The sequence below is a fragment of the Salvia splendens genome, chromosome 5, assembly GCF_004379255.2.
Source record: "Salvia splendens isolate huo1 chromosome 5, SspV2, whole genome shotgun sequence".
In the NCBI taxonomy this organism is placed as follows: Eukaryota; Viridiplantae; Streptophyta; class Magnoliopsida; order Lamiales; family Lamiaceae; genus Salvia; species Salvia splendens.
Window position 1 is genome coordinate 40,778,681 of NC_056036.1, and position 128,720 is coordinate 40,907,400.

General features: G+C 37.8%; 12 protein-coding genes, 1 non-coding gene and 2 pseudogenes across 27 annotated transcripts; 9 read left to right on the plus strand and 6 right to left on the minus strand.

Moving 5' to 3' along the window:
* Positions 1 to 4,397: 4,397 nt before the first annotated feature.
* LOC121801812 (guanine nucleotide-binding protein-like NSN1) lies at positions 4,398 to 7,510 on the plus strand. Its single transcript, XM_042201228.1, has 9 exons — positions 4,398 to 4,515; positions 4,606 to 4,850; positions 5,090 to 5,186; positions 5,289 to 5,462; positions 5,720 to 5,961; positions 6,109 to 6,373; positions 6,468 to 6,647; positions 6,762 to 6,973; positions 7,060 to 7,510. Exons 1-9 carry the CDS (start codon positions 4,497 to 4,499, stop codon positions 7,399 to 7,401), a joined length of 1,776 nt encoding a protein of 591 aa, XP_042057162.1. The 5' UTR covers positions 4,398 to 4,496; the 3' UTR covers positions 7,402 to 7,510.
* A 12,448-nt stretch (positions 7,511 to 19,958) lies between these two features.
* On the plus strand, positions 19,959 to 22,594 carry LOC121802350 (vesicle-associated membrane protein 722-like). Its single transcript, XM_042202015.1, has 5 exons — positions 19,959 to 20,285; positions 20,915 to 21,056; positions 21,156 to 21,276; positions 21,400 to 21,462; positions 22,231 to 22,594. The coding sequence occupies exons 1-5, from the start codon at positions 20,096 to 20,098 to the stop codon at positions 22,381 to 22,383; spliced, it is 669 nt and encodes a 222-aa protein (XP_042057949.1). The 5' UTR covers positions 19,959 to 20,095; the 3' UTR covers positions 22,384 to 22,594.
* A 1,427-nt stretch (positions 22,595 to 24,021) lies between these two features.
* Positions 24,022 to 27,073, minus strand: LOC121805931 (protein FAM98A-like). Its single transcript, XM_042205980.1, has 8 exons — positions 26,877 to 27,073; positions 25,907 to 25,987; positions 25,730 to 25,818; positions 25,514 to 25,588; positions 25,084 to 25,295; positions 24,929 to 25,006; positions 24,638 to 24,817; positions 24,022 to 24,462 (listed from the first exon to the last, which is right to left on the minus strand). Exons 1-8 carry the CDS (start codon positions 26,997 to 26,999, stop codon positions 24,347 to 24,349), a joined length of 954 nt encoding a protein of 317 aa, XP_042061914.1. The 5' UTR covers positions 27,000 to 27,073; the 3' UTR covers positions 24,022 to 24,346.
* Positions 27,074 to 34,689: 7,616 nt separating this feature from the next.
* LOC121804298 lies at positions 34,690 to 36,555 on the minus strand. Its single transcript, XM_042203796.1, has one exon. It carries the CDS (start codon positions 36,553 to 36,555, stop codon positions 34,690 to 34,692), a length of 1,866 nt encoding a protein of 621 aa, XP_042059730.1.
* Positions 36,437 to 36,543, plus strand: LOC121806098. Its single transcript, XR_006051631.1, has one exon. It is a non-coding gene; the product is annotated as a small nucleolar RNA R71 (small nucleolar RNA).
* A 15,493-nt stretch (positions 36,556 to 52,048) lies between the features above and the next one.
* LOC121801813 lies at positions 52,049 to 58,467 on the plus strand. Of its 3 annotated transcripts, none has more exons than XM_042201230.1 (9): positions 52,049 to 52,227; positions 52,377 to 55,330; positions 55,412 to 55,495; positions 55,792 to 55,944; positions 56,057 to 56,214; positions 56,300 to 56,447; positions 56,829 to 56,951; positions 57,075 to 57,162; positions 58,080 to 58,467. In XM_042201230.1, exons 2-9 carry the CDS (start codon positions 52,790 to 52,792, stop codon positions 58,262 to 58,264), a joined length of 3,480 nt encoding a protein of 1,159 aa, XP_042057164.1. In that variant the 5' UTR covers positions 52,049 to 52,227; positions 52,377 to 52,789; the 3' UTR covers positions 58,265 to 58,467. The 3 variants fall into 3 exon arrangements, with proteins under 3 accessions (XP_042057164.1, XP_042057166.1, XP_042057165.1); XM_042201232.1 differs by having other exon boundaries at positions 52,050 to 52,227; positions 52,904 to 55,330; XM_042201231.1 differs by having other exon boundaries at positions 52,051 to 52,227; positions 52,797 to 55,330.
* A 1,666-nt stretch (positions 58,468 to 60,133) lies between these two features.
* On the plus strand, positions 60,134 to 63,667 carry LOC121805830 (3-ketoacyl CoA thiolase 1, peroxisomal-like). The gene is made up of 14 exons (XM_042205847.1): positions 60,134 to 60,287; positions 60,832 to 60,908; positions 61,016 to 61,100; positions 61,432 to 61,558; positions 61,757 to 61,855; positions 61,929 to 61,996; positions 62,093 to 62,200; positions 62,284 to 62,361; positions 62,450 to 62,582; positions 62,683 to 62,779; positions 62,863 to 62,986; positions 63,063 to 63,171; positions 63,253 to 63,336; positions 63,417 to 63,667. The coding sequence occupies exons 1-14, from the start codon at positions 60,198 to 60,200 to the stop codon at positions 63,494 to 63,496; spliced, it is 1,359 nt and encodes a 452-aa protein (XP_042061781.1). The 5' UTR covers positions 60,134 to 60,197; the 3' UTR covers positions 63,497 to 63,667.
* Positions 63,668 to 65,246: 1,579 nt separating this feature from the next.
* Positions 65,247 to 69,064, minus strand: LOC121801815. Of its 7 annotated transcripts, none has more exons than XM_042201240.1 (3): positions 68,856 to 69,064; positions 67,756 to 67,832; positions 65,247 to 66,420 (listed from the first exon to the last, which is right to left on the minus strand). In XM_042201240.1, the coding sequence occupies exon 3, from the start codon at positions 66,374 to 66,376 to the stop codon at positions 65,564 to 65,566; it is 813 nt and encodes a 270-aa protein (XP_042057174.1). In that variant the 5' UTR covers positions 66,377 to 66,420; positions 67,756 to 67,832; positions 68,856 to 69,064; the 3' UTR covers positions 65,247 to 65,563. The 7 variants fall into 7 exon arrangements, with proteins under 7 accessions (XP_042057174.1, XP_042057172.1, XP_042057171.1 ...); XM_042201238.1 differs by having other exon boundaries at positions 65,247 to 66,728; positions 68,856 to 69,063; XM_042201237.1 differs by having other exon boundaries at positions 65,247 to 66,742; positions 68,856 to 69,063.
* A 1,064-nt stretch (positions 69,065 to 70,128) lies between these two features.
* LOC121801817 (sterol 3-beta-glucosyltransferase UGT80A2-like) lies at positions 70,129 to 76,425 on the plus strand. Of its 3 annotated transcripts, none has more exons than XM_042201241.1 (14): positions 70,129 to 70,656; positions 70,881 to 71,014; positions 71,993 to 72,232; positions 72,772 to 72,883; positions 73,274 to 73,444; positions 73,907 to 73,970; positions 74,113 to 74,170; positions 74,285 to 74,462; positions 74,660 to 74,790; positions 75,260 to 75,362; positions 75,448 to 75,524; positions 75,688 to 75,735; positions 75,809 to 75,958; positions 76,091 to 76,425. In XM_042201241.1, exons 1-14 carry the CDS (start codon positions 70,494 to 70,496, stop codon positions 76,256 to 76,258), a joined length of 1,797 nt encoding a protein of 598 aa, XP_042057175.1. In that variant the 5' UTR covers positions 70,129 to 70,493; the 3' UTR covers positions 76,259 to 76,425. The 3 variants fall into 3 exon arrangements, with proteins under 3 accessions (XP_042057175.1, XP_042057176.1, XP_042057178.1); XM_042201242.1 differs by having other exon boundaries at positions 70,130 to 70,656; positions 72,164 to 72,232; XM_042201244.1 differs by having other exon boundaries at positions 70,515 to 70,656; positions 72,010 to 72,232.
* Positions 76,426 to 78,172: 1,747 nt separating this feature from the next.
* LOC121801818 lies at positions 78,173 to 81,365 on the minus strand (annotated as a pseudogene).
* A 3,177-nt stretch (positions 81,366 to 84,542) lies between these two features.
* On the plus strand, positions 84,543 to 88,325 carry LOC121801819 (luc7-like protein 3). 5 transcript variants are annotated; one of them, XR_006050676.1, is made up of 9 exons: positions 84,543 to 84,754; positions 85,188 to 85,316; positions 85,492 to 85,531; positions 86,085 to 86,160; positions 86,252 to 86,452; positions 86,562 to 86,771; positions 86,944 to 87,347; positions 87,440 to 87,495; positions 87,576 to 88,325. XR_006050676.1 is itself a non-coding variant. In XM_042201245.1 (8 exons), exons 1-7 carry the CDS (start codon positions 84,712 to 84,714, stop codon positions 87,310 to 87,312), a joined length of 1,068 nt encoding a protein of 355 aa, XP_042057179.1. In that variant the 5' UTR covers positions 84,543 to 84,711; the 3' UTR covers positions 87,313 to 87,347; positions 87,440 to 88,325. The 5 variants fall into 5 exon arrangements, 1 of the variants encoding a protein (XP_042057179.1); XR_006050678.1 differs by having other exon boundaries at positions 88,004 to 88,325; XR_006050675.1 differs by having other exon boundaries at positions 86,944 to 87,495.
* Positions 88,326 to 92,905: 4,580 nt separating this feature from the next.
* LOC121801820 (protein adenylyltransferase SelO-like) lies at positions 92,906 to 97,851 on the plus strand. The gene is made up of 8 exons (XM_042201246.1): positions 92,906 to 93,319; positions 93,975 to 94,084; positions 94,207 to 94,263; positions 94,365 to 94,664; positions 94,906 to 95,153; positions 95,989 to 96,295; positions 96,371 to 96,644; positions 97,338 to 97,851. The coding sequence occupies exons 1-8, from the start codon at positions 92,951 to 92,953 to the stop codon at positions 97,590 to 97,592; spliced, it is 1,920 nt and encodes a 639-aa protein (XP_042057180.1). The 5' UTR covers positions 92,906 to 92,950; the 3' UTR covers positions 97,593 to 97,851.
* An 8,236-nt stretch (positions 97,852 to 106,087) lies between these two features.
* On the plus strand, positions 106,088 to 108,533 carry LOC121804907 (annotated as a pseudogene).
* A 1,584-nt stretch (positions 108,534 to 110,117) lies between these two features.
* LOC121804299 lies at positions 110,118 to 110,778 on the minus strand. Its single transcript, XM_042203797.1, has 4 exons — positions 110,663 to 110,778; positions 110,486 to 110,576; positions 110,338 to 110,402; positions 110,118 to 110,222 (listed from the first exon to the last, which is right to left on the minus strand). The coding sequence occupies exons 1-4, from the start codon at positions 110,771 to 110,773 to the stop codon at positions 110,118 to 110,120; spliced, it is 372 nt and encodes a 123-aa protein (XP_042059731.1). The 5' UTR covers positions 110,774 to 110,778.
* A 2,308-nt stretch (positions 110,779 to 113,086) lies between these two features.
* LOC121801822 (E3 ubiquitin protein ligase RIN2-like) lies at positions 113,087 to 119,740 on the minus strand. The gene is made up of 13 exons (XM_042201248.1): positions 119,589 to 119,740; positions 118,256 to 118,685; positions 117,492 to 117,569; positions 117,120 to 117,206; positions 116,920 to 117,041; positions 116,543 to 116,639; positions 116,352 to 116,457; positions 115,242 to 115,399; positions 114,974 to 115,111; positions 114,827 to 114,894; positions 114,512 to 114,739; positions 113,792 to 114,134; positions 113,087 to 113,499 (listed from the first exon to the last, which is right to left on the minus strand). Exons 2-13 carry the CDS (start codon positions 118,493 to 118,495, stop codon positions 113,443 to 113,445), a joined length of 1,722 nt encoding a protein of 573 aa, XP_042057182.1. The 5' UTR covers positions 118,496 to 118,685; positions 119,589 to 119,740; the 3' UTR covers positions 113,087 to 113,442.
* Positions 119,741 to 128,720: the final 8,980 nt, after the last annotated feature.

Here is a 128,720-nt window from a genome sequence, read left to right on the forward strand (position 1 = left end):
AGAGGATCGAGACAAGACACACAATGCGCGATACTCGAATCCACAATCAACTACAAGAAGACCTAATCAACCACATGTGGGCGAAATTCGGCAACGAGTAGTGTCATTTTTAATTTTTAGGATTTTAATTATGTAATTTTTAATTTTTAGGATTTTAATTATGCAATGTTTAATTTTATTTGTCATTTGTAATATTTATTGTGGGTTTTAAATGAATTTTAATATTATGGAAATGTTTTTGTGTAATTGAATTTTATATTAATTGTGCTCGTCCTTGCGGAAGAGCACAGTTGTGGGTGTTGTGCTCTTGCCAGAGAGCAGGCATGAATAGTACCGCTCGGGCCCACAACCGTGCCGCTGGCAAGAGCACGGTTGTGGATGCTCTTAAACTTTCAATGTATTCTAATACGTATATTTTATAAATTCATATAATACCCTCACTTTTTTATTGTTTTCTATAAAATGTCTTAGTCATACCATTATGAATGGTGACGAAAAATTGATTCATCTAGCTGGATCTGATATGATATATTTAATGAAAAATGAAAAATGTCCTTAACTTTTAGAGTATTCCATAAAATGTCCACAACTTTCACTTTTTTTAAACAAAAAAAATTTGAATTTTCAGTGTTTTCCACTTCATTTGTTTGTAATAAATAGATATATTTTTCATTTTTGGTCGACCATCAAAATTAGTCTCTATCTATTTATGGTAAATTTCTTTCTCTGATGAGACGAGTCTCATTTTCCACTACTTATTTTTTCTATATCTTTTTATCTTCATAAATTTTGTAATAAAACTTGTATCGTCCACTACTAAGATTATTTTTTTGTGTACGCACCCCTCGAAATGACTCAAACCCCTTGATCATTTCAGCATGCTGAGATGAATCAGTTTTGGTCACAAAATTTTATATAGTGAGACATATTATGTAAAAGGAAAACTAAAAGTTGAGGGTACATTTATGAAAATTGAAGACATTTGATATACCAACGTCAGGAACACAAAATACAAGTATTAATTATTACTTTTCTAGGTAGAATATTAGTAATTCTTATTTTAGTTTCACTACAAAATTACTGCAGTAATGAAACTGTTTTTTCTTCTAATCTTCAGTTATGACTTAAAAAGCCTTAAACGTTGTATATATTTTATGTTGTTTCCCTCGAAAAGTGGTAGTCACATTTGGCAAAGAAAATGTATTTTGGAAATTTGGAATCAAACAAAGCTAGAGATAAAGCCATACAAATACACAACCTGAAAAGCAGGGCACAAAGTCAAATGTTACAGCCTTTATTTCATAAACACCACACCCCATATATTATTCCCCTAATCTTTCATCTTAAGCTAAATTTCTTTTCTTCACCAAATGTGTATGGAATTTCAAAACCCCTTTTTCCACACACCACTTTAATTTAGCCCTAAATCACAAATCTTGTTTTCTTCCTTTGGCTTGATTTCCTCAAACCACAACTTTTTTTCTTTGTGGTTAATGGATATTGATTTGTCATCATCAATTGGGGGTGTAGGTTTTTCAAAAAATCTTGCATGGCAAAGAGATTGAAATCCAATTCTTCTTCTTTTTCAACTTTTTTCTTGTTTTTGGTGTTCATCCTCTTCATCTTTGCTAGCCTTGTGAACTCTTCAAAACCCTCATCTTCAAGCATGGCTTCAACTAGCAATACTCTTCCTTCTCATCATACGAGTGCGAAAACGAATGGTTTTCGCCCCAAGAAGAAGGAGCATCGGAGATCGAAAAGAGGGGAGTTTGAAGCAAGTGATCATGAAGTTCCAAGTGGTCCAAACCCTATTTCAAACAGGTAATTATTGATATGGAGATGAAGAAGATGAAGAAGATGATATTTTGTTGTTGCTGTCATCGCTTTCAGTTATTATTACAGCTTTATATCGTTTGTTAAATTGTCTCTTCTCTCTATCAAAGACTACTATTTGTGATCAGTGAGAAGCTTGTTACACCTTTCTTTTGTGTGTAAACTTTTGGATTCATGTTTTCCATTAGAATTGTATAGTTAGAGATATATATTACATGGATTTATATATATATTTGTTCATGTCTCTGCTAATGTTCTGATGTATTTGTTGAATTTGAGAACAATTTTTTTAGTGTAATCTTCTGTTAAAAGTGGCATTAATTTTCTCCATCTCTCTCTACATTTTGGAGTTGATTATTATAATCAGCATAGATCCTTTTGGTTAAACTTTCCATCACATGGTATTAATGATGCAATTAAACTCATGTAAATTCACAAATTAAAATTGGCTGAACGAGAAAAGTAGTTATTGTGTGTGTTTGTGTGTTTATTTCTAAGTTTGGGTGCATTGGATTGATAGGAAGGAATCAATTTGGGAACAAAATATTTTACTATTTCATTTCATTTATCTAATATGGTTAAATTTATATGTTGATTGTTGACATAAAAACTTTTGTGCGGCGCCGTTGGTAGTTTTCGATTAGAGATAAAGAATCTAGCTAATACGGTTGAACATGATTAGTCGGATTCCGCCGAAGACGGCGTTGGGTACACCTGTGGTTAAACTAAAAAAATCTAGCTAATATAGTTAATTATTAGTGATTACAATTTAATGTACATATATACTATGTATGGAGATATAGCAGATTTATCGTGCTAAATAAAAAATTAAAATGAAAGATTTAGGGCAATTAATGGTGAGTAAAGTGGTGGGTGACAAAACTTTTGTTGTTTTGCTGGATAGTCATTTGAATGGCTTTGAACTTTGCTTTTGTCTTCTCAACTACAGAATCCAAATAATTAAAGTTGATATGTACAAAAAGCTAGCTATAATCACCCTATCATTTCATAATCACCACTCAACAACTTCTTTACTTCATATACCCTCTATCATTCATATATACATGTAATAATGTAGACTGTCATTAGAATTCACTGATTTTTTCATTTTATTAAACTATTATTAACGAATAGTCACATGATATTATAAATTTCCGTTTGATAAGAAAGGTGAGATATAAAAAGATAAGTGAATTAAGTTAAGTAATGCGGGCTTTATGTCAATATATGGGGGAATAAAATTTTCGTGATTGTTTGGTAGGTGAGAAATTATCTAAATTTGTGTATTAGATAATACACGAAATGACACAATTGCCCATCTTTTGCAATGAGTAGTAGACAAGGTAATTACCTCTATCAAACAATTGAAATTTGACTAAGCAACAACGCAGCCCCACTGAGAATCCAGAGTCATTTGAAGAGCAAACAATGTATTTTTGGTAGGCCGAGATAGGCCCTTGAGTTTTGCCGGGCTTTGAGTTAAATATTTCTGTGTTATCAAACAAACAGGAAAGTCCGGATATAAATCTATATCTTGGCATTACAACCTTATCAAACATGCCTAGTACTACTCTAGAAACTTCGATAACGAAAATAATAGGGTAAGTATTAGTAGGAAATTGTTAATGATTCTCAAAATATAATTTCAGTCGGTTAAATTGAGTGAGTCGAATTTTATCGAGTTCGTAAAAATGAATTCCTTTTTTTTTTGCATAAACAATAATTTTTGAAATTCATACGTATAACTATTTAATTCGTTCCATACACAATTTTTATAGCTCTGTTATATCGTTCAATCCATTCATTTTAGAACATTAACAACATGATTGAAAGTTAACTAAATTAATTACCTGTGAGAATTACGATGGGGAATTACTATGCTATTTTTTTTAACTTTCATTAACTGAGGCGTAAAATGAGCATAAGGTAGTTAAATTGATTGAGTGACAGTTATTGAGATATAAACGGAATCATAAGATAATTGAGGCATAAAATGAAGAACGGAAAAATGTGATAATGTCGAGTAGGTAGGCTTGGTTAATCGGTCGGTTATGTTAATAGAAGAACCGGTTAATCGGTTAACCGAAAAAAAAAATGATGTGCGGAAAAAAATTGCTAATCAAGCGAGTTTAAACTTGTGACTACCCGTCACAATGAGGCGAGCATTCTATCCACAAAGCTGCATGATTTTTTTATAACCTAAAACGAGTCACTTTTTTTTTCATTAAAAATTAATACTATATTTTTTTTATCTTATTTTATTCTCTCACCTACTCCATTCTCTCTTCTTACCTTTTTTCTCTTATATTTTATTTTATTTTCAAACACTCCTTAAATATAGTATCAATTTCTTAAATATTGTGCCCCAAATTACCGATTAATCGAGAAACGACTTACCGATTAATCATCCCTACCAATAGGTTTGGTTTGTATGCGCTAGTCTTAGAAAATGATTATTTTCACAACACAAAGGGATCCGCTTAGGGTTGGGCTTTTATTAAAATTAGGCCTTTTATTACCGAATATAAGAGTCGGCCCATCAAAATCACAGCTACCCGACCCGCCCATATTGTACCCAATTCACTTTTCTTTGAATTGAAGAGCGGCTGTAACCATAAACCCTACTTCTCCCCTCTCTCTCTCTCGCCTGTCGGAACGTCAAGATGGTGAAGAAGAGCAAAAGTAAGTTAATACTCACATTTCCTCTGTATGTAATCAATTCACAAACTGATTTATTGATTGATTGATTGAATGGATAAATTGGGCGAACAGAGAGCAAGAGCAAGAGGGTGCCGCTTAGGAAGAAATACAAGATTATAAGGAAGGTCAAGGAGCACGCGAAGAAGAAAACCAAAGAGGCCAAGAAATTGGGGATCAATAAAAAGACCAAAGTCGAAAAGGATCCCGGCATCCCCAACGATTGGCCTTTCAAGGAGCAGGAGCTCAAGGCCCTCGAGGTCCGCCGCCAAAAAGCAATTGACGACCTAGAAGCAAAGAAAGCCGCTCGGAAGGAGAGGGTATGCTATAATTTACTTCCAATTTTATCCTCTCTCTCTATATATATATATTGTATAATCGATGCATTCACTTTGCTCGGATGGCGATGCCAGCTGCTGTTCTTAAAACAAAATTACTGTGTTTAGTTTAGCTGTTGTATGGCTGTTTGTATAGGCTCAATGTATGGATATGCTTGGTGAATTGCTGTTGTAGCTTGTTGTTCAATTTGTATGTATTGTGAATTTTGGTGATTGTGTAGGCTCGGAAGAGAAAATTGGGGATTTTGGAGGATGAAGAAATCGAAGGAGGAGAGGAGGGGGTGAATGAGAAACCCACTAATGTTACTAGGAAAGTAGGTATGTGACCAGTCCTTGTTAACTTGTTCTTTTTTTTGTGTTAAAAATTTCTGCCTTTATGGTCAGTTTATGGATATTCTGCCGTTTTGAACTTTGTTGCAGATAGTTCGGAGAAATCTTTCTACAAGGAGTTGGTGAAGGTCATTGAGGCTTCCGATGTCATATTGGAGGTTCTTGATGCCCGTGATCCCATTGGTACTCGCTGTTTTGACATGGAAAAGATGGTGTTGAGTGCGGGACCGGATAAGCGACTTGTTCTCCTCCTTAATAAAATAGGTATGCTTCATTTTTTAGTTTAATTTCCATCTGAAGTTTGTAATATGGAGTAGCTATTTATCACATCAGCAATTAGTTAGATATTGATGTATTTTGTACACTGGGCAATTGTGATACAATAGTTCTTTATGACTTTTCTCGATTTTCATGAGGATGTTTTTAATTACTATCGGGGTTCTTTATTAATAGAAGTTTGAAGAAGTTGTTTTAAATACGCAACCTTGACTACTGTGCTAAAATGCTAATATACATTACAGATCTTGTTCCTCGGGAGGCTGCGGAGAAGTGGCTCAAATACCTTAGGGAGGAGTTACCTGCAGTCGCCTTTAAGTGCAGCACCCAGGAACAAAAGTCAAATCTTGGGTGGAAATCAGCTCCAAAGACTGGTAAGGGTGGAAAGGGGAAGATTGGAAAGGCTAGCAATCTTCTGCAAACTAGTGACTGTCTAGGGGCTGAAACTCTTATTAAGTTGCTGAAAAACTACTCAAGAAGTCATGAGGTACTGTTAAGTTTGATTAATAGGCTGGCGCTGCTGGTTATGTGATGGGCGGCCTATTGTTTTGTTGAATAACATTAATGTATTAATTTCTTTTTGAGGAGTGGGTGTTATTTTGACCCTTTTTTATTATTACGTGTTTGGGTGCAGATCAAGAAATCTATTACGGTTGGGATTATAGGACTCCCTAATGTTGGTAAAAGTAGTATCATTAATAGCTTGAAAAGATCTCATGTTGTCAATGCTGGAGCAACTCCGGGGTTGACAAGATCTATGCAAGAGGTTCATCTTGATAATAATGTTAAATTATTGGACTGCCCTGGTGTGGTGATGCTCAAGTCCACAGCAAATGATGCTTCAATTGCTCTCCGAAATTGCAAAAGAATAGAAAAATTGGATGATCCAATTGGTCCTGGTAGGTCTGATTTACATTCTGACATAGCTACTAATTTTATGCTGTATAATACATGCTGGTTGGTAACAGTTTAGCTGTTTTGTTAACTGTGCAGTTAAGGAGATCCTAAAGCTTTGTCCGGATAAAGTATTGGTAACTCTTTACAAGATCCCAAGTTTTGATTCTGTCGACGACTTCCTTCAGAAGGTTGCTACAGTCAGGGGAAAGCTTAAAAAGGGTGGTGTTGTAGATGTTGATGCTACTGCAAGGATCATTTTGCATGACTGGAATGAAGGTACAACTCCACCACTTTTCGAAAAAATAATTAGAAGACTTCTGTTATCTTGGAAATTTTGTGTGTTTTATCAGTCTGAGCTCTGCTAAACTTTATTTTTCTTGACTACTTCAGGTAAAATTCCGTATTATACCATGCCTCCCAAGAGGAATGCAGATGAGCCTTCTGAGGCAAGGATTGTCACAGAACTTGGGAAGGAGTTTAATGTAGATGAAGTGTATGGCAGCGAAACAACTTTTATAGGCAGTTTGAAATCTGTGAATGATTTCAATCCAGTTGAAGTTCCTTCTAATTCCCCATTGAACTTTGACATGACAATGCTTGAGGTTGGCTTCCTCTCTGAAGTACATTAATCGATTAGCGATTTTGCAATTCCAATTACTTTAAATTCCCGATAATTGACGATGCGCAGGACAAAGAACCACCTCAAGCCAACGATGTAGATCAGCCCATGGAATCTGGTGACGAAGATGAAAAAGCTACTTCTGTGAAGGAGAAATCTGCTACTGTGAGGCAAAATGAAAAGCTGTATGCTGAGGAAGGCATGCTAAATACAAAGAGGAGAAAAGCAGATAAGCAAAGGCGGAAAAAGGAAAATCAGCCGTCTGCGATGGAACATGATGGCAACGATGATTACGACTTCAAGGTTGACTACGTGGAGTCAGCCATGGAAACTGGAGATGAGGTCGAAGCCGATGAAACTAAGAACAACAAATTTGAGCTGCCTTCTGGAGTAGGGTTGGATAATGAATGATCAAGAAGAGAACCATTCTGTGAAATTAGAAATGAGTTTTGGTGAAAGTGTGATAACTTAAATTACTATACTTTTTTTGTTAGTGAATGGAATTGAGCTTATGCTGGTTGCTGTGGTGTTTTAAAATCATTATATAGTACAATCTATGCAGATAAAATCTCAGTACTTGTTATGCTAACATTGTTGACATATTCTTTTAATTAGATTAAATATATAAATACATAAGCATCCATTATTTTTTTCGAACGTAAACATCTTTTTAGATAAATCATTTCTGAAAAATACTAGTATTGTATCCTTATTTGAACCTCGGATTTATAGGATAAAAGAGTATTCAATCATATTTGTGAGTTATATAGAAACTAACAGCATTAAAGAGTAATATTCATAACTGTATATGTAATATCTCTCAGTTTTAAATTTTCTATAATTAATTATGTTACTCAACAATTATTTTGTCTCCTCTACATTTTATATTATAAAATATATCATTGATTTGATCCTTAAAAATCATCATTATAATCATTCTTCTCATATTTGCATATCAAATTTTGAATGCTAAATCGTGTTTAATTTTTTCATAATCATAGTAGTATTTTTATTTTTTTTAATTTATCATAATGATATATAATAACTTATAAACTTTGAAAATAGATTAACTAGTAGGAGTATATTTATGTCCCAACATTTTTCTAAAAATGTTAAAAATAGTACATTTATGTGTTTATATTCCCCTATTAGCTTCAACGTTATTTCTTTTATCTAACTAATCATTTTTTTACTCACATTAATTAAATTTAAATAAATCAAACACTACTAAGTAGTACTACTCCCTATTTAGGCTTATAGAGTTTGGGTTGAGTGATGGGGTACGAACTAAACCCTAATGGCAAGCCCAATAACAGTGACGGCCCATCAGCCCAGAGCCCAAGAAAGAGTATCTGTTCGGCACCAAAGAGTTCGGCACGACCAAAGAGTTCGGACTCAGCCTACAGCTCGGTAAAAGCCGACCAGTCAAGCTCTCCTCTCAGATCGGCAAGAGCTGATCGGTAAAGTCCAGCAGTTCGGTCTCAGCATTCGACCGAACTAGGAGTTAGTGGACTCATGAAAGGCCTCCACGACCTCCGCTATACCCACGATCTATTTAGTGGTACGAAGCAGTTATTGAGCAGTTATTGCTCACCCACGATCTTGTTAGTGGGGCTGCAAACCACGATCTTAGTTCAATGTATAAATAGAACTTAGATCAGATAGAAAAGGGTTAAGCTCTCTAGAGATAAAATAGCATATAGCAAGTCTGTGTTGTAAGCTGTAATCCCAGATCAAGCAATACAATCTTGCCCTCCCTTCTTCCCGTGGACGTAGATTTACTTCAGTAAATCGAACCACGTAAATTCATTGTGTCGTAGTCTTTATTCTCTACCAGCATTTACAAACATCAGAAATTCGCGGATCCATCACTGGCGCCGTCTGTGGGAAACAGAGAACAAAATTTGTGATAAAGCGAATTTTTGATCCATTTTTTCCGCCCAAAAAATGCATACCAGATCGCAGAGTACCCGTATTCCTGCCCGTGAGAACCAGGAGGAAGCCAATCCATCCCATAGGTCTGGAAAACAGCCTAGGGATAAATCCACCACCAGTTCTCATGGCGAAGGAACAAGCCGCTCCAAAAATCGTCCCACTGAATCTTCCCAGCAGCCCGATTTGAATGAGGCTGTCAAGCAGTTTTTGGCGGCGAAGCAGGAGGAATTCTTAACCTTCCTGCGAAGAAGCCAAAAGCAGCCGGAGACGAAAACGACGGATTCTCCTTCCCCCTCCGCACAAGAAAGTCACTACCGCAGTAGTGTCGCATCTCCCAGGAGAAAGAATCCCCGTCCCCCACATGTTCCAGTTCCTCCTCGGTACCGGAATCACAGGAGAACTCAATCTCCTCCATACCGACGAGATATCGGATTCGCCGTGTACGGAGCACTGAAGACTCCGTTCTCGGACGACATCATCCGAACTCCCCTACCACAGAACTACCGAACTCCGTCGATGACTTACGACGGGCTCGTGGACCCTCACGATTTCTTGGGGCGCTATCAATATAACATGGCGAACCAGGGTCTCAACGAGGTCCACATGTGCAAGCTGTTTCCCGAGCTGCTCATCGGGAACGCGAGAAGGTGGTTCGATAGCCTCCCCCAGGGCAGCATCAGATCTTACCGAGATCTAATGGATGCCTTCCACAGGAGGTTCTTTCAGAAAGCGGAAGCCCGAATCACTTCGGCTCAGCTGCTTTCCATTCGTCAAGGTCGCGACGAAAAAATCAGCGACTTTATGACAAGATTCCACAAGGAATGCCTGCAAGTAGACGATCTCAACGATCTGCTTGTCATCTCGGCATTCCAAAATGGAATCCTGCCCGGAGCTCTCTACAGGAAGCTCGTTGAGTGCGGTCCGCAGACAGCTCAGGAAATGTGGGACATTGCGGACCAGTACTCCCGGGCCGATGAGGCAGACCGTCGCAAACGGTCGTTAGACAGCTCATCGACCCGAGGAGACAGAAGGAAGCCCGATCATAGCGATCAGGGGCATCCTCGCCGGACTCCATTTGAAAGAATTCAAAGGGCTCCGGTGCAAGACAGATTGGGACCCCGTCTCAATCCCGAGAAGCCGCCCGCTCAGTTCGTACCGCTGAACAAGCCGAGAGCGGAAATTTTCGAACTGCACTCTGACCTATTCGAAAAGCCAAAGCGGATGACGAAATCAGCCGCGCGCCGACCACAGGATAGCTACTGCTCCTACCATCAAGACCACGGTCACGATACTGAGGAGTGCAGAAACTTGGCTGCAGGTATCGATGTTCTTGTGAAGGCAGGGACATTGAAAAAATACCAAAGAAAGCAGCCAAAGAAGAATAAGAAGCAGAGTGGTGCGAACTGCGCTCCTCAAGATCTGAAAAGGCAGCCGGATCCCGAAGACGATGACGAGCCGCAATATGATGGAGTAATCCAGACTATTGACGCTCTCCCTGCCGGGAAGACCAAATCGTCCCTAAAGTCAGAGCGCAGAGGTTCCAATCGAGAGGAGCCAACGCATAAAAGGCTGAAGCAGGACGAAGTGATTACGTTCTCGGATGCTGATCCCGTCCCGGCCATCTCTCCTCACCAAGACGCCATTGTCATCCAAGCCGGAGTGGCAAACAAACTGATCCACAGGGTGTTTGTGGATACAGGAGCGTCGGTTAGCATTCTTTTTAAAGAGTGCTTCGACAAACTAGAAGTGGACCCAGCTCGGCTCAGTCCGGCTCCGCTTCCCCTGAAGAGCTTCACCCAGGAGGACACCCGCCCTGAAGGTATTATCAGCCTTCCGATCACGGTGGGGAAAGCGCCTACTAGCTCCAGTACGATGATTGAGTTTTTCGTGGTGAAAGCTCGGTCCCCGTACAACGTCATCCTGGGAAGAGACTGGCTCAACACAGTTCGGGCCGTTTGCTCCACCTATCACCTCACCATCAAGATCCCTACTAAAGGAGGGATAGCGGTCATCCGAGGTGACCAAAAGAGAGCAAAGGAATGTCTGCAAATTGCGCTTAGAAGTGCCGAGCAGTCAGATCGGCACCACCAAGCATAGCAATCACAGCAGCCGGAGTCAGAGGCGATGACCGAAGTCATACCGGAGCCGAACTCGATGACAGTTCAGCTGTACGAAGACGATCCATCCAGAACGGTTAAGATCGGCTTCGCGGGAACGCCCCTACTTCGGGAAAAAACCATCCAGCTCCTCAAGGAGTATAAAGACGTCTTTGCATGGTCTCCGTTGGACATGACCGGAGTGCCCCCCGAGGTAATCACTCATCGGTTAAATATTGATCCTTCAGTCCGGCCGATAAAACAGAAGCAAAGACTCTTTGCGGCAGAACGAAGTCAAGTCATCCATGACGAAGTCCGTCAATTATTGAAGGCGGATGTGTTATTCGAAGTGAAGTATCCTTCGTGGGTGGCCAATCCTGTCATGATCAAGAAAAAGGAAGGAGGATGGCGGATGTGCATAGATTTCACCGATCTAAATAAGCACTGTCCCAAAGATTGCTATCCCCTTCCGAACATAGATAAAAAAGTAGAAGCTTTGATAGGCTTTGAAATTTTTTGTTTTCTTGATCTGTACAAAGGATACCATCAAGTTTTAATGGATGAGATTGACGCTTCAAAAACGGCCTTCATTACTGATTTCGGCATTTTCGCTTATAAAAAGATGCCATTCGGTTTAAAGAATGCCGGAGCCACTTATCAAAGGATGGTAGACAAGCTTTTTCGGCACCTGATTGGAAAGGAGGTCGAAGTGTATGTTGACGATATAGTCGTCAAAAGGCAAAAGCACTTCGGAGTACGAGCACAACCTCAAGTCCACTCTCAACGTGCTCAAGAAAGCCAACCTCAAACTTAATCCCCAAAAGTGTACCTTTTTGGTAGATTCGGGAAAGTTTCTGGGTTGTTGGGTTTCAAAGGACGGACTCAAGGCAAACCCCTCAAAAGTTCAAATCGTTCAGAACATGGCAATGCCGAAGTCCATACATGACGTGCAAAGGCTAACCGGATGTCTAGCCGCACTGAATCGATTCCTTTCCCAAGCAGCCGAAAAGCAACTGCCGTTCTTCAAGGTGTTGAAAAAGGCACCAAAGTTCGAGTGGGGAGCCGAGCAGAAAAAGGCCTTTGACGAGCTCAAAAGTTATCTAGCCGAGCTTCCTATTCTCTCTGCTCCAACCGAAGCCGAAGTAATATTCTTATACTTAGCGGCATCGGATCAAACCATCAGCGCGGTGCTTGTACGAGAAGAAGGCCTAAAGCAGCTTCCCATCTATTTTACAAGCCGAGCATTAAGAGGTCCGGAAACCAGGTATCAACCACTGGAAAAGATTGCTCTGGCATTAGTAAATGCAGCAAGGAGACTGCGGCCATACTTCTATGCTCACAAGGTATGCGTCTTAACTGATCTGCCACTTCGGCAAGTGTTGACCAAACCAGAAGCATCAGGCAGAATCGCCAAGTGGGCTATAGAGTTGGGAGAGCACACAATTGAATATCTACCTCGGAAAGCCATCAAGGGACAAGCCTTGGCAGATTTTCTTGCGGAAGCAAAGTTCGATCAAGCAATTCCTGTTATTGCCGAACAGAAGAATTCTGCCAATGCCGAACTAGCACAGCCCTTGGAATCCGAAGTAGAGCCGCCGGACTGCTGGAGCGGATTCGTAGATGGAGCTTCAAACAAGATGGGAAGTGGAGCTGGTATTCTACTTGTCGCTCCCGACGGACACGAGGTAACCTACTCACTTCGGTTCCTATTCCCTACTACTAATAATGAAGCCGAGTACGAAGCCCTCCTGGCCGGACTCCAGTTAGCGCAAAGTCTGCTCGTCAAATCTCTCAAAGTCCATTGTGATTCACAAGTCATAGTAAATCACATGTTGGGTACAAGTGAAGCTCGTGACGAGAGAATGAAGAAGTATTTGGACAAAGCGCGAAGCGTCAGCCGAAGTTTCTCCTATTTTCGGATAATCCGCATTCCCAGAGCGGAAAATAGCCGAGCAGATACCTTAAGTAAGTTGGCCTCAGATCCGAGCTCAAAGGCGGAAGAATTAATGCATCGAAGCATTGATGAAGCCGAGGTACATTCAGTATCCAGCTCGCCGAACTGGATGACGCCGATCTTGCAGTATCTGGATCAAGGACAATTGCCCGAGGATAAGAGAGAAGCTCGGAAGATCACGTGCCGAGCACTTCGGTACGAACTTCGTGAAGGAGTCCTCTTTAGAAAGTCTTACCTCCAGCCGTTATTGAGGTGCGTAGGACCAGAAGAGACGGACTACATCCTCAGAGAAGTTCATGAAGGATCGTGCGGTAGCCACATCGGAGCCAGAGCTTTAGCTAAAAAAGTTCTGAGATGGGGATATTATTGGCCAACCATGGTACAAGAGGCAGTGCAGCTCGTCAAGAAGTGTACGAAGTGCCAAATTCATGCAAATGTCCCAAGGATGCCGCAGACCGATCTATACACTATGCAAAGCCCTTGGCCTTTCATGCAATGGGGCATAGACATAGTGGGACCACTTCCTCAAGCTCCTCGGCAAATGAAATTCCTTATCGTTGCCGTGGACTACTTCACGAAGTGGGTGGAGGCTGAACCATTAGCTACGATAACGAGCTCAAAGGCATTGGACTTCGTCTGGAAGAACATAGTGTGCCGATTTGGCATACCCCACATCCTCATCTCGGATAATGGGACTCAGTTCACCGACAAGACGTTCAAGAATTGGTGCCAAGAGCTGAACATTCAACAGCGGTTCACTTCGGTCTCCCATCCCCAAGCAAACGGACAAACGGAAGTAACGAACCGGATTCTGGTGAAAGGGTTAAAAGCTCGGTTAGAACAAGCCAAAGGACAATGGGTAGAAAATCTCCCTCAAGTCCTATGGTCCTACCGAACTACACCCAAAACCTCCAACGGTGAAACTCCGTATAGTCTGGTGTACGGCACTGAAGCCGTAATTCCGGTGGAGATCGGCGTACCCAGTCCCCGAACTCTAAATTTCTCCTCAGAAATGAATGACGACGGACTGAGAGCAGAACTAGATCTCGCCGAAGAAAGAAGAGAATTGGCGTGCATAAAAGCAGCTAAGTATAAGGAGCAAGTAGCCCGATATTATAACCAAAGGGTGAAAAAGCTTCAATTTCAAGTGGGAGATCTCGTCTTGAGAAACAACGAAGTAAGCCGAGCAGAAAAGCTGGGCAAACTCGAACCCACATGGGAGGGTCCATATCGGGTGTCAGAAGTCCTCGGCAAAGGGTCTTATAAATTGACTCACATGTCAGGAGAACAAGTACCCCGAACATGGCACGTCTCCAACCTCAAGAAGTTCCACTTGTAAGAGACAAAGTCCGGTCAGTCTGTCTTGTGTCTAGTTCGGTCATAGGGGTACATGTTTTTATTTGTTTGTTTTTTACTTGTACCTTTTACTTGTCGTTTTATAAAAAGTTTAAAGTTTTTTTCTTTCATCTTTTTCTTTTTTTCTCTATGTGTTTTGTCTCTATGTGCTTGTCGTCTCTTACAAATGGTACCAAGGTATATCGTTCTTTAAAGACTGATCCCCTTTTTAGATCGATTATTAAAGACTATTGTGAGTCCAAGCTTCTAAGGAGGATATAAGACCACAATTCAGCTTAACAAGCAGTCCGTCTGAAACGAACTGCAATAAGCCAACGATTGTGAGTCCAAGCTTCCAAGGAGGATACAAGACCGCAATTCAGCTTAACAAGCACTTCGTCTGAAACGAACTGCAATAAGCCAACGATTGTGAGTCCAAGCTTCTCAGGAAGATACAAGACCACAATTCGGCTTAAGAAATAAGCACTTCGTCTGAAACGAACTGCAATAAGGGAAAGTCCGATCCACGCGATAAACCTCGCCGAATTAGGACGACCAAGTTCGGTCAAAGAAGTTTACCTCATAAGACCGGGGACGACCATGTCTAGTCAAAGAGGTTTACTGCATAAGACCACTTCGGTTAACTGGGAAAGTCCGATCCACGCGATAAAACTCGCCGAATTAGGACAAGGGAAAGTTCGATCCCGGCGACAAAAATCGCCAAATTAGAACACAAACCAAGTCCGGTCAAAGATGTTTATTTCATCAGACCAAAGACGAGTCCGATCAAAGATGTTTATTTCATCAGACCAAAGACGAGTCCGGTCAAAGATGTTTATTTCATCAGACCAAAGACGAGTCCGGTCAAAGATGTTTATTTCATCAGACCAAAGACGAGTCCGGTCAAAGATGTTTATTTCATCAGACCAAAGACGAGTCCGGTCAAAGAAGTTTACTTCATAAGACCAAGGACCAAGTCCGGTCAAAGAAGTTTACTTCATAAGACCGAGGACAAGTACGATGAAATTTTTTCGCTAAGCTGTAAATACAGTGTTAGAAGCGAAAACAAAATTTCATTTTTCAAATCTTGTTCGGCATACAACTCCGCTACCCTACAAAATGGCGTTACGCTATTACAAAGGACTATTCTACTGTCCAGGGTTGCTGAAGTTAAGCCACCTATCTGCAAAATCCTCTGGAAGCCGAGTTCGGTTGTTCCGAGCAGATGAAGAATAAGCAGGTCGACGAGATGCTATCCTCGACCCAACGCCTCTTCCCCGAGCCCGAGAAGTCCTAACACCTCGGCGATGAAGAGTCTCTGCAATAAGCATCTGCTGATCTTGCTCGCTCATAGTCACAACTCCTCGGCGAATTTCAGTCCGTCCCTGTCTTGACGATTCCGGTTGCTCCTGAGCCCGTTCTCGTCTTGACGTTTCCGGCTGTTCCGGAGTTCGTTGTTGACTGGGAGTAGGATTTTGAACAAGGGAACCAGAGGTTTGATCTGGAGTGCGAGCATCTGTTGGCACGATATGCCGAAGGAATCTTTCTATGGAGGGGCGCCGAGAAAGAACAATGTTGTACCGAGAAGCCCAGCGCCGCAATGATTTCACAACTTGTTGGCAAGCCGAGCTCTCCAGCGCATTGTTCCTCCGGAGCACATGATATTCCTCCCACAGTTCGTCAACTCGACTCTGAACATCTGATATGGTCACTCCCCCGCGCACACGGATGTAATCCTCGTACGCAGTCCTCTCAGCAATGGTCGTATTCAGCTCGGCCTCCAGATCCTTCTTATCGGACTCTAAGTCCTTATTATCGGCCTCCAGCTTCACTAAACGAGCCAGAAGCTCGTCATTCGTCGTCTGATCGGCTATAGCTCTTTTCTCAGCTTCGTCTAAAGCCGAAGAGTACAGCCGTTTCCAGTGAAGTATCTCCATCTCCTTGAGTACAAAGCAGCTATATTAGTTCGGCAGCTGTACCGAGCAGATAGTAAAATACAACAGGAATAAAGGCGAGTACGAAAAGCTATACGAAGACAAGTGTGGAGAATTTTTCATTCACAAGGAAAATTTTTTACACTAGGAGGGCTTCAAGGCCATTTTACAAGGAAGAAACTAGACTAAGAGAAGGGAGACGAAATCATACTCCGCCAGCTTCGTCTCCGGATCCTCGGTCTGGTTCAGCTTCTTTCTCCTGAGCTACCTCAGCCTCGGCCTCGCATCCTGCCGGCCTCGCCTCCGCCTCCTGATCGGCTTCCTTCTCCGGATGCCCGGCCCGCTCGACTTCGGCCTCCAGCTCCAGCGGCTCGGCCTCACCCTCTCCGTTGTAAGTCGAAGCGGGTGAAACGGGTCCCACGGAGGCAAAGATAGCCTCCAGGTTCTCGTCTCGATCAGCTCGACAACTCCGGACTCGGTCTGCAGAAAGCAGGACCGAGGATGAAGCGAGCTCCTCAAGGAGCGGCAGATTCTGAAGCCGAGCAGCTATCTCTCGGCTGTACAGAGGCAGCACGACGTCGGCCCCCTGCTCGCCCTTATCGGTAATTAGCCTTACCAGACTACCGACAAAGGCCGAGAACTGGCTGCTCAAAAAGAGTTTCTCCGTGTAAACACGGAGAGCCTCCCCCTGGGCAGCCACGGCGGCAGCCTCCTTCTGAGCCTCCCGGTGCTTCGTCTGCTCTTGCAGGATGATGAGCTGGTTTTTGGCTGACCGAGCTTCATCCTGAGCCGAGATCCTAGCAGCTCGGGCCCTCTCAAATTTGGCCTCAGCCTGTTCGGCCAGACTACGAGCAAGGTGCAACTCCTTCTGCATCTCCTCGTAGTCGTGGGATGCTTTGGAGAGCTCCACGGAGACGAGCTTGGCTCTCTGAAGATGAACAAGGAAAAAACTCAACACAATGGCCATCAAAAAATGTGGAAAAGAAGCCAAGTCAGAAAGCTTACCTCCACAAAATTCGTCGGCCATTGAAAAGGCTCAGGGACGTGGTCCGGGATGTCTGCAACCACCTCGGAGATGACCAGGTCTTTCCCCGGCACTCTTGGGGACTCATGAAATTTCCCCTTCCCTTTAGCCGAACACTGCTCCGGCTCTTTCGGATCCGAAGAAGAGGTTTTTTGCCTCTTCGGATTCTTCTCGGCTTCAGACGCCGAGCGAGGGGCTCTCTGCCTCTCCGGCTCCACAAGCTCGGAGGACTTTCGGATAGCCTTATTCAACATGTACACTGCCAAAAAGCAAGAAAGCAAGGTTAGTTTTCTTCGTTAAAGCAGTAGAGCATAAAGATAAAGAGAAATCCTCACCCCCGGCCTCTTCGTCCGAAGACGAGATGTCGAACACGACGTCGCCCTTGACGAGTTCAGACTCCGTGTATTGTTTCCTAACTATGGGAATCTTGTTGAGCTCGCCATCGAGCTCGTCCAACGGTTCAGGCCGAGGATGACGGATAACGGACTTCGGCCCTCTCCAGGGAAAACTAGGAGCCGCGGTCCTATCATAGTAGAAGAAGCGGTTTTGCCACTTCGGCCACTTCGTTTTACAAAAGGCCCTAAAGGGCTGTACAGGGATCAAGTAGAACCAAGACCCCTTCCTCTTAAATTGAAAGAATTTAAGGATCGCCTTCAAAGACAAATCCCTTCCTAACCTACGGAGTTCGGCAGCGAAGGCCGACAAGTGCCTCCAAGAGTTCGGAGTCACCTGGCCTAAAGGAAGCTGAAAAAAATCTAGTAAATCTATAAAGGCAGAAGGGAGGGGGAAACGAAGCCCGCATTCTAAGCAGGCCTCGTACACGGTGGCGTAACCCTCCGGCGGGGAGTCAGCCCTATGATCACCGTCAGGTACCACCGCCTTCCCCCCGGGAAAAAAGTATTTTTCGGGTAGGGATATCACAGTATCCTTACTCAAAATACTATGGAAATACTCTACGGTCTTCTCCCCGGACTCTTTCCGGCCAGAAGACCCCTTACCACCTCTCCTACTGCTACCCGACTCCGAAGAAGAAATAGAAGCCATTTTTCTTACTTTTTGAAGGTGAAGAAAGTCTGAGGAAGCTCTTGAAAGCGGAAGAAAATTTCTCGAGAAAGAGAGAGTATAGAAGACGCAACAGCAAAAGTGCTTCAATGATGAAGAAAGGAGGTATTTATCAGATTCGGCTAAGATTTCAAGATCGTCGCACCGTTTCGAATCCCACCTTTTCAGGATTCAACGGCCTGATTTTACTGTCGCATTTAATGCAAGGCACGTCCCCTGACGTCAGCCTCCCCCTTACCGTTATCCAGAATGCCGAAGTGACTCACCTCGCCGAAGTGATTCACTTCGCTTTTCGGGGGGGGGTAGTGATGGGGTACGAACTAAACCCTAATGGCAAGCCCAATAACAGTGACGGCCCATCAGCCCAGAGCCCAAGAAAGAGTATCTGTTCGGCACCAAAGAGTTCGGCACGACCAAAGAGTTCGGACTCAGCCTACAGCTCGGTAAAAGCCGACCAGTCAAGCTCTCCTCTCAGATCGGCAAGAGCTGATCGGTAAAGTCCAGCAGTTCGGTCTCAGCATTCGACCGAACTAGGAGTTAGTGGACTCATGAAAGGCCTCCACGACCTCCGCTATACCCACGATCTATTTAGTGGTACGAAGCAGTTATTGAGCAGTTATTGCTCACCCACGATCTTGTTAGTGGGGCTGCAAACCACGATCTTAGTTCAATGTATAAATAGAACTTAGATCAGATAGAAAAGGGTTAAGCTCTCTAGAGATAAAATAGCATATAGCAAGTCTGTGTTGTAAGCTGTAATCCCAGATCAAGCAATACAATCTTGCCCTCCCTTCTTCCCGTGGACGTAGATTTACTTCAGTAAATCGAACCACGTAAATTCATTGTGTCGTAGTCTTTATTCTCTACCAGCATTTACAAACATCAGAAATTCGCGGATCCATCATTGAGCATTTTTACTACTCCATATTTCTTTATCTTGCATATGTAATAAGTCAAATTTAATTAGTACCAGTACTATAATAATATATATTCGTTAATTTTCTTTTTTACTTGTGTGATGAAAATAAATCAAATATATGATTATATAATAATAATCGTCAATTTTTAATAGTTTATTGTAATTTACATAAATATAGTTATAATACTGTGTAAATTAGTAGTTATCGTTTCGTACTATCGTTTACAATTATATTTGAAGCAAAGAAATCAAATACTACTATTGTTTTATATTTTCTCACATAGCGACGTCGATTCATTTTTAAAATATTAAAACTTTCATTATTATATGATGTTATTTAAGTTATATTTTTTTTAATTAATGACATTTATAGTGTTAGTTTTATAAAAGTATCATAAATAATGCTTAATCCTATTTTTTGGAGTGGATATTTATTTCATTTTTACATGCACGCCAACCAAAAACAGTCAAATCTTATGTTGGTAAATTTTTTATTTTGTATTTAATGTCAATTCTATATTGTTATTAATAATTCACATTTATAATAATATTTGTATTCCAATTTCTCATCAAGTATTTGATTTTGTAGTCAAATTATGCAAGTATATTTTACTTAATTAATGTATATTTTTGCTTTTGTAGGCCAATTTCTCCCCATTTCTATGTTTCTCTCTCTCTAGACTTCTCCCCATACTTAAATACACCAACACCTATTTCCGCTTCCTTTTTCTCCTCTCATTTCCCCCATTTTCTTTCCCCAACATTTCTATCTCCCTACGGTTACAGATACGCGCTGAGAGGCTTCGCCTAGGGTTTTTGGGGAGAGTGAGAAAGAGAGGAGCAGCGATGGGGCAGCAGTCGTTGATCTACAGCTTCGTGGCGCGCGGCACCGTGATCCTGACAGAGTACACCGAGTTCACCGGCAACTTCACCGGAATTGCCGCGCAGTGCCTCCAGAAACTCCCCGCCTCCAACAACAAGTTCACCTACAACTGCGACGGCCACACCTTCAACTACCTCGTCGAGGATGGATTCAGTAATCTCCGCTTCTCCCGATCTGTTTGTTTGTTCGTGTTTGCCTTCCATTTCTTCCACCGCAGTTATTCCTTTTCAAATATATGTGTCCGATTTCGATTGATGCGTATTTATTGTTCGGTGATCGATACTTAGATGATTGCAGTGGGCTTTATGATTTTATTTGGTTTATTTTGTTTGAAGAAGTCAGATCTCGGTTGACTGTTGATTTCTTTTGCTCAATAGATGCTGTAGTAACCGGATGTGTTTACGGATCGGTTTGGAAGTTTAGTGTGATGTTTTACTTTATTTAATTAGCTGAATCTGTAAGATTAGTATAAATAAATAGATTGGACGCAGCATCATTTTGCTTTGTTTACTTGATGATTCCTGTAGCTGCGTTTAAGGGGATAGGGTTTACAAAGACTGTTAACAGAATGATTCTACAGTATTTGTGTTATTTGATTCCGGAATATTTCCTAATAAAATGTGATCAGTGGTTGTTTGGAACTTCAGCATGAACTGATGTATACTGCATTTCTAATGTGTGTTTATCTTTTCTGATTTGCTTGCTATAGTTTAATTTTTTGGTGTTTTTCTGGTCTTCGTTCTTGTAGAATACTGTTAACTTTTGTATGTTTTGAATCACAGCATACTGTGTCGTGGCTGTTGAATCTATCGGAAGACAGATTCCTATCGCATTTCTTGAGCGAATCAAGGAGGATTTTACTAAGAAATATGGTGGAGGAAAGGCTGCCACAGCTGTTGCCAACAGCCTGAATAAAGAGTTCGGGTAATTCTTCTCAATACGTCTCATCTTTCATATGCTATATAATACCCATAATATTATTTCTCGTAGTGGAGATTAATAATTTTACTTTATAATGCTTAGGCCCAAATTGAAAGAGCAAATGCAGTACTGTGTTGATCACCCAGATGAGATCAGTAAACTTGCAAAGGTGAAAGCTCAAGTTACAGAAGTTAAAGGAGTCATGATGGAAAACATTGAAAAGGTAAGCGAATTTGGATGCCTCTTATTATCACCTTTAGTGTGTGTTTCATATATTGATGTGGTATGAATTTAGGTATTTTGTAATGGTAGTGTGGTTTCAATAAAGATTCTTTTGCCTTTTCAGGTGCTTGACCGTGGAGAGAAAATTGAGCTCCTTGTTGATAAAACTGAGAATCTTCGCTCCCAGGTTTGTCATTGGATGTTATATTTATGTACTACTAGTATTTATAAAATGTGAACTTCTCGGATACCCTATTAATTGGTAAAGCATTTTCTCTTTCACATATTTGAAGTTTTTTGGTTAACCGACATAACATAAGATTCATAAAATTAGATCCAGATTTACTGTGCTCCTTATACAATGGAAGATCCCTTGTTGACTAGCCATGTTATAATGGCAAGTGCACGGTGTGTTTGATACATAGGAAAAGCCAAGAAAAGCCTTGTTTTATTGATTTATTTGTCCAATGTGTGATACATAATAAAAGCCAAGAAAAGCCTTATTATTAATTTCACTTCACTATCCTACTAAGTATTTCTCAGTTCGATAATTTGATACAAACATACCCCTAATATATTACTCCACCTGTCCCATTAAAGTTATCCACATTTCCTTTATAATTTGTCCCAACAAAGATATCCTCTTTCCATGTTTAGAATAAAATTAGTCTCTACCTCATTATACTCAGATAACTCCACCTAAACTCTTATGCCATTAAAGAAAGCAGCCATCTTGAATGGGACGGGACGGAGGGAGTATAATAGTTTATTCGTTTGCTTCTTTGTACTTGATGTTGGGTGGGTGCTTGATATTGATTCATAGCTCGGGGTACCCAATTAGATGACCTTAATATTTGTAATCCCCAAGTCTTGGTTCATCCTCTGGATTTGCATCGTACGATTAGTGATAATGAGGTGAGTCGATCTGTGATGTGTTATCGCTTTGTCTGGACAGGCTCAAGATTTTAGGACGCAAGGAACGAAAATGAGGAGAAAGATGTGGCTGCAGAACATGAAGATAAAGCTGATAGTTCTTGCCATTATCGTTGCGTTGATCTTAATCATAGTTCTATCGGTGTGCGGTGGATTCAATTGCGGTAGTAAATAAGTGCCTGTTTGCATATCTAGAGAGAACTGTCCTCTCTCCTTGACAGAAACACCACTGTAATGCTTCTTTGCATTGAGCTTTGTTTCCCCTAAATTTTTTGGTGACATGTTTTGCCCCTTAGCTCTATTCTGTATTTTTTGTGAGATAATATTTGTTTGTATATTTTGTATGCTGAATTGTCTAAATATATTAGAGGGGTCGTTTGCAACTATTCACACTGCAAATAGTTTTATCACAGCAGGACTTTTTATGTCGAAATGAATTGGTTTCCTATTTCATACGAATGCATATTAATTCCGTATTGATTCGTTTTTTTAGGAAAATCTGAATTTATATTCTTGAAAGAATATAGCGAATGAAAATAACATTTTTATTTGTTCGAGATCCATTAGCTAATTATATTGTAGAATAAAAACGATTTTAAAGTTATTAGTATAAGGATAAAAAAAAAGAAAAGAGATTAGTACCCTTATATAGAAAATGACAAATTGTTTGTTTTGGAGTACCAATTTTAATACTACAAAAAATTAGTTTAGTGTTGTTATAATACTACTATTATGGTTTGATAACCTTATGCGGAATTGACTAGATGATTCCTTATACAATGTAATCATTCATTATTTTGGGGGATTAAAATGTTCGCATTAGGTCGACTATATTTACAATAAGATCCAAACACGTCTCATTTAAATGTGTTATCCGTCCGTTTAAACTCATAATATAAGAATAAATTAAAATTCTAACCATTATCATACTCTAAACAATTTATAAATTCTCAAAACATATTCGAATATTGGATTAGAAGAGTGTTTCAAACATATTTCAAACAACTTGTGAATTCCCGGAAAAAAAGCAGTTGATTGACGTATCTTATTAGTATTACATAATCTTACAATCATAACTCTAATATATATAGGAGTATACTCGCTCAAGTTCCATGTTATACCCAGATATGTGTTCAAGTTCCATGCCTCAAATGTGGAGAGCCTTAGTTAAATTCTAGGCATGCACTGTTGCTCTTTGTTATGTTCATAAATCAATTCTCAGTCATTTGGTGGTAAATGGAGCTGCATTGAAGTCCACACCCAGAAATGAAGTTGAATTGTCAATTTTACCCCTCCCAAATTTATTTCTCCCCAAAATTAGATGTCTCAGTGTGGGTATTTTGGTCACAATGGTTTTTAAACCCCTTTAAAAAATTATTTAAAATTCGAAATTTATTACTTCAAGAACTATATCTGAAACATTGAACACTTGATACAGATGGTATATATGTGAGCCCTACACGTTCAAAACTCATCCAAATTTATTTATTCCCTATCTATACCCCCTATTATTGTTATTTCTCCACAATTCAAAATTCTCCCTATCTACAGCGTAAATATATTATCTACATACTTTACTTTTATAATTCTCCCTATCTACATCGTAAATATATTATCTACATACTTTACTTTTATAAGATATATATATATACTCTACTCCCTCCGTCCCATAAAAGATGTCACACTTATGGGACATCACGAGATTTTAGGAGGTTTTGTTTCATGTGTTAAATGGAAAGAGAGAATATAATTTTTATGTTAATGTTAGAGAACTTTTTTCAAAAATGAAAATGTGACATCTTTTGAAACAAACTAAAAAGGAAAATATGACATCTATTATGAAACGGATGGAGTATTAAAGACAAATATGGCCAATTGTTAGGTAGGGAGAGAGAGGGTTTGGAGGGAAAATGAGAAACGAAAAAAAAAATTATATAGCGAGTCAGAAATTGGATGCTTGCTGTTGGGCATTTACATAAAAGAAATAACACCTGAAAACAAAGCTTACCTTACCCCCTTCATAAACATACTAGGCAAAACAACCATCACCTGCAAACCGGACTTTTCAAACATAGCAACAACTCAAACAAAGGCAAGCACTTCTCCATAGCAAGCAAGCAAGGACCAACTACCAACAACTATTCTTGGTTGCCGCCAACCCTCTGAGTCGCACGACCACCCATTCCTCCACGCCCACGCCCACCATAGCCTCTGCCACCTACACCTCTACCTCTGCCCCTTCCATATCCAGCATCTGTATTAATAAATAGACATGCTCGTCGTTAACCTTCATCAAGTGTATATAAACAACCCAGACAATGTCAAATCTATATCACTTTCAAGTATCTATCTTTCTTAAATACAAACTTCAATTACTTTAACACATTTCCAAAAATGGACTGAATTGTTTTTAGGTTAAAAGAACATACCACGATATCCCCCACCCCAACCTCCACGACTACCACCTCGGCCCCAATTGGAATATCCGCCAGCATAGCCACCTGAATTAGAATATCCACCAGCATAGCCACCATTATAGCCACCTGAATTAGGATATCCACCATTATAGCCTCCTGAATTAGAATAGCCACCATTATAGCCATCATTTTCTGCAACGGAAGAAGAAGAATCGTTGATAAGGGAAATGATAATATCATATCCATATATGCACCACACGGAAGATAAATTATAAGGTGGTTGATAGTTCAAGAGTGAAGTACCCTGGTAGTTCGAATATCCACCTCTGTGCCAACCTCGCCCCCTCCCTCGACCACGGCCTCTTCCTCGGCCATTAGTATCTAAAAACCAGAAGTACGCGAAATTAATGTTAGGATATGTAAATGTTTACACCAAGAAATTCAGTTAATTTCCTTACCTCCATTACCAGCATTGTAAATGGCGTGTGCTTGTCTAGGAGGTTGATTTTGCTGCTGTGGCTGATAGTTGTTGTACTGCTGTTTAGTTTGATCCACGTTACCAGCATTATAAACTCCAAGTGCTTGTCGAGGAGGTTGATGTTGCTGCTGCTGTGGCTTGTAGTTGTTGTACTTCTGTTTAGTTTGATCCGCATTAGATGGGCCTTGATACCTGATCCATGATGATATGTAAGAGACTGGGATAAAGGATTAACAAATAACTGAAATAACATTATCTGAAACCAGAATTAGCTTTACATAAACACAAAGCAATACACATTGAAGGAAGAAGGCATCACACATGTTCCTAACTATCAGATTAAAAGGATATCCAACCCGCACATGAAGTATTCCTTGTAAGGGTCCAAAATACAGTCCCACAGAAATTACCCGGGAGAGCTCTGGTTAAGCTCTTTAGTCGAGAGAGTAATTGAAATCATGGACACGTGGCGAGTCTGCTCCACACTGTAGACATAAGTATATCCATTAGAGACTCCAGTAGCACATATACATACATAATTGATCATAAAAAGAGATAGATAATACAACACAATGTGCATCAGGAGTGACAAGTTTGAGACAAAGGGAATAAAACTCCAAACTCACATCTGAAGGCCCTCTTCAATGGGTTCAAAGGTATCAGTTATGCTGATTGAGCTGATGGCAGTGTCCTGATGCAGTTGAGGAACACTTCTCTATATCCAAAGGAAAGTACTGAGTTCTTCACATTGTGCAAGAGAGAGAAAGATAAAAGTATCATAGGAAAGGAAACTAAATAGCAACCTTTAAGAATTCTGCAATTGCCACAGTTTTGCTTATTGCCTGACCCATTGCCTTTAAGACAATCTCTGTCACTTGTCTCTCCTGAGAAAAATATTATTAACATAACAATCATTGGCGGGCAGTTTCAGCAGGATAGGCCAAAACAAAATATCCATAAATAACTTATATAAAGACATGCATGAAAAAAATCCTCCTAAAGATGCATGATCTAAAATGAAAAACCATTCCAATACAAAGAAGGACATCAAGCTAAACCCAGGAAATTCGACCACCCTTATCTCTACAGAGTGATAAGAACACCCTCGAGGAGATACACTTTCTCACATTATTTAAAAAACCCAAAGCAACACTCGGCATCACGTCAAGCAAGACTAATCTAGTCACCTTCTTCAACACAACTAAACTAGTCACCTCCATCAACACAACTAAACTAGCCACCTCCATCAAAACAACAGAAACAGATACTTGTGAGTATTCAAGTGGATGACCACCAAAATACAACAAGACTATGCCCTAACTACCATGGTCCACGAGCAAATTCCATAGTCACATTGATAAATCAGAGTAATAAGTAGTCCAATAAGAAATAAACGGCCTATAGCTAGTAAATTACTTCACCAAAACCAACAAACATACACATTAGAAGTAATAGCAGCAGAAATGATGAGCGGACACAGAAAAATCACGATTCTGTTAAAATATCAACCGCAAAATTTATGTGTTAAACAACATTATTATAAGACGATTCATGTATAAACAAGTAGCATTAACATAGCAATATCTCTTAAAATCCTTGTAAGAAATTCGAAATCAGATGAAATGCCACTCGATAACACCCATCAGCAGAAAATAAACGGAAATGGAAGATCCGTAGCAGTGCATAAACGACACCAAAAGAACTCAATCAAACAGAAAATCGCAAAAACATACAGAAAATAGAGAGATGAGTGAGAGCGAAAGGAGGATTAACCTGAAGCAGGGTGGTAGCGTAGCTGAGGTAGTTACGAACAAGGCCTTGAGACGTGATGCGGATCTCATTCTCGTTAACAGGAGATTCAGGCTTCGGCTTCTCCACCTTTTGGTATCTATCCATTTTTCCCTCAAACCCTAAAAACCCTAGAGAGAGAAAGACTAAGAGAGAGGAGAAGGAGGGAATTTTTTGGTGTGATATATATTCATAGAATAATAATCAGTAATCTAGTGAGGGAGAATCAGAATTTAGCTCTCACATCATGGTCCGTTTTATTGGGCTCTAGGCCCGGTTTTTGAGGGCCCATTCTCCGCATGGGCTTCCATATTGTTGGTTCTTTAGCTCCATAATTGGGATGCTTGTTTTGGGCTTTAATAGGTCATCTCATCCACAAAATTATTATACTAGGATTACTTAAATTTTGTCATGTGTTTTGCTTGGCATTTTTTCTTTAATTTTATCACAATCTTCAGTTATAGATCTGCATCTTTAAATTACCTCAAACATATGGAAAATTCGTTTAAATTTCTAGAGAAAATGGTCTTGAATCTCTTGACATGACAACTACTTGATGGCCATAATGGGAGGGGTGTGTTGATGCGGTTTAAATTTATGCATTAATTCAATGTTTCAAATTTTGTTTTCCTAAGTTAGAATCTTGTGAGCGGCGAAGACAAGAGAGAGGAGGAGAGAGTCTGCTAAGGGTAAAGACGGAAGAAAAGATGTGACAGGCAATGCTAGACGGGGCTTCTTGGTATGATGAAATGGAATGAAATGAGATGAATGACATTCCTACCTCCACTCCATTTCTTTGCTTGATAAATTTTTTTCTTAGGAATCACCATTTCATTTGGAATGGTCATTTCATTCGACATTGTAATAGCCATTCCATTCCATTCAATTTTCCTTTCTTTTTATTTTAAATTTTAACAAAATTATACAAATATATTTTATATTTTATTTAAATTAAATATCATCAAAATTTTATAATAAAATTAAATTTTTACAAATTTTTAATAATTAAAAAATCCACACACACACTATACACACTTCACACACTACACACCCTACACACACTTCACACACTCCACACACTTCACACACTACACGCACTTCACACACTTCACACACTACACGCACACTATACACACAAAATGCACACATTGTACACAAAATAAGCACACTGCATATACACTATACACAAAATATGCACATTGTCTACACATTACATATACTTACAAATTTTACACGAAATACACACACTTCACACAAACTAAACTTTCAAATTTAGTTCAGTTTTCGGTTTGATTCAGTTTAAACTTTTGAAAAATTTCAGTTTTTCGATTCGGTTCGGTTTGAATCGGAAAAAAAATTCTAAAAGCTGAAAAAAATTCAAAATTAGGATGCTTGAAATGTGTGAAATGTGAGTAGTGTTTGTAGTGTGTATAATGTGTAGTGTTGAAATATGTGAAATGTGTGTAGTGTGTAAAGTGTTTATAACGTGTGAAGTGTGTGTAGTGGGTGAAGTGCGTGTAGTGTGTGATGTGTAGTGTGTGTAGTGCGTGAAGTGCGTGTAGTGTGTGAAATGTGTGTAGAAATTTAATAAAAAATTATTCTTTATTAGAGATTATATAATTATTTTTAATCAGCTCAAAATCATGTGTGAATCTTTTATAAAATATTTATACTCTTATTTAGATAAAATAATATACTCCAAAATTCAACTTAAAGTTAAGAGCTTTATGAACATACAATTTATCTTATTTTTACCTATATTTAATTTAGTAGGATGTAACTCATTGTAATTTGATAGAAAATTATTCTACATTGTGATTTGTACTATAGAGTTTGAAACATCACATTAATACAACAAGATAATAAAAACAGTATAAATTTAGTTTGTGTTGTATTTGTAAAGAAAAGAGTGTACTAAATTTAGTTTGACGAGAATAATAAATAGAGTTGAGGAAAAGGAGAAAAACAGTTTAACTATATGAGTACATTAAAGACACCTAAAAACGCATATTAAAATTACTCCATTTTTAAAATCAAGGACCGTTGCAAATAAAACCGTTGTTCTCTAATTTTCTAATTAACTTTTAATATAAACAGTAACTCGTATCGTTCTTCTCCAACTCATTTGCACTAGCTTTTCCTCTATCGCCAATTTCTCTCTGTCCAATTTCTCTCGCTCCCCGATTTCTCTCTCTCCCGAAATGTACTGAAGCTGCTCCAGCCGATCAATCTTAACAGGTTTCCCAGCAATTTCTTTCCTCAGCAACATTCGTTGCTTCATAACCGTTTTCTTTTTTTCCTTATCATCCTCCAGTGCCTCCTCACTGATTTGGAGTTTCTATTTGCACTCTGCTAATTCACCTTTGATATTCACATACTGAAGATAGCATCAAGAAACACGCGGAAGAAGTCACCGAACACACCAAAGAGTAGTTGGATATCAAAGCTGAATTAGCAGAGTGCAAACAGAAACTCCAAATCAGTCAAATCAGTGAGGAGGCACTGAAGGAGGATAAGGAAAAAAAGAAGATGGTTATGAGGCAAAGAATGTCGCTGAGGAAAGAAATTGTTGGGCAACCTGATATGATTGATAAGGATGAGCAGCTTAAGTACATCGACAAGGCAAGATTTAATCTTCTCCAACTAGATCTGGTGACTGCAGATGTGGAGCTGTTCAAGAAGGCGAAGAGCCTCAATCTGAAATGCAGATTCGAATGAGGTACAAACCATAGTTTTTTAATTTCAAAAAAGTACTCAACTTCTTTTATTTGTTTCTGTCTTAGGATCTTCAAGAAAGCACTTTTTGTTTCAACGAAACGGTCTTTATTTCTGTTTTGATCTTCATGTGCTGTGGTTGCTGTGATTTGTTTCTGTTGTGTTTGCTTGTTTCTGTCTTGTGATCTTCAAGAAAGCACTTTTTCTGTTCCTGTCTTAGGATCTTCAAGAAAACACTTTTTGTTGTGTTTGACTGTTTCCGCCTTAGGATCTTCTAGGAAGCACTTTTTTTTTATCTTAGGATCTTCAAGAAAGCACTTTTTGTTTCAAGAAAGCACTTTTTTGTTTCTGTCTTAGGATCTTCAAGAAAGCACTTTTTGTTTCAAGAAACATTTTTTTTTTTTTTCTGTTTTGATCTATGTGTTGTGGTTGCTGGGATTTGTTTCTGTTGTGTTTGATTTGTTTCATGAAACTTTTTTTTTGTCTGTTTTGATCTTCATTTGTTGTGGTTGCTGTGATTTGTTTCAAGAAAGTTTTTTTTGTCTGTTTTGATCTTCATGTGGTGTGGTTCCTGTGATTTGTTTCTGTTGTGTCTCATATGTATCAAGGAAGTGTATACTATCCTGGTCTGAATCTTCATGTCTGTAGAAAATGATGTGGTTGTGCTAAAGTATAAATGTTGGTATGAAAGTAGATGTGGTTGCAATGGTTGTGTTTGATTGGTTCTGCCCTTGGCACATACTTTGACTTGATAGAATGTGTTTTTTTTTCTTCAGGAACCAGGAAGTTAAATGCATATAAAAATTTTGCTCATTAGTATTTTTTTTAATATCGTGCAGATAAAAACATACTACTATATGTACTTCTGGTACATCTCCGAGTAATATTTTCCGCATCTTGTCAGCTGTACATTTCATTCTTCATTTCTCATAGAATAACATCAAAAAGTTTGTCTCTAAAGTAGACCTTCTTCCCCTGTTAATGTTTCAGAATCTACAACTATCAGTCCATCATTATAAACCTGCAAACTGCCAAAATGTAGAAATAGAATGTATCTGTGCAAAATCATGTAGATACATATAGAGCTGATTGCTCAAAATCATATTTGTCCTACAATAAAGTTTCCAGCATAAGCCACCGAGCCCGATGATAGAAAAGGCAACTAAATAATTATTGAAGTATATGTAGATGCAGTGAAGAGTAACTTGTAGGAACAAAAAAATCATAACAATTAACCTAATTGTAAAGGTAACCTGAGAATAAAATGGTGAATTAATATCATACCTAATACTCTCGTGTTGTGCCATAGGCAGAATCGTAGGTTGCATCACCAGATTCCGGAGTTCAGCACGAAGTGGGGGAGAACCTGTATGCAATGTAATCCAAGGATCAGTTTATTAACCTATTGATAAAAATTAATACACACCCTCATAACTGTCATTAAAGAGAAGGCAGAGCTTGCTTCTGACACCATGTTAACTTGTTAAGGAACTAACTCCCTTGGAATTTAAAAAAAAAGGCTCATGCTTCATTATAATGTGACGCATAATGAAGCATAAAATTAACATATAAAGAAAAAAAGGCTCCGCAAATCTAGAACGAACTCCCTTGGAATTTTGAAAATGCCTCATTTATTAGGTAAGTTAAGCTATTCATAAACTGCAAGATACTTATTTTCTAAACAGGTATATAGGCACATGCTTCTTAAAACTTACAAAATACTATGACAACAAAACAGAGCATCCCTAGTTTCATTTCTTCGTTTCGCATTAAGTCATAGCAGTCTTTTGCATATTTTACTCTGCAATATCACATTTTGAGATAACTAAATCATAAATGAATGAGGCTGTTTCTGGATTACCTGAGTCATGATCACTCAAGATACATACTTGACAACTTCAATTCTTGGTTGGTAAAGGAACTAGGCAAACTGAATAAGTATCTGAACAACTTGATCACATAACAATATTCATCTCAGAATCAAGATTGTAGAAATATTCTCTGCTAACCACGTCCCTTCTTCTTCTTCTTCTTCTTCTTGTCTGAATCAGCGAGCTCGTTGCTCGACCAGGACTGATCAGACGAACCAGCTATGGGTAAAACCTTATTCTCCGATGTCTTCTTCTTCCTCTTCTGCAATGTATTTTTAGTGATGGGAGTTGCTATTTGATGTGATATTTTAGAGTTCTTAATCAATGTATAAAGATTATCAAGTTCAATTATTTAAACTCTAATAATACTACACTACTGCAAGAATACAGTATCGTAGTAGTATTTCAAGTGTCGATCCACAGGGAGGCGAGATTGCTTACACTTAATATGACTACACAAAGCATAAAAAGATTTTGTTTGATTTTGAAATGGTTAACTAACTTAAGCTACTTAAATGAGACTTTTAACACGAGAAAGACAAGTCACTCCAAGTTGCTTTCTAAGCTTGCGTTGTTACACACCATTACGACGAACCATACGACGGGATTAAAATTATCAACCTAATCGCGTGCACTGAACATGTCTACGACGTATAGTTCACAGTCAGCTGAACACTTGTTCCATGAACCAACTTTCAACGACATTTAGTTCCTGCGGATGCGCGGGAATAAATGTCGTCTACTATAATCACTTACCTAATCCACTATCAATTTATCCCCTGAACAGTTCTAAATCGAAAGCATACCAACAAACGATCAATCCTAAGCTATGTTAAAGAGACAATAGTTAAGATTTAACAACACTACATCATTAGCCAAAAACGTAGCATTTTAATTAAAGCAAACATTGTTGGTACCAAAACACATGATTCGATGGTGTGAAAACATTCATACAAGCCTAGATTACAACTCGGAGCAACAAAGAGAGCCTAGCCTATACACATGGTAGAATGTAGAAATAAAACCATAGGTGTGATGCTCTCGTCGAGTGGAGTTGGGATTCGGGAATGGATGGTCGGAATAATGGCCGGAATGTCTTCCTTCTCTTCTTCCTCTCCTCCTTTCTCTCCTTCTGTCTTTTTCTCTGTCTCCCCCTCTCTGTCCGTTTCCTTTCTCTTTTTATTTCCCCAGCAAAACTGCCGAGAAAACTGCTGAAATGCAGTTGAACCACCAAACGCCCGACCGGGCGAAATTAGAAGGGATAATCGCCCGACCGGGCGAACGGCTTCTGGAGGTATCGTGGGGAAACGCCCGACCGGGCGTTTTGTGTCGTCAATAATCGCCCGACCGGGCGAACTTTCTGGAATCCTCATGCGTAACGCCCGACCGGGCGTTTTAGAAGCTCAGAATCGCCCGACCGGGTGTTTCTTCTGCCTGCTATTCTGACGCATTTCCAGCTTCCAACACCCAAAACTACACTCAAAACACACTTTGGTGAGTTACAATTACATAGAAATGTTTAGTCTACGGGGGAAAAGTATAGGAAATATGCTTCGCATCAAATACCCCCAAACTTAAGCTATTGCTCGCCCCGAGCAAGATACATTTTAAGCACAAAAACTCAACCAAGTCTAACCCGCAAAGAGATTTTCATCAACAAGAATCATGTAGGGACGTGAGTGACAAGAACTAAACCCCCGACATTTCCAATCGAGATTTCCCACTCTCAAGAACAATCACTCATCCTCCTAGAACGTCAAGTTAAGGTGCACTTCAAAATACGTCCAAGCATGCGATCAAACAACTCAAACCATCATCATTGACTCATTAAGCAATACTAACCACATAGACTCACAGATTTCAAATCGAACCTCTTTAACTCTACCAAGTTCTTTACACAACATCCACAAGCATCAACGATAAGGTCCAAGGTCTTATTTCAAGGTTGTAATGGGGCTAGGGACGAGGTAGGATAAGTATGGATAGTGAGCTCAAAGGCTACACATTTGAGTGCCAAAATCTTCTCTCCTACAACTTCCTTCCAAAGATTAACCAACGAAAAATTACAACCAAACCCACACTCCCCCAAACTTGAGATCTATTCCAGACGAGATTACACAAACAAACATAGAAGCTCTATCTTTATTTCATCAATTTATTCCTTTTTTTTTTTGTTTTTGTAAAGACCTCGACTTTTGTGAATTTGGAGGTCGTCTTTTTCTTTTTCTTGTTTTTTTTTTTTTTTTCCTTAGAACTTCATTCTTTTCACCTTCTATCAAGTCTAGAAATGTCTACTCTTTACAATTCACCACCCACACTCAAACTCAAACCACAAAGCTCAACTTGTATTTAGCACCCAAATAGTAGCAAGGTCTATCGATGAGGCTAAAATTAGGCTTATTTCAGTGGCTAAGTGTTTGGCTAAGTGTTTACACAAAGAATAAGAAATTAAGCTCAAGGTGGCTTCTAGGGGATCATTTGATGGACTAGGCATGTGATCATTTGGCCATGGAGTTCATCCTAGTGCCTTATCCTCCCAAATCGTTAACACAAACGAACGCAAGCACTTCACTCGATAAAGCAAATCAATCCAAAATAATTTCCACAAGTCATGCGATTTTCATACTCTCCTCAACTTAAGAAATCGGATGTAATCACAACATGCTCTTTCAAATAAATTCATGCACCCATTCCATTCATCCTAAGCTTCAAAGATCAAGTAAGATCAAGCAAGATTTCCTAACCAGAAAGCCGAAGATAAAGCATGCATCCGTCAACTACATAGATTCAAAACATCTTTATGAAGCAAAACACCCAAAAACAAACATCACAAATCATTCATAACCCCCCAAACTTGAATGCGTCATTGTCCTCAATGCATGCAAAAAAGACAAATAAAGTAAAGGGAAAGGAAACTCCCCCAAACTTGGCATGACGTCCATAGTGCGTTCGGGTGGGAGGGTGGGTGTAAAAATCCTTTGCAGGTGTGCTTCCTCCTAAGCTCCAATCCTAACTCCCAGTTGCTCCTACAAAAAGAACAAAAACTACAAAAAAAAAAACACTCAATTCAAAATAAATGTTGGAGGAAAGAATTGAGCAAACAAAACCTCCAACATATGAAATCAAAAATAAAAACAAAAAACTTGGGTTGCCTCCCAATCAGCGCCTTTGTTTCTAGTCGTTGGCTCGACCTTCTTCATCCTTGTCTACCTCTATCCAGGCTCCAATAGGCGCTTCCCCGCCTTCTCTTGCTTGATCACCACATTCTGTCCATCTACTCGAAACATGACCGTATTTGTCTTGGTCTCTATCACAACATCACCGGTTGCTAAAAATGGCCTACCAAAGAGGATAGGCATGTCCTTGTCCTCTTCCATCTCTAAGACAATAAAGTCGACCGGGAGTACAAACTTGTCCACCTTCACCAAGACATCCTTGATGATCCCTAGTGGCTTCACAATTGAGTGATCCGCCAATTGTAGCTCAATATCGATTGACTCAATCCTCGCTTGTAGACCGATTGACCTCGCCGTCTTCAGAGCCATCAATGATATTCCCGAGCCTTGATCAAGTAGGCACTTTGGGAACTTTTTATCTCCCATCTCACATGGGATCACACAACTCCCAGGGTCTCGTCTCTTCGCAGGTATCTTCCCCTTCACCAATTGTGAGCAAAATGCGCTCAATCTCACCACACCATCGTCTTGTATCTTCTCCTTTTTCGCAATAAGATCCTTAAAAAACTTGGAGAATTTAGGAAAGTGTAGGAACAAATCCACCAGGGACACATCTACATTAACTTTCCTGATAATGTTCATCATCCAATCGAGTCCTTTCTCTTGAATTATTTTCCTACCCTTCTTCTTATTCTCGACTGGGAAAGGTGGTGGCGGGATAAAATCTGGAAAATTAAATGGACACTTCGGGTCCATTGCCGGACTTAGTGGATTCTTCTTGTGGATATCACTCATGGTTGACTCTTCTTTTTCTTGTTGACATTCCCTAGCTTCGGTAGTAGCCCACTCAATCCCCTCGTCCGCCCCTGCGTGCGAGGTTTGTGAGCCAAACAACTTGTCCGCCCCTGCGTGCAAGATGTTCGAGCCATTTTGTGCATCTAGCATGATTGGAGACTCAAGATCCTTCCCACTTCTTAACTTAACTGCCTTGCACTGTTCAAAACCTTTAGGATTGGGCACCGTATCACTCGGGATAGCATTAGGAATTCTTGTGTGAGATGCTGTAGCGATCTGCCCAATTTGAGTCTCGAGATTCCTCAATGTAGCTTCCATCTGACCAAACTTTTCCACCGTCTTCTCTTTGAAATTCTCATTCTCCCTTTGACTCTTAGTCATAAACGAGAGAATCTGTCCCAATTGATCCTCGACTGATGGCTTCTTCTCATAACCCGGGGGTTGAGTGTTTGTCCTCCATTGGGTCCCCGAGTTGTTGCTAGGACCACTTTGATTCCAGTTCGATTGCTGAGGCCTCCAATTCTGCTGATTGCTGTATTGGTTGCCTTGGTTAAACCCTTGGCCATTGTTGCCAATGTAGTTCACATCCTCGATTGGTGGTCCTTGAATACTAGAACATTGATCAGTATGATGCCCTCCTTGACACAATCCACATCTCATCACTGCCACTGCTTTGGGTTGAGGAGTCAGTTGCAGCGATTTCACTGCCTTTGTCATCGACGACATCTGGGTGCTTATATCTGCCAATTGAGCTTCAATTGCAGATACTCTCTCTGCATCCTTTGTAGCACCGAATGTGTCTCCTCCTTTCTCCGCTGCTCTCCTTGGGTTGTGCCAGTTCCGTTGATTGTTAGCCAACCTTTGGAATAAGGCTCTCACCTCCTCATGCGTTAAGTCATCCAGGTTTCCATTAGAGCCTGCAGTAACTAGTCCCGTGCCTTCATTGTTGAGTCCCTTGTAGAATTTCAAAAGGTCATGCCCCGGAGCTAGACCATGGCTCGGGCATTTCCTTATCAGGTCTGTGAATCTCTTCCAAGCTTCTGCAAAGGACTCATCATACTTTTGATGGAAAGAAGTGATCTCTTCTCTCAATTTCTCGATCTTCATCGGGGAATTATATTCTAAGAGGAACAACGTCTTCAACTCTTGGAATGTTTCAATGTTGTAGCCCGGTATAGAGTCATACCAAGCTCTTGCTTTCTCCCTCAGAGAGAATGGGAATAAGACCCTCTTGATCAGATTGTGTTCCACATTCGGGGGTCTGTGAGAGTTCGTCAACTCGTAGAAGGCATTGAGGTGGCTCATCGGGTCTTCATCATCCCGTCCATGGAAAAGATTCCCCCCATTCACCAAACTAATGTAGTGAGGTGGAATGTTGATGTTGTTGTTCGCATAAGCAAACTCTCCGGGGTACTCAATTCCCGATCTAAGAGTGTCGCCAAACCTCACAACGGGTGGTGGGACAGCGTTGTTGTTATTATTGTCGGCCATCGACTCAGCTTCCAGATCACTGTCACTATTCTCAAACAATGGGTTATCTCTGATTGGACTCGGCGAATCCTGTTGAATTTCAAACCCGGCTGAACTTCCTGACCCTTTCCTTCTTTGATAACAGAGTAATCCGAAAGGCGGTGTACCCTGAGATCTCGTGTGCATTCACGACTTTCTTTTTTTTTTTTTTTATGTTATCTACACAACAGAAAATACACCAAGCACAAGCACAAAATATTTCCTAATTACCGAAAGCGAGACCTCTCGACAACTTCGGGGTAAGTCCTATAAAACGTGTGTGCTAGTGTGCAAACAAAACTACCTAAAACTAAACTAAGAGTTAGCTAAAAATTACCTAAAATAATACACTCCTTCGTCTTCAAGTCCGGACGTGGTAAATGGCTATCACACCGTAGAACACGAACAAGGTACCTAAAAAACTCAAAAAGAAAAATCAAACAAAACAAAATAAAAACTAAAACACTTAAGCATAAACAAGCTATTGCCTCCCCGGCAACGGCGCCAAAACTTGATGTGATATTTTAGAGTTCTTAATCAATGTATAAAGATTATCAAGTTCAATTATTTAAACTCTAATAATACTACACTACTGCAAGAATACAGTATCGTAGTAGTATTTCAAGTGTCGATCCACAGGGAGGCGAGATTGCTTACACTTAATATGACTACACAAAGCATAAAAAGATTTTGTTTGATTTTGAAATGGTTAACTAACTTAAGCTACTTAAATGAGACTTTTAACACGAGAAAGACAAGTCACTCCAAGTTGCTTTCTAAGCTTGCGTTGTTACACACCATTACGACGAACCATACGACGGGATTAAAATTATCAACCTAATCGCGTGCACTGAACATGTCTACGACGTATAGTTCACAGTCAGCTGAACACTTGTTCCATGAACCAACTTTCAACGACATTTAGTTCCTGCGGATGCGCGGGAATAAATGTCGTCTACTATAATCACTTACCTAATCCACTATCAATTTATCCCCTGAACAGTTCTAAATCGAAAGCATACCAACAAACGATCAATCCTAAGCTATGTTAAAGAGACAATAGTTAAGATTTAACAACACTACATCATTAGCCAAAAACGTAGCATTTTAATTAAAGCAAACATTGTTGGTACCAAAACACATGATTCGATGGTGTGAAAACATTCATACAAGCCTAGATTACAACTCGGAGCAACAAAGAGAGCCTAGCCTATACACATGGTAGAATGTAGAAATAAAACCATAGGTGTGATGCTCTCGTCGAGTGGAGTTGGGATTCGGGAATGGATGGTCGGAATAATGGCCGGAATGTCTTCCTTCTCTTCTTCCTCTCCTCCTTTCTCTCCTTCTGTCTTTTTCTCTGTCTCCCCCTCTCTGTCCGTTTCCTTTCTCTTTTTATTTCCCCAGCAAAACTGCCGAGAAAACTGCTGAAATGCAGTTGAACCACCAAACGCCCGACCGGGCGAAATTAGAAGGGATAATCGCCCGACCGGGCGAACGGCTTCTGGAGGTATCGTGGGGAAACGCCCGACCGGGCGTTTTGTGTCGTCAATAATCGCCCGACCGGGCGAACTTTCTGGAATCCTCATGCGTAACGCCCGACCGGGCGTTTTAGAAGCTCAGAATCGCCCGACCGGGTGTTTCTTCTGCCTGCTATTCTGACGCATTTCCAGCTTCCAACACCCAAAACTACACTCAAAACACACTTTGGTGAGTTACAATTACATAGAAATGTTTAGTCTACGGGGGAAAAGTATAGGAAATATGCTTCGCATCACTATTCTTGAAGCTTCTTGTTCTGCTAACTTCAATACCCATTGAAGGATCTGGTGTTACACATACAAAAAGTGTGTTGGTAGATATTCTCATTTTTATGTTATATTTTAGTGATATATTGCATGCTTTACTTCTATTAATGATGCATGCAATTATATACCACTTGATTATAAACAAAATTCTTTAGGTGATTTCAAACAAAAAGCTCAAAGAATGACTTTTTTTTTGTTCAAATGCATGACTATTTGTATATTGGTAGGTTGTAAGTATAACATAGTAATTGAACCACATAGGTAGTAAAATTCATGTTAATTACTGGTTAGTATAATAAAAAAAGGAAATGCAAAGCCAGCTCACCTGCATGTTGGCTCTAACTTAAAATGGTATGGCTTAAATATATTTGGTCAAATGATGGGAGTACACAATCAAAGAGAACTGGTTTGGAGAGAGAGTTTACTGGAGTGAGGTTTTGTTGAATCTAAATAACATGATGAAAGTTTGGCTATATATAGATAGCTAGAGTGATAGTCTAATTAATTTGAGGATACATGATGGAAAAATAGTCTATTTGGCACTTCTCTACACCATACAAGTGTAGTGCTTACGTGGTTTTGGATCAATTGTAGGTGGGTCCTATTTTTCGCCGAGTAAAAATTTAGTAGTCTAGACACATTACTATTTAGTGAATTCGGTCGATCACAATTACTGAAAAAATGAAAAAAATTAAGAAGATGAGATATTTCTTCAATTGTTATCGACTATTCTACAAGCCACTTTTTTATTTTACTTAGTAAAATTTTCAAATAAAGTAGTAGAAACTGAATGGTTGCATGAATATAACCCAAGCATTCAGTCCCTAAGTATTTTTTCCCTATATTTTCAATTAGTCTCAAGATCTTGAAATTTCTTGTTAATGGGATATATTTCAAATTGACCATGAAAAACCATAAAACTTAGTTGTCCACAAGAAATTGACTATTAATTAAGTGATTTTTTTTTTGGAAATGAGAGTGATGAATGAGTATGTAGAATCGATGAATAAGAGATGAATGAATAAATTAAAATTCCTCACTTCTAATAATGTTCGAATTTAAATGTTTCATTCATTCAGTTATAATATTGGTGAGAGATGATAATCATTTTTAACTCTTCCTTAAAAAAGATATATGCATATCTCCAAACCAAATGAGTGCATCATGTGTATTCGAATCTAATTAAGAGCATATATTTTGTATAAGTTCATCTCTTTTTCGTTTATTTTATGTGCTCTATTGTCGTTTTCCTGTGGAAATTTCAATTCTCACTTATAATCTCATTGTTGCAACTTGCAACAAATATCAAAATAAAGTATCTCACAAATAATTATTTAAGTCCATGGCATGTGTCAACAATCCTAATTTCTAACTTTTGGAATAATGGAACCCACGTAGAGGAATGTAGCTTAACAAATACCGTTCATGCCTTTTTCTACTTATAATGGAGCCTTTAAATTCATAACTAGTTATACAGGTCGTCGCTCGTGACTCTTTTTCTACGTTTAAAAATTATGGTAACTTTTCGAAAAAATTACTACAAAATTTGTTCATTTACTATAATCTATACCAAACTTTAAAAATGGCGATTATGTTATAAATATTTTTAATTCTCTTACTGATTTGATTAATTTAAGAGAAATTGTATACTTGTATATTTGACATGAAAGGGAAAGTTAATTACTTATATACTGTACAAAATTGTGTTCACCTCACAAAAAAGCTATTGAGTCAAGTCTGAAAATTATGAAATATAAAATTAAACTAATGTATTTGGCTTACACGTTATTCACAAATTTTCCCTAAATCTAAATCAATAGAATAACTGAGAAAAATGTCAAAATTATATATCCTGAAAATTTTGGGAGATAATTTGGATAAATAAAACATTCTAGACTAATCTATGGTATCTACCACATATAGACTATTTAATGAATAGACTAATTTTAGCATGTGAATTTTGGTATGGTAAATAATAAATACTACTAATCCGTGATGCAAAATAAACGCAGTCTTCACTTCATATGTCGTACAAAAATCTAATTCAACAACAAAAAAATAATATGATGTTTTTATATACCGAACAATACTAAGTCTTGAATTTATATTTTCACTAGAATTTTTATTTTCACCCCTATATATATTGCTTTTCTTTGTGCTAACTAGCCACGTGGGATTCATTCCGGCACGTCGACTTGAATTCGACATGACAGAATTAGGATTGATATTGTAGAATTGTATAATTGTTTGATATATCATTCACAATGAGATTGTATATCATATATAGGCTAAGGAAAAAACTAAGGAAAAAACTATACATGGTAAGATACTCTCAATCAAATCTTCCTAATTAACCGGCTAAATATCTCCTTCAATTTTTTCCTAATCTTATGCAATCTTCTTTATTTTGCATAATATTCTCTGATCTCCAACACTCCCCCTCAAGTTAAGTGACGAGATTCCCAAAACTTAACTTGCCCAAAACTTCTTGAACGTTCTTTGCAGATACGGCCTTGGTCAAGATGTCCGCTAGTTGATCTTCGGACTTCACATAGGGAATTTCTACTATCTTCTCTTCAAGGTTCTCCTTATGAAATGTCGATCAATCTCGACGTGTTTGGTTCTATCATGTTGCACTGGATTTTCTGAAATACTAATCGCTCTTTTGTGATTCGAGGTTTAGCTCCTTCATTACCCTCCTAAGCCAAAGAATTTCAGTGAGTCCACTTTTGATGCCTTGGAATTCGGCTTTTGCACTTGACAGAGCCACTACTTTCTGCTTCTTGCTCCTCCAAGTGACCAAATTGCCACCCACAAAGGTGAAGTACCCTCATGTTGACCGCCTATCAACCGGGTTCCCTGCCCAGTCTGCATCAGTGTATCCATGAATGTCGAGATGTCCATTTTTTTCGGAACAGTACTCCATGTCCGGCGGTCCCCTTCATGCAGCGCACTACTCTAAGTGCTGCCTCCCAATGTTCGTCCTGTGGGTTATGCATAAACTGACTAAGCACCCCAACTGCATATGCAATATCAGGCCGAGTGTGGGATAGATAGATGAGTTTCCCTACCAGCCTTTGGTAGCTCCCCCGATCAGTTGACGCTGCTCCTTTGATTATTTGAAGGCCATGATTCTGCATTATGAGAGTATCTGCTGGTTTGCACTCGAGCATCCCTATTTCCGTCAAAAGATCAAGAACATACTTTCGTTGACTAATGAAGATTCCTTTTCCAGATCTGAGCACTTCGATCCCAAGGAAATATTTGAGATCTCCTAGATTCTTCATCTCAAACTCTGTAGCCAAATGCCCCTTAAGATCTTTTATTTCCTCTGCATCATCCCCTGTAATGATCATATCATACACATAAATTATCAGGCAAGTGATCTTTTCTCCTCTCCGTTTGATGAAAAGGGTGTGGTCAGAGTTACTCTGTCGATAGCCGTATCGTTTCATTACTTCCGTGAATCTCCCGAACCAAGCTCTCGGGGACTGCTTCAACACATATAGAGTTTTCTTTAACTTGCACACCTTGCCTTGTCCAAATTCCTCTGTGAAGCCCGGTGGGGCCTCCATATAGATAGGATCCTTCAATTCTCCATGAAGGAATGCATTGGTGACGTCAAACTGATGAAGTGGCCAGTCTTTGTTTGCTGCAACGGACAGTAAAACTCTTACAGTGTTCATTTTTGCGATTGGGGAGAATGTCTCTGAATAATCAACTCCCTGAGTCTACGTATACCCCTTTGCCACTAATCAAGCCTTGTATCGCTCAATACTCCCATCTGGTCTCCGTTTAATTGTGAAGACCCATCTGCAGCCAACTGTATGTTTCCCATCGGGCAATGGGCTGACCTCTCAAGTGCCGTTTCGTTTCAGTGCTCTCATTTCGACGAGCATTGTCTCCCTCCTGTACTTGATTTTGAAGGCTTCTTCAAAGGTTCTAGGAATCTCCTCTTCACACAGTGTTGTATAGAATGCCCTTGCCAATTTGGATATGTTGGCTTTGGCAAAGTTAGCCACCAAGTATCTGCTTTTCCTCCCTATTTGTTCCGGGGAGTATCTCTTGGGCGGAATTCCTCTCGTACTCCGTGGAGGAAGTACGTACTGCCTTATATCCTGATCAATAGTAGTATCTTCTTCCCCTTCTTCTTCTGTACCAAGTGAGTCAGGAATAATATCTGAACTTTCAGGATTCGGACTAGATATTACCTCAGATTCCGTTACGGTTGGATCAGAGGAACGCGGCGGAAGCATTGTCGGGATCGTCTCTGCAGACGGGATCAACTCATGAACAGTGCCAGCTAGGGGTGTCGAAACGGGTAACGGGTATTGGGTACCCACACACCCGACCCGTTACCCGTCGGGTTTCGGGTACCCGCTACACGACATAAGCGGGAACGGGAACGGGTTCGGGTATGGGTATTGAGTTTCAGGTTTTTGCGGGTATCGGGTATACCCGATACCCGAACGGGAATACTCGATATCCGCTTATATACCCGTTTAAATATAAATATTGTATTAAAACTTTTAATTAATATCCGTTTAAGTCTTTTGTCCATTACCGTAATTTTAATTAATACACGTTTTAGAATTAACTCTGAAGTCTTTTGTCCATTACCCTAAATTGTCTGTTCTTCACACCCGCGCTGCCACCCGCCGCCCGCCGCCACCCACACCCGCCGCCCGCCACCACCCACATCAACCGCCGACCCCTGTCGCGAAGAAGGTAAGGGCTCAAGTCAATAACTTCCAGATTGCTGCCCCAATTCCTAAGAAACTGCGTTGGAAATTATTAAAACCGAAACAAGATTTTGTTCTGTGTTTACAAAATATTGCATACTCTTTCATGCAACCTCTTTATGCATTAAAATATAGATTTAGGTGGCAAGTATTTGGGGATGAGTTTTAGAATTATAACACGTAACCTATGTGTTGGATGAGTATTTGGTAAATTAATTTTTTATCAAGCTGGTGCATGGTGAGTTGGTTGTCAGCAATTGTCATATTTAATCTATAGTAAGGCTGGTGGAGTTTTTGTTGTTTGTTGTGTGAATGAATATTATTCAGATATGTTGCGCCGAGAAGGATTGTAGCTGCCGGCGCCGGCCAAATAACTAGTTGAGTAAAATATAGTACCTATTATTCAGATTGTGTGACCAACTGACCATATTCAGATATAAAGCCAACGTGATGAATATATTTTAAACGGGTCGGGTACGGGTATCCCGTACCCGACAAGGCGGGTACCCGTCACTGTGCGGGTCGGGTAATGAGACAAAGATTTTGGCTACAAACGGGTACCCGTTTCGACACCCCTAATGCCAGCTTGCTCTGTTGGATCCGAATCAAAGTTACTTGGCACATACCACCGAAGGGAGTCATTTTCTTGGGTCTCCCCCTGTCTCACACTCTCCCCTGAGTCCCAAGGTGGTAGAAGAATTCAGTTTCAAGGAAGTTGCAGTTCATGGTGGTAATAACCCATTTGGTCTTGGGGTCATAACATCTATAGCCCTTCTGGTTAATCCCATATCCCATAAAAATGCAATTAATTGCACACGAGGAGAATTTATTTCTTTCATGCTTTGGGACATGTACATAAACAGAACAACCAAAGGTTTAGGTGGTAAGGATAAGGCTGAGGGAATTTTGGTCAAGGTGGAAAGGTGATCTAGAGGGGTTTTTCGGTTTAGTATTTTAGTGGGAAGTCGATTGAGAAGGTAAACTGAGGTAGCTATAGCTTCTGGCCAAAAAGATGGAGGTACTTTTGAGTCAAATAGGAGGGCTCGGGTCATTTCGAGGATGATTCAATTTTTCCGTTCTACTACCCCGTTTTGTCCTGGTGTGTGGGAATAAGAAGTCTGGTGTACTAACCCATTTTCGCCAAATTTTTTTGTCATGGAACTATTTAAAAATTCCCCCACCCATTATCAGACCGTAGGATTTTGACAGACGTCTGAAATTGAGTTTGAACCATTTTATAAAACAACACGAATTTGTCATATACTTCAGATTTATGTTTCATGAAATAAACCCAAGTAGCTCTACTGCATTCATCAACAAATATCACAAAGTATTTAAAACCAAAACTAGTTCCTATAGGCATTGGGCCCCACACATCAGAATGAATAAGGGAAAAAACAGTGTCAACACGAGTATCATTTGGTTTAAAAGAGTTTCGGTGGCTCTTGGCCAAAACACAAGCTTCACAAGAGAAGTTTCTAGGAACAAAAAGTTTAGGAAATAAGGTTTCAAATAACCCGGAGAGGTATGACCCATCCGACGGTGCCAGAGCCAAGTATCTTGATTAGTGAATCCGTGAGCAAGCATCGCCGCACCATCTTGTCGAGCAATCTCATCCACAAAGTAGAGCCCACGACGCTCAGTGCCACGTCCAAAAATCTTCCCCGTCCGGATATCCTGTAACATACAGAAGTTTGGGTGCATCAATAGAGAACAATTTAAATCCTTAGTCACATGACTAATTGACATTAACTTCTGAGATAATCTAGGAACATAGAGGCAATTGGGAATATGAACATTAGGAAAAATTTCTATAGTTCCCGCCCCTTCAACTGGTGTTACCCCTCCATTTGCAGTTTTTATATGTGACTTAGGAGTCTTATGAATTTCCAAAAAATCATTTATGTCTTATGACATAGTTTCGGTGGCCCCACAGTAAAAAATCCATCCCGTGTCATTAACAATATCACAATCTCAGGCATCAAATGCATACGATGAATTCTCTAAGGGTGCAAAGGAGTTTTTGCATATAATGGGGTCAGTTCTGCAATTATCAATAGGCTGGGGGTGATTTCTACTATAATTATCAGAATGGGGTGATTTTTCATAATACTTAAAAAATGGGGACTTAATAGTAAGGTAATTTTTATTAGGGTTAGGGTTTTCAATCCCTAACCCTTTACCTCAATTCTCGCCGCCGCCATCCAATCTAAGGGAGGCGATCATCGCCTCTGCCGTTTTCCCCCCACCACCGGTTGAGAGACCACCGGTATCTGGCCTCTTCTCTTGGAACCCCGCCGCCTCTTGGCTTCCCTCTGTCTAGTTCCTTCCTCCGCCGTTGGTTCCGATGGCGATTTTAGCCTTACCGACTTTCTCTTCTTCCCACCACTCTGGATACCCCACTAATTGGAAACATGTTTCCTTTGTATGCTTGTGCATCCCACAATGGGAGCACCAGAGCTTGGATTTGTCCGGTTTGTTGTTTCCCCGGCAGTTGGCGGCGGAGCATGGCATCGGCGACTGACCTCTGTTCTGCGGCTGTGATGGACGGTACTCTCGAGCTCCAAATCTGAATCCGACCCCCGATGATGTCTCGTTTCCGACGGTGATGGAGGTCGAATTGGATGCCGACGACATGATCTTGAGTCAAGCCGCCTCTCGTTTCACCCTTCCATATGCTACGTCGGCTGAGGGGTAGGGATCCTCCTTGAAGATCTCGCGGGATCCAGTCATACTTCTCGTTCAATCCGGTGAGAAATTTGAATAGTCGTAGTTCGGATTTGATGTTCTGGTATTGTGCTATTCCTTTGTCACAACAATCAACTGTCTTGTGAGGCCATCGATCGATGTCGATCCACAGCCCGTGGAGCCTGCTCCAGTAGGCCTCCAATGTTGAATCTCCTTGTAAAATTCTGCTTGCCTTGTCTCGCAGGTCATATATGAGATACGAGTCCGCCGAACTTGCAAAAGTTACGGCGAGAGTATCCCACAGTGCCTTCGTCATTTGGTGATGTGCGAAATCGGCGATGAGGTTGGTTTCCATGTTGTCAATAATCCAGGAGAAGACTATTAGGTCTATCTCCTCCCAATCGGTATATCCGTTCTCCTCCGGCTGTGGTGGAGGCGGGACTCCTGATATATGGCGGTAGACTCCTCGCGCCTATGGACACTTTCATCAATCGTGCCCATAGTGAATAGTTTGAGCCATTCAATTTGAAGGCTACGGTAACACTCTTACTCGATCTAATTTTTTCGGCAACAGGTTCGATTTCTGGTTTTTCTTCTGCCATTTTTCTGGCTGGGTTGTTCTTCTCGCCGTTTTGGTCGAGAGAGGTATATTTTGGGGGCTATGATGATAGTTTTCTGAGCCTAACCTGCTCGGATGCCATGTAGAATTGTATAATTGTTTGATATATCATTCACAATGAGATTGTACATCATATATAGGCTAAGGAAAAAACTATACATGGTAAGATACTCTCAATCAAATCTCCCTAATTAACCGGCTAAATATCTCCTTCAATCTTTTCCTGATCTTATGCAATCTTCTTTATTTTACAGAATATTCTCTGATCTCCAATAGATATATTCCACCAGAAATGTCAACATGTTTCATTACAAAAGTAATTTGAAATATTATGTTGTTAGCGTAACATTTTGATATTATTATTTATTCTATCGTAGTTTTTGTGTTTTTCTCAAAGCCTTTAGTACTTTTTTTTTCAAATTTTGTTTACTTGGGTGCTACTTCGGTTTTTGTTTTTGGTAATATCGCACATTCGCACTCTCTATAGGATGATTTCTTTTCTTTCAATAAAAATACATTGTCACGGGGTATATTACTATATAAGAATTTTATAGAGTAAAATGAATTAATTTTGAAATAGTGCTAATTTAACAACCCAAAACTCAAAAGTGGGAAACAAATTAAGGTGCAACTGGTGACGTTATGAGACGATGAAGCGCATCTTAAAATGACTTGGATGGTAAGACGCTTTCTTTCAAGTTTCAACTAATAAGTCAGGGTTGAGTCACCATGGGGATAGATGAGAAACCATTATTGATCCTTTTAAAAAAACAAAATTGGTGAGCTAATAACAAAAATGAGAAGTTGTTTATTTAAGATACTTCTTTCCTTTGTCCCTGAAAATTTGTCAAATTTTATTTTTACTAGTTTTGTCTCATTTTCACTTATATTTTATTATAAAAGTAGCAGTATATTTCATAAATTTTTTCAATTTATTTTAAATTATATTTTTAAAAATCTGTAGTGATTCAAGTGTGACAAACTTTGTAAGATATAAAGCAGTAGTAATTTAATTGGTTGCCTATTGTTCTTGGTGGGTGGATTCTAGTACATGCACGTTGTTACTCCATCTACCTCTATTTTAGGAGGTGAGTGTTGACAATTGAAACATAAAAATGAATATAATAATATTCCACATCGGTGTACACAAAGAGCTTAATCCTCTATATAAGTCTCATGGGCCTCTCCTCTTATCACAAATTGGTTTTAAGATGTAACTCATGGATTTCTATGAAGGAGAACATTTAATAAATTGGCACAAATGGAGTAAACGATTGGTATTTATGTCTATCCATATACACGGGCATGTAACCATCGACCAGTTCTTAATGCATTCATTTGATTCCAGAATATTTGTAAAATACATATGTCGTCGAGTTGTGGATGATTCAACGAGGGAATCAATTAATGTTGATAGTCACGTTGTAGCTATACATTTTACTATTGTAGCCACTAATTTTGGGGCATTGCAAAAGTATTAATAAAGTTACTAGCCAGTTCAAACAAGCAGTTACAAAAGCTCTTAACGTACTTGTTAGGGATCACATATATCAAGATTTAGGACGTCTTCGCTCGGTCAGAAATGCCAAGAAATGACTCCAATTCTGTTCATTTACATGCGTTCGGTTTACAATATATAATTCATGCGAGCCCTTGAAATGAGCAAGGGCCCGCCACTGTTCATCAGAAATATGCAAAATTCATTTCTTGCGCAATAGGTGGTTTATGAATCTGGGAGTGCGGCTGACACCAAGAATTGAAGATAAGATTACGATTTTACCCCCACCGTTTTCATTTCCCCAAAATCAAAGACCAGAAAGTTCAGTCTTCACTTTCCAATTTTCGCCGGCGCAGCATATTAATTGAAGCAGCAACAAGTTTCATCCAATTTGCGGAGAGTGAGGTCGAGATGGAAGGGAGTGGGAGACTGACGACGGAGCGGAGGCGAGACCAGTTGCGGCGAGCGATGATGCGGGAGATGAGAGAGAGACCAAATAGAAGAGGGAGAGGAGATGAGTAGAACAGAACTGAGGACGACGGTGAGCAGGGGCAGCGCGGAGGAGACGGGCGTGGATGAAATTGAAGGCAATGGGGGTGACATCTTCACCTCTTCTTATGGCGGCCATTATTTTGCAGAGGGACAACTCATGGAAATAAAGGAAACATTTGAGGTGTTTTTGGTCTTTTTAGACAATACTTTACATTGGCATATTTCAACCTCTTCCCCAAATCAGCTCCACTGAACGGAAGAAATAAAACAAGGGTCGTGGGCCCTCTTGACACAATTCTTGACCAGTTTTATACTCCAGGATGATAAATTCTTTTTATAAATGCTAAAATCACTTATTATGCCCTTTTTATCCTATATTGTATATGATGTATATTGAAAAATGAAAGATATGTGAACGATCTCTCTCCAAGCAATACTACTATTTTCATCGACAAGAGTTCTTATGTACTTCCACACCCCTTTGAGATCTTGAAAAATGGACAAATTAATTCATTTTCTCAAGTATTAAGAACACATAAAATTTGCCATCTCCAAAAGCGGAAAGAACACTAATGACGAAAGCACTAAGTTGGGTCAACACTGATATTAAAAAATAAAAACAATAGCTTGGGGAGCAAACGGGACTATATACCCCCAATAATCCCAGTCGTATTCAATAACTTAACCCAATACCTTACTGCACGAGCTGATGACATCTATACACCACATGTATCCCCGTTCATGAAGGCATTCTCTCTTCTAAAAGGATCCACAAAATATCAAGTCCTAATAGCAAGGTTCTTCGTTTTATAGCGAATTAAAAAAAAACACACTCCACCGCTTATGCGACCCCCCATAAATTCTTCATAACTTCATTCTTGTGAACGTACTCTCAAGACAGGAAGCTTAACATGCATACAACACTGCTCGAGTATCTCATATCAAGATTTGTAAGACGGTAACTTTAATTGTTGTGACAGAATAGAGTATTTGTGTAATCGAGACAAAAAGAAACGTAAAGAGACACAGATTTACGTGTTTCACCAACATTATGTTGGCTACATCCACGGGCAGGAAATGACCCCATTTAACTAGCGACAAACAACATATTCAAGGCATATTAATATTAATTGAACCAAATATTTTATAAGTTAGACAATAGTTAAAATGTTCAACACTCAGGTGGGAATGGTCAAAGCTGTAGATGATTATCTTTTTATTTTATGGTCTATTTAATTTTCACTTTGTGCTTATCCCAACCGATTTTGCAATGAAATTAATGATATGGTGGTGTGTGAAAGTTATGAAATGGGCTTCTTGGCAAGCCCAGCGCTTGGATTGTGTTTTTTCGGCCACGATCTTTAAGTTTACCAATTGATTTATAATTATAAACAATCTACAATTAAACTAATATTATAAAATTTAAAATTAAATATACTTATACTCCTTGTTTTCACGTGCATCCATTGCTACTCTCAGACAGTTACCTCAATCTTACAACTTAAAAATTAAAGATATAATAATGACAATCTAGTTAAACGATAAAATTACAACAGAAACTGCCATGAAATTTTCAAATATAAAGACTATAGTAAAACACGAATTTCGCATAATCCAAATTGCAAATTAAGTTCAATAAATTATAAAATAACCCTCGAGAAGAAAATATAGTTAATCTCAAAATTCAAATCCATCGATCACAAATTAAGTTCAATAAATTATAAAATAACCCTCGAGAAGAAAATATAGTTAATCTCAAAATTCAAATCCATCGATCAACTCGTTATTCAATTTTTTATTCATACAAATACATGGGCGGTGGTGGAATTCTTCCATGGTCCATGCCAATATAGTCGGCCAATAATTCACTACCATTTTGTGTGCTGATTATTTTATTATATTGAGAAAATGCATTTTCAAATTTTAAGGAAAAAGACAACAAAATTTTCAAAATTTTGTGTGTGTTATTGAGGAAATCAAACAAAACGATTTTCCCACAAATATTTTGTGACTAGAGGACGAATGCCTTTTGAGTTGGCTTTCAAATTCAAACATAACCATTACTTCTTTCGCTTTCAAGTTACCTAAGAGCCAATCAAGGAAAATTAATCATTATCATTCATTTCTTTTATAAGTATGATCAGAAATATAACTCTCTTTTATTATTCTTTGTTATTTATATATTTGGATGTATGGGGTTTGAGCATCTTTGTTGATTTTGCCCTTTGGTTTCAATTTTCGATATTATTTTTTTTCTTGATTTAAGGAGGATCTACGATGGTTCCCCATCTACCCCCGAAGTGACTCGGACCCCCGGCCTAACGGTCGGAGGTGAAGCGTCTTATCACCGAGCTGCGCTTCGTTGTCGGGATGGGAAGGAACGAGTCAGCCAATCTTTCTCTAAGCACGGGTCCAGACCAGTTAACTGAATTTTCAATATTTGGGTTGAGCACTTAATATTCTGTAAAAAATTGGATTGTGCCATTCACGGTTTGATGGTGCAAAATTATAACACCCATTATTTTATTTTCTTGATTCAAAGTATAAATTTATAAATGGTTAAATTTATTACAGTTGGCATTATATAATATCCAAAATTACAGTTGTCATTAGATACAAGCCAATCTTTTTTGGTAAGGATTTGGAATCCAACCTACATGTTATCTCACCACTTCCTTTTTTTGTCCATGAAGTTAGGGCAATGAAGAATCACATTATTCTAATTTTTAGTTTAATGCTAATGCTAAATAATTCATGTTTGAGTATGGTAATACTAGCTCATGATTCCTGAACAAAACATTTTTAAATATTTTTATGACAAACAAATTGATATGTTAAATATATAAATCTAAAAAATCATCGAAATGGTGGTATCCGTGTGATTCATCACAACATACACGACACATGAGACCACATATATTTATCTTAATCTAATCATTTAAGTTTGTGACTTTCGAAATATTCAATAAATAAACTCTAAGATTCAACTCGTTAATAAACAAAACAAGTTTAGATAATAATTAAACGCTAAAACGAGAAAATATTTTGTGATTAGTTTAACAAGAAAAACACACAATATTTGAGCATGTTTGGAAATATAAATTCATTTAAATTTATATTTAAAAATAAAACGATGAATTTATAGTAGATTAGCTAGCTCCATTTAACCTACCGAAGGATCCGATGATATAACGGGTCGGGTTTGAGACCGTTTTCGGAAATGCCGCTCCGGCGCTCCAGTAATTGAAAACCAAGTCTACTGTACACACAAGCAGCTCTCTCTCTCTCTCTCTCTCTCTCTCTCTCTCTCTCTCATAACTCTTTCTCCTCTTTGGTGATCCAATATTAAACTGCCGCGCAAAATCTTATCCATTCTCCTGAATAGAGTTGAATTTTGACTACGGATTAAGAGCAATCCATCAGGTATTGCCAAAAAAAATTGAAAAGTGAGCAAAATTTTAATATTTGATGAGTAGTTTGCTATAATTCCGTGGTGCGTTTTCGAATTGGTTTGGTTTTCAGCTCTTTGTACTGGATATTTATTTTGTGTGTGATGTTATTTTTGTTTTCAGGTATATATCTCAACATAATCAATTTTGATTGATGATCTGGAGAGGAAAAGATAATTGATTGGTAGAATTTTCCGGGATTTCTGTATAGATAATCGCTCGCGCATAACTTATAGATTGGTTTTGCTAGTTTATTTGGTTTCATTTTGTTGTATGCGTTAGAAAGTCTATTGATAACATTGTGATTAGTTGTCGAGCAGGGGTTCGGGTAGTGAAGTACTTAAGGTGATTTAGATAATATGACACGAATTTGTGGAAGAGATTAGGAACTGTTTAGATTTCCTTTCTTTGGCATTTTTAGGTGATGTTGGAGTATTATTTTAGGGGCTTATACAGTAAAATATGGGAAATTTGGCTGTAATTATTTAGATAGTCATCGTGTTCAGCTAAATAGGTCTGCTGATATTGCCGAAGCCATGACAGGCGGCTACCCTGGCATAAATAGTCATCGTACTCAGCAAGTTTCGTTAGACACTTTACCCAGAAATAGTCTGCCGACTAAGAAACATGTAAATAATGTATCTATTCAGACTGGAGAGGAGTTCTCCATGAAATTTCTTGACGAATGTGCTGCGTCTAGAGTTGTTTCTGAAGTGCATGGTGTCGCTCCCAGCTATGAGGAGAATGTCCGTTTTCCAGATGTCCAGGATCGCCAAATGGTTTATGAGGAGCTTGCACGAGTTCTCGGTTTGCCAAGAATGGATTCTGCATGTGGCTCTGACATTACAGAATATGCTTCCGCAAAAGGATCTATGTCACGGGTTGATGCTGGAGTTCATGTAAGTAGTGAAAGCTTGCATTACGCGAATACTGGTGCTAATGGACACAAACCTGGCAAGTTGACATCAGAAGTGTGCAATGACCATGCTAGTTTAGTGTCCGCCGCTCCACTATTAAGTCAGTCAGATTCATTGAGATCCTTATGTTCTGATGGTTCTCAGTCTGGGAAACTAAAGATCCTTTGCAGCTTTGGTGGTAAAATATTGCCCCGACCAAGTGATGGGAAACTCAGATATGTGGGAGGAGAGACGCGCATAATCTCCATTAGTAAGAATCCGTCGTGGGAGGAATTGTTGAAGAAAACAGCTGGAATGTGCGATCAGCCTCACTCAATCAAGTATCAGCTTCCAGGGGAGGATCTTGATGCCCTTATATCTGTGTCTTCTGATGAGGACATGCAAAATATGATTGATGAATATCATGGTATCGATAAGCCTGGTTCTCAACGGCTTCGTATATTTTTGATTCCTTTGGTGGAATCGGAAACCCCTGTTGCCATTGATGCCAACATTACTCAGCAAAGTGACACAAACTATCAGTATGTTGTTGCTGTAAATGGCATGGTTGAAACTGATCCTAATTCCCAGAACAACGCTAAGCAATCTTCTGTCACTGATATGGGCAATTTGATGCCTAATGCAGAAATTCATTCAAGGAATGACAAAATCTTCCCCTTCCCATTACATCCTTTGGAAATCCATGATACCCTTGCCGACAAGTCGCAAAATTTAATGAAGTTTCCTTCATCAATGCCATTTCCTGTTCAGCAAGCAGATATGAGTCATATGACAAATGTCAAGACAATACCAATTCCACACGAAGAGTCCATTGGTTACAGCGCTTCTATTTACCACACCCCTCAGGTGGCTGTAAATTTGATGAATCCACACGGTCAGCAAAATATCAAGAACCAATTGATTTTAGAAGGAGAAAATTTGGCTCCCCGAAGAGTTGAGCGCAGTAATAGAAACTTTGTGTTGTGCTCTCAGGAGGGGATTCCTCTTGTGGAAAAGACGATTAATTCTATTACTTCTCTTCCCTTATCGGATAATTTGGTGGAGCTATTGCCTGCGTCTATTGACCCAGTTAGTTACCATGGAATCCCTCATGCCTTTTCTGATTCCAAGCTTCAGGAACAGGGAGAAAAATCTGCTTGGCCCTCTCAGGAAGATATGACTCGATCATTTTCATTGAACTTGGGAAGACACCAATCATCCTTTCACGAAGTATCTGGTGCTTTTACGGAAAAGCCTGTACAGTTGCATGGGAATGCTGGCTTTATTAATACTGAGCTCCAAAGTATGGAATTCCTCTCAGAGCCAACTAATCCTGTCTCAGTAATGGCATCATGTCAAAATTCAAAGCTGAAAACTTTGGATGATCAATGCACATCAAGTGTTGAACCAGTGAATAAACTTGATGCTAGCCATCATCGTTTTGTCAGTGGTGAAAATATTTGCTCTAGCAACTTAGCTATGATATCCAAGGAGCTGACACAGGGATTAAAGAATGTTAACATTGAACCTGTCCCTTGTATTGATCTTGAGTTACCAAAGAAACAATCCCAGGTCTGCAGTAGCTTGGCCCCTGCTTCATCTTTGGTCGACATGACACATTCAAATGTTTTGGAGCTCAATCATCTTGGGAAAAGCTCAAATGCTTTGACAAAGGGCGACCTAAATGGCTATTCATCTTGGGTCAATAACTCAGAAGTTGCGGGTCTTGTCCACAGCTCTCAACAACTGTCACATGATAACGGCTTATTGTCACCTCAGACCATTTCCCATCAATCTATTGGGGATTTAGTGGATATTGGTTATCAAGTACCTGAGGTTAGATGGCATGGAAATTTGGTTGAAAATGCAGGCTGGAGCATGACTCCGCATACCTCTGCTTCATTCGAGGGAAAAGTTTCCCTCTTTGATGATCTGTCCAATTATGCGAATTATAGGGTTGAAAATTTGGACCATGTCAGAAATTTTGATGAGCTTCAAAAATCAAAAGATAGCTGGCCGGTTAACGGAATCAAGCAAGTTCCACAGAACCCGGTCAATAATAATGCACCACCTGCTGAAATGCCACCATCCAATGTTCCGGTTAAATCAGATGCTACTAATTTGAATATACTCTCTCCCTTTGAAGAACCAGAAAATGCCTCACCTGATTTGGACTCTCAGGCAATATCCAGTTTTTGTCTTATTGTAATTCTGCATCTTCTCCTGTACAACATATCAAGTGATTGCCTTGAACTGATGCAGGATCTCAATGCTGACAGTCACGATAATGAATTGTTCAGTGATGCAATGATAGCTGAAATGGAGGCAGATATGTTTGGTCTACAGGTGCGTTTTCCATTTCCCCTTCTAGCAATTGGTGTTAAGTTCATCTAGTTTACATATCTTGCTTGTTGCCATTCATCCAGTGGTTTATTAAAAATGAGTTCAAAGCATTATTTCGACATCCTGTGCCTTATCATCTGCATCTAAGCACTAAAGTATTCTGTTTCCATCTCCATAGCTAAGCAGATGACTTGGATGCAACAAGTTGATAGTTCAATCAATTTTCGTGCCCCAGTTTTAGTTAGATTGATTTTTTTATTTTCGGACTCTTAACTCAAATAACCAGTGATTGTCTCCAGATAATTAAAAATGCTGATCTTGAAGAATTGCGAGAGTTGGGTTCCGGTACATTTGGGACAGTATATTATGGTAAATGGCGAGGAACAGATGTTGCCATTAAGAGAATCAAGAAAACTTGTTTCTCTGGTAGATTGTCAGAGCAAGAACGGTTGGTGGGTCATCTACAAATTCTCTTCCAAATTATCATGTCCTTATATTAACAGAAGAGCTTTGTGGTGCAACTACATGAAAAATGAACTTTTCCTGGCTTTTATTCTTGTGTAGGCAAAAGACTTCTGGCGAGAAGCTTGTATCCTATCAAATTTACACCATCCAAATGTTGTTGCATTTTATGGGGTGGTGCCAGATGGTGCAAGTTTGGCAACTGTAGCTGAATTCATGGCAAATGGATCACTTAGGACAGCTCTACTTCGGAAGGACAAGTACTGGCACCTCTTTTTTACCTATGTATATTCCCGCAGCATCAAGTTTATAGTTGGCACTTGATTTTCTGAATTTCACACGCAGATCACTTGATTATCGTAAAAAGCGTATCATCGCCATGGATGCAGCATTTGGCATGGAATACCTGCATTCAAAAAATATTGTCCATTTCGATTTGAAATGTGACAATTTGTTAGTTAATTTGAGAGATCCAGAACGGCCTATATGCAAGGTACTGCTGATTATATTGAGAAACAGGAGATTGTAGGTACATTAGGCTCGAATTTTTCACTGGTATATTTACTTTTAACTGAAGTTCTGATTCTCTATGGTCAAGAATGCTATGACCGTTTGGACATTTAAAAAGATGGAGAACACCAATACATGAACAAAAATGCTTATCAAATGTGCTTGCTATGTGATATCAAAATTGTCCTTCATATAATGTTAATGCAACTTATCACAAAATAAGATTGCTTTAGGATAACTATGGTTGATTGAACTGGGTTTCATCACTGCAAAAAGATGAATATCATACAATGTGATCTGTCTTATTTTTTTCAAGAAAAGTTTTGGCTTTGCTTGCTTCTGGTGATGACTTAGTTGCGTACAGGTAGGAGATTTTGGACTCTCAAGAATTAAACACAATACTCTGGTATCCGGTGGTGTTCGAGGAACGCTTCCATGGATGGCTCCAGAATTGTTGAATGGAAGTACTAACCGGGTATCTGAAAAGGTAAGAAGCTACTATACAATCTTTGATCAATCTGCTAATTTTATGCAATCATTGTTTTTTGTTGAATGAAATTTAGGCAATCACGAGATTGAAGAATAAAATAGTTGATTCTATTTTCAACAGGTTGATGTGTTCTCATTTGGCATAGTATTGTGGGAGATTCTGACTGGTGAGGAACCTTATGCAAATATGCATTGTGGCGCTATCATTGGTAAGTTGAACTCCTTATCCTATGCAAGAAAAAACAACTTTGGTTAATGTGTCATTTGAAATTAATAGCTGGAGTTACAATTACGGCGTGGAGCTAACAGCCCATATAAAATGTTGAAGCACTTACTAGAATCACATTTAATGATTAAAGCATTTTCGGATGTGGTAATATGTGAAGTGGTTAAGGTTTTCTAGCTGCATGAGTAGTTGTTTTATTGATGGAGATTCAGCATGTAGCAGGAGATGCATCGTGTGTTCACTTTTGTTTGACCTAGTTTACTTGCTCAAGATTGTCCAGAATATCATAACACGAAGATATAATTAGCTTAGCTTGAACTTTGATGTGTTAAGATATAAGAGAGCCTTAGCTTAAGATTATTCCACATGTAATGATTGCTTATGTGCTGTAGGGTGACTAAGGTAGGTAATGTTTAGCCGTGAAATTGAATTGTAGACTAGGTGAAATCTTTGCAGCATGTTATATTCATTCGCTCACTGGAAGCTGATTTTTGTAGAGTTGTGATTATGTTATAATCCTCATTTGGTGAATTCAGAGATTGGTTTGAACATTTAAACATTTAACAGGAAGGCTACGTCTTTCTCTGGCTCGTGTTCCTTTGAACTAATCAGAAAATATATTAGCATTCTTTAAAAGATGAAAGGAGGTGTTGCCACTTGCCACACACTATGAACTAAGTAGTACTTTCAAGAAGGGGTAAAACACAATTGTATACGAATTGTGTGTTTTTGCAGAGAATCTGTCGTTAGACGTTTTAAATACCTTCCAAATATATAAGCAATTAAGGACTTGACATAGTTTCATTGGTATGTGATATATAAATGGATCTCGAAGCATGCATTTCTGGAAATCATTAGTATTATTATTATCATCGGACTAAGTTTAAAGTATGCATGTAGGAGGCATTGTCAAGAATACTCTCCGCCCTACAATTCCCGAATGGTGTGATACCGAGTGGAGGAAGCTTATGGAACGATGCTGGTCAGCTGATCCTGGGACGAGGCCTTCATTTACAGAGATCACCTATGCGTTGAGATCTATGTCTGACACTCTTCAGGCAAAAGTGCTCAATGTTGCAATGTAAGTCGGAAGGCGAATGTCGTATAGTAGCCGCTGGGGCAGAAGTTTTGTGATGTTCTTTCATTGTTCATAGTTTTTTTCTGTTCTTTCTATTATGGCATTACCAATACATCTGTTGAGTTGATTCAGATTCATTCTTCTTCTTATTTTCTGAGTGAAAGTGAAGGCCATTTACAAGCCTCTTGTTAAATGGAAGGTTGCAGATTATATCTTGGGTTCATTTTTCAGCCATTTTAATTTTCAATTTTATTCTGTCGAATTACTAAACTTCTCACCACGTTGTAGTGGAGTACTGCCTATGATTATGTCGAAAATATTTTTTTTGGAGAGAGAAAGTTTCCAGCAAAAGCAAAGTTCTTTCCACAAAAAAATATTTTCGACTTTTATGGTTTCTTGAGAATTTGAACTTTAATCATAATATTCTTATATAAATTCTGAATCTGAACTTCCTTAAAAGCTTCGTATCTTTTTTCTCTTTCCTATCTTTTGGATTGGTAGAGATGATAACAACGATCTCTATTATTTTATTGAACAATGATTTATTTCGTTTGACAAAATATTTCATGAAATACGTAGTATTAAGAATTTAAGATGTTTATAAAATATGTAACATGTGAATTTTTTTATTGAAATTGTATTGGCTGCTCGATGGTATTCTAATTGCTACGATTAAAGAAAAAAACCATAAATAGAATGAATGTTACAATGAAAAAAAAATTCAATTGTAAGTCAAGTCAAAGAATTCTTTTTTAATAAAATATGTTGCAATTAGTGCTTTTGAATTGACTTATTGCCCAAAATATAAATCAACTTCATAGCGTGTAGAAGTACCACAAATTTATTAGTTACCGATATACTTAATGGAGTTATGAAAATTGAAAGTAAAATTTATGTGTTTCAAAACACCTCCTCATATATAACAATTGAAAATTTGATGATTGCTCTTAATCAAAATGAGTTGTTAAAAATTAAGTTTGTATTTTAAAAAGGGCGTGGTGCGTATCATTATGATTTATGTGCGCCTCCTACAATTTTAAATAAAATCTTAATCGTCATTTTTAATATTAAATTAATAATTATTCCTAATTGCATAGCCGAAGTTTTGTTTTTAAATCTTTTAACAAATTTTAAAAAATCAATGAACTAAATTAAATACATCGTTAATAAAATAAAATTGAATTATTGTTAATAAAACAGAAATTATAAACACAATTATACTACTAATATGTAACTTTCCTAATCTGTGTAACTAAATAAGCTCCTCTCCCATTTTTGCATGGGTCGTAGGTCTATGAATGAAGTTTTTGCCGTGCTCGTCGAACAACGTTGGATTTGTCAAGTGCATTCAAATCCAAACACGACTCCCACACGATACAGACCCATTAACGACACAATCTTATTCATGTGAAAACAACATGATAATGACTTGAACTCAACACGGCAAACACATAAAACGATTCAGGCATGACGATGGTGGTCGTGTCGATTGAATGTATATAACGAACTCGCCACGCATCCAACTTGAAATTATTGTAGTATCATTATTTAGTCGATTCGATAAGAACACAGATACAATAAAATTTAACTCTAATTCATTAATTTTGTGTGTATTCATGTCTTCTTGAAATTGATCAGACCCTTATTTTTCTTTTTAAAAGGAATAAATATAAGAATACTTAAAGGAAAGAGAATCAGTGTTTTTGCCAGTCGTAATACTGATTCTACTTTAGTTGAGTAGGAGTAATAAATATAGCATGATCCCTTCAAAAAGAAAATTAAATAAATAGATATTGCGTGAAAGAAAAAAATATAAAAATATATATTTCGTGATGCCATGATTTCAATTTGCCGAAATTTAAAATGAGTCAACAGATTTCGCCGCCACACTTCTCAACTAAGCATCATTTCACTCAACAAACTCAAACAGCTCAGAGAGAATGGAGAGAGCAATTAACAGACAGAGAGTTCTGCTGGAGCATTTGCAGCCCACTTCCTACTCTCGCCATACCACTGAATCTTCTCTCTGCGTGAGTTTACATTCTTCACTTGCTGTTCGATTCGATTCCTCTGTGATCGCAATCAATTTAGGTGGAATATTTTATGTTTTTTCGGATGTGAGCTTCTATTGAGGTGTGTTGATTTGAATTGAATTGCTATGATTTTACTCGGATCTGTGGCATCGCCAGCTTTCTCTTTCAGTGAAATCGCCGTATCGTGATTGATGTATTGCTTTGCAGTGATAGAGACTGATTTTAACAGGAGCATTTTTACCAAATCTGCAGAATTATTTTAGAGAATTTTAACCACTTCTTTCAATGGAATTATTTAGTTAAAAACTCCAAAAAGGTAGACTGTAATTGAAGTAGTAATTTCTAATTATAAACACGGTAGAGAAGCTTTGTTACTAGTAAGTGATTGCTAATTTGATGTTTTTAAAAATAAAATTAAGGTTATAGGTATTCTCATTTTAATTTGATTCTCATTCTGATGATCTTGAGGGATCACATTGTTGTAGTGTTATAATTATGTGAAACCTGAACCCCATTCACCATCATGATTTTCTCCAAACAGCAATCCATATGTTCGGCGGGGGATGGCGGTGCTTATCAAAGAACAACTGCTTTTGGAGATGACATTGTTATTGTCGCGTGAGTCGCCTTACTTTAATCATTCCGCAATCTTTTGTTTTCTGTAATATGGACTTGTGAAAAGTTGCATCTTACTAAGTGTTTCATGCATCTATCGCGCTTTGCAGAGCTTATCGAACTGCCATATGCAAAGCTAAGCGAGGGGGGTTCAAGGATACCCTTCCAGATGATTTGCTTGCCACTGTACTAAAGGTAAGCTTTAGTTTTCATTCAAGGACGACTATCAGCTCGGATGGGACAAGATTTGCTGAATTTAAATCTGGGATCGGAATGAACTTTTCTGCTAACTTTTTCTAGTTGATTCTAGAATTAGGCATATGATAGTTCTCTTTTCCGCATAAAATAGTCCCCGAAATTGGGTTATAACTCAAAGTTGATAAGAAAGCACCTTCGCTAGAACTTTCCCAATATGTTATTTGTAGTCAGATGTTGCTCTGGTTTGATTCTTGAATTAGGTATAAGATACCTTTTTCTTCAACCATGTTCTTCTCTTATCCATTTTGTATCTTTCTCCTGATTGCAGGCGTTGATAGATAGAACAAATATTAATCCTGCTGAGGTAGGAGATATAGTTGTAGGAACTGTCCTGGCTCCTGGTTCACAGAGAGCTATTGAGTGCCGGATGGCAGCTTTCTATGCTGGTTTTCCTGGTATACTTTCTCCGAATGCAAAATCTCACTCCGTTCCTTCTTACATTCCATGTTGCTGAATATTGTATCCTTTCAAGTTTATTTGAATCTTGTGATATTCCATATTCCCATGCAACACGTATTTTCACCTTTGGGCAATTTTAAAGCCCCGTTCTTTAGGTTGTTCCTCACCAATTCTGACACTTCATTTCTAAACAGATTCCGTACCTCTCAGAACAGTCAATAGACAATGTTCTTCTGGTCTCCAGGCTGTTGCCGATGTTGCTGCCTTCATAAAAGCTGGATATTATGATATAGGTAATAATGAACCACTCAATTTAATGGTTAAAACCTCTTATGCTGACCCTTGGCCATTATTGACATTGTATAGGCATTGCTGCTGGATTGGAGTCTATGTCGGTAAACAATATCGACCTGCTCAAGTCGGATAACCCAAAAGTATGTGCAAGTTAGATTATGTCTTTATTCTCTCTGCTAAAAAGCATGCTATGACTTGGAAAACTGACTGCTTCCACTGTCATTTGCTGTTCGCAGATAGAGAAGTTCACTCAAGCTCGTGACTGTCTCCTTCCAATGGGTATTACTTCTGAAAATGTTGCAGAACGCTTTGGAGTAACTCGTGAAGAACAGGATCAAGCTGCTGTGAGTTTCCTTCATTGTTGTTAAAAATCAATATATTTTATCTTGAATCGGTGAATGATCTATCCTACTTGAAATGGAAACAGGTTGTGTCTCATCAACGAGCTGCTGCTGCAATTGCAGCCGGGAAATTTAAAGATGAAATAGTTCCAGTTTCTACTAAGGTAAATATGAACTTGTGACATACTCATTGATGTGATATAGATAGATATTACCTTCAGGTTGTTTTGGCTCATGAATATTTCTTTGAAGCTTGTCAACCCAAAAACAGGGGAGGTAAAACCTGTCATAATCTCAGTAGATGATGGGGTTCGACCAACCACAAACATGAGGGCTCTGGCAAAGTTAAAGCCTGCATTCAAGAGCAACGGAACTACAACAGCTGGTAAAAGAATTATTTAATACATAATGCCATGTAACATTAGATGAATATATGATACTTTCTTGAGTTGGTATATGACTAAGATAGCCTTCTGATTTCTCAGGAAATGCAAGTCAGGTGAGTGATGGTGCAGGAGCTGTTCTGCTGATGAAACGAAGTTTAGCTATGCAAAAGGGGCTTCCGATTCTTGGCGTATTTAGGTGAACATCTCCTTGTGGATCTGTATGCTTGTTACTATTGTAAGCTTGTCAATATTCCTTCCTAAAATATATTTTATGCGCAGGAGTTTTGCTGCTGTGGGTGTGGAGCCTGGTCTCATGGGTGTCGGCCCAGCTGTTGCTATCCCGGCCGCAGTCAAGTCAGCTGGTCTCGAACTCAAGGACATTGACTTGTACGAGATAAATGAGGTATTTATGTGATGAATAATAACAGTAGCAGTACTTTGTCAACTTCAAAATCATCTAATCACCATTGAGTGCACAGGCATTCGCTTCCCAGTACGTATATTGCTGCAAAAAGCTCAACCTCGATACTGATAAAGTAAATGTAAACGGAGGAGCAATGGCCCTCGGACACCCATTGGGAGCTACAGGTAATGCATTATTGCAACACTAGACCAGAAGAGTGATGACTGGTTGGATTGGTTGATGAACAATCTGCTTTCTTCAATCAGGGGCTCGCTGTGTTGCTACAATCCTTAATGAGATGAAACGTCATGGCAAGGACTGTCGATTTGGTGTCATATCTATGTGCATAGGTAACCATCCCCCTCTTTGCTCTAGTACAAAGTGGATAGGATTTTGGACATGTACATGAATTCTGTTACTGGATATGCAGGTTCAGGCATGGGTGCTGCTGCTGTGCTCGAAAGAGGGGATTGCGTTGACGACCTCACCAACGCCCGCGCAACCAGTTGAATCACCTTCTTGTCCAAGGATGCAGAATAATGTACTATGCTGTTTATCGATTTGTAATATTTGATAGAACAAGTGTGTGATTTCAATCATTGCATCTCGTATTAATAAAACTCATATATCAATAATCGTGACGAATTATATCAATAATCAAAACTATATTTTGGTTTAAAATGAAGATTCATTCTTTTTTTCTCAAAAGCTTTTATTTGTTTACTGTATCTACTTGGAATGAGATTTTTCAATAAACTCACAACTAACAGTCAATTATAGTAACTTGTTAAATCTAATGAACCATATATGACGCATGATTCATTATTCCGATTTTTAATATTTTTTTGGAAAATGCAAATAAATTTGAGATGGTAATTAATATTCGTGCAATGAACATAATATTATGAAGTATTTCAGTTGATATTTTGCAAAATAGTTCAATCTATATTCTAGTGAGATGATTTTAAATAAAAATATTGATATATCATGATACAAATATGTAGAAAACGAATAGTTGTTTATTCACAATTTGATATTCTTATTTGTGTGAAAAGTGGGAGAGATGAAAACGCCGCATTTAAATACTATGGGCGTGTTCAGTCTTCCTTAATTAGTTTGGAAGGAAACAAATCTTAAAAGAAATGAAACGTGTGGGCCATACCAAATCTGATTAATAATTCATTGTTCAGTGTTTAATATTTTGTTGGCCGAAAGTAGCAATACATCACGTTTTGGTGCGGGTTTGACAAAAATGTCCTCACCAAATTTTCATAATTCCACCTACTAGCCCCCTTCCTCTCCCCATTTTCCACCCAGATCTCCGCCGCATTTCTCAGCGGTAGGCTGAAATAAGGCATATACAAACTCCATTCTCAGCTGCTGCATATAGATGTCTGGTGTGAGATGAAGCAAAAGAATCGCTGCATTTCGTGGAGCGGTGTCGCGCTGCTGCTGCTAGCTCTTTTCTTCTCCTCCTGCTCCTCCGCTGAATCGTTGATGCTTCCATGGCTCACATCGGCAGCAACGGTGGTCCGCTCAACGACGCTCAAGTCCGCTACATCACGAAGTGGTAGCTGGTCTATTACTTACATGAGTTCGGGGACAGAGGCGGTCACCGTCGATCAGTCGGTTGTCTTAAAAAACCCTCACCTTTGTGATGCCTACATAGCGTTGCATGCATGGAAGAAGGCCATTCTCTCATATCCCTACAAATCTCACAGCAACTACAGATACCTTCTAGTGTGCATCGACGAGAGCATAGAGAGAGAAAGAATGCTTCTGCTTGATGCAAATGATTTTCGTTTTTGGGATTTGGGGGTGAGTCCATTCATAAGGGCAACGAAGTCATTTTGCATTCATTTCTTGGTGTGCTGTGTGAACACAGACTTAAAAACCACGTCGGAGAAGATAATTAAAACGGTGCGCTATAGTGCGGGCCCTCTGTCAAATCGTGGGCCGTGCATATATATTTAGTCAACACCAAACCGCCATAAATGCCCATATTTCACCTTATATATGACCAATTAGCTGTAAGCGAACGTGCCCTCTAATAGAAAGGTGTAATTTAATATTATGATTAATTTTAGATCATTTCATCCTCGTTCCATTCCATTACACCAATAATAGCATCAAATTAGGATATAGAGAATGATATTATAGAATAACAAAGTGACACCATTGACAGTTCACTAAACTATAGAAGATTATTCCACATTTCCAAGCTCAAGAAAAGAGAGGAATAGGCTCATAAGAAAATGGATAAGCAAAACAAATTTAGTAGTACAATAAAAGGAAGAGAGAATTGACATTTCAGATGATACAAATGCTTGCTGAAAGGTTATAATACCAATCCAGTGGTAAGATAAGGATAGAGAAAGATCACACATTCTCAGCAAGCTGAAAAGAATGAAAACAAAAGATGATCTTGATTATTCTTTCCAAATCATGTGGGAAAATCACATTTGTATAAAACAAGCCTAGAGATAACGCAATCGCCACGTTGATTATTCTGAGGCGGGTCCGGCACATTTTGGCCGTGAATCAGGTCAGACGAGACAAGACAAGACACTTGCTTCCCTATTGTTGACCTCCATCAGGCTCGGCACGTGTTGTGCGTGTCAGAAGCCGACGTCGTCTAGGATTTGGAGGGGCATTATCATTAAGATCGGTCAGTATATTAAGGTCTGTATCACGATCCTCGCCATCGTCTTCATCCTCATTATGTTGATGGCCCAACAGACTTTCACCCCAGAGATAGCGACGCCTGGGATAGTTTCCAGTAGCTCGGCGATGTCTTGCAAACTGTCTTGACCGGCCACCTCTTGGCTCAGCTCCAGATTCCAGCGAACCAAACATTTGAAACAAGAATAAGGTGCTTAACAGCCGGCTACCCTCACCAGCACCTCCATTTCTGTCACTTTCACTGGAAAGCCTATCTCCACCGTCAATCACATAGTCACCGAAGACAACAGCTCCTGGCATGGCAGAACGAATTGCACTAACAATATCATTGTATTCCCTCTGACCTTCAAGGCGATGCCATGCTCTTTGTCTAGATGGGTCGACATCAGCCGGGCGCACTGTTGGATGAACTCTTCTTGCATGCCTACGCAGCTCTCTGTAACTACCAGAGAACGAACATGATTCATGAGAGCAACTTCTAGTCTTTAGGTTGAGGTACTTTCTAGTCTCCTCAATAACTTTCCAACCCAAAACCTTCCCACGACATAGAGGGCATCTCAGATTCGACACTTCTTCAGAATTCTCCATGTTGGGTTCCCCATTATCAAGGTTTTCCAAAATTCCTCCTCCTTGTTCGCCATAACTAGGATTAGCATTGTAGATATTGTGACCACCAGAATCTCCCTGAGGCATGCCCGTGTGTCCCATAGAGCTAGTTTGTGTCTGGGTGTCATTTGCATGATTTGTCGTCACTGTCAAGTCCAAATTCCCACTCAAAACAGAATCATGATTACTTTCAGGTACCAAACTAGTTGCAGATAAGTTGTCTACATTTCCCTCTTTCAGTTGTTTATAACGATCCAAACAATTTGAATGCCTATAGCTAGTATCACATATGTACGAGCGACAACTTTTATCATGGGAACTGCAAATGAGAAGAACAGCATTGTGGGGGTGGTCCATGCATATGGGACATAAGGCTTCATCCAATTCCTTGTACAGATGAGACACATCTGAGTCATTTGATATGCTTCTTTTCCTACTAGCCATTTTATGTGCACTGCGATATATTTACTAATATTGAATGCATTAGCATAAAACTTTTAATCCATAGCAATAAAGGATAACATACTGCAGACAACTTTATGAAGTGGAAGCATTAATGCAAATAATTAACAGTGAGGAATGAACAATTCCAAACATCCGGCTCAGTTCAAGTAAAACTAATAGTATCTCTCATCAATTCACCAGGTCATAACAAATAAACACCAAACCCCAATACCCCATGCTATCATATAACCTCCAAACAACCCAACTTCATTGCCATAAGAGCACACTTTATCTATTCTACATGCCATCACCAAATCCACAAAAAAGAATAAAGAGACAGCCAAAACAATTTAATAGATCTTAAAGAAAGACCAAAAGGGACCTCTTGAATTGAGCTATGTAGATTTCCGTAAACTTAACTCTTCATTTCAATAGAGCGCCTCAATTTAACAGCAATGAGGGAAAAGAAACAAAACGAGAACAAGTTTATTAGGTTCATTAGACGAGTTCCAATACATGCTGCAACTTGTGAGTTGCGACTTAAGTAGAATTACAAATTCAAGCATTATTGGTCACTATTCACACAACTTAGCAGCAGTAAAATCAGACCTGCTGTAGAATATATATCAGAATTTTATTACTACTATGACCCCTAAGAACAGGTATGATGACACCAACATGCCACAAGTTTGCAAGGCATGATTCTTAGTGATCTGTCATTAGAAATGCACCTCTATATTTCAGGCCACCAAATCACTAAAAGAGTCCTCATAGGTGGTAATAAACCAAAACAGGCAACTACTTACCACAAAATAATTACCACTCACCATCCCTTACGATCTGAAAAGGTGAAGGACTGGGTAAATACAAACAAGGAGCACTGTGCTTATTTTAAATGACCACACAGCTTCAGCTGATACAGAAGTTTGCAGATATTTATATGACACAGAATGTCACGTAATCCCATCATGTAACATGAAATGTTATGAAGGTAATAACACATTCCTGTACACATCAGCCATATTAGTTTTACTCACCGCTGAAAGGCCCTGAGATTTCCCTTTTACTGGCAGCTTCAGATCCTTAAAACACAGGGTCTGAATCTTATAACGTTCTGAATTAGCAAATGACACACAACAAAATCTTTAGTTGACTTTATAGCAAATCGGATGGCAAGCCTTCATGCACTTTTCATAACAACTATTCAGAAAAGCAGTGTATCCTAAAATTGTCTGAGTAATAAGGCTTCAAGTAAAGAATTATTGCATATTTGTGGATCCACAATCACCAAATGAGTCCCACAACCTGCAGTTGTATTATGGAACAAAAACGGTCATTGGCATAAGACTTAAGATCCAACTCTGCTATTAAAACAATGACAAACATATACTATCACTCAAGGTCCACTAAGACGAAAGGACAAAGAAATAAAACCACTAAAACCAGAACACAGTGGAACCAGACGTGCCAACAAAAGCAAAAGCTTGGTTAACTTGCTCAACTAAATCTTCCCCAAATACCCAACTATTATCATTCTGCAAAATTGTCATGATGTGAGAGTGTTTCATCTACATATGTCATCTTCCTTACAAACTGTAGCAGAGAATAATCAATGCTATACAATCCAACCTTCCAAAAATTTGTTCAAGCAAGCAAACATATTACAGGGGGAATAAAACCCCTATATCCTCATCAGAATCATGAGCTACGACTTAAACAAAATGAATTCACCTCGTTGTTCTGATTAAACCCTTGAGATAACCTACTTGCTTCAAATTAAACTTAAGCAAGGGGGTAGATATTAAAAAAAATACTCCATTTTAAAAGTTTTGCATCGATTCATGAAAACAATTACTATCCCCATCAAAATTCTAGAAACTCCAAAATTTAAAAGTCCATTTCCCAATTCTACGCCCGTAAAACTAACAATCTTTGAAGTATCATCAGTAAGATCCTCATATTATCCATAAAATACATAAGAATAATGAAATCACACGACATCTCAACAAGTAAGCAATTATTATTACAAACATCAGCAACAATTGAACGGGGAAACATCAAATTAAGCAAAATTAACCGATGAAAAGGCTCCACGTGAAGCGAACACAAAAACGACGAATTAAAGGTGCGGAATTACAGTAGAAATTAGAGATGGAGGTGCGATTATCCTTAGATTGATTGATTGATTGATTGCGTAGGGTGAATTTTGGATTAATTGAATCAAAGAAAAATTTTGGGGTGGATTTGACGATATGAATTCCGATCAGAATAGGGTTGATTGTTGAAAATGGTGAAAGAGGATAGAGAGGCAATAGTTGCAGTATTATTTATTGAATGAACAAATTAAAAAAATGTTGTCTTTTTAGTAATAATAATCTTGTTTTTAAGTGAGTTGATAAAAATGAAAGGAAAATAACCACCGCCATTTTGCAAAGATCTGCTTTAACCTAACTCAAATTAAAGATAAATTGGTATTAAAATCGTAAAATCTGGATAAATTAAGAATCTAGATCATCATCTAACTTGCTAGTGACTTAAATTATGCCATTTTTTATAAAGAAAACTTTGTTTTTAAATTATGACTTAAAATTAGACGCGTTGAATTTTTTCATACGAGATGATTGCGAACAAAATCTGATCTTAAGATTTTTCTATTTTCTTATTATAGATAAACATAAATTTTTAAATGCTACTCGAACACAATACATTTCACTTTATACATTAACCAATTTACTCCTATAATAACACAACAAGCTATAATTAGACCAAAATTTCTGACAATTCAATGTAATAATAACATAGGAACATTATATACATATTCTTTTTTCACCAAAACAAGATAATTACATTTCCAAAATGTTAGATTATAAATACATTTTAAAGATATATTGATAATCATAAAATTTGGCTAAAATTTAGTATCTCCCATGTATTTAAAAAAAGCTTAGATATTATAGTAAATTTTCATTGCATTTGATTTTTTCTGAAAATAAACCGAACTCGTATGATTTACGAATTCACGAATTGTACGAACAAATTTTAAATTAATGAGAACTGTCAAATTAGACAAAATGTGTAATTTTATGGAGCAATAGTGTTAGTTACATATTCTTTGTGATTACTCTAATGATATTCATTTCATATATTTTCTCATGCTACATTAGATTTGTGTAATTATTTTATGCGGAGTATGCATTAATGTAAGATTTCAAATCCTTATCATATTTCCACCTAATTAATATTACATGCCAATGAATATTTAATGAATGTATCTAATATTTCAACCCCCAAACTCAATAAATTATTTGCATTTATATAAAATTTACAAAGTAATTATACAATATGACTGTAATAATAGTTATATTAAGGTTATTGGCCCGATTTTGGCCTAATTTACCAAATTTTATTTATGTGAGTTTTCTAAGCTATAGATGATGATTTTTTTATGGATGTATATATAGGTAATTGTATGAATTCTGGGAGAAGGCGATGAACTCGACTCATAGCTCAGATTCGAATAACTGAGAAAGGCGAAGGAAGAAATTGGTTTGGCCAAAGGAGATAAAGTGAAGAGCGTTGATTCCGGCCACGCGCTAACCGTCGCGTTAAACAACCAAAATACTCCACTTTCATGAAATTTACGCAGAGTTTATGTATTTTAATTTGTTTTAATTTTGCTTCCCACGCTTTTGAACGTGGCTGTGCCCCTAACTGACTGACCACGCATCCAATTCACGCTCACTGTGTGTATTCTACGCATTCAAGCACCGATAATATGGATCAGAAGCCGATGCATCCGGAGATGGTAGCGCCGCCGGTGCCGAAGCCGGATGAGGCAGGTTCTTCGACGAGCTCCGAAGAAGTTTCCGTGAAGTTCGATGAAGATGCCGGTGCTAGTGCTGCCGCGCTATCAAATGGAGGCGGCAGCGGTTCCTCTGGTGAGTCGCTGTTTTTGTTCAGTGAATTCAGTTAATGGAATTTAGGATTGTGAGTTGTGGTTCGGAGCAGGAGTTGATGGTGAAGTTGTAGAGGTTTTGGTTTGCAATTGATAGCTTGAAATTTGAATTATCGCTCTGTTCGAGTTATTATGAGTTCGGTTGGGTTAATGAGTTTGTTAATTTGTGGTTAATTGTGATTGATGGTGGAAATACTATGCCGCCAGAAATTTTGAAATCGGAGAAACTAGAAGTGCTGCAGGGGTTGGAAAGATCGGAATCAGAGAGGGAGAGATGTGTTAATGTTCGTGCTGAAGAGGCTGCTCAGATTTTTGATGAAAGAATTCCGGTGCAGGAGAAGGTAACAATCCTTTTTATGTTATGCATCATTTTCGGCGACTGATGTCATTTTGGATCCGTTATAGTGGTTGATTTAAAATTCTTATTCTATTTTGGATTAATTTTAGAGTGATATCCGCATTTTAGTTTCTAAAATCATGCTTCAAGGAGAGACAGATTATTTTTCAGCAAGCATTTTTTGATGCTAAAACAATCAATTTTCATCTATTTCATTGAAAAAATGTCAAATTAAAGATATTGTGTTAATATTTGACAGATTACTTTGATGTGAATAAGCAATTCTTTGTTCTAACTCTATAAATTTGTCTATAGCTAAGGGATTCTTTATTAGCTTGTATTGGAGATTGGTCAATCAGTACCATTTATATATACCTCTACTCTGTCAGTCTGTCTCGCTGCATGTGTAGAAGCTGGAGACTGTGCTTGAGTGGTTTTATTGTTCAGTAAGTGTGTTCTTCCTATCCTGGAGCATGTCCAATGCTTGTACAAGTTGAAAGTAATATGTAAAACCTCTAAAACCTAGACACAAAGGATATACTAGTGCAAAAATAGATTATGTTATTCGACTCGTAAGTCTGTCTCACTGCCTGTGTAGACGGTAGAAACTGTTCTTGAGTGACATAGAAGCAGTTTTTTTATTGTTCGGATATTTTGTTCGTCCTATCCCGGATCATGTCTCATACTTCCACAAGTTGAAAGTAATACGTAAAACCCCTAAAACCTAGACACAAAGGATATACTACTGCTAAAATAGATTACACTATTCAAATCATAGGGTGTAAGCTTGTCTATAATCCAAGTATGGCGATGCATCATACAATTTTGTGAATATTTGCCATTTCAATAGAATGCAACATTACAAAATGCTTTGTGAGTCATAATTCAGTTATGGTTGAATTCACGGGATTGATAGAAGATTAGCGTACTGTGAGCAACTGAGCATACCAGAATTTTTCGTTAAATATTAAAAACATTGCAGCTCAAATTGTTGAACAGAATTGCTACAGTTAAAGATGATGGAACTGTAGAATTTGAAGTTCCAGTTGATGTTGAACCTCGTAGCCTTGGAGCTGGTTTGAATAGCATATATACTGAAGTTGATGAAGAGGTTCTTGATACAACAGACATTCAATATATTCCACCATTGCAGATTGTAATGCTTATTGTTGGCACTCGTGGAGATGTGCAGCCATTTGTTGCAATTGGAAAGCGACTTCAGGTTGAGTCAATAATATATTGAACTGGGCACTACATACTTGCTTGTCAATTAATTATAATCCTATTTATACTCTTTACTCTTTAGCAATCACAAAGGGACATTTTGGTCTAACAAACTATTTCTGTTTCATGTTTGAAGTTTCAATGTATATTGGTAAACTACATTTATGCTTCCACTTCGCCCACACCTATGTGGTAAAAATCAGAGTCCTTTAGCACATGCACCAATTTCCATCTCATGTTTTTGTAGTCATCATTATTCTCATACTTGATCTTTCTTCTTTTGCATCCGGAAAAAACTCTCTTTGATCTCTTAAATCGTCTTCACATTTCTAATTCCAATGGGGATTTGAGCAGCTGCTCAAGACAAAATGTCTGAATATATTTTAGTGGCCCTTGACATATCACAACCCTAGATAAAGATGCTCAAAGTTGTGTGTTCCCTGTTCCGTATGAAAGATCTTAGTATACATCAAGGATTTTTCTTTAGTGCATCTGAAATCCATCTTATTAAGTCGTTAATGAAGATACTTGGTGCAGGATTATGGCCATCGTGTTAGATTGGCCACTCATTCAAATTTTAAAGAGTTTGTCTTGACATCTGGATTGGAATTCCATCCTCTTGGCGGGGATCCAAAAGTTCTTGCCGAATGTATGTTGCTATACCTTCTTTTTTTAAAAGCTGATCTTCTGATTACTTGGGACTCGGTTGTGGTTTACCATATGTTGGTGAAAAATTGTTCTCCCCTGCAAAATATGATGATTGATCTTTTCTTGTCTTCAAATGTCCATAAAAAATATACAATGGTTTTCCTTGAGTTAAGGGTAAGTGTGTTGTATGAATACAAGGCTTGACACAAAATGAAAGCATCGCCATTGATCCATATATTTTTCTACTTCATTTAATAGTTGATGTCAGGAGGTTCTGTGTTAAGTACTTTATGGAATGTGAATATTGATATACATGGCCGCCCCATGTTATAGTGCCATTTGATCATCTTGATGGTATGCACAATTAATGAGTATAAAATTTTCTTTGCAGACATGGTAAAAAACAAAGGGTTCTTGCCTTCAGGGCCCTCAGAAATACCAATCCAAAGAAATCAAATGAAAGAGATAATATATTCACTGCTTCCAGCATGCAAAGATCCTGATATGGACACTGGGTTTCCTTTTAAAGCAGATGCAATTATTGCCAATCCTCCTGCATACGGTTAGATAATGCAACTTATCATCATCTCGTCTCTCTGAAAACTGGCTGTTCGAATTCTCATTACATGGTTTCATATTTGCATCATTTTCCTTGCAACTTTCATGTTTCAGCACTTTGTTGTTCATTTGGCTCATGGAGAATTTTTATCACATAGTTTGCACTTTTGCTTTAAAAAATTGGTGTGGCTTGGGGGGGGGGGGGGGGGGGTCTTCCTTTGCTTATTACTACTATTATGGAAATTTTGCTTTTGCTTTCTTAATGTATAGTAGTACCATGCAGTCACTGAATTATACTAATATCCCCAGTTTGAGAGTTCAGTTGGTTTCCACCTTCATGAGTGTGTCTCCACCTGTTTGTTCTGAGCTATTAGCACACTGATAGTGCTGATGGAATGACCATCTACATTTGTATCAATTGATTATTTCAAAGAAAAAGTATCTACTAACGGAGGTAATGCTGCAGGGCATACCCATGTCGCTGAAGCATTGAAAGTACCAGTTCATATATTTTTCACAATGCCTTGGACGTAAGTATTATCTATATTGTTTTGAGTCATGTAGAATTTTTTTTATCATTCTAATTTATCAAAGAAATACGATCTGAATCATCTGATGCATGTCATAACAAGTTGTCCTCATGCTCACTGACTAAACAATGGTATTTTGCAGGCCTACAAGTGAATTCCCTCATCCATTGTCTCGTGTTAAGCAATCAGCTGGATACAGAGTGCGTTTTAAGTGCCTATTCAACTTGTATATCTTGCGATTTGTGATTTTCTACAAAAGTTATAATCTCTCTATTTCTGCCTCTCTGATATGCTTTATTTGAATTGCTTTACAGTTATCGTATCAGATTGTGGACTCCTTGATTTGGCTAGGGATTCGAGACATGATAAACGATCTTAGGAAAAAAAAGTTGAAGCTGCGGCCCGTCACATATTTGAGTGGTTCACAAGGTTCTGAGTCAAATATTCCACATGGATATATCTGGAGCCCTCATCTTGTTCCTAAACCAAAAGGTTTTCACTTTCTAAATTTCGTTTTCTTTAAGAAAATAGTTTGCGCCAGTGGATCAACCTTTATCATCTGAACACGATACCAATCAGTTATCTTTCTTATCTTGAATTTTGAGATCTTTCATCCATACTTGGTACTGTTTAGTTCCATGTAAATTTCGATAGTGCTAACTGAGTATCGTAGCCATGTTTTATTGCAGATTGGGGACCAAAGGTTGATGTCGTTGGATTTTGCTTCCTTGATCTTGCAACAAATTATGAACCACCTGAGTCGCTTGTAAACTGGCTCAAAGCTGGTCCAAAGCCTATCTATATTGGGTTTGGCAGTCTGGTTAGTACCCCAAGCTCCTTAACATCCCAAAAGTAAACTCCAGACAAAGGAGAAACATGAAAAGTTAAGGACTGGGTCACGTTTTTCTTTAGGATTTTAGGGGTGCAGGTATCTAGTGCCTGAGATTTGTTAATATATTTCTGGAAGTTTTCTTCTATAAAATTGGAGTTTGAACATTCAGAGTGGGAACTGCCAATTTCTGTGATTCAATGAGAAACCAGTTAATTTTGTTGGAATGGTTTTAAACATTCAAATGGGTTATGGTTGTTGAACTAAATTTTTCATTGGAAAAAACTGTTTTAACACAACATTTCGAAGTATCGCAAAATACCCCAACCCCCCTTCCTGAAACAAAATAGTTGGACAGGTAGTAGAGATATCTTAGTTGTGTCAAAAATAATTATGATTTCAGCTTGTTTGACTTGGTTCTTCTTTAATATGCATATTCTTTTTTCTCTTTCGATTTCAGCCTGTCGTAGAGCCAGAGAAAATGACAAAGATAATCATCGATGCCTTAGAAATAACTAAACAAAGAGGAATCATCAACAAAGGTTGGGGTGGCCTTGGTAACTGTAAGTTCCCCTTTTTCCCGGCTTTTCCTATCGTATACATATATCCTAAAATCGACTCATTTGACTAAGGCTTCTTCTTGCTCAGTGGCTGAAGAAAAAGACTTTGCCTATCTTCTGGACAATTGTCCTCATGACTGGCTCTTCTTGCAGTGTGCCGCTGTGGTAAGCTGTTTGTATTAGTTTTCTTATTGAGTGCACCATCCTATTCACCGATATTTGTACAAAGGGAAATATATCTGAATGACCTGGGAAGAGTTAAATGTGGTTTTCCTTCTGTTTCTTGAGCAATAAGGCAAACTTTTTTGATGTATCAATTTGTTTGCAGGTGCACCATGGAGGTGCAGGAACAACAGCTGCTGGTCTTAAAGCTGCGGTAATGTCTTGGGAGTTTTTGTTGGTCTGACATTTTATGTCGACTCTTTAATTCACATTTATTGGTAATGCAGTGCCCAACAACCATTATTCCATTCTTTGGTGACCAACCATTTTGGGGAGAAAGAGTCCATGCCAGAGGCATAGGCCCTCCACCGATTCCAGTCGATGAGTTTTCACTCGAAAAGTTGGTTGAAGCAATTAAATTTATGCTAGATCCCCAGGTACCACACCTTAGATATTACCATGCTTTCTAGTTGAAGGCTGTGCAAGTGTTGAGGCTAAGTGTATATGTTACATAGAAGGGGGGTGAATTTCTTTGGTTTAAATATCATGGAGATCAATCTTTTTTGCAGGTAAAGGAGCGTGCGGTTGAGCTTGCAAAAGCCATGGAAAATGAAGACGGTGTTACAGGAGCCGTGAAAGCGTTCTTCAAACACCTTCCGCGTAAGAAACTTGAGCCCAACCCTGAGCCTACACCATCAAATATCTTCTCCTTAAGGAGATGCTTTGGTTGTTCTTAGAGGTGTAGGTAATATTTGCTTGTCCATAATGTCTATTCTTTATTTGTATTGTATCATAATAGTTATATGACTTCAACTTGAGTGGTTGTCTTTGTTGAAAGTTGAAACCACTTTCTTTCTCATTTGCTTCTACGCAAAATTCAAAGAAATATCTACTCAGCATCTAATTACTTCGCCAAAATCCAAGTTTTGAGTATGAGTAAATATTATCGTTACCATACCGAATTTTGGTATGGAGCATTTTCAATACCGGCACCACCGTATGAAACTCGGTATAATGTACTTCATGGTATACGAAAATTTACGATATAATATCGAAGAAATGTTATGCAGATATACTGTTCCATACCGTATTATCGTTGGACTGATTGATTGATGATAAATTGAGAGTTTTTGTTTACTTTTCCGATTGTGATAAAGATGGAATAGCAATGAAGGATGTTGTGTAGCAGAGTGGCGGTGTGAAGTTTAGGCTAACATACTCCTATATTTATTACTGTGAAGCAGAGCAGACTGCTGTGCAGAGTATATCATGAAAAATACTCTCTCTCTCTCTCTCTCTCTCTCTCTCTCTCTCTCTCTCTCTCTCTCTCTCTCTCTCTCTCTCTCTCTCTCTCTCTCTCTCTCTCTCTCTCTCTCTCTCTCTCTCTCTCACACACACACACACACACACACAGCCCCATGAATGGGGCGAAATGCTTATCTAACTGAGTCTCAATGTTAAGGAGAAATTTAATAGTAGGAGTACTTAATTGCACACACCTAACCAACAGGTTTGGGTTAAATGAAGAAAGACAAAACTAAAGAAGTCAGCCTCTCAAACACTTATTAAAGTACCTGCAAAAGGAAACACAACCTAATGGTTGCCACTGTCAGATTGTTCAAAAGCCATCACCCATTTCTCCTTCTCTTTCCTCAGAGTTCTCACCAATCATACACTACTCTCTCTCTCTCTCTCTCTCTCTCTCTCTCTCTCTCTATCTTCTCAGAGTTCTCACCAATCACACTGTCTCAAGCCCATGCATCCTCTTGTGCCAATTGCCAACCACCCCAACACTCTCTCTTATAAATAAATACATACACCAACCAACACAACAATGTCTTCACATATAGATAGTAGTTTTGACTATAGAAGAATTGGAATGGAGTGTGAGAGTGGGAGTGGGAGTGGAAGTCCACCAAACAATGCACAAGGTGCAACAACAAAACGTTTCCCTTGTTTATACTGTTCAAGAAAGTTTCACAGCTCGCAAGCATTGGGGGGGCATCAAAACGCACACAAGAAGGAACGAAACGCAGTCAAAAGGCAAAAGAGGAGCTGCGAGCATTCTGTAGCCAACTTTCCCCCGCCGTTGCTTTTCCCTACCGTTGGCATTCGCAGGGGAGATGCGGTGGAACGGCTTTGGCAAATGAATGTGAGGTGCAGTGGCGTAGAAACTCAAAGTGATGGGGATCACAAGCTTGATTTGTCTCTTCGTTTGTAAGCAGATATCCTAGGCTATGTTTCATGTTGTGTTTTGTTATCTTGTTTCATTAGATATCAATATCACGCAAACTCCTTTTGTCTGTCTCCTACTTTCAATCATTATATCTCTACAAACTCTATTTTCTAATTCTCATTTATTATTTTATAGCAACAAAAAATCCTACTAATTATTAGTTGGAAATGAAAGGATAAACCCTTAAGATGACGTTCAGTTCTTATAATTCATTATATTATATGATTAAGTTGTGAATCATATGATTGTCCATCTAAGATTTATTCAATCTCATAAACTAAACTTAATACATATTCAATCTTAATTATAATCTTTCATAGTTTTTTCTGGAAAATTGCCTTTTAGAAAATGTGTTGTAAGTTTGAAAAAACACCATGATAATGCAATGCACAGGTGCCATTTTTCTGCTCAAAACTGTCTTAATTGGGTAAAAATATATTACAGATCCATGCAAGTGCAAACTTGTTACAGAGCTCAAATCACCTTTTTGCAACTTGACACAAATGCATGGCAATAAAAATGTACAGTTTCCTGTTGAAAGGGAATTCAAAGTCATTAAATAAAAGAGAAAACCAGAAAATCCAGCTCTAACAAGCATGGCATTTGTCGTTGTTTCGTCATCCTATAGAGCCTGCATCTCGATTTTAACCTGGTCATTTCCATTGGCAGAGGTTGATGCTGAATCCCGACCATCGTCAGCAGCATTCATTTCCTGAACCGGAGGTGGATTGACCATGGCCATCGGCTCCACAGAGTACTCTGATATGCGTGACTTCATCTCCCGGTGCTCCTGGCACAGGGCACAACAGTGCAGGCAGTAGTGCACCAAGCAAGGGTCGCATGGCGAATTCTATATGGACATTAAAATAACCGAAGAATTATAAACAAGAATGAGACTGACAGCAAAATTTCTAGGAACAAGTAAAACAAATTTTGCGCAGACAAATTACTTTCATGAAAACAAATATTTCGGGAAACGTAGCTTCTTAAAGACGATGAAACAATAGAGACTAATAGTCTATGCAAGGCAAAATTTTACATAACTGTTAGTTACAAAGCAATCTTAATCCTATAATTCGTGAAATAGTATTTTCAATCATACAGTCGGGGAGCTGTCAAAGATGGTCCAAAAGGATCCAAAAGCAAGCGATTTTAGTCCTTTTTACAGGAAAAATTGATTTGGCAGTTTGCTATGGCCTATGGCAATATAGACATTCCGTAAACTTTTTTCACAAATGAAATCCAGCTTCAAGTTAATACACGAGGACTTTAAGATAGATAGTCTAAGTTTTCACCACATATATTTCATCATAATAGAGTTAAAATCGTAAAAAAAATTAGGATTATTTGGCTTATCTCTCAAATTACAGGAATAATGACACTAATGTAACGGGACTGAATATGCATTTTACATTATCTTGCTAAACTAAACAACATAAAACTGGAAAACCAACTAGCTAAATGCTAATGCTACAACCAGAAGTTACCCTAAACACGATGGTCATTCATCGGCATCTAGAGTTGTCAATAATTTGTATATCGACTACCAAGTCTTTGAATTGAAAAGGTTGATACAGGTAGAAATACATATTTTCCCTTATCACAGCATCGGATGAATTTCAAAGAAAAAAGAAAAAGTGCGAGGATTCTCCAACAACAGGAACAAGTCTGCATATTTTTTCCAGAAATAGCATTGAATTTAAAAGGTTATTCTGAAGAAGGAAAATTTGAAGGTGGTGGAAATAGGTATCGGAATCATTTCATTATAAAGTCCAATTCATAATAATAAACTGAGATCACCTTGAGATGATATTTCTTCTGCAGTGAACGCCTCACTTGGCCGGTGTAGATTCCACACATCCACCAACCGAAAAAGAAACCCTCGCCAATGAGAAAACATGTCCTTGGGTCAACAAAACCGTGTAGAGCAGCGGTTGCTGCAGCAACAGCAATGCCACCCCTCTATAAAGATAGCATGACAAATGCAAGGTCCAGTCCAAGGAGTATCTTCTCTCAGTTGTTCAACGTTGCGGCCAAACAGAACACATGGGCAAAATAGTCCTGTCTTACCTGTTGCAGATAAAGCATAAAATTTCAGAATCATCGATCAATCAAACACAGAATTAAGACCCAAATTATAAAGTAAAATCTCATTAATAGCCTTTGAATCGGATAGAGCCAGTTAATTAATTAAGAGAAATTGAACGATCCTTAGCTGACAAAGCAATTGAAACCTTAGGCTAACATTATTAAGATTGTGTGGAAGACATTTAAATTCCCACGATGACAGTCAGTTAACTGACAAAGCAATTTTCGACTATCTACTGATGTTATTAAAAGTTTAGAAATTGAACTTCTCCTTCCTTCACTGGATACATAATAACTTACAACTTTCTGCATCTTCTGCACAACCAAATATGCCGGTAGTCCAGGGTTCATCAGCAGGAGCATGGTAGCTATCAGGTAGAGGCTGCCCACATTCATTACACTTTCGAACATGCAACTGCGGAATGAAGCACAAAGATAGTTTCTTAACTATAAATATGTAAGATAAAGGGGCAATCAGGCTAAAAGCAAATGGCATATCTGAAAAATGAAGTTCAATTTCCAATCTTGACAATCACTTGAAGAAGTGAGGAAACATTCAAATTACAAATAGAGAATTGAACCATTGTTTCTGTGGTTTGCTAAAACAAGAGCAATAACTTCAAGAGGCCAGGACAAATCCGATCACTCTGATGAAATGGGACTTCTTAACTTCTCTTTTCTAGAGAAAACAGCAAGACTTGAAAACAAAATCACTAGACAAAAAAAGGATTGTTTTTTACACAAACAAAGATAAATTCCTCATACATTACACTCTCTGAGGTTGAACATATTAAAACAATGAAAGAATTCCATCAAGAGCTTATAAATGTTTCGCCAGACTGAAGTGTGAAACAATTTTTTTTTGCAAAAGTAGGCACACCAAACAAGATCCAAACCCCCCATCACAAGACCTCAAATGTGCAAAATTCACCCAAATCCAAAGCTAAAATCTTCACAACCCAAGCACAAGAAGTGTAGACAAACAAAAAATGATAAGATCTCAACCAAATCACCATGAAATCGGAGACAGCTGAATACCGAAATTAAAGAGGAGAGAAATTGTACCTGAGGCACATCAATGGGCAGATTGAGCTCGCCGGGTTTGATGTCCTCCATGGGCGCCTGTCCTGATCCTTGGTCAATTTGACATAACGCGAAGGGTGATCCTCCGCCATTTCTTCTAACAGATTCAGAGCAAGTTCGGCTCAGCCAATTCAAGCACCAACAAATGATCCACAAGGGCGAAACATATAGTCAGTCGGTTTGGTACTACTCCATTTGTCAGAGAGTAAGAGCAAATTCTGCTTTGATTCCATCCCCCAATAAATTTACTTTACTATTCAAAATGGAATTAAGGCTATGTTGAATTTCTTGGCTATTTTATTGCAACACAACCGATTGCTTTCATTTTTTCTAAGCTCAAACTAATCCTTGCCGCTGTCTTAAACTTTTTTTTAATTGGCAAATAAACACAAATTTTTAAGTCAGCGCTCTCGAAATTCTAAAGTCAGCGGGGTAAAGATTCGAATCTAACACACACACACACTTAGCGTTGTTTTAAAATTGGAACGATAAAAGTCTATGTAAAGGTGATGATCAAGATCCAGAGAATCGTGTATATTAAAAAAGAGATGAATGAATACAATTCAGCACATTTATATATTAGCTTATTACACTCAAAATTCGTTTAATTGTTACGTTATCACATTAACATGCATTTGCCGAAAAAAAAAATTGTTGGACAATTGCCAAATTTTGAAAAATTATGCTTTATCGTCCAATTTTCATACGGGATTTTGAGCTAGCTTCATAATTTTATAAATAATTTACATAATTAAAATGTATTGAAAGGAGATAAATGCCTTACAAACTAAAATTACTTTTACTACATTCTTTTACTTTATAATTAAAATTTAGGAATAAAATTTACAAAAATTACAGAATTTTAATTCTAAAATATGAAAATTGCACGTGAACAAATAGATTTGAATTTAGCACTACTTGTTTTCTTATTATAGAAACAAATGCACGGTTTAAAAATTCCAATAATTAGATTACCTTTTTAAAACAGACGAAACCTAAAAGAAAATAAAAAATGATGCATCACGTTGCTACCATTGGCTCCAAATACAAGCATGTTTAATCGTGATTAGGGATTGCAGCGGTATTTAGGGATGTCAATTCAACTCGAATAGTATGACAATTCTATAGAATTATAATTAAAAATATATAATCTAATAAAATCCCAATTCTAATGACCCTAAATTCGAATTATATGTAACTCAATAGAATTAGCCTCAGATGAGATAATTTTGAATATTATTTAATTTACAATTTCATTGAAATTTTTTACTTTTAAAAGTTAGTCAAATAATTTTTCTCAAATGTACTCCATTATTTGAAAATTATACTCACCAATTTATATTTATTACTACTACATTAAAAATATAACTACTAGTATAAAATAAAAATGTACAGTTACATTTAAATTGAAATAATACTTATTTATGTGTGCATTTATTTAGAGTTAGCTGATAGATTCAAAAACGAGTGTTTATCCCTACGCTTAGAGCATCACCAATGGCGCCCGTCCCGGCGGAATTTCGACTGGCATGTCGGAATTCCGGGGGGGACGTCCGTCATTGTGCATGTGTGTGCACGAATACGAAATTCCGTCGAGGGCACCGCAGTTCCGCGGCGTTACGCGGAATTCCGTCGCGACGGGCGTGCGGACGTCCGCCATTGAGTTGACTCCCACAGACGTCCGCGCGGAATTCCCGTTTATTGCATTATTTTTTTTTAATTTCTATATATACGGCTCGTTGAACTGCATTTCATTCGCACCACTTGTTTTAACAAGTTTCTCTCTCTAAATTTCTTTTATATATCCGGAATGGCTGGTAGTGGTAGTGGTGGGCATTATGAACACATGATGCGTCTGATTCATGCACGTGTGCGGGAATCAGCGGAGAGGGAGGAACAAGCGGCCTTGGCGCCGGCGGTACCTCGACCCATTCATCGTCGAGCTATAATACCCCGGGACCACCTCGCTGCCCACGCTCGGTTGTATGAGGATTACTTTGCGCCGGAGCCACGGTTTGGGGAGAACCTGTTCCGGCGACGGTTTAGGATGCATCGTCCGCTCTTTCTGCGTATCGTGGGTGTTTGGAGCGTCGATACGGGTATTTCAGGGTGCCGGAGGATGCGGCTGGTAAACCCGGCCACACGCCGATTCAGAAGTGCACTGTCGCAATCAAGCAGTTGGCATACGGAGGCGCGACCGCCATGTTCGACGAGTACCTCCATATCGGAGAGATGACTGCCCGCTATTGCCTGAAGTATTTTTGTCAGTGCGTTAGGGAGATATTCGGGGATAGGTATCTTCTGAGGCCTACCCCCGAAGATTGTCAGGCTCTGCTGGATATGCACGAGAATCAGCACGGGTTTCCGGGGATGTTAGGCAACATAGATTGTATGCACTGAAAATGGAAGTACTGCCCCGCTGCCTGGAAAGGGATGTACACTATTGGTTTCAAGGCCAAGAATCCCACGATGATCCTTGAAGCGGTAGCTGACTACCGGCTGTGGATTTGACATGCCTATTTTGGAGTAGCCGGGTCTAACAACGACATCAACGTCCTCCAGTCGTCGCCCCTTTTCAACGAGCAGTGCATGGGCGTTGGTCCGACCATCAACTTCGTCGCCAATGGCAACCAGCACAATATGAGTTATTATTTGGCGGATGTGATATACCCTATGTGGCCCGTCTTTGTGAAGAAGATCAGATGCCCAACAGATGAAAATAAGATATATTTTATGGGTCGCCAGGAGGCAGCGCGCAAAGATGTGGAACGGGCATTTGGTGTGCTCCAAGTTCGATGGGCGGCAGTGAAGGGTCCAACACGGCTGTGGTATGTTGACAGCATCGCCGACATCATGTACGCATGTATTATCATGCACAACATGATTGTCGAAGATGAAGGTCCAGCACTGACAAAATGAACCAATGATGATGCAGGTGCTGTGGGTCCAAGCCACTAGCAATGTACGCATGGGGATATCCCATGACAATGTCGATCGAGTCCGTGCATTTGCCGACATGTGCCAAAGACAAGCCAATGTTCGGCTCCAGAATGATATTATTGAAGAAGTATGGCAGCGGAGGGGTCGTCGTTGATGTAGTTTTTAATTATTGAAATGTTTTTTTTTTTAATTTGGTGAAATGTATTTTTTTTTATTTAATGGAATATTTTTTCCTATTTGTGTCGAAATTTTATTTCCGTAAATTGTTCAATTCCGGAAATTGTTTAATTTGTGAATTTGTGGTTTTTTTAATTGTGGGAAGTCCTTCGGGAAGTCCTTGGGGATGTCTGCCACTGTGCAGTGAGAAGTCCTTATGACGTGGCAGTGCAGTGAAAAGTCCGTATGACGTAGCATGAGATGTTTTTGGGAATTCCGCGGAGAATTCTGCGCCAATGCTGATGTTACATCATTGTAAATATCTACTTGAACTCTGGACATAAAAACATTTAGCTCCGCCACTAGATATATGCAATCAATTAATTACTAAAAGTTGATGATTTTGTTATAATGAAAACTAATAACTTTGAAATAAAATATTTTTATAATACAAATTTAGGTATTCCGAATAATAAATATTGTACTATAATTAAGATAGATATTCACCAATTCCATTAGATTAATTTAAAGAAAACCCTAATTTCCAGCTTACCACAAATTCATTTGTCACGTACAACCTCATAAATCTCCCTCACCAAGCCCTAGGGTTTCTCATCGCAATTATAAAAAAACTTCGAATTGGTATTGACCATCACTTTCCGTTTGAGCGCATCCAATTTTTGAAAGATGGATGCTCAGAGGGCTTTGCTTGATGAACTCATGGGCTCAGGTTAGCTGTTGGCTCTAAAGCCCTAAATTTTAATATTTTTTTGGGTTTTCGTGTTCGTTCGAATTGTCTATCGAATTTAGCTTTGTTAAGCTTATTTTTGCAATTTGAGCTTGTGACTCGGTTATCAGATTGAAAGGTTTTGGGGCTTATGGTTATCAGATTGCGCCAACCAGATTGCAATTTGAGTGCGAGCTCTAAATTTAGAATTGAAAGGTTTTGGGGCTTATGGTTATCAGAGTTCGGTCAAAGCCTCCGCATTTACGTTTTCAGTGTAGGCAGCTGAGCTTTTTGAATGTCGTTGTTTCTTAGAAAAATGACACACTGATTCTTCGTTGTTGCTGTTTTTAATTAATTGATTTATTTAATATCTCGTTGGTCTGGCTATTACTGAAAGCATGCTTCTTGGTGCTAATTGTTGTTATGGTTTCTGTAGCACGTAATTTGACTGAAGAAGAGAGAAAAGGGCACCGGGAAATCAAGTGGGACGATAAGGAAGTGTGTGGTTGCTATATGGTCCGGTTCTGTCCTCATGATTTGTTTGTCAACACTCGGAGCGACTTAGGTATTATATTCTTTTCTTCCTGAAGCTTTCTTGTATGATATTGTTTCTTAACTTGATATTCCTTTAGGCTAGACTCAATGATCGGTGCTAGTGGTGTTCTACACTATAAAAACTGTGTTATTGGGCACTTGTAATATTCCTTACGGATTGTGTATATTCTGTTTTTTTGCATCAGGGGCTTGCCAGAAAATTCATGACCCAAAGTTAAAGGAAAGGTATTAGGTCTTCACTGAGCTTGAATACTTTTTTGATTGGTTTTAGACCTAGGCTGTATGCATACTATATTTTGTGCTCTCTAGACTTGCTGTCTATTTTTGTGGTTACTTTTATGTACTTCAATGGATCTAGTCTCACATTCATTTCATTTGTATCAGTTTCCTTCTAAAATTGCCTGAAGTGAAGCCAACTAACCCTTTTTAAGCATCAAACATTTCTTTTCTAAATAATTGCACTACAAAATGACAGTGATCAAGAAGCTTTGCATTTATTGTTTAAGTTCCCTTTTGTTTTGTAACTATGGTTGTAGACTAGAGATTTTAACAACATTTTGTCATGTAGTCACCGAAAGTAATTGAGCACAGTAACTGGAATCGCTGTCATGGTGACCATTATGCATGACTGCTTGAGTGATAGGGTAGTGAGGTTTGTTACAAATGGTCTAAATAGAAAAGGGTGGTAGAAATTACAGCAAGGACAATGAGGAGGAGAAATAAATTCCCAACTAAGGGCATATAGCTGACATCACTATGCTTTTCTTTTTCCATGTAGCTTTGAGATGTCTCCTAGACATGATCCATTTGTTCCGAAGTTTGAAGCTGATCTCGCTCAATACTGTGAAAGGCTGGCAAGTTTTCATCATTACTATGCAGTTCAATATCTGAATTATTGTGATTGCTTAATCTGAGCCTCCCCCAACACCTTTTGTCATGTCTCAGGTTTCTGATTTAGACCGGAGAGTGAGGCGTGGCCGTGAACGCCTTGCACAAGACGTTGAAGTCCAGCCTCCTCCACCAATTTCTGCTGAAAAGGCGGAGCAGTTGTCTGTTCTGGAAGAGAAGATAAAGAACCTACTGGAACAAGTTGAGTCTCTTGGTGAAGAAGGGAAGGTGGATGAAGCTGAGGCACTTATGAGAAAGGTTTTTTAGTTTGTTCACGATGTCTCTTTTTTTTTACGTTTTTAATTTATTTCATAAGTATTCCTGTCTAAGAATATGTGTGATTGACATTGATCACCATGATTTGAAGGTGGAATTGCTGCATATCGAGAAGATTGCCTTAACTCAGCAACCACAGGATAAATTATTGATGGCTGCACAAGAGAAAAAAATGGCACTATGTGAAATATGTGGTTCTTTTCTAGTCGCAAATGATGCTACGGAGAGAACTCAGTCACATGTTACTGGAAAGCAACACGTAGGCTATGGCATGGTTCGGGACTTTCTGGCTGAGTATAAGGTAATATATTGCAAGTCATACTTTACATCTGGAGAGTATTCTCTAAAAAGTTACACTTGGTGATGATGTTCTGCACCTGTTGTTTTACTATTAAATACCCTTACACTTGGTGATGATGTTCTGCACCTGTTGTTTACTATTAAATACCCTTTGATTTTCTTGTTATTTCTAGGAAGCCAAGGAGAAGGCAAAAGAAGAAGAAAGACTGGCTAGGGAGAGAGAAGCGGAAGAACGAAGGAAGCTGCAGGATAAAGAACATGAGGGCAAACGCAGAAGAAGTGGCTCATCTGATAGGGACAGGCCTCGTCACCGGGATTATGACAGGGAGAGGGACCGATATCGTGAACGTGATAGATATAATGGAAGGAATGGTAGAGGAAGCAGAGAGGTGGGAAGAGGGTCAGATAGGAAGAACATTAGCTCAAGTAATGGAAGAGAAGGGAGTAGGGATAGATATCGAGAACATGAAAGGAGCAGATCTCGCTCTCCTGCCAAACATGGTCGCAGGAGGTCATCCAGGAGTCCAGGCCGTCCATATTAGAGAATTGTGTAGAAATATATCTGGATTATGAAGAGGTAGATGCTTTCATATACCACCATGTTTAACGTATGTGATTCGAGAGTCTAAGTTTGTTATCATTATGAGTGATTGTTTTCTGTTCTCACAGCTCTTTTGAGACTATACCATCTCCTATCACCAATATAATTTCAGGAGAAAGATGAGGTAGGCATTTCATTGCCATAATGCTAATCATTCAAGTTTTGTTTTAACTGTTTTATGCTTTACAAGTGATATTGTTCCAGGCCGCGGTTTTATTATCATCCTTTTGTTCTGCTGCAAAACTGTTGCCTTATCTATAGTAACTCAGGGCAAGCAATGTCATTTCTTACTTGTGATTGTGCCAATTTCGCAATTGAGTGCATCTGCTAATAAGATCTCATATAGATGTAGCTGTTGCACTTGCATGATGCTCTGGAACCGCTGGGGTAAATCTCTTGTCTGATTTGTTTTTTCATTTATATCGAATTGGGCTTCGTTAGTTAATATATGCAGATCTTGTCTGTACATAGTGTAAGCACAAATAGCTTGTTCTAGGAACAATCACAGACAAAATTTTACTGCTGGCAGGGCGATTTGGATAAAATAGTGATCTAGGAATTGTACATAGTCCTTCATTAGTGTAAACAACGCGACCTTTGGTTTGTTTTGAATTCCTTGAAGCTATATCCAGGTAATGAGCAAAGGAGCATGCACCTGTTTTTGATAATTTTAGTAAACAAATCTCCACCCTGGCTAAGTCCATTATTTCAGGAGCATGCAACGATGTTGAGGACTGCATTGAATTACATATAATAGCTTTTGTTGCCTTATCATTCGACCTTGCTACTCGCGGAATGTTTTGCTTCCAATGGATATATCACAGGTTCAATGTTTTCTATGTGAATTAGTTATGACTATTCCTTGGCTATATTTGGCTTTTATCCCTTGTAGTATATCCAAGACAGCCATTTAGCTACATGGAATAAATTAAGTCAAAATGTTTTACTGTGAAAGTTTGCTCGATAAAGAGACTGTCTTTTGATTTACCGTTACCAAAGGAGTGATGTTTTCCATATTAATATCGACTAAGGCACTAACTAGTATAGTGGTATGAATTCTTGTGGAAGTATAAAAGACTCTTTCAAAAGCTGGTATAAATAATTGATGTGCTTGTTATTGTAAATAATAATTGACTCGAGGCTGATTCATGTTGTGTTATTATATGCAATGTATAGTTCTTGAATCTGTGCTTTAACTTTTGAATACAATCATTTGACAATACACACCCGAGTGTGTGTAAGAACAAAAGTGAACAATAGTATAATAAAGTTTCATTAAACTAGTCAAAATCTTCAATCACAGTTCAAAAGGAATAATATCACCTGCACCTAAACGTATTAATACAACTTAAATTTGATTTTAATGCGTTTTACAATTTAGTTTCACAAATCAAACCATATTTTACGATTTAGTTTTACTTGGTTTAAAAATTCATCAAACCATGAACCCTTGTCATTGGGGAGCAGCAACAAATTCTTAATAATAAGAACTAAATTAAAACTAAGAGAAATGGTTCTGCATTGCTGCATAATTTAAGTAATTTAATCACTAAGACATCCTAGGAGGTTAGCAACGTTACAACAACAACAACAACGATGCTGACAAAAACAGTTAAATAGTAAGACATCCGTCCCCGCTGATATGATACTACAACTATTCCTTGTTCCGTGAAGATCTGTCTTTTCGATGCCCGCCAAGAATATGAGAAATTTGAAAACCTCTACTGAACGCTTGGTTGAACAACATCCGAGTTTGAAACTCAGACACGAATGGGAGCCATGCAAGAAATGCTACTGGTGTAAACAGTAGCAGCAGTCCCATGAAGATCTCATAACCACATGCAAGTGTTCGGACCGAACCCCAAAATCCGGCTCTTTGAACAACTGGCTTGCATGCTTGTGCGATCTGTTAAGTGAGAGTTGACATGTTTAGATTATAAACCAACACATTTGAATTAAAAAACAGAGTTCTTTGCAACAAAACTATTAAAATAGAAGTAAGTTCATAACTAACCAGAAGTAAACCCCAACCAGTAGGCAGGAAGGCAAGTATGCAGACTACAATGTCTCTTGGTGTCATGCGAGGGATGACGATCAATATAACCAGGATAGAGATGAACGTGACGAAAATTAAACCTTTGATAAGCCGAAAAGCAAGTTGGAACTTTCTCCTCCCAACCGAAACTGTCTGAAAAGTCTAAGCAAGAGAAATATTATAAAAAAAAAGCGCAACTCAATTGGTAAAATGCTTCTCCTCCACCCAATAAGGCCAGGTTTCAAGTCATCATGGAGATTTGTGAAAAAGTTATTTATCCTCTTTAAATTAGAAAAAAATACTAGAAAAAAAGTGATATTTAAATCTCAGTTAAAACTTCAACATTTCTAATTCGCACTCATTTTGGAAAGTGATATTACATTATAAATTTATAACTCAAGCCTCGCAATTCATTATTTAAAAAAAACTCAACATGAACTTACAACTCCATTTAACTGTAAAATATAATGGACCTAAATTTCCACTCAAAACATTATTCATTCAAAACTGTTTGAAGCCTAAATTGATTATAGTATTTTGTAGACGGATGAAGCAAACAAACAAACATCTTACTTATATACTACTAAATTTTTTCCTAACAATATATTGTATTCAAGCTATAATTAAAGATTAGAAATTCTAACAATATGTGAGGCCCATAAGTTATTTAATTAGGCCCATTGACCCATTATGTACCTGGTAAAAGTAAAAAAAATGTAATTGCACAACTTATACAGAATCTTTCACATTTGTTCATACTGATACAAAAACTTTAAAGTATACACAAATCATATACAAAAATTTGTTTCATTGTATTACACTCTGTTATTTATGTTTCGAAGCTGATAACTTTTTGTTTATGTGGAGTATAAAAAGTTTCATCATTATTTCATTTTAGTATAAAAAGTTATATCATAGTTACAAAAAAAAATCATCATTATTTCATATATTGCACGTCCCGTAATTAAAGAGTTAACGAGGTCCTAACACATATATTGCGGAATGCATTAAATTGGAATGTGAATAAAACTTCGGTATAATCTATGTAAACTTTAAATATTAATATATGTAAACTTCAAATATTTACTAATTTGAAATAAAAATAAAATATTTTATAGCATGAACTATGTAATTAATTCTGAATAAAAATGCAATCATTTTACAATAAAATATTTGCTGTGTTGGACTATATGCATGGGTTGGCCGGCCAAATGATAGAGTAGTTAGTTAGTACTTAGTAGTACATAATTAATGTTTGAGGTCAAATATTTTGAACTTGAGTTAATTGTGATGTAGTAATTTTAAAAATTTCAATTTTCTAAATAATTACGATTATTCGTCGTGAGTTATAATTATTGTTTATATTTTATTATCCTACTTTTCAATATTTTGAACACGTTATAATAAAATCATACTATTAAGTATTTCGAAAATTTGTGCATTTTCCATACTTATTTAGTAGTAGTATGATATATTTTATGCGTTTTATGATCGTCGGTTGATTATGTGAATTTTTCTATGGAATATAAATAACATTATTATACTATTTTAGTTTTGTTCTACATATTTTTATAAGCTCGTTAATTATTTATATTATTCGGTGATTCGGTCCCCATTGGTGAACCCACAATAGTTGGATATCCTCACAAAAAAAAACAATTTTCAAACTTAGGAAGAATTTTATGAATAAATTAAAAGAAACTGATTTCCACACAGCTTAATTAACTAAAGTAATAAAGTTTTCCCATCACGTAGAGCAATTTATTTTTGTAATATGTTTATCATTGATTATTCGGAAATGCCTTATTAGTTAATTATGGTGTTAGTTAATGGGAATCGTGGACTAAACGCAACTTCCAACAAATAAAACGCAGATATGTTTTTTTAATTCTTTTTGTTGGGAGCTGGGTTTAATCCACAACAGAAGATCCGATTTCTAATTAGAGAGATGATAAAACTACAAGACGGTTGTTGTTTTTCTTTCGGATGGAAAAATGAATCATGTTTTAATTAGTAAAGTATTTCTAATACTAGGGTACTATATCATATCTTACTTTGGATATTTGTTAGAAAATTCCTAAATTTTCAATAATCATATTATTTTGTATACCAATTTTAAAATCTACACATAAACTATTGAAATTACATATTTTTGTTCTAATATTATAACTGGATATATTTTAATTTGACGATAGATTAAAAACAACGTTACATTTTAGATAGCAAAACGATTTCATATTATGCTAAATTAAATAATTTTTTTTGTTGAATTATGATTTATATTAGAAAGGAATAAAATAGAAAAGAGAACCAATCATCTCATTAGAACATGCTTGCTTTTCTCAAACTGCCCTATATGTAACAAACATTTGACTTCGTCGTCGGTTGTCTCCAAAATATGGAGTCTCTAATTGAAAAGGGAAAATACCCTCTCACGGTTTCAATAGAGGAGGGTTTAAGAATAATTTTATTTGTCTAACTCGATCTTTGTTCATGGAGCATATATGTATCATATTAGTTTTTGTCGACATGAAAACCGCGAATTAGGGCATTAGCAATGGGGCGCCCTAAGGCGCGCCACGTCAGCAGTTTTATCCTCCTACCTCCCTACCTGTAGTGGGGCGCCCTATGGCGCGACACGTCATCATTTTTTTAATATTTACAAAATCCATACGAATTTAAAAAAAAATAATACCGCTTGCCATCGTCCGCGACCTCCACAATGGGGCGGACGATGACCATCATCCGCGGCCATCGTCCGCGACAGCCGCAATGGGGCGGACGATGGCGCGGACGATGACCATCGTCCGCGCTATCCTCCGCGACCGAAGTATAGGGCGCGACTATCGTCCGCGCCCTATGGCATGCACCCGCAATGGGTGCGGACGATGGATGGCGCGGACGATGCGCGCCATCAGTCGTGCCATCGTCCGCCCATTGCGGTTGCTCTTACAACATTTAATGCGTGGGACGTTGATGGTTCAACGGGCCGCACAAATATGGTAAGCTACAAGCCAAATAGAAGAAATATCTCTTTAGCCGCCATTAAATGACCTTATCGAGTAAATCAAACGGCTCTAAGCGAAAAACGAGAACGAACTGGGAGAGAGTACATCAAATTAAATTATTTTATTCAATATTACATGACGTTGTTCCACTGCTTATAATATGATATCATTTTGATCAATTTTCATCATTTTGATCAATTTTCAAGGGTTACATACACAATAATACATAAATAATATTCCCTCCCGTCCCGGACTACTTGCACTTATTTCCTTTCTGGGCGTCCTAAGTTATTTGCACTCTTTCCATTTTTAGTAAAAATTATCACCTACAGCCGCAATTGTTGACTTTGCTATCCACTCATTTCTTAATCTCCGTGCCGAAAAGGAAATGTGCGGATAGTTCGGAACGGAGGGAGTATCTATATATATTTGGATGATTTTACGTGGATGTATATACACGGCAGAAGTACTATAGAAAAGAGAAATCGAAATTAGTAAGTCAAAGTAAATTAGATTAAATTCAGAGGAAAAAAAATATGCTTTCCCACATTTCGGCATCACTCTCTCACACCTCTTCTCTCACCGCCACTACCGCCTTCTCCCTCCGCCCCTCTCTCACATCGACATTCCGCCTCCGCCCTTTCAATTATCGGAAGCTCCGCTTCTCCTCCGCCGCCTCAATGGACGGAACTTCTCCCCCTGCCTCCGTCGATTCTATTTCGGAAGATTTGAAAAATCAAAGATTGGAAGAAGACAACCATGTTGTCGACGGCGTTAGAAATGCTGCGAATTCCGATAATATCACTCCAAATAGGGTTAATTTGAAGCTGGAGGAACTCAAGTGGGACCACTCATTTGTTCGTGAACTGCCCGGAGATCCCAGGACCGATTCGATTCCGCGAGAGGTTTGATTTCTTTCGATTTATTGGCATTATATTGCTCTGAATTTGTTATCTTTTGGATTATTTTCGGTAAATTTGAAATTCGTGGTGTGGTTTGCTTGGATTAGGAGCTCGTACATTTCTTATCTTTGCAGTTGATTAACGGGGGAAGTCAAAGTAGTTTATTAAATTGGATTTAATAGGCAAGCTGAGCTAAGTGAATCTGGATATATAGCTTAGCAAAACTCTCTATCAGAAAAAATATTTTTTGTTTTTGATTTCTGAACTTTTCAATTGATCGGGGATTCAGGGCGGGGCTGTTTTATGGAAAAATATGTTTTTTTAATTAAATTTTAATTCATTTGAAGGTTTAACTTATTCTATCGGAATTTGGTTGATAAGTTTAATTCGGTGACTGAAGTTTAGACACGACATTGGTTGGACTTGGATATCAGCATGATTTGGAGATGATATGTGAGAACCATTTACCATGTCTTGCAGTGAGATATAACCTAGTATTTGGTCCATGGGACATTGTCTCATGCTATTAGATCATTAAGAAATCCTTTGTCAGCTAATGTCATTGGGATTAAAGTGCTTTGCATATCCATTCAGCTTGCTAGCAATTACTGGATGCTTTATCTTACGCCGCAACATGCCCGTTATCTGATATTTTCAGGTTTTGCATTCTTGTTACACAAAAGTATCACCATCTGCTGAGGTGGATAATCCTCAGCTTGTTGCATGGTCTGATTCAGTTGCAGAGTTACTTGATTTGGATGCAAGAGAGTAAGTTTAATTTTATGCAGTGATGCCTGGCTTCATTGGTTATTTCTTCGCATCCGGTAAAAATTTATGCATATTCACAGTAGATAGTTGGTATTTTATGGCTAAATTTGTTTAACTCTCAGATTTGAAAGGCCTGATTTTCCTCAAATATTTTCTGGGGCATCGCCTTTATCTGGAGGGTGAGTTTCCATGATTCTCCCTTTTCTTTTCATTATAACCCCCCAAATTTTTAGTTTCTCACCCTGCCTCTAATTTCTCTTTATCCGTCACTTTTGTATAGGATGTCTTATGCTCAGTGCTATGGAGGACATCAGTTTGGCATGTGGGCTGGCCAGTTGGGTGATGGTAGGGCAATTACGCTGGGAGAACTTGTTAATTCTAGTGGTCACAGGTGGGAATTGCAGCTTAAGGGTGCTGGGAAGACACCATACAGTCGATTTGCTGATGGCCTTGCAGTTCTACGCAGTAGTATCCGAGAGTTTCTCTGCAGTGAGGCAATGCACTTTCTAGGAATCCCAACAACGCGTGCACTATGCCTAGTGACTACTGGAAAATATGTTACCCGCGACATGTTTTATGAGTACGTCTCTTTAATATGTGCTAAACATACTCAACTGGTGATGTATCTTCTTTCAGTCAAATAAGAGAATCATTACATCTAGGCCTATAAATTTCATGGATTTTCCTAATTATCCATGCATGATCCATGTCATCGTTCAAAAGATTTCCAGTTTTATCTTTGTTCTTTCACTTTCAATTACTTATTTATCTGGTTAGCTACAAATTGCACAGTTGACAACCATTGGTTCATTTGGTTGCAGTGGCAACCCAAAAGATGAACCTGGTGCAGTTGTTTGCCGAGTTGCTCCATCCTTTCTTCGTTTTGGTTCATACCAAATCCATGCTTCAAGAGGAAAGGAGGATCTTGGCCTTGTTCGCACTTTGGCTGACTATACCATTAGGCATCACTTCCCCCATTTAGAGAATCTCAGTAAAAGTGACAGTTTATCTTTCAGTACTGGTGAAGGAGATGATTCAGTGGTTGATTTAACTTCTAACAAATATGCTGGTATGTTACTATGTTTTAAATTTGAGGATTTGCTATTCATACTCTGTGCGCTTGGTATTCATCCAATATTGTTCTAGTCATCCCTGTAAGGTCTTCACCTATACACTTTTACATAACAGGTGTATATAAACTTATAGCCATAGTTCATGGATCTCATTAGACCTGAAGAACAACTTTATGGAGATATTTTGGAGCTGATACTTTAATGGGGTAGTGTAGCGTTAATCTTTTTTACTGGCCACACCTAATCATTGTGGTTATATCAGTATATATTCCCCACACATGAGTGCTCACTGCCTATAAACCTAAGAATGTGACCATGCTACTGGGATTAATATGAATTACATAAGCACATTGCTTTTTCCTATTTCTCCAAAATCAGGGTTTTATGGTGTTTGTGGATCATCAAGCTAGTGAATGGTGCACATGGTTGTTGTTGATGGGCAATGATATGTACTGTGGTCAAGTCGGTCCTTTTCATCGCCAAAATTACTATCTCTCATTTATTAATTTATGTTCTAAAGACTCTTTTAAGTATGGAGGGCACTTGCTAATGAATTTATCACTCTGTTTCCGTAGTTACTTTGGTTTCAAATGAACAATGATCTCTTTTTATGGAAAGAAGATGAAGATAGATGATGTGTGGAGTTGAATGAGTCAATTTTCCTCTGTTATCCATTTTATCTGTCCAGTGTGTTAACTTATATGGTTAAATCTAAATAGATCCTATTTGTAGTTTCTGCTATTTGATTTTGTTATTGGCTGAAAGCTTATCATCTATCTCCTTTCACCGTTCCATGTCTTATTTTATTATATTGCAATGAATGAATATCAGCTTGGGCCGTGGAAGTTGCAGAGCGCACTGCTTCTTTAATTGCAAAATGGCAGGGCGTTGGCTTTACCCATGGAGTGTTAAACACGGACAACATGAGTGCATTGGGACTAACCATTGATTATGGTCCTTTTGGTTTCTTGGATGCATTTGACCCTAGTTACACCCCAAACACTACTGATCTTCCCGGAAGAAGGTACTGCTTCGCAAATCAACCTGATATTGGTCTATGGAATATTGCGCAATTTGCCACAACTCTATCTGCCGCCCAGTTAATAAATGAGAAGGAGTCAAACTATGCTATGGAAAGGTAATATTAATGCTCCTCCTTCCCCTTTGTACTTTTCAGCGAGATTTTCATGACCTTATTTAAAAAAAATTCTAGGTATGGAACGAAGTTTATGGATGAGTATCAAGCCATAATGACCAAAAAGCTTGGTCTATCTAAGTACAATAAGCAGTTGATCAGTGATCTTCTTAAAAACATGGCTGTTGATAAGGTTGACTACACAAACTTCTTTCGGTTGCTTTCTAATGTAAAAGCTGATCTTACTATTCAAGACGACGAACTATTGGTTACTCTTAAAGCTGTTCTGTTGGACATTGGCAAAGAGCGCAAAGATGCATGGACTAGCTGGGTGAAGTCCTATATACAAGAGGTATGCCATAAGTATTTAGGGTTTTCTTTTTTCCTCTCTTTTGTTATACTGGATATAGATATGCACAAGACAATATATTCAGAAGAGGATGATAAGAGAAGTGTGATGTGCATGAAATGTGGTTTGCATCCAGTTTTTGCATTATTTTCGTGGACTTAATTTAATGAATAATTTTCGTGTTCCTTCTGCCATAGCTATCCCTACTGAAAAGTAGTACTCATTTCCATAGGCATGTCACATGTGATATTTGTGAACTTAGTTTATATGTGGCTTGTATGAAGCCTAACACCAAAGCATAGGTGTCACCGTGTCAGAGCTAAGTTCAAGGTAAAGAATGGTTGGGTGACCATGCAACTTTTTTTTTGGGTGGGGTGGGGTGGGGTGGGGGGATAGAGTTGTTCTCCAAACTTAGCTATGTTGCGAAATCGTTAGCATCAAAATGAAGGTAGAGAGCCTCAAAAGAATGATGTAGCTGAACAAGTTTGATTTTCTTAGTTTTTTTATGGGAGTGTTTGTTGAGCATGCAGCCAGAGTCTAAGCTCATTATGTATGCAATATCTTGATAAACTGTCGTCGATCAAGATGCAATGTACATACCCCGTTTGTAGCAATGTGAATTGTAACTATCTAAAAAAGGAACCAGTTCTCCATTTAATTATGTATTAATTCTTCTTTTTTTTGGTGTCTGCTTAGCTTTCTGCTAGTGGAATTTCTGACGAAGAGAGGAAAAAATCAATGGACTCGGTAAATCCCAGATACATTCTCAGAAACTATTTATGCCAAAGCGCCATCGATGCAGCAGAACAAGGTGATTTTGAAGAGGTACGACGGGTACTGAAGGTCATGTCAAGGCCGTATGATGAGCAACCCGGGATGGAAAAATATGCTCGGTTGCCTCCTGCCTGGGCGTATCGTCCTGGCGTGTGCATGCTTTCTTGTTCTTCTTGATCAGTACAACTACACAGAAGGAGATCAGAAATAGAGATACAATGTTGTACATACTGAGCATTTACAAGTGCAGATGGGGTGTCATATCATACAAATGGTATTGTATTTTTGTAATGCGAGTTACTTGTAAGAAATTTCATACTGTTTTCAGCTAGATATTTAAGAGGGTGTGTCGCTAAGCTTATTTAGACATTCTGTACGATGTTTCGAGAGCTTACAATAATTAATGTCTTGAGCGCCCGAATCTCGACATTTAACACGTGTTGATTGTTTCGATACATCTCTAGCAAATTTATATTCGTCAAGCAAATTTACATATGAATATAACATGCTTCCTCGGTCCACAAAAAATACCACATCATCGACAACACGAATTTTAATAAAATGATTGTTAACATATGAGTGGAGTAAATTAGGGTTTCTCCACTTCAAATGTGTGCATTCTCATGAGAAATTGATGTGCGATAGAAAAATACACAAGATCAAAGATACCCTGCTGTGTCTACAACATCCACCCACATTTACTCTAGACTCATAATTAATAACCTTTTATGAAGTAAAATTCATATTCTTTCTGAAACTATTGTTGGACCCAAATAAGGTGTATTTAGTCACACTAGTTGAAAAAGGAGGGAAATAGAAAGAAAATAGGAAGTTAGGAAAAAAAAGGTAATGTGATGGGATGTTAGCAGCCACATGACTCATGTTCTTTAATCTTTTTAGAGATTAATTATACCCAAATTAGCATCACATGTCATGTGATACTTCCTACCCATTATGATATGAAGAATTTTGTCTTAGAATTTTACTAATCAATATATGCAAGTGGGATAGGGTAAAATGGGACAGGTCATGTCACAATCAGCCATATGACCTGTAAATAAACATTAGGCATTGTAATATTCAAAATTCATATAGTATTATTTGAGTCAATCTAGTAGCCTTTATACTTTTATAAGCAACACATGTTTCTGTCTAAAGCACAGGAAATGGGCAATTTGCTGACACTGTAATTATAAACTGCCCATTCCAATATTATTTAGATCAAAGAGATGAGAAACAATCACACAAGAACATATTTCTTTCTATTCTTGATCCTTTTGCATTTATACTCTACATCTGATCTACATGTAGCCTATGCAAATCCGCAGTCGAGAAAGCTTCTACTTTCTGCAAATTCACTCTCTGTTAGCAAAACCAGATCGGGCGGATGCACGGTGCAGCCAGAGAAAGCAGTGCAAAATGGCCTCAGGAAACGGCCTCCGACCGCTTCCAACCCCTCTCACAATAAATGAGGTCTTGCAATAATTTTTTTATAATTTTTCATAATAGTTCTCAGTTTAGTTCATAGCAAGAATGCTGAAATTAGCCTAACTTCATAGCAATCAGCAAGAATGTGTGTTTCAATATGTATGATCTTTTGCATGAATGGATCTAATTATAGAAAGAGGTCTTCTTAATCTTTAAAGATGCTATTTTTACTTCCCCTCCTATGAATTTGTTCAACTCGAGGAATTTGAGATCACTAGGTATTCATTCATTTAGTTTTATATGTTATGTATTGAAAAAATATGACAACAAAATATCCCTGGAAAAATATGTCCAAGATCTTATGATTGATTAAAATATTGTAGTAATATTTTTGTTGTTGTTGAAAATTTGGTCTTGACTTCAGTTGACCAATTTCATGTTTACATATTCGTTTACTCAAAATCAAAATTTGATGATTGAGGAATGAATTATAGAGCAGCAAAGCATATATGAAAGCTCACTTTTTTTTATCAAAACAATAATAGAAAAACATGTGAAATGTATTTTAAATTAAATGTAGTCACCAATATGGATAATAACATATAGTATATGAGTCACATGTACTAAAGTATTCGATTAATAATGTAGACCGAGTCATCAAAAACTGTGCGACCCTCTATGTTCGGGCCACTTTTCCAGCCAACTCGGGCATGAGCTCAAGCCCCCGACCCCACCTACTTGTAGCCATGAATTTTGTGAACAACGAGCCATCAGCCCCAATCGGTGACTCGAACCGAGAGAGCTACGGAGAGCCCCTAAAGTAGCCATCTGATTTCAAATTTTAGCAGCAATTTTGGAGACTGCACATTTATTCAAATCAAGCTATTTTGGGCCATGATATTTTGTGCACCAGATCGAATCAAGCTAACCCGACTCTTGGGGATTGTAGACCCGCACTTCAGCTTTTACGAGCCACCAGTCCCGCGTCCTAACTAATCCGGGCAGAGTCGCACCGAGCCTTCAAAGACCCCAACCTGATCACTTATCTTTTTCTTAATATTTTTAACTTGCGACTCGTCAAAGGCTCGTTTCTCAATGTGAACGAACCCTTGAGCACCTAGGGAGTATCCAAAGGCTCTCCATATTCATCTTATCAAACAGAGTGATGTTAAATGATCATAATGTGACTAACCACACAAATAAAAACAATAGTAATAAATACTCCATCCGTCCCACAATAAGAGTCCCACTTTTCCATTTTTGGTCCGTCTCACAAGAGGCACACTTCATTTTTACCATAAATGATAAGTAGGTCTCATATTCCACTAACTCACTTCACTCACATTTTATTATAAAACAATTTTAAAAAGTGGGTCTCATATTCCACTAATTTTTTCAACTCACTATTCTTTACCTTTCTTAAAATCTATGCCCACAATAAGAGTGACTCATATTGTGGGACGGATAAAGTCAAACTTATGTAATTAATATATTTAATAACTATTCAATAAAAAGAACGTTCCAATTTTTTTTCTCTTTGCACGTTAGGTATTGATAAGTTCCTAAGAGCATCAGTAATGGTTTGGACTAGTGGCCAGACTATAGTACGCTACATCAGCTTTTCTTAGTCCGACACTTCCTCCTGCAGTGGTGTGGACTAATGGTCGGACTATCCTTTTTAAAACTCATTTATAATTTTTTTTATAAATTTTCACATATAGTAATAAATAGCAAAATCAAATATTAAATTAAATGCAAAACTTATATTACTTATTTTAAAAAAATTACAACGGAAATAATTAGAAAAAAGTACAATTCCAACAACTTGTACTTGCCCAAACAAGGGAACGAGATTAGGGTAATGGATGTGAAGGGACTCAAGGGGCTGGCAGCGGAAGCGTGCGTTCATAACGGATCACATGAATTTGATCTATTTAGCAGATTATTTAGACAAAATCTATTCGCGTAATTATCACATGTATCATGCTCATAACTTGAATTAAAACATGCTTTAGCACATAAAATCCCTAAAACATGCTTACTGCGGAATTAGCCAATTTACCTCATTGATTCAATCAAGAATCGTTGATGGCTTGCTCCGTCTCCACGTGAAGATCTTCAATACAAGACCTCGAATCTTCTGACTGGTGTCCCGGACTATACGCTGATATTTGTGTGGGCAAATCTCACCAACGTACTAGGACTCGAATAATGGAAGACATAAACTGCTCACGGAGGGAGCACAATTTTCGAAATCTCTCTTAAGAGGGGGGGACGAAAATTTTAACAAAATAATTATTGTCTTTTCTGTCTCCTTTATTCTCCTATTTATATAAGTCACATATCGGGCCCAGTCAGGGATCTAAGGAAGAATTTGGAACAGACCTCACCCAATTAGCTTTTTACTAATTAAATTGAACCCACAATTTAATATAAGCTTATATTGGAATATTACGAGCAGCCACTACAGAAGTAATATTGCACTGCCTTCCAAATCCGAAATTACAAGTATTCCGGGTTTCCTTTAATTGCATTTGATTTATTTCCCGCGCTTAAGATAGAAACATCCATTAATTAATTAATGTCTGCTATAGACTTAATTAATTAACATATTTCGAATTCCAAGAGTGGACTTAGCAAGAAACTCTTATTTATTATTCATAGAGTAATCAAACTCCAACTAGCTAGGTTCCGAATAATAAAACCTCATTTCGAGCTCCTCTTGTGGATGTTATCAAACGAGACTCTCCTCGCGCACGTTTCAACATAATAGCAATCCTAGCACCTCTAGATAATGATCACCACTACCCAATATACCTGGATCGTTGGGTTACGAAAAACCCGCACCTTTGGTAAGTCAAAGTAGTGGATACTCAATATCGTATGCTCAATGCTAACGTACATTGATTAAGAAATTAATTATCAAGACCTCGTCTTTCAGTAGATAGCTTAAAGACTCGTCTTGCTGTTAGATCCATTCAATGCTATACCACACCAACATCATCTTATTTCAATAAGGTTTAGAAATAATCGGACTGACATTGCAACCTTTCGCGATAGGTAGTCTAGGCCTATCTAGGTTGCGAAATTTATATTTTTCTTTGTTTAGAACTGACCGTGTTACGTACCTTAAATTGGACGACGCCCACAACCGGTCTACTAAAACAAAGACTTAGACTTTGTTACGTTTGCTCATACATTTAAATATGCAATAAACAACCATTAAATGTAAGACATAACAACATTATGACAAAAATAATCTGTTGCATTTATTGGAAAATAACCATTAGAGTTTTACAGTATCCAATCACTCGAAAGGTGATTTCTAGTATACAAAACCCTAACAATCTCCCATACATGGGTTTCTTGCCCTGACAGTTTAGTTTCCTACCAAATTGCGAGAAGTTAAGAGGGGAATGAGTGAATACATTTTTGGGTCTCAAGAATTATTTCAATGTTATCAAACAAGAGGATAAACCTAAAAAGCCCTTTTTTTGGCATTTCTATGTTTGAATAAATATAAATAAACTTAATTTTTGTAAAGAAAATATCTACATATCATACAAATATTTAAATATTAGTTAGTAGTTATTAGAATATCTAGATCAATTGTTAACTAATTAGTACTCTCAAATTAAGACTAATTCTTAGCCATTAGATTAGAAGATCTAGTGATTGAAATAATGTCACGTAGATTATATTTTAAATTTAAAAAATTATTAAATAAACTTAAAGGGTATTAATGTCAATTCTTATATATGGTAGTTAAAATAAACCACTTTCGCCCTATTCAAAATCATCTTAAAATTTTAAATTTATATAACTCTCTCGATTTAAATTATTTATTCATAAAAAATATATCCAATTAAAGGTAATTTCATAAGGATTCTAAGGAGATTCAATTGCATATGTTCCGACGATGATCGGATGATGAAATTTTATAATTTTTATTTCAATTTTCGTCTATGTTAATAAGCAGATTTTATATCAGTAAATGCATCAAACAATCTCAACGTAATATATCAAAAAACTGTATTGATATTTTCTAGCACTTGTGTTGAGATTGTCATGTCACTGTGTTGATATTTGTAATATACTATGCTGATATAAAAAAAACTGTGAAAATGATTATGTTATACTCCCTCCGTCCCGCTTTAGCAGTCCCGGTTGAGTCGGGCACATGTTTTAAGGGGTATTAAAGTGTGTAATAAATAAATGATGTAGTGGAGGTTGGGTCCCACTTTTAAACAACTTTTTTACTTTTTTACTTTTAAGTGTGTAATAAATAAAAGATTTAGTGGAGGTTGGGTCCCACTTTAAATGATGTAATAAATAAATTGATGTAGTGGACATCAATTTTTATGCACCGAGTTCAACCGGGACTCCTAAAGCGGGACACCCGAAATTGATCAACCGGGACTGCTAAAGCGGGACGGAGGGAGTAACATATTGACTATTTTACTATTTACATTTTGGAGGCGTTCGGTTTGCAAGATTGTATCCCGGATTAAATTTATAGTGTGTTTGGTTCATGAGATTCAATCCCACAATTCAATCTTAGATGGATAATCATGGGATAATTAGTCAAAGCTACCCCTATGACTAAAATAATCTCACAACTCAATCCCAGATTGTATCATGATATTATTTTATCTAGGAATCCGAACACCACATTTATCTACTATTTATTGAGTTTAATCTCATCCACTCATTTTAAGATCTAATGGTGTAGAGTTGACCTTAGTTGTTGATCGGATACTATATGCATTTTAACATGACCTTTTTAGGAGAATTATCTAGATATGGAATTCTCTATATTAGATATTATTTAAGAGAATATCTAGATTTTTATAGAGAAAAATCTAGATATTTAGAATATAAAATGAATGAAGTAGAAAGTTAGGATGGCTATAAATATGGGATGGTTGTACCATTTTGCATAAGTAGAGAAAGTTTGAAAATAAAGTTTTCTTTAATTTTCATCACTAACATCTTCTAAATCATTTTCCATATATTCCGCCAATTATTTTCTCAAATATTTCCTCCCGACTAAATATTTCCTCTACATATATGTTATATTCTAACATTCTATAGCATCAGTTAAACAACAAGATATCAAAATCGCAAACAAAAATATTGCTTTCTTAAATACTAACAACTCAAACATGATATAATAAAAAAAACTTAGATATTAAACCAGAAGAATTTCTTGAAATTAAAAAAGACAAAAAAAAAATTATGTCTGCAATCTTCATCTAGCAAATTCACATTTGAGTCTTAGGGCTCTAGCAAGCTCGTACACCCCCACCGGAAGTAGTCTGAACTACGCCCCACCGGAAGTAGTCTGAACTAAAAAGCGAGAAAGGAGAAAAGATATAAATTCTAAAGTAATATATCAGAAAAGATAATAAATTCTAAAGTAATTCATCTAATTTTTGAGAGATTAAGTTTTTTCAAGAAACCTGTGGTGAATGTAAAGATGAAAAGATATAAATTCTAAAGTAATTCATCTAATTTATCATTCAAAAGATATTGGAAATGAATAGATCAAAATAGCTAATAATTATTGGCAAGAGAGAAAAATCGTCCCTCTAACTACTCCAAAACCACAACCAGCTTCTTAAGATTAGGCATCATCTTAGCATCCGACAAAGTGTCAGGTATAATATATGCATATCTTAAGAAATTAAATATTATATTATTAACCCAATTTAATGAAAATCAATAAAAAGTCAATAAAAAGTGTACCTTACGGTATAATTGGATATAGCGTATACCTTGAGCATCTGTAGTTGTGGAAGCACATGATCAAACATGCTTAAAATGTATGTGAAGGCAGAAATATAGTGACCTTTAAATCGTGAATCGAAGGCTAATTCAATACAATCAATTTACCTCAAAAGTATCAAATGTTATACTATGACTATTATGTCCGCTTGTGTGGTGGTATTCTTTAATTTTTTTTTGTCTTTTTATATTTTTAGTACTATATTTTTATTTATTAGTATGTGTTCATCTTTTTGTTTTTACTTTTCTTTTTAAATTATTATATATATTAAGATAACACAAATTTTAATACGTGATAAAAATATGATATAATACTCATTCTCAATCGAATCAAATTGTGTAGAAATATAAATTTAATCAAGTAATGAACATTTAGTTCACATTGAATATATATACTCATCTTCGTGATTTACTCACTTTACTCACTTTATTTATATTTTTCTCATACTTTATTAATTTTATAATAATTTTGTGCTAGATGAAGCTATTTTTAGTAGAATGTTATAAATCGATTTTTCCAATTTTTTCAAATCGGCAAAGATTATTCTCAATCGAATCAATATTTTCAGAAAACTAAATTAAATAATGAAAATTCAATTCACAATACTCATCTCATCTTCGTAATTTTCATCTGTCCCCTCGAATTCAGTGTTTGACCTTGCGCACAAACATCCATCATCTCTACAGTGCTCAACCCTACAGTTTATCATTATAGAAAAGATGCTAGTGTAATTCCACATCAGAACACACAGTGGAATATTTCGCCCTCTCTGTCTCCCTCCACACCATACACACACTCACGTAGTCCACCACAAATAGGGGCGGCAAATCAGAACGCACTCTCGTGCGTATAGGGTCGTTATCGAGTCAACATGTTAGTAATGCGATCCAATAAGGACAAACACGAACACGACCGGTTAAGAAAACTTCAAATCCAAACACGAACCCGACCTGTTAAGAAAACCTCAAACTCAAATACGAAACAAACCCGACACAAATCCATTAACGACACGAACCACCTTAGGTCAACACGACACGATAACAATATGTAACAACACGACCTGATAACACAGTTAGAATATGATAACAAGGTAACAGCGGCTCATGATTAACAAAAACTACAAAACTTTAAATTTGATCATTAATAATCCGATTAAAAATCTAAAATCTTATACACAATCTGATCTGATGAACAATACATCAATATATTCATATAAATAATTAATCCAACAAAATCCAAAAAAAAGATTATTTTTAAAATAATAAAAATAATAATATTATAATATTATTTCTTAAAGCCAATAAAGACACAAACCTTTGACCCAAATGTATGACGTCGTGATTTGTCCCTTTCTCTAATTTTTAATTAATTATTGTCGATTTGCGTTTTTATACTTCACCCCATTCATTCAGCCCTGATCCGCCAAATTCTCAAGAGGTTTCCGATTCGACTGGCTGTGATGGAGGTTATTGGAGTTGATATGAGGTCTGGTTTTCTGAATTTACTTATTGAAATTGAAATTTCTAGGTGTCTTGAATGTTCTATGCTTGTGAGAATGAATTGGCTTTTTCATATTTTACTTGATTAGGAAATAAGCATAGAATCTTGTAATTGCTGATTGTGATGCTTTCTTATATATGAGCAATAAATGATTAGTTGATTGTGATGCTTTCTGCAACAGTTGGGATATTGAAATTGATGAGATAGGGATTGATAGAGGAGAAAGATGTGAGTGATGAAGAGATCGATGCAGAGGAATTGGAGAAGAGAATGTGGAAGGATCGTGTGAGGCTGAAGAGGATCAAGGAAAGACAGAAGCTTGCAGAGAAGCATAAGGCTGTATCCTCGACTACAGACCAGGCGCGTCGGAAGAAGATGGCCCGAGCACAGGATGGCATCTTGAAGTACATGCTAAAGCTCATGGATGTCTGCAAGGCTCGCGGGTTTGTGTATGGCATCATCCCTGAGAAGGGTAAGCCCGTTAGTGGCGCATCGGATAATATACGAGAATGGTGGAAGGAGAAAGTGAAGTTCGACAAAAACGGCCCTGCGTCTATTGCTAACGCTAAGTATGAGGCCGAATGCCTCTCTAGAGAGGATGGGGTTGGTAGTCGCAAGGGGAATTCGCAGTGTGTCCTTCAAGACTTGCAAGATGCTACGTTGGGGTCACTTCTGTCGTCGTTGATGCAACACTGTGATCCGCCCCAGCGCAAGTATCCGTTGGAGAAGGGCGTCCCGCCACCATGGTGGCCGACAGGGGATGAGGAATGGTGGGCGAGACTGAGTTTGCCGAAGGGCGTGACTCCTCCGTATAAAAAGCCGCATGATCTGAAGAAGATGTGGAAAGTTGGGGTGCTAACTGCTGCGATAAAGCATATGTCACCGGATATTGCAAAGGTTAGGAGACTAATTAGCCTGTCGAGGTGTTTACAGGATAAGATGACTGCTAAAGAAAGCTCGATATGGTTGGGAGTATTGAGCATGGAGGAAGCTCTTATAGTTATTCGGCAGCCAAGCAGTGAGAATGGTTCATCTGGTATTACCGAGGCACGTTTGAAAGGTCGTGGAGGTAAGAAGAGACTTTCAGTAGAGAGTGAGAGTGATTATGATGTTGATGGTGTCGGTAATGGCCTTGGATCTGTTTCATCTAAAGATGATGGAAACCAGTGTATGGATATAGTACCTGCCGAGACTCAGGTTCACGCTGAAGGAAAAATAGTCAAAAATCAAAGGCGTGTCGTTGGTCGCCCAAGGAAAAGAAAATTCCCAAAATCAAGCACTGATAACCTTCAGGATGCTCCTTCTCTCGACAAAAATCAAGACGGTGTTCATGAGGACCTTGTGATTCGTGTAAATAATGACAACGCACAGTTCAATGGATTCGCGACCATTGAGAGCCAGCCAGAGTTGGATGGATTAACTACTCTTGTACCTCAAGAGAACGATGTGGAAAGACAAACTTGCACAGTCGAGCCTAACTTAAACTACCTTCGCTTGTTGCCTTCTTCAAATTCTGTCCCAATTAGGTCTCTGATCCAGGAGAAAGAACAGTTGCCATATAACATTGATCAAAGTGGTGACCTAATGGGGGAGGGTATCCATGTGATTCATGCTCCTCAAGATACTCAGTTGCATAATAAGCGACAGTTTCCTCAATTACATGATGGAAGACAAAGTTCCATGTTAAGCCAAGATTCATCTCTGCCCGAGGGATCTCGAACTCTTAGCCTCCATCATGGGTTAACTTATCATCAGCATTTCGATAACCCAACACCTGCAGCTGGTTCAAGCCATCAGGAGGCATCATTCATTGACACGGTGTATAAAGCAGAGGATCCTGGGCTCCATTTACCTAGAAATGGAAATGATATTGCTGGAGAAGGTTTCCCTGAATTTGTGAAGGATGCATTCCCACATGAGCCAGAAAGGAACGCGGGTGCACAGTTTCCATCTCCTCTAGTCAGTTTGACACCCGAGTTACCAGCATACAGTCCCTTCAGTCTCCAGTTTGATGGCACGAGTTCCTTAGACACGGGCGACTTTGAGTTTGGTATTGATGTGGATACAGCCGATGACAATAACCTCGCTGAACTGATGAAGTACTTCGCCTCATAAGCTGTCGTGCACAGGTATCGGTTAAATGTATTTCACTGCTGAGTGTACATATGTTCAGATCATGTACATATATTCTATCTGTGATGCCAACTCTGGAGATTCAAGAAAAGATCTCAACTGATGAATTTACATTCTTGAATTTCTCCTAGTTGCCGTTGCTCTTTTGGCAGTAGTTGTAGAGAAGACTCATAGCCATTAGCTTGGTATTTATTTTTGTTCAAATCAGTGAAATCTGTCACAATTTTGTTAATCTTGAGATGTTTTTTTGATTAATTGTTTTCCTTTAAGAATGCTCTTGTTTTTAAGAGAATCAGCCTATTGCTTGCAGTTTGATAAGGTAGATAACTCATACTTAATCTATCTCGGTGTTGTATGACAAAAAATGATCTAAATTGTGTGTTTTTATATGTTTATTTATCTTCCATACCAAACTGTGATAAATTAGGCAAATGCAATCTCTTCCGAACAAGAAAGTGTCTATTAGAAGTAGTATTAGATATAGTTGATTGTATGGATATATTTCCAGTTAAATTAATGATTCATCATTTTTAGGTTAAACTAACATTCCTCAACTATACATATCTTCATCGCTTTCATAAATCACAAATTATAAGAAATTCAAAACATTGGCAAATTATATTAATACGTAATTAAAATTCAAGTTACTGTATTTACAATTAAGTAGGATGAATAACATAAATATCTATAAATGATGAAGAAAAGTAGATGACGCCAACCGCCCCTAAAATCACTCCGCCACCAAACGCACCACACAACTTGCAAAATCTGTCCCAAATCCGCCGATAACGTTTCTCCTCGCCGCGGACGGAATCCGACTCTTTGGAGTCGGAATTGGCGTCGTTGTCTTCTTCGTAGGCAAGGCAATTGGTTAGGGCGTAAGTGGCAGGGTTTTCCTTCTTCCACCAGCGGAAGACGGCCTCAAGTTCGGCGAATTTCTCGGTCATCTGAGTGATTTGGTCGGTTTTGTCCGGCGCGGAGGCGGCCTCCGTCGAGAGGAGGTTGCTGACGTAATCGAAGCGCTTGTTGAGGCGGCGGGAGATCTTCTGATCGGAGTCGGAATGCGGCTGGAGGCGGAACTGGTAGGCGTCGGTGAGTTCCGATTCGAGTTCGCGCAGTTTCTTCCGCAGAGTGCCCCATGATTTACGCGACATTTTTTCGGTGTTTCGTTTCTGCAGATTTCTGATTTGTGCGTTTTTATTTGAACCGATTTTGCCGCCAGTTTACGGTTATTTGTTAGTGCGGTCATGGAGCCATGGGAATTACTATCATTTGCACGTCCATCTATTAACCAATAACAAAATTACACGTGTGTGTATATATATATATACCTACACAAATTTAAGTTTTAAGTTATTAGTGTAAATTTTACTATCGTGGTGACAATCAAAAGTATTGAAAGTCTGAGTTTGTCAAGTGATAGAGTGGTTAATATTTGAAGTTAAAGGTCTCATATTTGAATTTTTAAATTTAAATTTATTTATCCATAAAAAAAATTGAACAATTTTTACTACTATTTTAAGAGCATCAGTAGTGGCGCGGAATTCCTAGCGGAATTCGCAAAAACACCCTGTCCAGATCGATGATTTGGCTGATGCTCTAAAAATCAGATCGATGATTTGGCTTCAAATTGATGTGTTGTCCAGTCCAACTCAAACATAAAAACTACTAGTAATACTATACTTACGAAAACGCATCAAATTAAATCAATATTCCTTACATGTGCATTGTATAAATCAATACGTATTACAAAAGCAAAAATTAAACTGCTGCCTATGTATATTATTTCTAAATAAGAAATTATCTTGAAAGTAGACGATGAGAAATATTAATCGTATATATATTAGCATAAACTATTTGTTGTGAATGGGTGATTTTCGGTGGGGTGGATCATAGTCCGTCTTCGATAAATGTTGTAAATCCATTTCTCTTACATTCCGATGTCTCCATCTTGTATCCTACGATTAATATCAGACCCCACTTACAATTACATCACCGACACATGTAAATAAAAACTAAAATTTGTTTCTATATAATATAATCTTGTAAATTGAGTTTATATTTTGTTGTTACCTCTGATTTTGTGAATTGGAGCAAGGCCTTGTGAAGAGAAGATTTACAATCTGCACTGCTACTTACTGCATTATTCATAATAAATAAATTAATCTTCATCCAAACATATCATTTGCTTTCTTTAAAGTATTTTCAATATATACCATACCTCCTTTAATGGCATTATTTTTCTTGCAAATTTCCTCTCTAATCAACTTGTGCTCAAATGGCTCCCTTCCATTTTTGAACTTCTCCTCAATCTGCACTCAAACACACACATACAAAAGTAAATCAGCCTAAAATAACTGGAAATTAAATTGAATGAATGTAGGAAAAGAGATGAGACCTTTTTTTGAGGGAGAAATTTGTTGTGGGTGGGAATTGGAAGAGCAGAATATGAAGTATGCATAAAGAAGCAAAGAAACAAGACCAACAAAGAAGCTTCTTTCACATACATGATTATTGGTGCCTGTGAGAAGAGAATGTAAGAAGATTATTAATTTGATGAGCATTTAAATACATTTTGTGTGTGTCTGGAGAAAACAATCAACAGTACAAATTACATAAAGAAATATACATATATGTATGTCTAGTTTTACCATATGAATGTGAATAAAAAATACTACTACTAATTTTGGTTGGGAATGATCACAACTAACTTTCGGCACAAGTACTCTAATTTGGAAGGACATATATGAAAATTTAGTACAGTAGCAATAAGTATTGGACAAAGACTTGTGATTGAGTGAAACTCAAGATGCCCAGGTAACCTTGTCTGTCTATTATTTTGGCTTATTACTTTTTCGTCCATAAGATAATTAATATGTTATTTTGCCATTTTCAGATACAATAAATCTATGTGACCAAATTTTGTACAACCAAAAATTGGTTTACTTGAGAAAAACCCAATTTATTTATGCATTTAATTAAACATATGGGCGCATATAGAACGTGCATAATATTGTGGTCATATATTAATGATTTGTGTATAAATTTTTTACTTTTTCAGAATCATAAAATATAATTAATGCATACTTTAATTCAAATTTGAAAAGTAATATAGAGGTAATTCAAATATAAAAAAATTTGAAAATGAGGCTGAAAACTAAGTCTTGTTAACTTGTCCACTAACTACATTTATTATTTTAATATATAATTAATACATCAAATTACTAATAGTATAACCTTTTTTGGTTGTACAAAATTTGGTTGTTTATCTTCACTCTTTTAGATATTCATAATTTAAAGTTTTGTGACTCTTGTAAGATTTGGTATCGACTAAAACATTATGCTCACATTCCAATATTTTACAACTAATACTTCATCCGTCCCATAAAAATAGAAATTTTGGCGACGTCACAGATTTTTAATGTGAAATTAATAAAGTAAGAGAGAGAAAAAGTAAATGTAGTTGAAGTAGGATAGTGGAGCACACGTTGTCAGGAGAGTAAAAGTTGTGAATTTTTTTCAAAAACTAGATGTGGACTAATTTTGTCGGAAGGATGAAAATGTCGAAAAGAAACTATTTTTTTGAGGACGAAGTGGGTATATAAAAGGGAAAACTCATATTCCACTCACTTTTCTTATTTCTTAAAACTAGTACGGAGTCACATTGAAACTTTAAATAGTGAAAGGTTGTAGTTTTAGCATTAGCAACCTTAATCCCAGTCTACATCAGTTCTAACACATGTTCCACACTTAATTCTTCTATGAAGTGGTTCATTATAACCTAGTTTGGGGGCAACAAAACCATTGATGTTACAAAAGATAATTGGGTAAATCTTCTAAAGGTCCTAATCACAAAAGGTAGAGTGCAACTTCGACAATGTATTGTGTATATTGTGTATGTGTGGAGACCTTTTTATAAGTAGTAGTTATAGTTGACATGAAGTGTAGCTAAGATATTTAGTCACTTTTGATAGTCCATTTTGTATACTTTCTCGATTGGCTTGTTTTTCTATTCTACATCTTGCATAAAAATTAATCACCTTCTACTTATCAATATTATGATTGGTTCAAGATTAAGCAAAAATTAAGCTATAAAAAACAAGCATGAATTAAATAACTCGTTCAAATCCCAACACGTGACATAATAGTATAACCAATGCAAAATGTTGTGAGGTTAATAGACAGGCTCCAAACTTTTAGCACAAAACCTGGGTGATGAAAACTTAGTAAATAAGCAAATGTCAATACAAAAGAAAAAACAATATTAACCATGGGATGTAAGATTTCGAGGGGGTTAATGTCAAGATTTTGAGGGAGTTTCTCTCCCATGTTTGCTGCTATTTTTCACCTTAATTTGATGTAAAAGGTCTAATTTTCACCTTAATTTGATGTAAAAGGTGTAGTCACGATATAGTGGGGTAGTTGATATTAGGGAAACTTCCCATGTTTTATGATGTTATATAGTACTAATATTTAACCTTTTTTTGTATTTTTGCTAGTACATTTATATCCATTTTTTAATAATTACTTTTTATTCTAAAAAGATGAGTTCATCACGGTTTGTGTATAAACAACACTCGGCTGTAAAAACAATTTGTTGCCAATTATTATCTCCCTCAAATAGTAATTAAAAATTAGAAATGGAGCAAGACTGCCATTAGATGATATAGTGGAGTAGTTAATCTTATGGAGGTTGGCAAAATTACCCATGTTTTACAAAGTTGGAAACAAAATAACCATTATTTTATTTTATTTTTTCATTCACACCATATCCATTTTTAATACTCTAAAAGGTGAAAATAAGAGAGAAAAAAGGCAAGGGTAAAAGAAGATAGAGATGGAGATTTTACATATTTCATGAAATAGGTATAATAGAGTAGGACTACAACATTCCTCAGAATTATGTAATTTAACGAAAAAAGGCAACTACAGAGAGATACAACAGAGCCCTTTCATTTAGATTGAATTTGCTTTATTTTCCTAACAAAATTAATTATTTGCACATTTCCTCAAAGATGTTTTAGTGTGCAGCTGCTGTACACAGGGGGAGGGAGGAGGGAAGAAGCTTCTATTGCACAAACCTTATAATCGTTTGCATTCCGAGCTTCAACCTGCTTCGGCCTGGAGAAGGAAGAGTATCGCTCACTGGAGAAGGAAGAGTATCGCTCGCGGCTTCCATCACATTTGCAAAAGATTATTCACAGTCGCCATCGCGGAATTTGTCAGCTGCAAATCCTGCATAATATTCCAGTTTCCGAATCAGAGATTTTCCCATAACGGAAAATGCATACAGCCTGGTTTTAAAAATCATTCATCGATCTAATCAAGCGAACACGTTGATTTAGGCTGGTTTGACATTCCTAGGGCCGGACTATCATGCTATCAAGCTCTGACCAAGGAGGCTAATTAAACCATCAGTTTCGGGCTAGATTGACATCCTTGCTCACGGGAAATGAGTTTCTATGATTGTTATAAAATAAGCAGCATCATTCAGTTGAACATAGTAACTGAAACTGTAGTACTGTACCTGAAAGATTACATCGTCTGGAACGTGAGGCAGCACTTCCCTGACTGTTTCGACCATTGCAATTATGTTTTCAAAGTTGGTGTTGGCCGCATTAGATGTTGACCTCACATGCAAACCACTAGTGCCTCCCGGATATCTTGTTGAGGCAGCGGGAGGGATAGGTGATCTCGAGGTACCAATCTGAGATGGGTTCGGAGGAAACAGACTCCATGCAGCATCTTCAAGCGTACTATGTGCATAAGTTTCTCCAACGTCAAGTTGCCTCATTAACATCTGAACACGATTTAATCCAGACGGGCCAGCTCCATCTAAACCCAACCAACTTAAATTTACACCCGTCCTCCTACAAGGGAAGAAACGAAGAAAAGAAATGCATCATTAGCTCTGAATTTCGAGAAATAAAGAAAGCTAGAAGAATAGCTGAGCACTGGAAGAGAGTAGTAGTTCATATATTACCTATTTCAACAAGCAGAAAAATTAAGAAAGAGAGCAATCAAGACCTAATACACACCAAGCACTAGAGATCGCCACTCAACCTTTCACAATCTTGAAGTAAGATGTGGCTTAGAAAATTCAGTTCTCACATGGGACAGTAAGAGAATCCATCTTATTTATAATCATGATGCCACTATATAGGCAACAATTTCTTTTCACATATACAGTATGAAAGAAAGCCCTATTCATTTGTGTGATATGTGAGAAATCGAGAAGGATTAAGACCTCCAATCACTTATTTCTAGGTTCTGTGGCTGGTTGGTAAAGACTCCCGGGTGCAGGTTATGACCGGGAAGATCTGGCCCATTGAGTGCAGTACTAATCTGATGAGCGAGTTGCTCATCTCTAGACAAATCTGCAGCATTTGGATTCACAGTACTTTCAGGTCTGTTGGTAAAGAGTGGCTTGCGACAAGTGGGGCATGAGTAACTCTCACTTAAACATTGATCCAACCTACATTGACACATCAATCAAATATTACCTCTCTCAGCTACAAGTAACTGTAAGGAGGTGTTTTGAGGAAACACATATCAGACTTACCAAGATCTCAAACATGCGAGATGGAATAAATGACTACATGACAGCCTCTTAGCTTTTGCCATCGGTTCCTGTGATTATTGGAACACTCACAGGTTTTGACACTCAAACAACTGAAATTCATAGCCAGCGAGTAAAAGTGAGCATTACCCTACAGATTGCGCACTCATCATCATATGCTTTGAGCTGTTCAGATGTGGCATCAGGAAGTGCCCCATGAAGGGTTCCCAAAGCCATACGCAGTTTGACGAAACCTTTGACACGCTTCACAATAGCACTTAGAAGGGCCTGTAAATTATGTTCGATATTCAAAAGAAGTACGAAAACAACACGGAGAAATCAAAGGCTGTATGTACAAAAATATTAGCAATGTCATAAATGCACTTTAAGAACATAAAAGGGCGACTAGAGCACTTACACGAATATTTAGGAAAAGGACCGCATCTACAAGATGAAATGCCATGCCATGAAGCCACCAAATATATAGGTAGTGAGAAAGAGCCATTAGCAACGTCATCATGTCAAGGAAAAATCCAAAATTCCGAATAATCATGACTTTCCATTCCCCCAGTGAACCTAAGAAAACAAATCAGTAAAACCCAAAGAACATTACTTTGTCAAACCTCAAATCATATTCAACTCACTATTCAAAATAATGCTAGTAAAAATAAAATCATGGAAATCATCCTTCAAGAAAATGTGACACACTTGATTCATGGCGGACAGATAGTTTTTTTTTTCTTCATTAAGTTAGTTATTTCTGTTCTGGGCTGTGAGTGCCTGACAAATGCATCTGTCAGCCATGAAACTTGTGCTCTTTTCCTTTGACAATAATCTGATATATGGCAGGGATTGAGTGGCAGGAGCATGTGCACCAGTTCGGGACAGTTACGTCCCTTTTGCAGGCACATTCTTGTGTGCTTAGTGTTAATCTACAGAAACGTTTATGGTGTGCATATGGGTCCGTTCAAGGTGTCAACCATTCTACATTTACCGATTCCTCGGTCAGAGGGGTGAGGGGTTTCTTGGGCTCAACATAAGTAAATAAAGTCAGTAGACTCGTCTAGAATTTCTATTACTTTAGAGAATGATGCATGTGGCGCTTGGGCAGGAGAGTACATCTCATCTATCATTCCTGTTAGCTATCTTTCCTACTGGATTGGTAATGTTCAGTTCAGTTATCCTTTACTAAACCGAATAAAAGAATAAACTGGAATAGTAAACGATAAACTCTATATACAGGCGCTTCCCCAGACAAAAACACATATATAAATGAGGATCCAAATCAAGTTTTGACTTAAAAGAATTACGAAGAATGGACTGAAGCAGAATCACACATTTTTCATCTAAAACCACCTAATGAATCTCAATCGTGATGGATTATATTTTATTTTTCTATAAACACTTCAGCATATCTATTTGAACACGACAAATATATAGCATCAACGTAATTTCTACTGAATGGAGGTAATTCAAATACAGTCTTATCATATCCTGTTTCACGAAAAAAAATTATTAGCAGAATCACCTGCGGAAGACATATTGAAGATTTTAGTTAATTGTGAATTTGCAGCATCTCCTGCGGAGTTATGCATCCATATATCGAGCAACTGAAACCCATGGACCGCAATGGCCTGCATAAGGAATTGGCAAACTGTGAGCCTAAATTGGTTCACCACATTATGATTTCTTAAAATCCAATGGAAAAGGTAACACTACCTGCAGTGTCTCAAAAGCTATGCTAGATGGCTCAAAAAATAACAACAAAAATATTGATGAAGGCATTGCACTGTAGATTGTCACACAGAGCAATATCCTGTAAAAATAGACAGTCATATAAAGTAGTGTAAACATGAAATTGAAGGTTTTTAGATACACAAATAACAAGAAACAGAGATACTAAATGTCTTGGCAAGTCTGAGTGTGTATCATGTTACCCTATGAGAGTGTTTTCAGTAATTGGCAATCATCAATATCAAGAAAAAAGCATATCACTCTGTTTTTCGACTCAGTATAAACTTCAAAATAATCAACTAGCGCTACAGGAGAGAGCGAAACCACAGCCATATATGAAACAGAAGGTGCGTAAGAAGTACCAGAGCAAGTCAACAGAGAAAACAAGCAACAAAGCAGAATATACACGGAAGTATGTCCATGGGGTGACAGAAGGTGAAGCATTCAAGCGTTCAAGCCGATCCCTAGCTAAAGCTTGAAACATCTGCATAATTAGTGTTTAGATCAGTTGTGCATATGCCATCAAGTTAGGCCAATGATATCATGTTCTTGTAATGAGTACCTTTAAGAAGCAAAGCATGGCTAACCAAGTTGACCATAGACCTGCTTGAAATATTGTTGGTGGGACTACCAATGGAAGAAAAGTTCCCTGTCAAAATCTGAATAATCACAACTCTTTTAACAAAACAAACAAAACAATTCTAATAGCATGTATCACTGGATCCTCATTGGATAACCATTTTTCTCACCAGTTCAACAACATTAACTACAATCTCATACACACATGCTAGTAAAATAAAAATAAAAATTCCACCACTTCCCAAGCAAAAAAATTGATGATAAACCTCAGGCATTTTGTGATCAGAAATTTCCAATTGCATTCTATGTGTCTATAGCAGCAAGTATAAATGTAATATTTGAACAAAGATCAAACCTTGTAGATGATGTAATTCACGAGCCTTTCAAGCATTTTTCGGATTTCAGATGTATACAACTCCGAAAAGAATACTGTCTGCATTAAAGATAAAAGATAAGATCATAACTTTCGTGATGTAAGTTGAGTTTTGTTTGCCATATAAATTCAATCGAAAAATCGTCATTAATTGAGATCATCAATCTGAGCATTAAGATTATGCCTTTCCAACAAAACTCAGATCAATATGCATTATGTTGGGATAATTTGCAAGACTAATCAAGTATTCTGCAGAAACATGTCAACAGAGCACCGATTGATAGTTAACTAATTAATTTCACGCTGCACATGCCATCGTACTGTAGCTCAAAACTATACCAGGGGGCAGTCAAACGTATTTTCCCACTATTAATTATAAAGTGGCATATTGGTCATTAGAACTGTACTACATTAGTATCTTTCAATTTTTTATTGCTCTTTTAAGGCTCCTGAGATAAATGTAAACAAAGAGCAGCCAATCTAAGCTCGAACTAAATCCACCAAAACTGTTACCAAGCACTAAGATGTCATAACTGCATATTAGTGAATGTTAGCAAAGTTAGAATACAAGAGTAAAAGTAACTAAGAGTCTCAGGAGTCAAAACCTTTTGAGAAACAGATTAATAATGTTAATGATCCTACTGCAGAACAACTTATACAACTTCAACATAACAAAGAGTAAGATGTTTACACGCTGAGGAACCATAAACATAATAAAGTGAGTTCATAACAAAGAAGAAACTTACCTTTAGGCCTAAGATTACCAGGACAATGACATTAACTGCCAAACTGGAAACCAGCAGAAGGGTCGTGTATGAACCAAAAAGAAGCTCAAGAGTATGGGTTGCATTTTCTGAATCGATGAGTTCATTTACAATCAAAACATCTGATTGATGCTTTGCAAGTGAGATTTCTGTCCAGTACTGGACGCCAACCAGGCTCAGAATGGTACAGGCTACGGAAACGGATAAGAAGTTGACACCCATCGGAAATATGTTCAGTTGTTCCACCAAAAGCAGAATCCAAAATTTTCATGAGAGCAATTTTAGCATTTTCCTTTGCCCACAAAAACAATCCCAAAATTTCAATGGAGAGAAACAGATATAGCTTTGTTTTAACTGGTTTCGGAAACACTCCTTCAAATAATCAGGCTTTATAAGGCTTCAACAGATCGTCCTGGACGAAAAAGCAACACCATGAGGCATGATCCAAAAAAGACCAAAACTACAAGGAAAGTCTACCAAAATTCCAGAATACGCATATACCTTCATACAACAACTGTTAATAACAATGCACTATCGAAAAATAGACATGAATTTATGCAAACGGGAGAAAACAAATTTGTCAAGTGACGTCCATTCTAGTATCAATGACAAGACAACCTTCCGCAAATGGCATCAGCTGAGTGCTGCGTGCATACACAGCATTCGACAGAAGGAATAATGGATGCAAATCAATAGATATTTTCAGCTACCTCAGAAGAACATTCTAGCAGTTAAATTTATCATTTATCAACTTCTTTTGTTGGCGATCAGATAACCATAATACAGCATATAATTATGTAGATTTTCCATTACAAGAAACAACCATTGTCCAATAACTATGAACCCTGTAAAGTGAAGCAAAACGAGAAACAATTGCAACAACAACAGCAAGAAAATAACACAAAAAGGCAGAGCCTTTACTCTTTAACAAACAACAGAAATATAACACAACAAAATCAACATTCATTCAAGCATCATAACGGTAGAATTGCGTATCTATGCACTCACAATTCAACACAATTGCTCAAATTTTGTCGCATTTCTTCCAAAAGACATTCGATCCTCTAATTTATAAACCTTTCCAAAAGATGAAAGCGACCTAGCCCTAGAAATTGAACGGAAAGCTGCGAAATTTACCTCAAAAAATCAAACTTGGGACCAGAAATCGTTGACTAAATTGTAATCATAGACAATAAAAAGGCAAAAGGAGGAATCAAAACGAAATTGCGATCAATCGGGATGCATAAAATAAATATAATTATGCATAGTTAAACTAAACCCAATTTTAAACATGAATTGAATAGAATTTTCTTACGAATTATGAGGATGATTTGAAGGCGTCCGGAAACAAGCAGAATCTGTGATATCTATTTTCCTCTTTCTTGTGTGTTTTTGCGGGAAGGGAAATTGTCAGTGAATTTCGGATTTTATACAATATCTATTTTTATAAGATATAAATATCGAAGTGATATTAGTGTATGAGCCTTTGGCATTAATTAACACATCTTTAATTTAATTAAACACACATGTTTTATGTGATATATTATCGCCATGTGATATATTATCGCCTAAGGGCATCCGCACTGGTGCAGATGTCCCGGCGGACATCCCCGCGGACATCCCAAAATCATCTCATGCCACGTCATAAGGACTTTCCACTGCACTACCACGTCATAAGGATATCCCACTGCATAGTGACGGACATCCCGACGGACTTCCCACAATAATAAAAATTCACAAATTCACCAAATTAAACAATTTACGGAATTAAAATTTTGACACGAATACAGAGAAAATGCAACCACTTTATTTTTAAAAAAGTTACATAATTATTTAAAAAAACATACATAATTTCTAAAAAAATACATAGTTAAAACAAAAATACATAGTTCAACGGGCCGTATATATTGTTGGTTATTTTAGTATAATTGGATTAACTTGATTGATCAATATTGTCATAATGAGACATCATATAAGTTTGGAAGTGCAGAGTGCACGCTTGTTTGAATTCATTATGATTAGACGGGGTTCGGGGGCAGCGCCCCCGAGTAGCTGGGTCCAAGGGGCGGCAGCCGAGTTGCGGGGTCCAAGGGGCGGCAACCCCTGGCTGGGGTCGAAGGACTGATTTACAATGTTTGAAACTCATTAAAAATCTCCCTAACATATATAGAGTTTTTTAAAAAAATAAAAAATCGGGACGTCCGTGCGGACGTCCGCCGTGTCAACGCAATGGCGGACGTCCCGGGAACGTCGCGGAACTCCGGTGTCTGCAGCGGACGTCCATATCCGTGCCTCTCTCGTCTAATGGCGGACGTCCGGCACGCTGGTCGGACGTCCGCCGGGACGGGCGCCATTGCGGATGCTCTAATGGCAAGATATATCAAGATTTGGATTTCAGCTCTTTAAGATGGTATTTTTATAAGGAGTATTTTCTTGCTTGTGAATTCCTTTTTTTTTTCAAATTCTGGTTGCATAACAGTATGTTAATTTGTTTTGATTGAGCAATTAATTGAATTGTTTGCTCTAATATGCCTCAATATAAATCATAGTAACAAATAAGATATACTATAGTGAAGTACTATATTGTTTGGTTGCATAACGAGTTAAAATGGGTCTTGGTTAAAATACTGAGTTTAAAATCAATTGTGTAAATTAAAACGTTTGGTTGATTTCCGAATTTCTTTCTCATCATATATATTTGGCCCGTTATAAAATGATAATTGTGTAAATCGAAATGAATTTTTCCCATAAAAAATAATTTAATTATAATTAAAAAATGGAGCTATGAATGGCGGATGGAGGTAGTAGTTTATATTTGCCTTTAATGTAGTAGTTAAAATGTTTCCCTATATAATGTGGAATATATACAGAAATTTTTTTATTAAAAAATAGACTAGTTTTATCAATGCATTATCTATAATATTATGTATATTAAATAAAATTATTGTACATGTGTATAAAAATGTCAGTATACTTATAATTCAAAAATTATGTAATGTTTAACTAATAAGAATCAAGTGAAAGATTAGGATTCGAAACACGAATAACTTTTGACGTTCAAATTCCATTTTTTGGCCTTTTCAGTTTTGGATAATTATTTAATGCGTGTAAATACTTTGGTTTTGTTTTTGCCATAACTTCATATTTCATCAATGAGTAATTATTGTAGATATGGTTGTGTGTTATTATCATCTTACTTGCCAATGGTCAATATCCAGAAAATGGTCACTCATCATCTGATAAGCAGATATTGGGATTAACTTCCACTAAACCATTTTAACCATATGCATATATTGGTGGTTTCATCAAATGAATAATTGGAAACAATAAGAATAAGATGCATAATAATTAATTTTGATTGCTTGATTTCCAATAAAACACTCATGAATCCCATGAAAGTAGGTGAAGCATGTTACTAACTCATTTTTGTGGAAAATGTATCCCATTAACTTGGTGGGTTTTTGAATTGTTACTACGCCTGTCAAATCGGGTACCTGCGGATATCCGATCCGAAAATTTTGGGTACCCGATCCTGAATTTCCCAAAAATTGATATTCGATCCCCGATTCGAAATTGATTTCGGGTACCCGGATATCCGACTTGGTTATCCAATCCCGATTTTGATTTTTTTTAGAGAATTAACTACAAACTTGTGCATATATTTTCAAGCAAAATTTAGCCATTTGTAGTGAATTAGGCAAACTAGATGATGAATGAAATATGAGTACAAATGCGTTCATTCCACAAAATATTTGGAATACAACAAGTTTGATTCATGCTCTGTTATTTAGTCTCAAATCTAGAAAAATCGGTATTGACAACAATGAGTTCAAGCTATGATAGAACATAGGTCTGCAAATTCTGTAACAAACTACAATTAAAGGCTTCTTAATCTTGTTTGCCTTAGTATTATTAATTTCTTACAATGAATTTACATATACACCAAGATAAACTAAAAACACATATAGAATCAAAGATTATCTTCAAACATTAAATAATCCAACAAAAAGCAATACAAAAACACCTCTTAACACTAAACATGGATGGCGGCGAAGGGAGGAGCCTAGGTGAGAGCAGAGGCATGAGAGGGGGGAGTTACGGATATTAATGTTTTGGGTACCCTAACATTAAACGTGACTTCTAAAATTACATTTAATTTATTAGATTAAAAAAAATTAAAAATTGGATAATTCGGGTATACCCAATCGGGTATCGGGTTACACGATACCCGATAATCCAAAAATCTCACTACCCGAACCCGATTTGAAACCCGAAAAATTAGATATCGGGCATCCAATACCCGATATCCATTTTGAGAGGCCTAACTAATGCTATAATTAAATGTCATCTCCCACAACTATCACCCATAAATTCACATAAATCTAACTAAATATTCAAACCCCAAAATCAAATAGAATATAGGCACTATAATCAAATCCAAGCAACAGGATACTTATTAAACATAAAAAAAACAGAGAAAATAAAAGAATTGCATTGGCGCTTAAATATAAACATGAATTCAACCTGGAAAATCAGGTTTCTAGGCCAGTTGGCCTTATAAATAACGGAAATGTACCCGTTTTGTTATTTGTTCCGTATATGGGAAAAACGTCAACAGTATTGGCGTTTATATAAGTAAAACGCGCCAACAACAGTGGCGTGTTTTACGTAAAGACGCCAACATAGGTGGTGTCTTTTAATTTCAACGTATTTTAGTCGTATTTTTTACTAATACAGTATTAAGCGTAACACGCCAATGGGATTGGCGTTTATACTTATAAAAGACGCCAACGAGGTCGGCGGGTTTCAGAGAAGACGCCAATACCAGTGGCGGCTTTATACAGATCTGATATATCCCCTTCTCCTCCCCCAAATCGAGAAAAACTCAGCCCCCACACACACACAATCGCGATTTTATCCAAGGCAGACTGCTCCACGCGAATTCGCCCTCCATCCATCTATCGGTGTTATTTTCCCCCAAATTTGTATATTATTTTCGGTTAGTATGCTTATCTTTTACATTATTTGAGTAATTGTTGGATAGTTAGCTAGGGTTTGTAATTGGTTGTGAATTGAGTTGAAATATTGTGTAGATTTATTATTTAGCATATTTGATTGTTTGGATGACATTATTGTTGCTTAATAGTTGAGATATTGGTGTTGAGTTAGGGTATAAATATGGATTAACAACCTAAACCCTAGTGTTATTCTTGCTTAAAATTCGGGCAACTTGTTATGATTTATATGAGTTTTAAAGTGTATTGCATTATTTGGGTTCAATATTGACAAATTATTGAAATTGTTTATGTCGATGTATATTGGTTAGTTTGTTTTGTGTAATATTGTGTAGGCGAATTGTTATTAATTTTGCGTAACTTTGTGTAGGCGAATTATGGCATCATCTTCTAGTGCTCGCAGAAGACTATTATGTGGTCCTGAGGACCCATCTGTACTATATTTTCAGAGACAACACGTCTCTAACAATATATGGGCTGGAGAACCCTCACAAGACCTACGCTACAAAAGGTACGAAGGTATCATTTGGGATGTTCCCATACATCCCCGTGTCTTGGCGATTGTAGACAAGATGGGGTTTGGCGAGATGTTGAGGTGTGGTAAACCGAAAGATATTGACCACCATCTCATCACCGCTTGATTGAACGCTGGAGGCCAGAGACGCACACGTTTCACTTTCCAGTCGGTGAAGCGACTGTGACATTAGAAGACGTGGAGGTCTTGTGGGGCCTCAACACTGACGGTGAAGCTCTGACGGGTTACATCCCCACTAAGGATGTAAACCATTAGAAGGAGGTTTGTCTGGATTTTCTTGGCTTTATTCCAAATCAAGTTGATTTGAAAGAAATGAACTGGAAGCAGACAACCTTATCAGCTCAATTGAGGATTGAGTTGAGTGATGATCACGAAGAGTACATGTACGCGCAACGTGCTCGTGTGTATTGTCTGTTGTTACTTGGTGGTCTATTGATCCCTAACGCATCTGGTAATAAAATTCCATTTTTCTACATTCAATTTTTCATGGATATAGAACGATGTAGTACCTATAGCTGGGGTGGTGCGACTCTTGCATGCTTGTACCACAATTTATGTGAAGCTGCACTTGCTAAGAGGACCGATGTTGGGGGTGCTCTTACATTGTTACAGTTGTGGGCTTGGGAGAGAATCCCAATTATTAGGCCGAGAATGCTAAATCACGTGCCTATAGACTACCTACCATGTGCAATCGCGTAAGTTGTTAACTAATTAATTTTTAAAGCATATTTTTTAATAATTGTCGTGTTATTCGCTCATAATTTATTTTTTGTAGATGGACTGGTCCGGCCTCTTATGTAAAAGCACCCGGGCATTGCATTGAAACTTTCAGAGAGCAGTTCTCTAGAATGCATGCCGACCAAGTAATTTACGTAACCTAAATTGGTGTTTGTATGATGTTTTGGTTGAACTTGTTTTGACTAAATTTGTGTCTTATGTAGTTTATTTGGAGGCCGTATGTCCAACGAAACCTGCCGGATGTTTGTGTTGCCGGTCGTCCTATATGGACGTCGAGCACAACCATTATTTGCTGGAATCTGGTTGAGCCATACGTGCCAGAGCGAGTGTTGCGACAATTTGGGATTGTCCAACCCTATATCCCGCTTGTCAACAGGTTCCACGGTGCTGATTTTTTGAAACAGGATCGACGTGGCAAAGCTGGACGGAATTGGGTTGACTGGCACGCCAATCATTTACAGGCTTGGGATAATAGGCACGACACGGTGTACGTGAATTTGGAGTACTCAATGGAGCCTATTGCACTTGATGAGTACATGGATTGGTTTCGCCGGATAACCGTGGTGTACATAACAAAACCTGACGTGCATGCTCAGGAGGGCTTCCAGCAAACGACAGCCTCTCATAACTACGCGGTAAATTGAAACAACTATTCATTATTTTATTTCATATGATGAAATATATTTAACTTTGAAAATTGTAGGTGGAGACGCTGCACAAAATACGCCACTATCTTAGTGCGCAAGACATGTCAGGACATCCGGCTTTGTACACAATTTCGAGGATGGTTGAAGAAGGCCTGCACATATCTGGGGAACCTGAGATGATGGAATGCCATCCTTCCGAGCGGTCTGAGCTGGACATTGACATGCCCGTGAGGCGTGGTAAGAAGAAAGCAGGTGAAGAGTCGTCATCCGCAAGGATGGTAGTGGATTCCGATGATGACTTTATGCCTCCACCTCCACCAAGCTCCGTCGTTCGAGGACGGCATTCAGTTAGCCACACTGGTGGAACCGGTGAAGATATCGGTCTAAGTGATGTCCCCCAATCTCCACCTCGTTCTTCTGTGCGAGACGACTTCTTTGGCGCTGATTTACAGAACATGGTTGTGCAAGATACTCCTCCGTCTCGTCTCCCTACCTCCAGAATCGGGAAGGGAATCCGTGGTTTGTTTATGCGGAAAAGGCGAGACGATTGAACATTTAACACGTATTTAGTTGAATTTATCATTATAGCTTTATAACAATTTTTGTGTTCATTTCTCCAGTTGAACATTGTTATGGTTTATTAAAAACGGCACTCTTCCTGACGTTTGAACTCTTTATATTAGTAATTTGATACATCCTCTTGATATTGGTATTTTTTCATTGTTTTGGATAAATGAAATTAGTACTCCCTAATTAAAATGAAAAAATAGAAAATAAAGAGATAGAGGACAGGGCCTTTTGAATCGGACATTCTGTAAAAAGAGAAAAACGCCAATCTTATTGGCGTCTCTAAGATGGAGAAATTTTAGACAATTTTTTCGTTGAATGAAGCCGACATTCTGTAAAAACTCGTCAATCACATTAGCGTGTTTCATAACACGCCAATCTCATTGGCGTCTCTACGTAAAAACCCGCCAATCACATTGGCGTGTTTTATAACACGCCAACTACATTGGCGTTTTTTTGAAAAACGCCAATCCTACTGGCGTCTCTAAGATGGAGAAATTTTAGACAATTTTTTCGTTGAATGAAGCCGACATTCTGTAAAAACTCGCCAATCACATTGGCGTGTTTCATAACACGCCAATCTCATTGGCGTCTCTACGTAAAAACCCGCCAATCACATTGGCGTGTTTTATAACACGCCAACTACATTGGCGTTTTTTTTTAAAAAACGCCAATCCACGGCATCAAGGTACTGCAAAGCCTCGTTGTCGATGTCTCGAAGTAAACGACATCTTTTCTTAAACTTGCGCTTTTTGGTAGCTATACCAATTTTCCAAACAAGTCTTTTAACCATGATACCTTTGTGACTCTGCATAACATTCTTTCTAATATGTACCAAGCAAAACCTGAGATGACCTAAAGGTTCTTCTTCCATATGGGAGAATTCATTGCATCTATGATTCCCACGTGCCTATCAGATATGATACATATTTCATGCTTTGCTACATGAAGTCTAATGCGTTCCATAAACCAATTCCAACTTTCTATGGTTTCCTCATCAACAATGGCATATGCAACAGGTAAACATTTCTTATTAACATCAAATCCAACGGCAATAAGAATTTTACCTCGACATCGTCCACGTAGATGGGTTCCATCAACCGTTAAAACTGGTTTGCATAGTTGAAAAGCCTCCACAGCTGGTCCAAAAGCCCAGAATACGTACTTGAATACTTTGTTCATACCATTGCTTAATATGTCATCGTGCAACCATTCCACAATTGTGTCAGGATTTTGTCTTTGCATTTCATTCAAATAAGCTGGTAAAACTTTGAACGACCACTCTCATCCACCGCATACAAGCTCAATCGCTGTCCTCCTAGCATACCATGCTTTCTTGTAACTAACTTTGACATGAAATCTATTTTCAATATCCGCCACAATTGCTTTTACCTTGTAGCAAGGATCGTTTTCTATCTGATGTCGAACACTCAATGCTATCATACCCGACGAAAGATTAGCGTGCCCATTATAGTTACGATCCCCCATGCAAGTATGAGCAGTGCTAAACACTCTAATTTGACAGTGTTCATCATGCTTTCTCAGTGTTGCTCGGCACTCCCACAAACATTTCGGTAATGAGGTATCCTTCGGATTTCCTTGTGGCCGCTTACAAACTGCATGCCATCTCTTTCCTTTACTTTCAACAACTGTATATTGTCGGATTTTTTCCAAATGCCAATGAGTCACAGCTGCCTTCAATTCCAACTTCGTTCTAAATTTAGTATGCAAACCGACATTGTTAGGATCTTTTTCACTCCAATAATGCACACTGGGATCATCAGGCTCAAAGTTTTTGGGATCAAAACTATCATATGGACCTGGTAAGGTGCGAAAATAGTTGATTCCATGCTGTGGGAACTGTGGAACTACTCTTTCTCCAACTGCCCTTCCACCAACTGATGTTTCTCCAACTGCTGTTTCTCCAAGTGGAATGGATGGTCTTGAAGCAACAAATTGTTCATCATCCGACGGATCATCATCTGAGTCTGTACTAACCGGGTTGGAATCTTCAGAATAATAAGGTGATTGTGGATCAAGAAAGTCGGCTTTATCAGGACCTATTATGTCCTCAACCACATCACAATTGTCACTTTCCCCTAAATGCACGTCTCCAGCTTCAAAATCTTGTGTTGCAGCAAAATATGGTTCTTGGGCTCTCGTAGACGTACCAACATCAAAATCTTGTGTTGCAGCAAAATATGATTCTTGGGCTCTCGTAGACGTACCAACATCATAACTTATGACATGATGACTATGATATTGAGTAATTGCTGAATACTCAACATATAATTCAATTAGACCTCCAATAACCATACTCTCACTAAACATTAGTTGCATGCATACTTCGTCTAGTAGAACACCTATAAACGTGACTCCGGATCCAAAGCATATTGTACGTTTCCATATTATTTGAATTTTGTTTTCATATATGCTTATCCCCATCCTTTCACAGATTTTTTCCACAAGCTCATCGTACGAAATTGTTTCATCCAACATAAAGAATCCTTTAGCAAAAGGAGGATCATACGAAATAACTGCTCCGGGAATTATCTTTCCACCTCAATATAAATTGACACACCACGTCATACTATCTACAATAATGTAAAACACAAATAAATATGTATTATTTTTACATTCATCATTATGTAGAGTGAGCCAAATATGCTAAATAATAATTCTACACAATAATAATTCTACACAATAATAATTCTGCACAATAATAATTCTACACAATAATAATTCAACACAATATTTCAACTCAATTCACAACCAATTACAAACCCTAGCTAACTATCCAACAATTACTCAAATAATGTAAAAGATAAGCATACTAACCGAAAATAAATTTTGGGGAAAATAGCACCGATAGATGGATGGAGGGCGAATTCGCATGGAGCAGTCTACCTTGGATAAAATCGCGAGTGTGTGGGCTGAGTTTTTCG

Bases quoted from the DNA above. Each gene is read 5' to 3' on its own strand.
- LOC121801812 (XM_042201228.1), top strand. The intron at 4,851-5,089 runs GTATGCTATAAT...GTGATTGTGTAG, and splicing joins AAGCCGCTCGGAAGGAGAGG to GCTCGGAAGAGAAAATTGGG. The intron at 5,962-6,108 runs GTACTGTTAAGT...GTTTGGGTGCAG, and splicing joins ACTACTCAAGAAGTCATGAG to ATCAAGAAATCTATTACGGT.
- LOC121802350 (XM_042202015.1), top strand. From the start codon at position 20,096: ATGGGGCAGCAGTCGTTGATCTACAGCTTCGTGGCGCGCGGCACCGTG. The intron at 20,286-20,914 runs GTAATCTCCGCT...TTTGAATCACAG, and splicing joins CCTCGTCGAGGATGGATTCA to CATACTGTGTCGTGGCTGTT. The intron at 21,057-21,155 runs GTAATTCTTCTC...TATAATGCTTAG, and splicing joins AGCCTGAATAAAGAGTTCGG to GCCCAAATTGAAAGAGCAAA.
- LOC121805931 (XM_042205980.1), bottom strand. From the start codon at position 26,999: ATGGATAGATACCAAAAGGTGGAGAAGCCGAAGCCTGAATCTCCTGTT. The intron at 25,589-25,729 runs GTGAGTTTGGAG...TTATGTCTACAG, and splicing joins ATTGAAGAGGGCCTTCAGAT to TGTGGAGCAGACTCGCCACG. The intron at 24,818-24,928 runs GTACTTCACTCT...CTTCCGTTGCAG, and splicing joins TGGATATTCGAACTACCAGG to AAAATGATGGCTATAATGGT.
- LOC121804298 (XM_042203796.1), bottom strand. From the start codon at position 36,555: ATGAAGATCGAGAAATTGAGAGAAGAGATCACTTCTTTCCATCAAAAG.
- LOC121801813 (XM_042201230.1), top strand. From the start codon at position 52,790: ATGACAGGCGGCTACCCTGGCATAAATAGTCATCGTACTCAGCAAGTT. The intron at 55,945-56,056 runs GTGGGTCATCTA...ATTCTTGTGTAG, and splicing joins TGTCAGAGCAAGAACGGTTG to GCAAAAGACTTCTGGCGAGA. The intron at 56,952-57,074 runs GTAAGAAGCTAC...TATTTTCAACAG, and splicing joins CTAACCGGGTATCTGAAAAG to GTTGATGTGTTCTCATTTGG.
- LOC121805830 (XM_042205847.1), top strand. From the start codon at position 60,198: ATGGAGAGAGCAATTAACAGACAGAGAGTTCTGCTGGAGCATTTGCAG. The intron at 61,856-61,928 runs GTAATAATGAAC...GACATTGTATAG, and splicing joins AGCTGGATATTATGATATAG to GCATTGCTGCTGGATTGGAG. The intron at 62,201-62,283 runs GTGAGTTTCCTT...AAATGGAAACAG, and splicing joins AAGAACAGGATCAAGCTGCT to GTTGTGTCTCATCAACGAGC.
- LOC121801815 (XM_042201238.1), bottom strand. From the start codon at position 66,718: ATGGCTAGTAGGAAAAGAAGCATATCAAATGACTCAGATGTGTCTCAT.
- LOC121801817 (XM_042201241.1), top strand. From the start codon at position 70,494: ATGGATCAGAAGCCGATGCATCCGGAGATGGTAGCGCCGCCGGTGCCG. The intron at 74,463-74,659 runs GTTTTCACTTTC...GTTTTATTGCAG, and splicing joins TCTTGTTCCTAAACCAAAAG to ATTGGGGACCAAAGGTTGAT. The intron at 75,959-76,090 runs GTACCACACCTT...TCTTTTTTGCAG, and splicing joins AATTTATGCTAGATCCCCAG to GTAAAGGAGCGTGCGGTTGA.
- LOC121801819 (XM_042201245.1), top strand. From the start codon at position 84,712: ATGGATGCTCAGAGGGCTTTGCTTGATGAACTCATGGGCTCAG. The intron at 84,755-85,187 runs GTTAGCTGTTGG...TGGTTTCTGTAG, and splicing joins TGATGAACTCATGGGCTCAG to CACGTAATTTGACTGAAGAA. The intron at 86,453-86,561 runs GTTTTTTAGTTT...CATGATTTGAAG, and splicing joins CTGAGGCACTTATGAGAAAG to GTGGAATTGCTGCATATCGA.
- LOC121801820 (XM_042201246.1), top strand. From the start codon at position 92,951: ATGCTTTCCCACATTTCGGCATCACTCTCTCACACCTCTTCTCTCACC. The intron at 94,665-94,905 runs GTACGTCTCTTT...ATTTGGTTGCAG, and splicing joins ACCCGCGACATGTTTTATGA to TGGCAACCCAAAAGATGAAC. The intron at 95,154-95,988 runs GTATGTTACTAT...AATGAATATCAG, and splicing joins AACTTCTAACAAATATGCTG to CTTGGGCCGTGGAAGTTGCA.
- LOC121804299 (XM_042203797.1), bottom strand. From the start codon at position 110,773: ATGTATGTGAAAGAAGCTTCTTTGTTGGTCTTGTTTCTTTGCTTCTTT. The intron at 110,577-110,662 runs GTCTCATCTCTT...GTTTGAGTGCAG, and splicing joins AATTTCTCCCTCAAAAAAAG to ATTGAGGAGAAGTTCAAAAA. The intron at 110,403-110,485 runs GTATGGTATATA...TGAATAATGCAG, and splicing joins AAATAATGCCATTAAAGGAG to TAAGTAGCAGTGCAGATTGT.
- LOC121801822 (XM_042201248.1), bottom strand. From the start codon at position 118,495: ATGGGTGTCAACTTCTTATCCGTTTCCGTAGCCTGTACCATTCTGAGC. The intron at 117,042-117,119 runs GTACTCATTACA...CTAATTATGCAG, and splicing joins CCATGCTTTGCTTCTTAAAG to ATGTTTCAAGCTTTAGCTAG. The intron at 115,112-115,241 runs GTAAGTGCTCTA...CATAATTTACAG, and splicing joins TCCTTTTCCTAAATATTCGT to GCCCTTCTAAGTGCTATTGT.